Raw genomic sequence first — 144,179 nt, 5'->3', positions numbered from 1 at the left:
GCCTTTGCAGTTTCACAGGCAAAATTTAATTTTTATAATTTTGATTGAATCCAATAATCCTTGTGGATTTTTTCCTGTGTTGAAATCACGAAGATTTTAAATCGGACTCATAGAGGAGCTTAGTTTCCTCCCTGTGTTACTTTAACTGCATTGATAAAGGTGCTTATGTTAGATTGATGCCTCGGTTATTTTGATGCAGTCTATGGAAATGAATTTCAAAAAATGTAGTGTTCTTTAAATCATGTTGGTGATTGAGGTTTTAATGTAATTGATGATGCAAACTTTATTCTTTCAGTTCAAATTCCTTGGGAGGTTTATGTGCTTGATGCGTGACATTAAGTATCATGAATATATTGATTATTAATTGACTATTACAATTTCAACTTGGCTCCTTAGAAGGCAGAATGCATTTCTGCTGCTCCTTTCTTTATTCTTCAGAAACCTCTATCCTGAAATTCAGTTTATTTATTATGGCTAAACCTGTTACCTAACCCCATTGAAAATATTACAAACATCTACACTTTTGTTGATAATTCTTTCCAAGTGCAGCTACAGAACTCAAACAATTCAATTAATTAAAAGAATTGGACAATTAAATGCTAATTGCAGAATTGTAAAATTCAAACAAGAATTAATTGCAAATTGAGCTGGATTTTAAGACAAAATCTATCACCTTGTGTTGAAATTGAAAATGGATTTTTTTTTTCCCGTGCACATTTCTGGGAAGATTATGTATCAAAAATGCTTATCTATATTGTATTATAAATTGAGCTGTTGAACACAATTATGATGAGTTTCTGAGCCTTTAAATATACAGAGATGTAATATAATGCTTTAAATTAAAATGCATTTCCAAAGCTGTTCCCCCTAAAACCAGACAAAATAATGTGTTTGTTTCAGCTTAATTGTATCTTTTCTGATGATCTTTAAGAGTTCTGGAGTTTTCTCCCGTTTTCTTTTCCAGGCCAGGCTGTTGTTCTTTCATTTTACACTATCAGTTACTAATTGCACACTTCATCCCAGTTTCACAAGAGCCTTCGAATGTTGAACCAATGTCTGCGATGACATGTATCAGGACTGCACTAGTTTGCCAATAATCTATATCTGTTAAAACAGAGGATTTGTTTACTGAACCTTGTTCAGGAAACATGATTTCTTCTCTCACAGGATGCTGTGTAGCCAGGGTCTTGTAAACAGAACAAGGAAATCTTCCACTTTGTGTACTCATTTTAAATGATACTTTTCAATCTTTATTTACACATTTTAAAGAGGTTTTTTTTGCTCTTTTATATATGTCCTTAATGAAAAGGATATTTCAATAAAACCTATGGGTATTTTGGATCATTGTACAATGTTCATATTTGGACCTCAGTAATCTAATTTTGTATGACTAATTGTGATAAACTGAATTTTTGTAGGTTAGGTATCAGATTGTTTTATCTTTCGATATAGTGTACAATTAGAATAATTTCTCATTATGCATTGTTTGAAATAGCATGAAGTAGATAAAATCTTAAAGCTTCCAGAAAATGCAATGGAGAAACAATGCATAAATAAATCAAGTATATCTGTAAGCTTCATACAATTTATTCATCATCCACAGATTGCTGGTATAAATTGCGTTCATCATGTTTTTAGACATGGAAAATGCAATTGGAATATACTTGGACTTACTGGGTAGTTTGCTAATCTACCAGTGTCTCCAGATTTTGAACATTAAGATAGAAGGGATTTTTTGGCTGCTGTAGCCTTATGAGACGAGAACAGTTTATTCATATCTCGTGGTTCTGGTTTTAGTATTTGGATAAATTATAATCAATTCTCCTGCTTCTCTTTGCACTTCATGTGAAGCCCAGCATCACTTTTATTGTAAAACTATTAGTCATTGAAGATGGATGCTTAAAAAAAGATCACTTTGGACTTTTAGAACATTGCAATGTATTGTTCCTTTACATTGCAATGTAAATTTTTGAGTTTTGCGTTTCATGCATCTGTCTGAGAACATAAACAACCGATGTGAAGCATCTATGTTAAACAATCGAGAACATAAACAACCAATGTGAAACATCCATGTTAGGAACAAGCAGGGAAAGAATACTAGAGATTTTATCAAAATGTTAAAAAATAACTTGCGAGCAAAGCCGTTAATAGGTGGTCGGGTAACTTGATGCCCCTGACAGCTGCCTGCTTCATTAATAATAATCATTACTATAGATAGTCTGTGACACCACCGCCCCCCCCCCCACCACTGGATGTATGGCCTGTATTTTGCCCTTTTATTTGAATGTGTGGAGGTTTAAACAACAGCACATGGGGGGGAAACTCGTAATTCTATCCCAATACTTTCTGGGGTTGGTATTCTAAGAAAAGAAGTCAACAAGGCATGGCATCGCAGTCACAGTCATCTCAATTCTGTAACCACAAAAAATACCTTTTCCTAAAAGCAAATTATCATCTCAAAGCCTAAGGTTGTAATTGCATCCACCTGCGCTCTCAAAATAAAGCCAGTTTAAGTGTATTTCCTTGCTTTATCTACCTGAAGATTGTCAAGACTACCACACTAAATGATTGGGGAATAGATTATTTATATACTGGGGTCTGGTACGTACATTTTGATTACATTTGAAATAGGAAACCTGGAAACTGATTCTACTTGTGAACTGTTTAAATGCCTTCCTTTGTTCTATAAAGTTTAGGCTTAATAAGCAATGACAAGAACACGGTTCTTAAATTTATAGACACTATTTACTCATCGTCAGTTCAATAGAGAAAAATCTTTATGGATGCTGGAGAAAGCTTGATGCAGACTGTTTTTATGGACTGAAGGACCATGCACTGAGATCCTAACTCACAGTATTTCTCTGACTGAGTCAATTAAAAGCACAGTCTAATTGATTTTACTTGAGATTTGATTAAACAAATACTTTTTAAACAAATTTGCATGGCTTCCAGCCACAGATAGATATCTCAATTATGAGTAAGTAAATTTTATTCAGAGGTGTTTGGAAACCTGGGAAGCAGTGAGCTTTCTGGAATGATATTGCCCTGACTGTTTCCACAGCAATATTAAAGCTCTCATCAATAACTGTTGCCATGTCATCTTTACTCTATTACTTGACAGTTTTTGTTCTTAATGCCTTTATTTCAAAATCTACAGTATTTCCAAACTACAGCACAAATCTGAAATTATAAATAGAGCTGACTGAAATTCAACAGAAAGGCAAGTTTTAGTGCAGAATACATAGCTGACTCTTAATGGATTCAAAATTTATCTGATAATTTTGTTGAATAACATTAGTGATGACTCCCAAGTACATTGTGATACTGAATCCTTTAATAAATACTACATTTAACTGAGCTTAATTTTTTTTTCTGTTTATATTGATTTATGCTTATTTTTAAATGTAAAGCTATCTTTTATTATTTTTCGTTAGGGTTTTCTTTGAGGGAAGAAAATACTTCTGTGATGTTACTATGATAACAGTTACCCGTTGTTTTGTATAAGTAGAAATGCCATAATCAAGAAACGCTCGTGGGGTCTGGAATGTATACGTACCTCGAAATAAATAGTTTAAACTCAGCTACACAATAATGCTATCCAGGAACATTGTTTATTCAAACCTAATTTTTGGTTTGAAATTGAAAGCATGAGTCTCATAAACTCAAATAGGTTAAAAGCAAAATCAAACAAATACCTACAAACCAATTTTAGCGACCAAAATCTGCAGCTAACCCTTACTTAAGCTTTGGCACAGCAAAATAAAAATAAGGTTCATTTTGATGAAAATTATTCCTGAGTTTTTAAATCTGAAGGATTCAAACAACAATCATTAAAGATTGCATTAAAATAATTTTTTTTAAATCCACGTTCATTAATTTGATGAAAAATCTTATGTTAAATGATGAACATTTTTTTTCACAGTTACGTATTGCTAATAACTCTGATCATAAATTGCATATACAAACTTATTACAAATATATTTCAAAATCTTCACTTTTTTCCTGACAAGCTAGAACTGGAAACAGTACTGTGGCCTTTTGTGCTTCAGCAGTAGCAGCGGGAAAGACATTGGGAAGCTCTGAGATACACAGTCAAACCATCCACCTCAATACACCTCCACGCGGCTGATAATTTAACCCTCAAAGACCCACACACATTTAGTTTGGCGCTTAGTTTACAAGACATTTTGTAAAACCTTCCAATGGGAAAAAAAGGCAGCTCTCAAAAGATGCCGTAGGCATCCTCTCAGAACCCACTATAAACGGTTTCACATCTTTATTTCACTCCTTTTATATTTTGTTCTGAAAGGTAAGGGAATCTAATGGGCTACAGTGAGGATTAGGGGTTAAACATCAAGTCGCATTCTAACTTTGCTATTGTTTGGTGACAGTCCTTTGAGAAGATCACTAATGCTGAATGCCACATCACAATCCTGAGTTAGTGGCATTGATTTTTAAACCACTAATCTTTAATCCTGATTGTGTTGCACAACACTGAAGACTTAAAACCATGTTTTTGATGCAATTGTGCAGCAGAATTAGTGAAGTGAGTAAACTGCAAGCATGAAAACAGCTGTGCTGTTAAAAAATATTTTTCTGCCAAAAGCATTATTTGTCCCATGAAAGTAATAAATAATAACATTAAAAAATTATATAACCCTGGAGCTGAGCTTTTTTCAGACCATTAAATCAAAAAATTAACGCTAGTTCTAATATGGGATGAGGTTGATACAGGATATTGTTTTTTTAGATGACAAATTACTTTCCCTGCATCGTTGAGACTGACCCAAGTATCCTACTGCTGCCGGACAGCACACCTCAGTAAGGTACGTTACAGGTCCTGAGACCTATACCTGGCTCACTGTGGAGTTATTGAGGAGAGACTTGAGAAGGTTGAGTTGTGTGGGCTTTATTGATGGGAGGCTAAAACACTACTGCCCATTACTAAAACAGTCACATGTTTATTCTGCTTTCCTGGGTGCAGCGGAAATTGAATAAAGGCTCTAGGAATCTTGCAGATACTGAGCTCTCATTGAAGTTGGCAGGATTGGAGCAGTGAATAAGGAGATAAAAGTTATGGGAGGCCGTGTAGTTTGCTTTGAAAAGAAGATGCTTGCTGATCTTTCTGTGTACAGTGAGAATGTGATGTTATCAGTGATTAGTTGACCAATAATTACGCTCACTGGCATTTGCAACAATTTTGATCAAACAGAGATCCATACTTCACTGATTGATGAAAGGACCAGTCTGAACACATGTCAGTCACCTGAAGAATTTGCAACCGTGCAATCACATCGAGCTGCAGAATACAGTTAGTAGCCTCACGCACTCACGGGGAAGAATTTTATGTCCCGCGATTGGGCGTAAAATTGCAGGCGATGTAATTGGGCGAGCGTCCTGACGTCATTGTGCACTTGCACAACATGTCGCTGGATGGGTGTGTGTGAGTGCCGGAGCAGCACCCACCATTAATTAAGTGGCCACTTAAGGTCCTTAACAGTCCAATTGACTGTTTGATGTGCCCGTGTGATTTTTGGCTTGTCGCACGGGTAAAACGGGCAGGCAGCCAGCCAAAATTTTCACAAACCTCATCCAGGGGCGCGATAAAAAGGGTCAGCAGCATTTGCCAGTGTGAGTAGTGAGGATTTGGGAGATAGTTTGCTTTGCAGCTGGTTGCTTGTTGGTACTTGGCAGCTTCATCTCTGTTTGGGGCTTCATTCTCAGCATTTCCAGGCCTCATTTCAGGGCTCATTGCTGTCTGCCAGGCCCCGGAGGATTCAGACCGTGTGGACCCTTCCAGGTATCAGACAGCCTTCCCTTACCCTGGGAATGGGGATTGTGGTCTCCACAGGAGGCACCTCCTCTGAGGAGGAAGAGAGGGGCAGAAGGGAGAGGAGGCCGAGTGTCCCATTGCAGCCTCCGGGGGAGGGTCCTGTGGGAGGAGAGGCGCAGGCACAATGGGTGCTGGGCCAAAGTGGTTGGGGCCGCAGAAGCTGCCACTATCCTGCTGCCAGGGTTTATAGGTGGCGATGCAGCTACCTCAATATGTCTGAGGTGTAAAGCTGCTTCTTGCGCTTCTCAAGGGAGACAGTGACCTCCGTCTGTCAGATGATTGGGTCTGAGATCAGCCCCGACTGTGTGGGTGGACACCCCAGGCCAGTGGCTCTGAAGGTCACAGTGGCCCTCAACCTCTATGACTCCAGCTCTTTCCAGGGCTCAGTGGGGGATCTGTGTGGAGTTTCCCAATCAGCTGTTCACAGTTGTGTCAGGCTGGTGACAGAAACTCTGTTCAGGTGGGTATAAAGTAAACATAAATGAACATAAAATCACCCATGACTTTTCCCCCTTGTGCTCATGGTGCCTTTAACTTACATTTGTGAGTGCTATGTCTAGGTTCTCCCCCCTCGCTGGCACCGCCATTGGAGACATCCTGCTGACTCTGCTGTCATGTTGGCCTCGATGACCTTGACGATCGTCCTCTGGCCTATGGAGTCTGTGCTGGCCCCGCCTGGGAGGGAGTGGCCAGTGCCACAGCTGGCATCTCCCCAGACATCGCAGCCTCGTCAGATACCACGGTCACTGGCGGAGGGATAAAGGAGCTGCTGCCGACATCCAGAGCACCCTGAGAGGATCCCACAGAGACAACAAGCAGCTTGTGTGCCAACATGTGGTCGCTCTGGACCTCCCTGCTCACCATTGATGGACGGGCACCTGGCTGGGATACTGGGTGCCTCATCCATCTCCCACACTAACACTGACCACCTGAGGCCAGTGCCTGTGTGAGGGCTGCAGGTCCGAGCGTAACCCCAGGAACCCCTCATTCTGTCCCTGGAGCTGCCTCTCCACGAGAGTCGTCACTCTCTCAATGGAGGAAGCAGTGCACTCAGGCATGACGATCAACACAGTGCTTATGCTCCACATGGATTCCTCCATCACGGAGACCATGGCGCGCAGACCCTCACTGGATCTCTGCCAGATCTTCCCGCACATATCGCTGGACATCCAGCATCTGCTGCCTAATGGACAACTCCTGAGGCTCATCATCAGCCTTCACCTGAGCATTATCCTGGTCCCCAGCAGTCTTCCGATCGCTGGCGCCCTGGGCATTCTCTGCCTCTGCCTGCACCTCAAGCGAGTGTGAAGAACCCTCACCAATGTGCACCAACATTCTAGCTGCCGCTCTAATGCCCATTGAGGTGCTGGTATCTGCACTGGTACCTGCTTCAGAGAGCGGATGTGAAGCAGATGCAAATGACGCCAGGTGGTCCTCCAATGCCAGGGGTGATCCTTTGGGGTCCGAAGAGCAAACGCCTGCTGATGAACCTAAAAGGGAGAAGGAGGACATGTCTTTAGTTAAAGTTCTCACACTGTCACTGTGCACACCAGGCACCCTGGCGAGACAACAGAGATCTGTATCATGGTGCCCTTGTCTTCCAATGATCAATGGGGACTCCAGGTTTGAGGCTCACATCAATGAAGAGACTCCACTAGAAAGGTTCTACAAGCCAAAGTTCTCACCTCTGTGCACTGCACTCTTACCTTCGTCTGGCTCCCCAGCCTCTCCATGCCTGGTTGCACATAGGGCATGGCAGCTCTCGAGCTCTAGAGTGTTGTGCTGATATCTTGAGAGGATTAGGAGGCTAGTGGGACCTCTGCTGGTCTGTGACCTTTCTATATTGTTGTGGGCCATCTTCTCCTGAAACACAGAGGAGCATTGATTGGCCCACTCTCTACCTGCAGCACCATTTCAGCCTGGCCAACCCCAGCTGAGTGGCACTTGGAAGGGCACATCCGAGTCATGGCCCTCGAGCCACAAGACACTCAGTCCAAGCAGCCAGGGCTCACCCCCTTGGCCAGCTCCGGTGTGATTGACAGTTGGCTCTCAGACTCTAGCACCCCTGAAGTCCACAGGAGGACAGCCACACCTTAACACATCTGCACACTGACCCATTCCAACACAGCACTCACCCTTCCTGAATGCAGCAGGTCACTGAAGCACGTCCAGCACTGCACCTGAGAGCGCCGCACCATGTCACAACTGCTGACCAGGGCTGCCCCCTCCTCCCATGCCCTCTTGGTGAGCTGCGGTGACCGCCTCCTCCCATCCCTGGGGACAAGGGTGTCCCTCCTGGCAGCCGCCTCCTCCAGGGCGAGGCACTCATCAGAAAAGCGGGGGGCTGAGTGCCCACTGGACCTACATTCTCGCCTGCCGTGTCCTGCGGCACTCGGATCAATAGTGTCGATTCATCCTCCGTGGCAGCCTTCCAGGGGCTGGCTGGGCCGCTTTTAAATCACGGCCGGGCCGCCATTGGACCCAGCGGCCGTCGGGCCCCTGACCCCCCCTCCTCGACTGACCCTTCCCGGCCAGTGCGGAGCCGCGTTTCATGCTGCGTGAGCCTCAATTGGCCGGCCAGAGTGAAATGGCAGTCAGGGTCCTGTCGCGGGCAGCAGTCAGTTTTGTGGCTGCTCCTGAGCCCGCCCATCGCTTCCGCCCAACCACTGGAAAATCCTGCCCACTGGTTTGAAGTCTGCCATTTTAGAGAAAGACTTCCATTTGTTTTACTCTGCTGCGTCATTGTACATTACAGATCTAGAAACTCCTGTTTCTGAATAATGGAAGCTTTACATTATATCCTCAACAAATCCCATTGACTATCATCTTTTCTGGAAACGTAACTCTCTGAGCTGAGTTTTGTTGGTACAAGCCTTATCCTAGTGACTGCTAACACTTGAGCGTATATTTATGAATATATACACAACAACTATTTATATTTATACAGTGCCCTTATCATAATGAAAGGTCCCAATTTAAATTTGCTTTAGAACAGCTCCATTTCACATCATTTTGGAATGTGGTGCCAGAAGGAATGGCATTTGAGAACAAAAATAACCAGGGATCATTCCACCACTGATGCTGAATAATACCATAAAAAGTGCCCATAAAGGATATCATGTAATATTGCCATTAAGCAGTGCACCTGACCACTAAAAATGTAAACTCTCAATCGCTGTATTTTGATAATTATGAATGTGGATTTCCATAACTCCATTAAAATAAACAGCCGGTATGGATATGGCAAGTTTTGAATGTCACAATACAATGATAATGTGGCATGTGATACCTACACAATTGAACTGCCCTGTCCTGCTTGACTTAGTCTTCTCACCGGTATTGTGTCCAATAATTGAGATAGCGTTAAAGTGGGGGCTTGGAGAAAAGGCTTTTGACTCTGATTCAAACTCCAGGATGGACCCAAAAAACACTCAGAAGGACGAGAACTTGAAATCGCAGCTTCACAGAAAAATGCAAGTGAAGCCATGGAACAGGATAAATGGGAGGGAATTATATCCCACATTGCTTCCATGGTGGATGGTTACCAGACCTGTGCCAGTGGATACAGTGGAAACTGGTATTGGTACTCAACCAGACTGGTCGATCATTGCTAATGAAATATCATACTCAAACCATATTGACCAAAATCTGTCAATACTGCACATCCCTAGTTGCCGGAATGTGTTTCTCTTGATGCTCTTTTCATGTCCTGTCTATCACATACACCTAGTGACCTGCCTGATTCCAGTAATCTGTGAAATCTGAAAGGTTAAAAATAATTAGAATATGCTAGGAGTGCATTTCCAAGCTGGCTAAAGAGTAGAGTAAGCATTATCTACTTAGGATAAAAGGTTGTTGGTCTGCACACTTCTAATTGTAGCATTACAGTTTAATGGGGGTCCACTCTACATTGATTTCCTGTGGTACTGCATTTCTGTAACATGATTCATGGCGTCAGAATTCTTTAAAGGTTGTTTATTTCCTATATCTTCTATGCAGTAAACTGTCAGCTGAGTGTCAATTGCAAGATTTAAGTAACCTGAAGGTGGAGGTGTTAGCTGGGGTCAGGGAAAGACAAACTGCAGGAAGTGGCTAGCAATGGAAGAGGCAGAAAGTGCAAAATGCTCACTTTCCAAAGGGATAATTTCAAGCTAGTTTTTGCCTTGTTGTCACTGCAGCATTTCAGTGATAACTCAGAGAGCTGCTGTTCAGATTCAGATTTGATGTATTGATTTTCTTTTTCTATAAGATGTTGGTGAGCCGACGCTATTCACCCCTTCAGGTCTGCAGTAACACCAGTCGTTAGCATTGACACAGTTCAAATTTCTGCTTCGTCTGTTGAATCTTAATGATGATTTCAGTGTTTCCATCTAATGTGTCCCTTTAAGGGATATTTTATGAGAAAATTTTACATATAATATGGCTAGTAATTTTTTTTCCAGAAATTATTTCAATTTCCGCCAGTCCATAGAGAGAGAGACACACACACACACACACACACACTCTATACACACACACACACACTCTATACACACACACACACTCTACACACACTCTACACACGCACACACTCTACACACGCACACACGCACACACACACACACACTCTATACACACACACACACACACTCTACACACACTCTACACACGCACACACACACACAAAGGTGATTTATCATGCAAAGAAGTAAAACAAGGTCTACAATATAACATTAATTTCCCCAGTGCTGTGAACTTAACGAGAAACATTGAAACAGTTACTCTGTGTAACTATCTCTTAAAGAAGCAAAGCAAATTTATTTTTGTTTGCTTATAATACTTAGTGATTTTTCTAGTGAAAACTTACAAAAGGATTCCTGTCCATAAGTAAGTATAACCTTCCAAGGGCTGATGGCTGGTTTATAATTCTTATCTGAGTGACATGGAAACAATGGTCTGACTAATACACTCCAAAGACTAGAGCGAAACATACATGTGCCAATGTATTATGGAACACGATGATGTCAGGTTGCATTCCCGGTGTCATCACTGTGCAAATTGAAGGTAATAGGCTAGTTTTGCTCATTAAAAAGGCAATCGACTGCCATATTACGTGCAGAATGGAATAAAATGCTTTTAGAGTGGGATTTACGCCAGCTGTATTTCCTGTTTTTTCACCAGGCAGGCTGTAATGGTGGGTTGTCTGAGAGCAGAGTTAAATCTTGGCTGTTGTCTAGTGTTCTTTCGCCGCTGGAAGTACCTTGTGGAAGAAGTAGATGTAAACTGACTTAAATTCATGATTTAACAACCTGAGACCTCGTGCAGAGAGGTCCATTTCTGCATCATGCTACTAAAGAGGTCAGAGTGGCCCTTTAAACTACGGGTCGTAGCCTCGGTTTGGGTCAGAGCCGACAAGCTCCAATGCTGGACCTCCTGCCCTGCTCTGATTGGGTGGGATGGTCTCAGTCTGCAGCCCGGAACCCGCCCGGCACTCTTCATTGACCCGATTGATGCTTTATTCGGCCTCTTTAGACAGCAATCTCAGAAGTCTGAATGTCGGCCACTTCTGGGTCTGTCACATGGGCGTTTATCATTCAGCCCAATCAGTGAAGGAATTAAACTCTTTGAATTGGTTCAAATTTAAGAAAGAAACCACAGTTGAATAACCCACATTTCAAACTTCATTGTTCAACTAGAAATATGATAAAAACCATCATTTCATCTTCGTCTTATTCTCAAGCAACATTCTAATTGTCAGAGCTATCTTTGCTCATGATGTTAATGGGAAACTGTATAATTCAAAGTTAAAGTGAAAAATACTGTACCTAAGATATATATTTTAATGAGTTTTCTGTAACTGTACTTCATCTTATTTTGCCTTCTGTTTTCTTTTTAATGACAAGGTACAAACAGAAGTGGGAAAGAGGTTTAATGTATCATAGAAATCAGACATCAGAAAACATCAGCTGAAGTGAACTGAGGTCTATTAAGATGTACATGGGGACATGCAGCAAGGGGAAAACTGAATCGTATTGATACAACAAAGTACTCATTGCACTAATATCAGTACAGTAATGTTCCTGGTATCACCTTTATTTGGTCATACCAGGCTTTGTATTCCAAATGAAAATCTAACTAAAGTCGCTGTGCCTGTTACAATGCTTCAGTTAATCCCATTCACGTCAGGCACTGATCGTTCAATGTTCTTGACTAAAATTACTGAATTACCAAAGACATTCCTGCAGACTTCAGTCTGCTTAACTGACATTGCCTCTACCACCATCCCTGTCAGTCTCCCACTACTTGTAACATTAATATGTCCCTTTGGACAATCTCAGGTTCTGTGTCTATACTTCAATATTTACCTCCCTGGTACTTAGCCTTGCTGAGAACGCAGGAGGCGTGTTGTCTACTGCCTGATCGTCTGCCCCTTCTAAATGCTTTGCAACAGGAGCAGGAAGTTTGGAAGTGGCCCAGTGCTGCACAGTGGGTACCTCATGGCATGATAGTGACGCTGTATCATTTTCCATCAGGTCGTGAGATGCACCAAACTCCTGCCAACAATTTGACCTCTTTGCCGTTTGGCGGCTTTTACCTGTTACCTGTTAATTCTTCAGTTCTCTGAAAGCTTTGGCTGGTTAGGTATAATGAGCATCACCTTGTGGGTTAACTGTTTCATCTTTGTCTCTACCTGCTCTATCCCAGCTGTTGACCCTTCTTCCTAAAGACCAAGAATCTTTGTAGGATGGGCCCATGGTCATCACAATGGAGAGTGATGTCTGTCATCAAGCTTCTCTGAAGCCAATTGTTCAGCCTTCTGAGCCAGTAACAAAAACAGTCTATGACTTGGAAGTCAGGACTCAAGAGTGACAAGTCACAGCCCAGTCAAGCAAATCTGTGAGGTATAGAAATTAGCAGGTGTTGCATCTATTTGTCGGGTATAAGGCAAATGCAATTATAAGACAAACGGCTCAGCAGTGACCTGTAATGTACGAGCTGCTGTTGGGGGCATGACAAGCCCCAGCAGCTCACACAAAAGGGGGGGCTGAGGTCCAACTTTGGACTGGGCTTCAGGCCTCACAGTTCAGGCACACGTTGCTTCCACAGTGAATCTGGGCCCTCAAATAGTCCCAGTTTGGACCTCTGTCCTTAGGGGATGTCCCTGCAGAAAACTGCAGAGCAACCATTACCTCCCCTCTATCCTGCACGCCTGTGAATTTCTGCAGTCTCCACCATAACAAACGGGGTGTTCTGCAAATTCTCAAGGAGCTGCATGAAACAATCACTTTTGCTGATTAATAAGTCCAATATGCAGCCCCTATAGGCAGGAATGCATGGGCTCTGCTGTCCCTTCCACTCTGCTGCCTCTTTGACTTGTGCCTTTCATGCCTCACAACTTGTTATAATGTCCAGGTTTTACTGCAGTGAGGCAGCCTCCAGTGCTCTTTATTAGTTAGACCTGTCCGAGCAATTTTAAGTTTGAAAATACTTTGACCACAAAGTTGCTAGAGCAAAAGCTGAGAATGGTGCAGTGAAGGCAACAGGGCATCTGGAGCCTTGGTGAACCAGGAATGAGGCGAATTCGATGGCGGGGAGGGGGTATGTTTGATTGGTCAGGAGCGTGTGGGTTGGAAACACTGCTGGCTTCCTGACTTCTTGTGATCGAGCTCCAAGCAGGAAGGGTGGAGGGCAGCAGCCGTTTAAAAAGAACTGACAATTAAAATTGGAACTGGATTAGCCCCCAGGGCCTGCTCCGACATTCAATATGATCATGGATCAACTTCACTTCCCTGCCCACTTCCCATATCCCTTGAGTCCCTGAGAGATCAAAAATCTGTCTTACCTCAGCCATGAGTATACTCAACAATGGAACATCCACAACCCTCAGAAGCAGAGAATTCCAAAGATTCACAATCTTTTGAGTGAAGAAATTTCTCCTTATCTGAATCTTAAATGACCAGCCCCTTATCCTGAAACTGATTCCCCAGCCAGCAGACACAATCTCTCAATGTCTACCTCGTCAAGCCCTTTCACTATCTTGTATGTTTCAATGGGATTATCTCTCATTCTTCTAAACTCCACAAATTATAGACCTAATTTACTCAACCTCCAATCACAGAACAACCCGCTATACTGTCTCCAATGCTGGTATATTGTTCCTTAACTAGGAACCAAAATTGCACACATTATTCCCAGGTGTGGTTTCAGGAAAGCTTCGTACAATTGTAGCAAGACTTCTTTGTTCCTATACTCCAATCCCCTCGCAATAAAGGCTAACATGCTATTTGCCTTCCTAATTGCTTGCTGTACCTGCATGCATTCTGTGTTCCTTGTACAAGCACGCCCATTGCCATCAGTGCAATGCCGATGCGCAAAACGGCACAAGATGATGTCAAGCGTGAGTCCTGAAATCATCGTGCATCATTCCGATATTGTGTTCGGCAGGCAGGTGCCGGAGAAGGCTGCTCGCCCACCAAACTGTCAAAGGGCTATTAAGGCCATTAAAAAAGTCATTAACCTCATTAACAACACTGCCCATCCAACTTTAAGGTGGGGGTGGGGCAGGTGAAGAGTCCAAGTGGCCTTTGCATTTTTCAGGAAATCTCATCCATGGGTGGGATGTGGTTTCCTGAAGGTTTTATAAAATAATTTAATAAATTTTGCTACACTCACAAACATGTCCCACTGTCACATGAGGGGACATGTTTAAATCATTTCTAACTTTATTTATAACAACATTTTTTTTATCAACATCATCTCCCTTGAGGCATCTCCGTGCCTCAGGGAGATTGCTGCACTCTTTTGTGCGCAGGCCCCGGCTCTTCCTCCTCCCCCTGCCCACATGGGCAGCATAGAGCCGTGCATCACGCTAGGCAAGCCTTAATCGGTCCTCCCATGTAAAATGGCGCTGCACAGCCGATCGCGGGTGACGATCGGTTCTGCGTCTGCCCCGTCTGTTCCCACCCAGCCCACCCGACATAGGTAAGATTTAGCCCAAGTCTCTCTGAAAATCAACATTTACAAGTTTCACGCCTTTTAAAAAATGTTCAACTTTTCTATTCTTATGACCAAAGTGAGGCTCAGTATCTTGGGCTACAGGAAGATATAGACGGGATGGTCAATTGGGCAGATAAGTGACAGATGGAATTTAACCCTGAAAAGCATGAGGTGATACACTTTGGAAGGAGTAATTTGACAAGGAAGTATTCAATGAATGGCACTAGGAAGTTCTGAGAAACAAAGGGACCTTGGCATGTGTATCTATAGATCTCTGAAGGCAGAGGGGCATGTTAGTGGGATGGTGAAAAAGGCATATGGGACACTTGACTTTATCAATCGAGGCATAGATTACAAAAGTAAGGAGGTCATGTTGGAGTTGTATAGAACCTTGGTGAGGCCACAGTCAGAGTATTGTATGCAGTTCTTGTCACCACATTATAGGAAGGATGTGATTGCACTGGAGGGGGTGCAGAGGAGATTCACCAAGATGTTGCCTGGGAGGAAACATTTAAGTTATGAAGAGAGGTTGGATAGACTTGTGTTGTTTTTGTTGGAGCAGAGAAGATTGAGGGGTGACCTGCTCGAGGTGTACAAGATTATGAGGGGCATGGACAGGGTGGATAGGGAGCAGCTGTTCCCCTTAGTTGAAGGGTCAGTCACAAGGGGACACAAGTTCAAGGTGAGGGGCAGGAGGTTTAGGGGGGATGTGAGGAAAAACGTTTTTACCCAGAGGGTGGTGACGGTCTGGAATGCGCTGCCTGGGAGGGTGGTGGAGGCGGGTTGCCTCACACCCTTTAAAAAGTACCTGGATGAGCACTTGGCACATCATAACATTCAAGGCTATGGGCCAAGTGCTGGTAAATGGGGTTAGGTGGGTAGGTCAGGTGTTTCTCATGTGTCGGTGCAGACTCGATGGGCTGAAGGGCCTCTTCTGCACCGTGTGACTGTGATTCTGTGTGATTCTGTGAATAACCTCACATTTCACCACAATATACCCATCCGCCATCTTGTTGCCCATTCACTTAATCAGTCTTTATACTTTTGCAGCCTCTATGTGTCCTCCTCACAACCTACATTTCCATCTAGCTCTGTATCGTTAGAAAACTTGGATACATTGCTCTCTGTCTCTTTGTCTAAGTCATTAATATAAATTGTAAGTAGCAGAGGGCCCAGCATTGAATCTTGTGGCACTCCATTAGCCACAGATGGCCAACTTGAAAATACCTCATTTATGCCTATTCTCTGCTTCCTGTCCATCAACCAATCCTATATGAATGCTAATACATTACCCCCAACTCCATGAACCCTTACCTTGCCTATTAATCTTTTGTGTGGCTCCTTATCAAATGCCTTTTTGGAAATTCAGGTATACTACACCTGTTGGTTCCCCTTCATCTAACCTACGAGTTACATCCTCAAAAACTCTAATAAATTTGTCAGACACAATTTTCCTTTTGTAAAACTTTGTTGACTTTGCCTGATCATACTATGATTTTCTAAGTGCATTGTTAAGACATCCATCGTTTCCGGCTCTTTCCAATGTCAGATGACTGACTTCAAATTGGCCGTCAGTTCTTGGTGCTGGGATTTCTGCCCGCCATCAGGCTTCATTCAATGGGAGGCCCACGCTGGCCAGGTTAAATGCCTGATTGCTCCAAAATTACGTTGGGCCTACCAAAAATGAGCACGTGGTGTTCTCACTGGTTTTCCAGCTTGCTGACGGAGCCTCGCCACTAACTTTCAAATGTACCCTCTATAGCTTTAACTGATGAGATTTAAGGATTGAGAAATAAATAGAGGAAGGACAGAGAAAGAGGATGAATTAGATTGGATGAACTCAATGTCAAATCAGGTACGGAAAGAGAAATAAAATGGGGTAAAGACAGATTGATTAAGAGAAAGGGAAAGAGTCAAAGGAAAAGTAAGGTGTACATTTTTAAATATTATAGTTTACAATTTTACAATCTCCAAAAACAGTTTGCAATCTGAAGAATTGAGGCTCTATGCTTGTAATTGTTTAACTTTTGGTCAAGAGAGGATAATTAGTAATCCTTAACAATTGTCATGCCATTAAAAGGATACTTGGCTGATAATTACTTACCTTAACTCCCTGTGGCAAATTTAATGGGCAATTAATATGCAAATACAGTAACTTTGTGAAAATGATGGGAAGATTAAGGGCGAGATGCCTTTTTCACAAAGCTAATGGTGGAATGCCACAAATCAGTCAACATCTTGTGGCAAATCGTTAATCACAGGATAACTCTTCCTCGTCAAAAACTCCTGGCCGATTTGCATGTTAATACAGGTGGCATTTAGGCATGATTATATTTTCAGAAACACCTGTCTCAATATGATGCTATTCCTAAATGAAACTTCCTTTGTTTATGTGAGACTAGTAGTAATGCAAAGCTTAAAAAATAAATGTAGCTAGAAAATATACAAGTTATGATAAGAATCAATTATTCTATATCAAAGAATTAGGGGGTAATTTTGACCAAAGGTTGTAAGCAGGTAATACATGAGTCCTGTGCCACTAAGAAACATCTGTTTGAAAGTCCAGATTTAGCACATAGGTTTTGAGCTAATTGCCAATTATCATCATTTGGAAGTGTCTGCAGGCTGACAGAAACCTGCAAGTGTAGCATTCAAATGCTGATGAGATGCAATTCTTATGGAGCAGTATATGTGAGCACCCTGCATCCACTTCCACTGAAGATGTGGAGTGGTCTGGCTGGTACTCAGCAGCACATTACAGGGTGGCTCAGGGGTTGAGGGAGAGGGTGCACAGGATTGTGGGTTTTCCACTGAAGGTCCTCATATATGAAGGCCCAAAGATGAGGGATGTCCTGAAACACATGTGAGACAGATGCAGCCTTGCTCTCATATTCCTCTTGCAGCAGCTAGTGCTGCTGTGCTTGGGCCTCAAGTCCTACCCCAGTTCCTTGTCCAGGGACCAAGGGGTCCCCAGCAAGATGCCCAAGACCAAGCACTCCCTTTCCCCTGGTGGATCCTATAAGATGTCTAATAAGATGGAGTAGCACAACACTCGCTCTTTTTAGGTAAAGACCTCAGAGAATTTCTGAAAGGAATACTGCTCGAGTGTTGAAGTCTTGATAAGGTGTCCAAGAATGTCTCCCAATATATTTCAGGGATGCTTCCTGCAGTTCGAGCAAAAAAGATTATGAAATGGTGAGTATCCCTTTAAGTGGCGATTATCCTTTTAAACAGCATTTGAAATCAACATCAATGCCTTGTTTACTCCCAAGCAGCTGGTCATTGCTGGGAGAGGGTGCTCATTGAGACGCTAAGCACCAAAATATCTTGCAGCCTTTTTAACAAGGGCTAAGCAGTCATTTTAAATGGCAACTACCTTAAGGTCCCACCTTGACCAGCTCTTTACCTTTTTGCACCTAAAGTATTCACTGAAAATTGCCGCCTTATTGTTTTTCTCAGGACCAGGCCAAATAATCTGAGAGTAATGCAAGGGTATGTCCAATTGGTTTGGATGGCTTCTTTTCCAATGGTTGTAAGTTCTGGTGTTCAATTAAAATTAACAAAGGGCATCATAGATTTGTTTTGAGCAATGCATTTTTAATGTTAGATGTTTAGTAAAGATGTGATATGGCTCCAGAAATATTCAATACAGTCTTGAACAGAAACCTGTTTGAGCCGCTGGCTGGAGCTCACATCAATGCCAACTTACAACCACTTCTTATTATTGATGAGATTGTTGTTTTCCTGGAAAGAAACAAGGCAAAAATCAGAATTCGTTAGTACCCATTTTGTTGGACACTATGAGTGCCTTCAAAATAACACATACAGGACACTCATATGCTTGGGTGAATTCCATTGAATGCCATATTGGTGAGGGTGTTAGTGTGCATCCAATGAACATCTGCTAGAATAATGCAGAGCTGGCAGATAATGATGCCAATCAGCAATACAATGCTGATTTGATGCCAGCAGTGCCATAATGGCACTCAATTCTCAACTAATGCCCTCTTGCACTGCTGGATGTGCATTCAGCAGCAGGAAGGACCCCTCGCCAGTTTTAAAGGTATCATCAGCTAGATACAGGTTATTTACTGTTTGCTTCCTTCTGGCTGTCACCACAATTCACAAGTGTTTGATGCTTCCTATAGTCACTTCAAGTTGCAAAAATCTACAGTGAGCGGTGTAGAATTTGCTGACTTCAAGATTTCTGCACCAACCTGTTGCTCCCAGGCATGAGGGCTGGAGTAGAGATTTTCCTTCAAACACAGCACGAGTTTGAGAATGAACAGAGGTCACACACGGGCAGGACAGGCCGGCGGAAGAGGGAGGAGGGGGAAATGGCGGTATCTGCCCAGGGTTCTCAGGGATCGATTCTCCCAGCCTGAAACTCAACAAGGAACAATGTGTTAGGACTTTGTCCCTGAAATCTGTCAGCTGCTGCAGCCACAACTGCAACCTCAAAGCAGGTCAAGGACCACATTGCCAGTTACTATGAAGGTGACCGTGGATGATGAACTTTTATGGGTTCTTTTCCTTCCAGGCTGGAGCTGGAGATGTTTGGAGCATCTAGCAGTTTATCATCCATTGTTGCATAAGGGAAGTCACTGAGGCTATCTATTCTAAGGGAGCTAACCACAATCCCTTTTCTCCTGTCAGTGAAAAGCAAGTGGAGTGAGCGTGTAGCTGGGTGGGATTGCAGGCTTCCCCGTGGTGCAGGGTGCCATTGACTGCACACAAACCACTTTCCAGGCCCACTCCACTCTGCTCCAAAGCTGAAAGGGCTTCCACTCCAGCCAGAGTGGACACATGTCCAGTTCATGTGGGAATCATGCAGGTCAATGCCCAGTATACTGGCAGCAGTCAGGAGGCCATTTTTCAGCAGGCTGGCATGCTATTAGCATTTGAACCACCACGGCAAAGCAAAGGGTGACTACTGGACGACAAAGGCTGACCACAGAGCTGATGATTCTTGTGTTCCATCCATGCACATATGTGCAGAATGCGGAAACAACGGGCAGAGTCATCCCAGATTTGCACTAAGTGCAGTAGCGGGTATGAGAAAAGATGTTTTACCCGACGGCTGCAATGGTGGGCTTTCACGCCATATTGTCCCATTCCCAGTGCGTCCGCCTCTTTAATAATACGTTCACAGGAAACACTCTGGATCGCTGTCGGCAGACTCATATTTGCCCGCCACACCATGACCTCAGGACTTAATTGCTCCGGGCACCATATTTAAAGCGCACCTCACTTCATGTCTACAGACCGAGATGGCTCCAGGCAACAGATGGCCTTGAAAGCAAAGACGACAACACCCAAATTTAGTGACGCCTCTCTAGGGTGCCTGCTGGATGTAGTGGAAGTTCGCCACGATGTCCTCTACCCCCACACTGGCTGCAGGAGGTCCACCAGAGTCACCAATCTGGCCTGGGAGGTGGTGGCAGCAGTGGTCAACAGCCCCCCGCCCCACCCCAGGGCACAGGAGGTCAGCCATCCAGTGCAGGAAGAGGATGAATGGTCTCATCTGTTCCACCAGCTAAGTGAACTACCTCATCATTCTCAACTCACACACGCACAAACCCATCACACATCCACAGGGATCTCACACCTCAAGGGACAACACCACTAACTCTCACACACACCCTCACATCTCCATCAGGCTCATACCCTCTCGAGCTTGTGCCCTGATCCCATCCATGGCTCCACTCACAAACATTCCACACAGTGCCAAGCAACCTGCTCACACTCTCTCCAGCTGTTTTCATGCAGGAGAAGCTGGCTCACAGCAACAGGGAGGGGTCCCAGACTGGGGGGTGGAGTGGCTCACATTAGGCCCCTCACGCTTTGAGGAGTGTGTCATCGCACTGACTGGTGAGGACAAGGATCATGCCTGCAGCAATGGTGAGGTCAGTGGTGAACACCCTGGTGAGGATCCTCCACCACATCATCCTTCCCTCAACACAACTGTGAGTGCTCTCTCTCTCTCTCCTGCTTTTGACCCTGCTGCCATGCACTCATTATCTCTACTTTGGTTGACAGGGAGCTCTGCCAAGTGACCGACACCCTCAGTCAGCCAGTCCCTCAGCTCCAACCACATCCTCACCTCCAGCCAAGAGGACACCTCCTCCCTTGAAGAGCTGGAAATAAGCAGCCTGGAAGACCCAACACAGCGCTTACCCACACCCTGCACCAGCGCAGAGACACACACCTCGGTGGGGCCTCGATCTACAGCAGGCTCAGGTTCACAATCTGGTGGTCACTGCACAGACACGTGTCCGCAGCTGGAGGAGGCAGGTTCAGTCGAACTCCCCAGCACCCGGAGGCCTGCTGGGGAAGAGGCATCTGTGAAGTCTGAGTCAGGTGATGAGCCTCTGGGCTCAACCTTCCAACTCATTGTAGAGAGTCAGGAGAAGGTGGGGGAACATCACGCAGAGCTGTTGGTAGCCCTCAACAGAGTGGTACATGAGTCAGAGGAGTGCATCCGCCTGTTCTCTGTTGAAGTGGTGCCCACATATGCATGCATGGAGGTCTCCATGGGGAGGATGCTGAACACAACGGAGGCCCTAGTTCAGCAGAACGTGGTGATGTGTGCAGACCTGCGCTCCATCATGGCAGCCTTGGGTGAGTTCCTGCAGTGGCAACATGAGTGGGAAACCGGGCATCTCAGGTCCCTCCAGGTGCTCCTTTCTCTCAAGGAGTCAGGCCAGGGCCCTTGGGCACCCAAAGGGAGAAGGAGTGGCAGCTGGACACCCGCTCAGCAACCTCAGAGGCTGTCCGCTCCCCCTGAGTCCCCTGTGCCTGTGACCCCCTTAACCTCGTCCAGTCACTGCAGAGGGAGCAGTTGGCCCAGAGGAGGACAGCCAAAGCAAGCCAGGGCCCTCAAAGCCTTGCCTGTCCAGAAGACACATGCCGAAGTTGTCAGAGGCAACAGGGTCAACCATTGCACAGGCTGTCTCCACCCCTGCTGCGGATGTCAGGGCAGCACCTAGAAGAAGTGGTGGGCCTACAAAAGTTAAACAATTCTGATGAAAAGTGGTTGCATGGGTGAACAAATTTTGTCACTTTATAATCTGAAAATATATTCAGTTTCACTGAATAATGTGTAATGCTGACTTTCAGTTTCATTCACAGCCCTCGTGAGTCCTCCCACTGCATTCCCCCTAGTAGCAGTTCAGCTACAGGTAGCTGGCTCACAAGAGATTCTGGAGGGAGAGTGTGTGTGTGGCAGGGCCTTGTAGAGCCTGGTGCAGGCACTCTCCCACACACACAGTCTTCATCATCACACTCACTGTCCCGAGCATTTTCAATGCTGCCTACTAGGGGTCTCTTTCAGTTGTCCATCTGAGCCAACCTGCATCTCCACCCACCCACTGATCACACTCCCATACTGCACCAGTGCCCGTCCAACACAAGGCTCCGCTCATTTCCGATTTCGACAACATGGTAATAGTGAATTATACTGTTAGCTTCCCGTTTTTTCTTCTCCCCCAGTCACCCATCACAGTCTTTTCCCCCATCACTGTCAAACCCCCGGCATCACTTTCCACCTCCCCACCGAGACCTACCACCTGAACCCTTGTCTTTCCTGGATGTCCAGCTGAACGTGCACATTTTCTACCTTCCTGAAAATTCCACCCCCACCCACACCGACCTCCCCACCTTCCCACCTAGAGGGCCGGTGTCTGCCTCTGCATCCCCACCAACCACCCTCGCTGCCCTTTCTACCTCTATGAACGCACCGTCACCCTCCCACCTTACCGGCTCCTTCTGCCCTCTCTCATACTCACCATCCCATCCTACCACACTCACCCTCAGTTCACTCCCCAGGAGGCCATCGTTGACACCACAGACCCCTTCCTTGCACATTCACCTGGGCACCCCCAACCCCTTTTCTCCCTCCTCCACCCTTACTCCCTCCTACCCCTGTACACTTTCTCCCCTCCGAACTCCCTCCCTTACACCTTCCTCCTCCTTACACCTTCCGCCACACTTGTTGCATTCTCCCCTGTTACAGCGTCCTCCCCCCTCCCTCTACTTCCCCCTCCCGACTAATGCTAAGTCCCAGCTTCTGCACTGGCTGTTCCCCAGGCGTGTTCTGGGCTGGTGTGTTTTCCCGTCAGTGTAACGGTAAATCTGGCACGGGGGGAAGCTTCTGATCAGACCTTACATTGCATTCCATCACTGGGATGCAAATTGAGACCATGCTGGCCTCCAGCAGGATCCATGTGGACACCATCGGGTAATCCCACTGTACTTTCACGCCGGCGTGAAACTGATTTTTGGCCTTCTTGCCATATTGACCTCCCCCCACCCCACCCCACACCCCACCCCGCCTGCCACCAACTTGGCCAGACGATTCCACCCAACACTTCTGCTGCTGGTCCACTCTGAAGCAGCCCTGTAATACTCAGCTGAGGGAGTGTCAAGATTGGTGGCGTTGGCTGTATAATCTCACCATGATATGAGTTCAACCCTTGTCCCCGGTTGCATGGTCAGCAGCCGAGGAGCAGACGCCGAAGGAGGAGCAGAGAAGGAAGAGGAGAATAAGAAGGGAGAGGTTAACCTCTTTCGGCCTGGGATATCTGTGAAGAACTATTCAATTGTGATATCTGTGACCACAACCTGAACTCCCCAACAGTCAGGCAAGCTGGCGCCAGCACTATCCTTGCCCCCAGGCCTGGTGGCAGCCCACTAGTGGCCTTTGTCTCAGCAATTGCAGAATCTTTCTCTAATCTAATCAGCAGTGTGTGAGGGTGAGCTGAAGCCATGAATGTTACAAATGAAGCCTGATTGATCAACAATGTTGGTCGGTGAGTGATGTACATGTTGTGATTTAAACAGTGGCTGAGGCTACTGCTAAAGTTGGGGTGGTGGGATATGACATTTGAAAATGCACTAGCTGACCTTGACCACTTGTGTGAGATCATTGAACATCTTGCAGCACTGCACCCGGGTCCTTGGGGCTTGACCTCCATGGTTATCTTCCATTGCCTTTTGACCCTATGTCTGGAGGGCCCACCTTCCCCACTACAGGTATAAGATATTTCTCCTCCCTTCCAACTTCTCCTCCACCAAGACCTCCAGTAGTTCTTATACTTTGAATAGAAGATTGTGGGAAGTAAATTCGTTAGCTGCTGAATATTGACACAGGGATCGCAATGTGCTGAAGCACACTTTCTAATCAGTAATTACAAACTATACCAGTGACATCTAGAGGCAGAACTTCATGCTGCATCACCTTTTTAAAATAATTTTAACAACTTGCTCAAGATACATTGCTTAGATTCTTTTTTAGTGCCTAGTTAAAATTTAGCAGGTGGACCAAATACCTTTGTGGTGTTTATACAATTTATTCTTCCAGCTCCATAGTTGGGTCAGATTGTAACCCTTTCGAAACCTATTCACTTATACAGAGTTAAAATTGGGCCCAATTTATCTCTCATTGCATTTCTTAAAAAAACTACCCAGCTCCAACTTGAACTTGTTTCATAGATCTAGATTTTCCAACTGATGCTATTTAGGCTCATGTTAAAATATTTATTTTAAACTATTTGATGCTGATGTTGGATAGGAAAAATAGACCTAACTGCCTCCACTGTTGTCTTGGATGATCTCCTCACTCATGCACCTGGTGAAATAATTAATTTAAATATCAGCTCACTTTTCCTCTCCTGAACTGAAACTAGTGTTCTCTAGCCACAGAAGTTGTGGTTATGTCAAAAACTTATATATACCCCATAGAAACTTGAAAACTTTGTTATGATCTTCCCTTTTATCTTCTCTTGTGTAAGCATTCCCAGCTTCTTACTCCCTTCTCCATCTGGGATGGGCAATAAATACTGGCCTAACCAGCAATGCCCACATCCTGTGAAGGAATAAAAAGTTTCCAAGCTTAGATGCACATCCTCCAGTATCAGCTTTCCAACCCTCCTTTGTGCTTTCTTCAAAGCCACAATGCCTTACTGCAGAGTGACCAGATTAGGACTAAAATAGTGTTGTATACAAAATCATTATTGTGCTCTGGATCGTACACCCCAACTCTTTAGCTATACATCTGAAAATTGAGTTTACCATATTTACTGCCATTGCACATTATGCTGATGGTTACAACTGGTGAAGCGCCATTTTCTCCCAGTTCCCTCTTCTGTGCTGTAACTTATAAACTACTACCATTTGTCTAATTTTTTCTTGATTTTGAAACAAGCACTGATAGTGAGGGTACTTAATGGATATTTTTAACATTTGTATTAAAATAATAACCAGTTTATCAAAATAAAGGTGTTGAATTTCCTAGCATTCTGGTAAACCATATGTTGAAATAAACCATTTAGCTTCTTTTTAATATCTACATTCTATTTTCATGACTATACTATTGGAATAATAACACACTGTATCTAAGATAAATTAATATATAAACCCCTATGGTAATGATAATCATGGGAGTTGCTAAGGATTAATTAAACTGAGAGCTGGAGGGAACCATAACAATGGTTTTGCTTTATGAAAATAACTTTTCATTGATGATGCATCAGATGAAGGGCAATAGTCAGGGTTAACTCTGCTCAATGGATTTGGTTTAACATTCTCAATTTAAAGGGAATGAGGAGCTGTTACTCATTGGCATTGACTTTGCATGTGTTCTTCAGTCTTCCTGTCCTCTGCTGTATATTGTTGTACTTTTACCCCATCCAAATGCTAAGATTATAAAGGTTTAAAAAGACGGGATTAATTAGTATTCTGCAATGATTAACAATGACATGGTTTTAAAACATCATGCGACCCCTGAAAAGTAACTGCAAATATTTCTGTATGCAATTTAAAAAATGTTTATTGAATAGTAAGCTTACGTGAATAATGTAACTATGCATTGCCTATAAAAGGTTTGAAAGTGCACTTGAAAATGAAGATGGCAGCTAACTTAAGACCATTCTTTAGATTCAATTAAAGCTCATTAGCAAAGGTGGTGAATGAAATTTGCAGCTAGTTATTTAGGACCCTGAGAGAGTGCATCTATTTATCACTGGGTTAATGACTAAAAGTATACTGATTACACTTTGCAAGAACAGCATTATCAAAAACATTTACAGTACCAAAAATATCCACGCAAATCATAAGAAAAATCTGTAAATTTGATTTTTAAATGCTTTTGAATTACCAATAGATTTTAACTCTTTTGCTACAATGGATGCTACCTTGTGTTATTATAAGTGATATATCTATTAATACACTAAGTGGTGTCTTTATCACACCAGTCACAGCCTATTGTTAGCAAGTATGGGGTCGTGAATGATTTAAAAATGATATAATTATGAGACGTTTTTAACTGGTTTCAAATTCTATAGTTGTTGTCAACAGGTAAACTGTCTTCTATTCAATTTCATGGTAAATTATTATTCAGAAAGAATTGGAAACTTTACACAAAGACATATTCAAATAGTGAGATCACAAGAAAAAAGATCTGATGTGATTGAAAATGTAAAACATTATTGGCAACTGTGGTCCAAAAGCCTTACTTTATTGGAGGACCAAGGCATGAGTATGGGGCCGGTTGGACATCCTGGCTCACTGATGTGAGGCTCAGTTCATTTTAATTGGCTGGCCTGATTTAAATAGGTTAGTTCTGACTCAACCTAGACCTCACTGACATGGTATGGAAACGGAAAATGCTGGAAATGCTCAGCAGGTCAGGCAGCATCTGCGGGGAGAGATACAGAGTTAACTTTCCAGGTTTATCACTTTTTTGTCAGAACAGTGACCTGAGGCAACCAGGAAACTGCCGACAGCGCCTCGCCTGAATGGTGTCCGGCAGAAGGATGTTTAGAGGGTTGGGAAGGGGTGGTGCACTGGATGTTTCTCTTGGGGAAGAAAGTCCAGGACAGGAGGAGCCTAAGGTCTCCTTGTGGGGCTTAGAGGTGAACATTTACTGATCTCCTGGTCCACAAGGAAACCTGTAAAAGAAAAGTTAAAATTTACATGGGATTCTTGTGCCCCTGGATACACTTTGTGGCAGTTTGCTTGGATGTAGTCAGTGCTGTATGTAGCCTGAGATAAAATCAAATCATGATGCAAATGACATAATTGGAGTGCAACATTATTGAGGCTCTCATCTGCTTGGCAGGCGAGCCAAAACTCTCCTATTAAAGTGGTGCACGCCAGAAAAAAAAATCATGCTGGTAAGTCAGACACTGTTCCAGCTAACCTGCTCCCAGACTTTCAAACTTACAGTAACAACTATCTGCGGGCTTCACTTTGGCTGGACCATCAGTGGATACGAGGCAGAGCCTGCGCTACACATGCTGCACCCAGTGCCTCCTTAAAATTACATGGAACCCTGATTTGATGATTAAAAGGGCTTATCACCTGACTCAGGTGGGCTGCCCAAAAAGGAGACCCCAGGACACGATTGTGGTGGCCACAACAATGGTGGGTAGGGGGTGGTAAGTCATTCCCCATCTTTTTCGGTGAACTGCCACCCCTTCTTCCGGAGAGCTGGAAGTCCCAGAATCTCATCCCGTAGAAAATCTTGGAACCAAGGCTGTGGGCCAAGTGCTGGTAAATGGGATTAGGTAGGTGGGTCAGGTGTTTCTCACGTGTCGGTGCAGACTCGATGGGCCGAAGGGCCTCTTCTGCGCTCTGTGATTCTGTGATAGCTTCTCAGCCTTGCCTAACTTTATTGAAACAGAGATTAATAAAAAGGGGATAACCTCAGACCCAGCTCTTTCTAAAATTAGTGACGAGGAAAATGTGTCCCTTTCCATCCTGTTCAAAAGGAGGCATCCAGTGCATTAATCACAGGAAGAACAAAAAGAGACAGAGGAGCATGCCAGGGGCGGCACTGGGTGAAATAATAGATTAATGGTTTACCAATTCCTAAGTTTATCATAGGCCATTTTTTCAATATGATTGTCATTAAAAAAATGTCAAAAGGAAATCTACTGTGAAATGCCTCACTCTCACGTATTATTCTGCTGCTTTAGTGAAGAGCAGGATGTTGTTAAAAAGAAAAATTCAGTGGAATTTCAGAGAAGTTCCTAAGCCCAATCATCAAGCAGCCATGGGTTTTCCCATTTATCATCATGCTTCCCTGAGATCCTGAAGAAGCACAAGGGAATTATGAGGAAGTAATATATTTAACACAAATGTGTAAGTTTCTGCAAATAATTCATTCATTACCAATTGTGCACTTGGCAGTTCTGGGCTGGCTGTGACCCCTCTATATCACACCTGATACTTCATGTCGAGAGGAGAAAAACTCCAAAATGTTGGTACTTCTTACCTCCCATTATCTTCCAGGACAAATTGCACAACCAAAGGTAACATTTGCTGTTGATAGTCTGCAGAGTGGGCTGGATATTGACACTTTTCACATACCACTACCAACCGCATATTCTGTCTTTTTGCTTTCATGATGAGCACTACAGTATCATCAACCAATGTGAGAAAATGGGGGCCGGTACAAATATTCTGCTGTCTGCCAATATATGGAATAAGTAAACATCTACATCATTAGATTTCACCCTTTACAAGGGCAAAAGATCTCAGCTGAACCATATAATGATATATGTACTCATGTCCAAATTTAATCAGAAAGTTAATATTTCTTCTTAGGAACATCAAAAGGTATTTGTGTTTGTAACTTGAAAATCCATCTCCAAACGCGTGTGCCTTTGATAACAAAAGTATCTTTGCTGTGCAAGAATCAACTTGATTTCTGACATGACTACATGATATTCAGTCTGGTGGGATGATGATAGTTATAAATGTAGTTTTTTGGCATTTAAAATACATTTCTCAGGCTCTGGGGATGTTCGGAATATATGAAAGAGCTTCAAAAATTCCTAGTCAATAAAAACTGAAGGTGGAGAGTTTCTAACCATGAATAGTAACCATGGGAACACTTGACATCAGGAGGAGTGAATCAATTGCAAATAGGAAGCGGACAATGTAGTAGAAATTGGTATAAAATGTGGTTGAACAACATGTGGTTTGCCACATGAAACCATAGGAGAACTGAAATGAAAGATAGAAATATATTACAACCTATTAAACATCCAGATGTAAAGCTTCCAGTTCCTAAGATAAGTCACATGTGGATGAATCTGATATCAGCCTGTACATTTTAGTGAAAGGTTTGAGAGTCAGGTCACTTGGGAGAATTCTGCAGTAGTGGGACCATCAATGCCCCTTTCTAATTTTCCTCAAAACCCAGATAATTATCCCATTAATGCTCATGAACTGTGTATGAGCTCCTGTGTTACAGAGAGAATAGAATAAAAGCAAGTTTACCATGTCCTTTTTTTGTTTCTGAAACTTTTCTATTATGCTGAGGCCTGATTTCTTTATGTAATCATCGTCTGCAATGCCAGAAAGTTATAATTTTTCTTATAATAACGGCCTAGGAGGAGTGGGGGAGGCGGAGGGTATATGAAATTGAGGCCAGCAATAAGCGAATTAGAAACATCAGAAAAATGAAAGAAACTCACAATGAGGATTGCAGCTGATTTGGAAGAGAGCTTCCTGAAAATATTATGACATGGATTGTCAGTTTTCCTCATTTTCTCCCCTTGTCTTGCTTCCTCTTCTCACGGAGGGGTCATGGGTCCTTTTGGGATATGGCTCCATGAGCAGTGGTTGCCTTTCAATGTCTCACATAGCTCCCACTTCTTGTATGAGCCTGGACAGTGATTGCTTCCAGACTAATTGACCACTGGGGCAACATAGGTGAGGTGATACCTGCCTTTGCCAGGTTCACACACACATGCACTTTTGGCTACTGCTGATGGTCAACTGCAGGAACCCTGTATGATTTTCTCCTTTCTAGTCAAGGACACTGAAGCAAATTATGGCATCACAGACTGCTACCCAGCTAGGATCAGCTTAAAAAAATGTAACATTTACTTTTTGTGTCTAATATGACATCCCAGATGTCACAGTGTGAAATATTATTATATGAATGCACAGAGTGGCTCTATGCTATGGAGTAAAATGAGCTCAAAGTGTATTGACAGCCTCCTTCATATCGTGTCTGAATTTTCTTTTCATTGAAGCCAATGGAAAAGAATTGGATGCTGTGTAAAATGGATACCCAGTTTGATGATGCCCTGTTTCATGTTACAATTGAGTGTCCCCATCCGGACGTACTCGATACACCAGTCACAAGTGTCAGGTTAGTGTGTTCTACACAAGAACTGACAGATAATGTGTCACAGCCAACGAACTAGCTGATATCATTTTGAATGAAATCAGTTCCTTTGTCAAATGATCGTCCCCCCATATGGCTCAGCACAGACCACCACCTGAGTGGCATAAGTTAAACAGAATTCCACAAAAGTCAAAAACAAGGTGCAACAATTAAAGAAATAAATACTTAAATATTTAAAGAAATATATTATGTACATGAGCCTACCTTTGGGCTCAGGAAAGCGAGAGGAAATCGGATTTTTGCACCCTATTTAAAATAGGGAAGACAACCTCAGTGGGGGTGGGTGTGCATCTTGCACACTAGGCATCCCCGACGCGCAAAAGGGCCAGAGGAAAATGGCATGGGGTCGGTAATGTGCAGGGAAATCAGATTCCCTCCAAAAAAACCCAAGTATGACTATTCAGGCACCAAAAGGCACCTGTGGACCCAGGTGAGCATTTGGCCCATGAGAAACATTACAAACTGATCTCAAATAAAAACTCCAATAATAACCTTTTCCCCCATTAGATGGATTGTAATGCCAGTTGTTTCATCCCCCTTCCAGTGGTTTCTTTCAATAACCCACATGATAAATTTATTCCTACTTCTTATTTATTTTTGATTTATAATTCTTTATATCCCTTGGTCCATTTTTGTAATCTTAATTTAATGTGTTCAGTGTGTAATGTGTTATGATCATTAAAGCCAATGACAAGTCAATATCAAACAAACAAAAACTCTTGTCAGCCTCTGCTACCAATTACATGATGATATAATCCTGAATTTGTTAGCATCAAAAGATTTTATATCCTTGTAACTAATGTTAACACAATACTCACGTATGGAAACTAAAATACAAAAATGGCTGTAGGACAGGTTATAAATGAAAGCTCATGGCTGGAATAAACTTTTTGAAGTGCAAATAACTTTAGTTTACTCCTTGAGAGGTACTCTTGTATATCCAGTTTAAATGCATTAGTTACAGGACTGATCTAACACAATTGTTTACTTTACAATTGTTTTAACAGTCACTGAGGTCATTTTACAAGGTTCTGACGCATCTCTGAATAATGGCAAATCTTTGGAAGTTCATCATTAGTACTAACAAAGTAACCCAAACTATATAATTGAACAATAAGAGTGATTATAGCAGGAGAGACTTGAGGGCAGTAATACAAGAAGAAATGTTCTGCTTTTGTGCTCTCAACAGAATAACACAGCTCAGGAGTGCCTAGAAGCATATTGGATGTGAGGATCACACAAAGCTCATCTGATTTTCTGTTTATTATTTTTAATGGATGGGAGATCAGAAAGGCTGAATGAGAAACACACCAGAAGCCTAATATGTCTATGCTGTTCTGCATCAGAAACCCCCCAAAAAAACAGAACACTTATCCTGTAATTCCTTGTCTGTAATATGCGTACAGAAGTTGAGATTCGCAGACACCTACTGGACCAGAATTTTGTGTCCCGCGGATGGGCAGGCGCGTGCCTGGCCTGAACTTATGTGAAGTAGTGCGAGGTGATGTTGGGCGAGTGTGAGTGTGAGCATTTCAGCGCTTGTTTCACGCAGACTGACCGTTATTTGGCCAGCCGGCATGAAATCGCGGTGGGGTGCGGGGAGGGGGAGGGGCCGATCGCGGCCGGTGGCCCATTTCCTGTCTGGTCCCGGGTCTGTCGAACACCTGATAACCGAAAAATCCAGGCCTGGGTGTTTGAGCCATGGATGTTTTTCTGCCTCGATATCTTTCTCCAGGGTATATAAAAATCTGTGTCAACTCCCTCAGTGCAGAATAAAGCCCTGCAGACCAGGAAGGCACTGGTTTCAATTCCTGGTATTATGTTGATTTTCCTCATCTAAACCAGAGCACTACACCAGAGACGGTGGGTGGAACTTTATGACCCTTCCTGCCAGCGGGATTTTCCAGCCCCACCGGAGTCCATGGAGTTTTGAATGGCTCGCTGCATTTTCCAGCCCTGCCCCCCACCACAGCAGGGGCCATAAAATCCTGCCCCGTGGATGTGTACATTGGATGAAGACAGGATTGCACTTGGATTGGATGCCTCCCACAGTTGAACAGCCTGTAAACACTAATCCCTGAGCTCACTTCTGAGAAAAGAACAATCCCTTGGGTTATGTACCAGAAGACAACACCCTTGGGACCCACATGCCGCAATGAGTTAGTGTATTTAGCGAGGAGCAAGAAAAGGGGTGAAACTATGCAAGCCAATTGATACATTATATGAGTCCTAACTTAGAAATTCATTACATGCAGTAATATTTTTAAAAGTATTTATTTCTCAGTTCACAAACAGGGGGCTGAATGTGGTTTATACTCAGTAACAATGACGACAGGAAAAGCGACATGCTGAACTCCTTTCACACTATCAGATCGTTTTCACTGCAGCAGACGACAAGGGCTGCTGGTGTTGAAGCTGATTAGATGCTTATTCTATCAAGCCACGCTTGATTGTGTAAATGGTAATGGATCGAGTTTGAGAAAGCAGGAGGAGGTAGATAAGGCCGGAGGGTGATAATCATCGCCAAAGTGAAGTGTGTCCTGAAAGTGCACTTCTCCTCAAATCCGTGGTGCGATATAGATTTTTGGATTGGAGATGACCGGTGCTGAGAGGGGCCTGAGAAGCTCAGGTTAGGGCTTTACTATTGATTGGATTCATCTCTGATCTGCAGAGCCATTGGCTTTCTCTGTTCATGTCTGCACATTATGCCAGAAATCTATAAGGAAGCTATGCTCATCCAAGAAAGTAAATTAAATACTGTATTATGAAACAGTCTTGGCGCATGGGTCTAAGCCTATTTATCTTGATCTAAAATGCCTTGTTGACTCCCCCTCTCAGTAAAATGGGCTCATGAATAGCTTCTTGACTAGAAAACGGTATAGTGCTTGCAAATCAATGATTAATGTGACCACAGGTACTGGAGAACACTAGCCACATGAAGCAAGTGTTAAACTTTTTTAGACTTTGGGAGATTTTATCAATAAAGGCACCAACTTAGAAAATAAACAACATATAATGCCCACGATGACCACAAGGCATTAATGCTGTGGTGAATAGCAGCTTTAATCCTTTATATTCATTGGCACTTCATTTAGGTAGGTTGTGATTTTTAAAAATTCTAATTTCTTGGCTACAAGTTCACAGAATGGAACTAAATACAAAGCTGGTGGCAAACTCAAAACACTAATACATTAAATTATATGACTGACTATCTTTCACATTATTGCATTATCTTATTAATCTCCCGAGATTGTTTTCAAGATTTAATATATTTATTTAAACCTTATTTGAATGTACCTCAGTGTATCTTTGATGCTTACAATAGGTAATTCAAATAGTACACATTGTAAAAGCCCAATGCGGCTTTTAAAATGAAACTGTATTGAAGTTCAATGTGGTGAGAACAGTGCGAAACTAAGATTATTCCACTGGTGAATAGATCTTCAATAAACTCCTTGTGGGTTGTGAAGGTCTTCATCCCTGTGGAATGAACTGTCTTTGTCAGTTTTTCCATTGTATATCCTTTGTTTGTTTAGCATAGCAAAGGTTGAAATGTGTGTGAATGGAATTAAATCTATTGCCAAAGACTACCCATTGTACCTATTCCTGTTAATTGAACACTTTTAGTGACATATTGCTACTAATCCCGACTGGACATTTCCCCTGGTTTACAGTCCAGATTGCACTGACCAGGTGTTATACAACTGTGGTGCAGTAACTTTCTGCTGGAGAATGCCTCCCAGTCAAAAAACATTTTGGTCAGGCCCTTCCCGATGTGAACAACCAACAATTTCTGAACACCACAACTTATATTTATATAGCGCCTTTAACGTCGTGAAATGTCCCAAGGCGCTTTACAGGGGCATTATGAAACAAAGTACAACACCAAGCCACTAAAGGAGACATGAGGTCAGTTGATCAAAAGCTTGCTCAAAGGGGTATGGCTTAAGAATTGTCTTAAAGCAAGGTAGAGAAGCAGAGAGGTACAAGGAGGGAATTCCAGAGCTTCGGGCCTGGATAACTGAAGGCACAGCCACCAAGAGTGAAAGCAATTATAACAGGGAATACATAACAGGCCAGATGGAATTTTGGATAAACTTTCATTTAAGTGAAAGATCTGCAGCTCAAAAATAGTCCATTCTGTGGGTTGATGTTTTCTGGAAAAACTTTAAACATTTCCATAATTGAAGACTGGGACACAGAGACATAATTATTGACTACTAAGTAATATGTTGATTGGCATACATGTGTAACCTGGCTATTTTGCCTGTGGACTAAGAAAAGCTGCTAATCTATAAATAGGTTATCGTCTTTCTGCTTTAAATTAGTTGAATTACATTACAATATAAATTCTCTTCAGCTGTGTTGTTTAAAAATTCTAACAGACCTATCATAGCATTGTGCATGGTAAATCAGGTGACTCACATATTTAAAGATTTCACAAGGATAGGAGTGCTATTTTATATCATGCATCAGAGCTCCTAAGATTCAGACTGATGCTAGATACACAGATCTTCAAATTCAGGGTTACCTGGAAAAACTCAGCAGGTCTGGCAGCATCGGCGGAGAAGAAAAGAGTTGACGTTTCGAGTCCTCATGACCCTTCGACAGAACTAGTTCAACTCTTTTTTTCTCCGCCGATGCTGCCAGACCAGCTGAGTTTTTCCAGGTAATTCTGTTTTTGTTTTGGATTTCCAGCATCCGCAGTTTTTCGTTTTTATCTTCAAATTCAGAGTTTGACTGGTTAGTGCAGGGTCCTGTCAATTAGAACTTAATTGCTTTTCAGGTTACAGGTCAGAACTCAGCATGAAATGCCTGACAGTTAAACTCTGTCCCATTTGGGTAGATTTTCAGGTCCTGCACCAGTTGTGCAGGTGCAGTAAGGATGAAGTGAATTGTAATCTGGAGGGAATGGGTTTTGGATTAATTTTGCACACAAATCCTCGTGCTCCCTGATTTTCCTTCCAACAGTGTTTTGCGCTTGAGTGCTGACACAGATTTAATGTGATAGATGTAATAAGTTCTCAGAATGCAAATAGAGGGCTCAATGGGCCGAATGGCCTTGTCCTTTGCCATTATGACTCTGTATGGCTCTGATTTTCTAGCATTTTTGGTGTTCAATGAACTTAAAAGGAAACACTTCTTTGTGTTATTGCAATGTTGAAAGTTCCTTTATAGCACTTGTTGCACATATTAGGGTTTTTTTCAGTATTTATGAAAGAGTTATGGTTATGAATTTGTCGAATTATTTTACTCATTCCGTTAAGTTTGCTTTTAAATGTCCTCCAAAGTGATGGCCATTATTGATCACTAAAGCCATCAAAAAATTGCACTGTAGCTGAAACATTTACAGGGCTTCAGGAGGAAGGGGACCAATGGGGAAAGAGAGAATGTGGAAAGGTTTCCTTTCAATGCCAACTTTCATAAGAGCTCAGGGAGTCAAAAATTGTCAACGTGCAAGTAGCAAAATCCAGTTGTGAGCAACAAATGAGGGTAATTGTGAGAATTGGGTTTGCTGGACGTCACCAAATACAATATTTCATGACAAAAATAGGACATGATAAAAGAAGGCATGCAGAAAAAGATAAATTAAATGTTATTGTGGCACCAATTATAGCTGCAAACTCCAGTAAGCAATAACCAGGGATAATTGCATCCACAAGCACTGAATCCGGAGGACACCAATTGTGGGTCTTTGCCATCGACTGCAACAATCGTTGCAGCCAATCTAAAACCTATGCACAGCACGCATCAGTGGTAGACTTGGTCACAACTTTCCCCACTTCAACTGTTCTCCATATGCCTCATTCCAAGTTAGCGCTGTTTTTTCCTATTCCAAATAGGAGATTGATGTACAGTCCACAGGGCCAGCAATGTAATTTCCTTTTCTGCGGAAGAGAATGACATGGCTGCCCGATTTCATGAATTTCCCAAAGTAATGGAAGTAATCATGGCTAGCATGTTCCTGCTCCTCCACAGCTGCACATGGGTGACTCACCCCTCCGTGCTCCTCTTTAAGCTCAGTAACAACATCCTCGGTAACAACATCCTATAGCTGTTCTGGTGCTTGCAGGGTGTTGTGAAGGGCAGTTTTGCCCAGACATCTCAGGAAACTTGTAATGGTAAGAGAAGTGACTAATGTTGCAATGGAGGAGCTTAGCAATGAAGCCTGTATTATGATGCTGACAGGGTGATTTTGATTTGCCTACTGTCCTGGTCATGTTGAAAAATAGAGACGAGGCAACCAATTTCTTTAAAAAAATATGACTATTCACTTGCAGCCCAAGGCCTGGTTGAATTTTTAAAATGTATTGTTTTTCTCTTGGGTTGAGGGTATCGCTAGTGCTACCACCAGTCCCTAGGCAAGATCCTCCAATTTGTAATGATCCTGTATGAGATACCGCAAATTGTTAACTTCCCGAATGGGACCCAAGTTTTGTTATGTTCCTGGGTGAGGAGTAGATGACGAGACATTGGGGCCGTTAAGTTGAGTGATTCTGGTAGAACTGACTTTGGCAGTTGAGCAGTTGGTTTGGAGATACTTGGTTCTGCAGGTTAGCTGAAGGAGCTGTCCTATTTCCTTTTTGACCGTGGCTTTGCTGACTTACCTCCAGCTAGAGAGAAAGAGAGAGTTTTACCTGCAAGCTGTAGGGATGCCTAGTTGATGACCCCCACAGCACCCATGGCACACCGAACTAGAGCACACACATCAGGCTTGCAGCTTCCAGGAAGGGAAAGAAACAAACATGTTTTTTGCCCAGAATCTGCTTTCTTTCAACTTAGACCATTTCCGCATTCTGAGATATAACTCAACAAGAGATGATTTCTGCTGAGATGTGGTAATCAGTCTCCATTATCTCAGCAACCACAGGAGATTAAAGTTCAGTTTTTTGCATTGCATCGCTTCTTTTCAAGCGTTTGTTTGAAGTGGGCCTTGACTCCTTTTTAGGTATGACATTCCATGGTCTCTCTGGACTAGTCGGTCAAGTATGATCCACAAAAAAATTTTCCAGAAAGTGGTTACTTTACATTCTCAGCCAGCCATTGCTTGTATGTCCTTTTTATAAAAAACACGTCTTACTTAAAAAGTTCAATATGCCTGTAAGTAATTTGGCGCTGTGATCTGCTGTTGTGACACTAGTAAGGCTGGAAGTTATTGCACATCCCTAGTTACTCTGAGATATAATGGAACTGAATAACTTGCTAGGCCACTTCAGAGGGCAGGCAAGAATCAACCAGTTTGGTCTGGGGCACATATAGTCAGGCTGCAATAGGGAGCGCTGGTTTACATCTCAAAGGGACATTAATGAACCATTAATGGGATTTTACAATAGTTTGGCAGCTAAATGGTCACTTTTGCTGTTGCAAATTGAAATTAAATAGCAAATAAAAAACAATGAAAGGACTGAATCCTATAAAAGTATGCTTGGTGAAGATAATTTTTTAATACAGAAATTGAACACACATTCTTGTGTCCCCTCTTAACAATTCCCACTACAACATTCAAAATAGAAAGCTGAAGATAAATAGCTTGAACAATTTGTTTTAGAAAAGCTGGTTAGTGTAGCCAATATTGACAGAGCTGCACATTTTTTCATTGCATTATATATACAATATCATAAGGAAAAATTCAACAGGAAAATTACAATCCCGTACCTCTATGTCAGTTCTCTTCAATCACCAGTGTAGACAGCCCCTTTCCCTCTTGATCTTTAATTAAATGCATTTCATGAAATGGATAACAAGCTTCAATAGGATCTCAGTGTAACAGAGTCTTGGATTCACTCTGCTGAGTAGCAATACCATTGAAATCATTACGCCTTTAAGTATCAATTAGACAGAAGGATGAAAGGGATGCGAACTGTACCATGGGTACATTATAACATCTTGAAAATTGATCAGAGATGCTCTTAAACCACTCTGGAAGAGAAAAGGAGAGCTAACCATTATTCGAAACATCATGTAAGTGATATGAAAACATTTTTAGTATGGTGTATAGAATTATTGATAAACTGCTTATAGCAATGTTTGTGCTGCACTCCACTCTGATTATATTGTTGCATAATTGCACCCAAAACATTAGACCCTGTTACTTCTGAATTTGTTTCAATAATTGTTCTGACAGGTTGCTATCCAACACAATGTTAAATTTGCTTCAAGTTACAAAAATGAATTATCCTATTGACAAAATGTGAAAGAAAAGAACAGTAAGACACATGGTGACAAGATGTGTTAACTATACAATTGGGATCAAGTATTTTGGCCTTGTTAAGTAAGATAAAACATTAACTTTAAGCTGTTTTATCCATTTTCAATCAACAAAAAAATCAATTCTTGAAAGTGGCAATCTGACCAACTCAACATTGGCAATGAAAATATATATTTAAAACTTTAGCTTCATTCATTTAAAATAATGCAGGAGTATGAAAGGTGATACTTTACTTCAGCTATTCAGCTGCAAATCCAATTCAATCAAAAGCTCATGGAAGAGCTGCAGCTGAACCTAATTAAAGGGACTTTTCTTCCTCATCGCTCATTGCTGCCATAAGGACTATTTTACCGTTTGGTGTGATTTACCAAAACAAATTGCCACTATTACTGTGAAAAGTAAAGCTTTGACAGTATTTTAATCCAATTCAGACTTACCAAGTTGTCTGCTTTCATTGCAGCAGTACCTTTTCTGTGTTTATTCACCACCCTCCACACCATTGACCATCACTGGTTTCCTTCCACTATAGACCACATCGCACTCTCTGTAGCCTCCAGCCCTCAGCAGTGCAATACAGCTTTTTATTGAAATTTTCTGCAGTTTAACCTTACAGGTGTATTCAAACTTTTCTGTTTGAGCAATTCTACTTTCACAGATGATTATGTTTGACGGGTTTCCTGTCATTGTTAGGTCTGCGTTTAAATTTGGCAATATTCATAAGAACTCACTTAATGGTACTTTTCATTAGTGCCATTTACATGATGTGCAATTTGCAACCTGCCAATCACCTACTGTAGCATCTAAACCCTGTAAATGTTGGACATGCTCAGCATCCTCAATAGAATGCATTGCGTGCAGCTATTCTGCTGCAGTTAAGAACCTCCAAGAAAAGGAGACCTCAGACAGATGAAAAAAGTCCTTTGATCTAGTGGACAAAAAAAAAAAGAAATTTTGGAAAGGGCGATTGAAACATTGAGCCCATTGCCTGGACTTTCATCCACGATTCGGATGTGCAGAAATTCCCGGCTCTGTGAACCCAATTTTTAAAAATGGCTACACGGATATCAGATTTTCAGTCCAGTCGGGCAGACTATAGTAGAAGTAGCCCCGGAAGTAGTGAGGAGGGTGCACGGTGTGGAGGCAGCCTTGGGGCCCTGACACTGTATCCAAAAATTTAAAAACCTTAAAACATCTCTCCAGCCCTCACCCCTTGCACCCCCTCACCCTCCACATGCACACTATCCATGCCCCATTCATGCCAACCCATGCCATTTCATGCCCTGTACCTACTCCCATAACCCCTCTGAACCTCCATGCCAGTCTCTGCCCTTGTACTCACCCCCTTGGTCCCTCATGCCCTCAATGCCAACCTATGCCCCTCCACCTACCGCATGACCTTCATAGTCCCTATGCCAACTGTGCCATCTCATGCCAATGCATGTCTTCTACCCTCCACCTTTCTGCCTTACATCTACTGTGCCAACTCACCCAGTATCCACAATGGGCAGACCTCAGGACCCATGCAGAGATGAGGTAAAATGAAGTTTTATAAAACAAAGTTCCAGTTGTCTATTGCAGACCACTATATTGAAAAAAGTCATAAAGTGCATTTGCTACATTTACATTCCTTCAACTACACAAAGCTTTTTAACATCAAACACTTAATTCAAATGGACAATCCCTTATAACAACAATCACTGGAATTCATAGAGTCTATAACCACTTGTAGCTATTAATCAAACTGTGAAATGGAAGGTACTCTGTGATAATGAATGGTTGTGAAATCAGCCATGCAGCAGTACTCCAGTAATGGAAACCCTCAGGCCCATGTCCACAGACAGAGTGAAATAGCAAGCAATTACTTTCTCTTAAAATACTCCAGACTTTTTTTTCAAAGAGTTAAAGGGCAGGGCTTTTAAATGCCTTAACAACTTGACAGCTCCCTTTGACAAGTGCTATTTACAGCTCTCTTTAATTGCTGCTATTGACAGGTCCTCTTGACACTTTTGACAGTTGATTTTGACAGATCTGTTGACAGTTTCAACGAGCTTGGCAGTTAATGAGTTGGTGCACTTTTTGCGCACATTCATGCCTACCTTTAACAATTCCAAAGGGCACCTGACCTCCCCCAAAGGTGTCCCTGAACCAGATCCAAAGGGGTACCTTACCTCTTGAAAGGGGTGGTACCCTGACTATCCAAATAAATGCACAAAGTTCAGACCACTTCAGGCCTGCTCTTACCAGATCTACTCTGCACACTTAAGTTTTCACATTCCTGGGCTACTAAAATCCAACTTGAGTGGAGGCAGCTGATGATTTAAATGGGCCCCATGAAAATGGGAATTGCCATGTCTGGGGGCAGGGTTTGCAATTTTCCGGGCTTTTCCTCCTTTTCACCATGATGGAGAAGCTCTTGATGGTAGTGAAAATCCAAGCCCATGGATAGAATCATTCCAGATTTGCACTAAGTGTGGTAGCAGGCGGGAAAAGGGACATTTTACCCGCTGACTGCATTGGCGGCTGTTCGTGCCATATTGTCCCATTCCCGCCTTATTAATTATGCAGCCACAGGAGACACTCCGTCTTGCTGGTGGGTTGCCTCCGATTTTCCCGTCACACCATTACCTCGCTGCTTCCTCACGTAGGGAGCCATATTTAAACTGCAGCTGCTCAATGCTCACAGCCCAGAAGGTGAAGATATGGCCCCAAAAGCCAAGAAGAGTGCAGCTCCCCCGATTCAGTGACACATCCCTGGTTCACCTTCTGGACAATGTGGGGGCCCGTCGGGATGTCCTCTACCCTCACTCTAGTCGCAGGAGGCCCATCAGTCTCACCAGTCAGGCTTGGGAGTCGGTGACAGAGGTGTCCAGTGGCAATGCTGCACACAAGAGGTCAGCCATCCAGTGCAGAAAACAGATGAGTTATCTTATCAGTACTGCCAGGGTAAGACAACCATCTCCTCACTCTAAACTTATACACTCACGGGGCCATCACACATTCACTGGTATCTCACTCACTGCCAGCTCAAGGGACATCACCACTCACTCTCTCACACACACCCTCACATCTCCATCTGGCCTCATCTCCTCTGGCGACTGCCTCCTCAGCCCTCACCATCTTGAGGCCACTTGGACAGATCAACTTGTGCCCCCACACACAGCCTGGGATACCCTCCTTCCCCAGTACAGTCTCACCCTGCAGCCTCTTTCCTTGCCTGAGGCCTCTTCTCACCCTTCCCCAAGCAAGCCCTAGCCCTACAGCCATTGAAAAGATACCCCTGCCTTATGGCTGGTCTGGTAAGGTACAAACCTGCCCGTGAAGCCCTGGTGCTAATGACTGTGAGTAATGACTTGCCCGAAGCAAGGTAGGCAAACAAACCTCAAAGTCCTGAGTGAAGTGCAGCTCGCCAGGTGCACGTCGCTATGTACAGTTGTGAAACCGCCAATGTGCCCAGATGATCCAGCGAGGGGGGATGATTCCGATGAGCAGAACTTATAATGAAATGCAGATGTATTAAAATAACATTCCCGATAAGTGGCCGTGGGAAACGTGACCTGTCATCGATGGGCAGAGTGGATGATCACAAGATGATTTCACGACGGCATGAAACTGATTTTTAGCCTTCCTGCTATATTGCCCACTCACACCCAAGGCCCAGAGAGATGGAAAATTGCTCCGCAAGTCTTACAAGTGGGCCATGGACGGGCACAGGAACTGAGGAGGAAACAAATACATGCCCAGTGAACTTTGAGAAAGTTCACAGCTCCTGGACCAATGTGAGTTCCTAAACATCAATACCAAAATCACACTAAAAGGTTATGCATCGAGGGTAGAGAACAAGTTGAATCTTAAGGGCATATTTCCATAGTGATGTGAAAACTCTTTGTCGGCAAGACACCTTTACAATGAAAGGATCGTTTTCAGGCTCATCACAGCAATGTTTAAATGGCTGGCAAGCAATCAATACAAAACGTCCACTGTGAGCTTGTGTTTCTGTTTGAAGTGTCATGTTAAGAGGGGCATATCCTGTTGCCGTCAGGGACGAAACCGAGTAAAACTCTCGCATAATTAGTCATTTAGCGGAATCTGAAACTGTACTAAAATTGTCAAAAAAAATAAACAGAACCCCATTTTGGTCATGGGGACCTGAAGGGAGACGAGTAAATTAGGAAGTTAGAAATCAATCGTGTCAGACAGGATTACGCCTGTAAAAGGGCACCATCTGAAATGACAAGATGTCAGATCGGAGCTGGAGAGCTACGTGCCATTTCATGATGGCAGCATGTGCTTTGTGACCCCATTTGTATCGCTGCATCATACATGCGCAAACAAGCTGCAAAAGTTTTGTGATTATTTTTCATGAAGGTCGTGTTCCTTTAAAAGAGAATAAATTTTGTTACCAAAGAGGTTAACTCTCTTCAGGATTATTTCCACTAGTAATATTTATCTGGAAATTTGAAAATAGTATATCAGAATATAACGACATGAGTTTTTAAAAATATAACACGCAACATGCATTATAGACCACAGCAAGAGTACCAGATAATTGGATAGCAGGGCAATGCATCTTACATCTTAGCTATACACTTAACCCAGAAATTCTGGGAACTCCATTCCCCTTGATGACTTCCACTGATCTATCTGCCCTCAGTGTGACTTTATCTGCAATTTTAGAAGCAATATTTTCAGGGGCTATTTGCATAGTAAGCTAGCGCAGAGGGTTGGGGTTAGGGGAGGTAGGCCTCTCACAACACTACTATGGTGCCCCAACCCACATGGGCATTAGGATTATGGAGTGAAATCTTGCCACTCTTTAGAGGAGTGTGACTCAATTTGGTCAAGGCTTTTCCAACAGAAAAATATCTGCTCCTCCAATGATGTGCCACTCTCTTAATATTGTTTCAATATCCCTAACGATCAGTTACCATTAGGACCACTTACAGCTGTTGTATGGTAAGTATGCCTGGTCTATGCAGGTATATTTACTGTTGATGGTATACTGGTGAAGTTTCTGAGGGAGACGCTAAGATGGAAGAGACATGTGAAAAGAGAATCTGTCCACCGACTGTCTGGATTTCTAGCAGAGTTCCCACTTGACGATGATTCTACACCTAAAAGGGGCTGGTATTTCTTTTTTTTTTGTTACCTCTTGATATTGTTATTTTTAATAAAATGTTACTTAAACATAAAAAAAGATTGTTTGGGCCATAGAATTTCTGTGATTTGAACTCATGATGATCTGTCCATTAAAAGTATGCTGCTCAAAGCTTGCATCCGTTCTGATGAAGAGTTAATATGGGCTCGAAACGTTAACTGTGCTCCTCTCTGCAGATGCTGTCAGACCTGCTGAGTTTTTCCAGCTATTTTTGTTTTTGTTTCTGCTCAGAGCTTGTTTGCTGTTTCTGTGCAGATTCTGCCTACCTGCAAGGATATACATGACCGAGTTTGAGTTTTGGACAAGTTAGAGTTCATGGAGAGTGTTAACAATTGTGAGGGAGGTGTGGGTATAAATGTTTCACCAGTGGAGGGGCTGAAGTAAGGGGCAGAAACAAGTAATGTTGCAGAGATGGAGGTAAAATGATAGATATATTGGAATTGTAAGCTTGGACAAGAAATTGCGTACAGTGAGAACTTAATTAATCCCCTATACTATTAGACTACCAAAAGAATTTATAAAGAGTGGAGATAGTTTTGGCGCACAAAAATGATAGGCTCATTCAGGAACTGTATGAAATGAAAACTGATTAAGTTAGTGGACTTCCTAGGCTGTGATCAACCTGTATTTGTGTGGAGTGGACTGTATTGATATTGTATTATAAAGAAGTATCTTTAATATGTGAATAGTGAGAGTGAAACATGCAGCTGTACAAAACATAATAGTATTTTAAAAATATTGGTAGGGAATCGGCTAACTCTCTGTTTAAAATAATCTTGTAAATGGAAAGATTAGTTACATTATTTATATCATGTATTTGTTTATATACATACATGGTAACATACAATCACACGTTCCACTTCTCTTAGATTACCATCCTGCCCTGGAACAGAAAAACACAAATGCAAAATCAACCATCTAAGAACTCACAATAAAGATAAAAAATGAAAAAGAGGGAAACCAGATGCCTCCCACAAAATACAAAGACGATGGAAACAATAATGTATTCCTCAAAGTGACTTTTTCTTGGCTAGACAACAAACTCATTCACACATCACAGAAGGCAAAGCTCTCTCTACAGGCCTTGATTACACTGCTTTTTGATAATGATAATATGGGTTTTGTTTCATAATTTAAAACAAAATCCCAGCAAAATAAGTAATGGTAAGGTACAAGTGCAAAAATATTAATACTAACATACTTTAGTTAGGGATGGCAACAAGATGAAACATTAAGCACAGTGTGATTAATTGTTCAATAAATAACTGTTTATGAGGTGGATAATGGAAATCATTCTGTATCTCTGCAGTCCCTTGGAAATTCATCATTTGTGAATCCACTTTAGATCAGGGGGTAGTTTTTCATCAAATATTTCAGGTGATAAATGCATGACATATATAAAAAGAATTATGGAGATAACATTCCATTCTATTGTGTTACATACTTCCCTGTAATGTGCTGAGAACGTGACCTCTCAGTTATAAACATTTTGGCTCTCCATTCTTTTTGTTGGGATCTTTATGGTAATTTTAAAAAAATATTTTCATAATGTGGGCGATCCTGGCAAGGCAGTATTTAGTACCCATTCCTAACCGGGATTTAAGAATTAGGTGTTGGTCAGGCCATGTAGGAATGGCAGATTGTCTGCTTGCACCACCCCCACGCCCCCACTCCCCTCCCACCACCCCCGCCATGTAAAATGGGAGAACAGGTGGGTGGGTGGGTGGGTGGGGGGGGGGTGGGGGTTGGTGGTGGTGTGTGTGGGAGAAGTCAGCAGACAGGCCACGGGATGCATTTTACGATCCTGGAGCGGGGGAAACCAGCCTCGTGTGTTCCCAAATCCCGGGGGAGGTAATCCTGGAGCAGTTGCTGCAAATTGAAACAAATCAACATTTAAAATAATGAGCCGCACTGAATAATACAACTCTACTCCTAAGATAATGTAAGCAAACCAATTAAAGTTCACTCCTATTGTGACGTTGGCAGGTTCTGTCAACCATGGTTCCTTATAATGTACCAGGATCGGATGCAGCTTTGCACAAAGGCATCTTTAAACAGTATGATCAGCCCATGCACTGTAAGAACAGATACCAAGGAATGTTGCTCCTGGATATCTGAACCGTTGGGGAATCCCAGTAGCGCAGGTCTGACTGTTTCCTATTCAGATATTCCAGCTCCAAGTCCCAAAGCTCCCTGTCACTCAAATTCCTCTCCCGCTGAATCCCATTGGAATTCCTTTTCGGACAGAATCCTCCTGAAGGGGGGAAAGAAAACACAATGCAACCCAGAACATTAAATGAAAATTAATTTTCTTGCTCATCTAACAAATCTCTTGAAGATAATCAGGTTATATTTGACAATGTACAATACAATGCCAATAAGGTGAATGGTTCGAATACCAGCCTTGAATGGTTGAAAATCAAGTTAAAGTTTGAAAATACCAAAGCATTCAGTTATCAAAGAGTTAAGCACAATTTTACAGATGTATAGCAGTAACACCTTAAAAAATTATTAACTAACCATTACAAAAAAACAGGCCTAACGGATAAAATATAACAAATTATACAGCCTCCTAATTCTAATTGAATCCATCAGGTTCCTTTTAGTTAATCTTATTGAATCCTATCACACAAATGGTGCGCCCTATAGGATTTTGATTATATCTCTCCAGCTCTAATAGGATCATATGAAAATGATGTTGGTTAGGAGCCTCAGTATACCCTGGTTTTTCAATGCCACAATGAAACAGGGGAGATAATTAATCAGACTGATTTTAATGCATCACTGTGTACAACTGTAAGGAAGTTTGGGATAAAATTTTAATGATATTGAATGGGCATCATTTCTAAAAACGATAGGTAGCATAAAGGATTCTGGAGTAGTTGGCTTGCTGCCAATGCTGGTTCTTAGGCTACTAAGGGGTATTTATTTTGTTAAAGCGTGTGGTAATGGACAGCACCTTGGAGATTCAATAAGTGGGTGGTGGGGGGGGGGGGCGGCGGTGTGGGGTGGGGGTGGGTAGTAGGGGGGAAACAGTTTCAAGAATTACACCGGCAACAGAAATGTTTTGGTTTTCAGGAAAATGGAAATGTAGCCATTGCTCTACAGTGAGTGGCAGTTTTGCTTGAGAAGCTTCACACAAAGAAACTGCCTGAAAAGGTGGGGGGAGGGGGAGTCAAAATCAATATAAAGTACTGCAGAGTGCAAGTAAGCATTTTGAAGCAGGGTTAGAACAGGAGTGAATTGTGGGGAGGAATGGGAAATCTGAAGCAGTAATTCAACATTTTTTTTTTAATGGGCATGTTTAAGTTTCCCTCTGATGTTGTGAACCCTGATCATCAGGTGACATGGTGTTCATTATAGCCGTTAGCTCATCTGGCTTCTTCACGATATTCAGTCTGGAAATTATTGCTCGTTGCTCTATCAATGTATAAGCATTTAATGCATTGAAATGACTTGCCTCTGTCCACTGTTTCATTAACTCGTTTATTTTAAATGACCAAGACTTCAGTTGAACCAGCAGATTGAGGAATGCTATGGTGATGTTAATCATTTGTGCCAAATTGTGGCAAATCATAATTTCTAAGCTTTTGCTTCACAAGGTTTCTTCTCAATAAATTAATATGATTTTATACAAAGAGAAAAACTGAAATTCAAAATGTAAGCTATTAGTCTCTATAGTGGTGGGGGAAGGGGGTTATATTGCTATCAATTCCAATCAATGTTTTGCCATTGTTTCACTGAGTCCTGTAAATCTATTTATATTACTGGTATGACAAATTGTAGGGATAGAAATATGATGTTATGACACTACAGCCAGATGTATAGATGTATCGGCTTGCAACCTGGCAACATCATATCCAGAATTCCAACACACGAGACTTTCAAAAATAACAAAAAAGGTTATGTGTGAAGTCACAGCAGCCAAACACACACTCTTACCCACCCGAGCTAACAACTAGTCTTCAGTCACACTCTCCAGCTTCAGCCCAACATACCACAAGCTTGGCAAGCAGCATCATTTCCCTCGTGGTTATGGGGCTACATTTATTTCCCATTCATAGTCAATAGACAGAAACCCTAGCTCATACTGTTTGAAACCTGCTGTGTTTAATTAGATAAAAGCAAAAAACTGCAGATGCTAGAAATCCAAACAAAAACAAAAATACCTGGAAAAACTCAGCAGGTCTGACAGCATCTGCGGAGAGGAACACAGTTAACGTTTCGAGTCCGAAAGACTCTTCATCAGAACTAAGGAAAATAATCTTTAATTAGATATTTGGTTAACTGCATGGGTGCAATGGTTAGCAAGAAATCACTACCGCGAAAGGTGCTATATAAATTCAAGCCTTCTTTTTAGCCACAATAGTGAGAATGTTTTACCATGGTAGATATCATGTTATTTTGGTATATGAAGATTTGAGAGTCTCCAATATTCTGTGAATACCAAGACATTTACATTTGGTAGGAGTCTCATTTGGGAAATTTATATTTCTCTAATTGTCTCCATTGCTCCTAGCTGAGTCTTGTGATCTGATATGTGTATGGATCGTTCTCATAAATTCCTAGTATTTCCCCTACATTCTCTTACGTAGGTTGATGGAAAGTAGGGGACAACTAAGTAAGCTTGGATACCACATCAATCCTTTGATGATGAAAACCCTTTTGTAGGGTCTATCATTTTCACAGAATCATAGAATTGTTACAGTGCAGATGGGGAGCCACTCAGCCCATTGTGTCTGTGCTAGCTCTCTGAAGGAGCAACTCACCTAATGCCTCCTCCCTGTAGCCCTGCTCGTTCCTCCTTTTCAAATATAATCCAATTCCCTCTTGTGAATGCCTCACTTGAACCTGCCTCCACCACACTCTCTGTCACTGCATTTCAGGTCCTAACCACTTGCTGCATGAAAATGCTTTTCCTCATGTTGCAATTGCTTCTTAAATCATAATTTCTAAGCTTTTGTTTCACAATGTTTCTTCTTAATAAATTAATATGATTTTATACAAAGAGAAAAACTGAAATTCAAAATGTAAGCTATGAGTCACTATAGTGGTGGGGGAAGGGGTTTATATTGCTATCAATTCCAATCAATGTTTTGCCCTTGTTTCACTGGGTCCTGTGCCCTTTAGATCTTGATCCTTCCATCAATGGGAATAGTTTTCCCCTATTTACTCTGTCCAAAACCTTCATGATCTTGAATATCTCTATCAAATGTCTCCTCAGCCTTCACTTCTCCCAGGAAAACAGTCCCAACTTCACCAATCTATCTATGTAGCTTAAGTTCCTCATCCCTGGAACTTTTCTCCTAAATCTTTTCTGCACTCTCTGTAATGCCTTCATGTCTATTCTGAGGTGTGGTTCCCAGAACTGGATGCAATACACCAGTTGAGGCCGAACTGTGTTTTATGCAAGTTTAACATTATTTCCTTTCTTTTGTGTGCCTCTGTTAATAAAGCCTAGGATTCTGTAAGCTTTATTAATTGCTCTCTGAACCTGTCATGCCACCTTCAATGATTTATGCCCATATAACCCCAGTCATTGTTCTCCTGCATCCCTTTTAGAATTGTATCCTCCGCATGCTTCTGACCAAAATAAATCACTTCACACTTCTTTGCATTAAATTTCATCTGCCATTTGTCCACCCATTCCACCAACACGTCCATGTCCTTCTGAAGTTCTGCACACTTCTCCTCACAGTTCACAGTACTTCCAAGTTTTGTATCATCCACAAATTTTGAAATTCTGCCCTACCCAATGTCTAGGACTAGCTCATTTGTGTATATCAGGAAGGGCTTAATATCAAACCCTGGTTCATTTATATACCTTGAAATAAATATATATATATCAAGATCTATCTTACTTTCTCTAAGTCTCCAGTAGAAGAAAGATATGGAAGCAAAGTGATAGTGAAAACTATCTCTTATACATTGTGTTAATAGGCTTCCATCACTCCATCATTGCCTCCTACTTTCTCTCACTCTCCAAAATAAAGCAAGAGAAAACATTTGCAAATGCCACTGGTGGGCAGCCATTAAAGAAAGAAAAATAAAGAGACAAAGAGGCAAAAAAAAAATGAAAAGACAAGTGAAGAGAATAAGGAAGTTAAAAGATGAGAAGGGATATTTTTGGTTTGAGGCAATGCTGCAGATTTGTAGCCCACGACCAGTATTGTCATCCTGAGGATTTGTTCAATGTTTACAAACGGAGTACCACGTGTAGGAGTTACATATCTTTTTATGAAATATGTATTTGAAAATAGGTAATTTTAATAGGTTTTTTAAATATTCATACTGCACTTCTAAGTATTTAGAGATGAATCGAGTATATAAGCAACCAGTTTTGTGGCCTCAGCCACATTTCAAATACTGTGCATTAGTGCCTTTTCCATATAAAATAAGGTTGAGAAGAAAGTAACAGCAGCAATCTCTTCTCCCGCTTGCTCAGCTGCTATCAACCCATTTCTTGCAATAGAGCGGTTCTGTAAATAACTCCATTGATCCCATATTTAAAACCCAATTTGAAGCTGTGAGAGATTGCTGGTGCCAAATCATTCTCTGCCAGGTTAAAAACTCTTCCAGCTCTACAGCTGGCTGAGACATTGAACATTGTATTTTTGAGTCTTCGGTAATCTTTTTCACAGTTAATTGAGGGTCTGCTTTACAAATGGTTTCTCCCGATTTTATAAGCCAGCTGCTGTGAAGCTTCATATATAGAAAAATAACTTATCAGGGCTAAGCAATAGTGACTTTTTAAAGCAATATTATAGATTATGCATAAATATACAGCCAAGTCCAACTACATCCTGGAATAAATCAGTTCCTATTTTAAGCAAATTTGCACTAAGACTCACTTAGCTCTTGCCTGGTTAGAGCTAGTAGAACTATCCATGTTATAGTAGATATCTTTCAGTGAGAACACCTTCAGAGTGATTAGAACACTACCTTCATCCATTTATTTACATTCAGTAATGGCTGTGGAAGGCACAGGCATTAAGCGTAGAATAAATGAACATTCTCTTTCGGTGAGTGTTCTCATTTAACAAGGTGCTTGCCTTCAAACATTTGAGGCTGTTTCAATAAAGATTGTGATACTATACTTCTTACATGAAGGAGGTTGGCCACATAGCGTGTTCCTTATTGCTCATATTCTTGCCTCATGGTGTGGTAAATATATATCAGACTTATTACTCTTAAATTGTGTATACAGAATATTATAAAGACCAGTGATTTGTCAAGGCATGATATCTCATGAGAAACCTTGTGATTTTTCTTTCCTATTGTTACAAGTATGAGAGAGCAAATATTGAGCACCATTTTTACGAATTTCAGTATTAGATATAGATTCACTTTAAATTTCTTATACAAAAGACAGTAGTTTTTACATATATGTTTCTGATACATTCAAATGGCAAGAATCAATCTAAGGTACAGAGCTGTATCTTTATAAGGTGGATGCCTGTTGTCATCATCAATCTGCACGCTTGTCTATACGGCAATCTCCTGTTCTGTCAACCTGTTAAATGAACTGGGAAACAATTAGCATGCCAGTTTTAAGGAGTTTCTCACTGAAAACCACAATACTATTTCTGTTCACCACTTCTGCCTAAAATTATCCTATGAGGAAAATGTTCTGCTTTGTTGTCCCCAGAACATACCTGCATCCAATGAGAGTAACTGTCAGACAATTGAGTGCTCTGGCCCACGGTTTCTATCCATTAATACTCACACAAGGATATGAAAATCAAAATGAATATTAACTTTTTCTTTGAAATTATGCAGTTATGTAGTAAAAGAAAGCAAACACTTTTTTCAGTCACAACCCTGGGTTGTGTTGATATTTATAAACAAGGTTGTAACGTATACTGAATTTCTCAGTTGAATTCCTGCCATGGGCACCAATACCTTCTATGTATTGATAATTATATGTGACTTTTGTTCTGCTGATTTTCATCATCATAAGAAACAGCAAAGAGAATTTAACATGTTTAGGAATATATTTTGTTTCTATATTGTCAAAATTCAGCTGAACGCTCAGATACGCTGCAGCCATTGATTCCACATCTTTCTCTATAACTCCTTCGTTGGCTGACAATCCATATGTGCTTCACTGTGCTTTAAACTGTCGCTCCACAATAGCCTAATAAAGGAGCTCCAACCTATATAATTCACAACTTCCCACTTTGTGATTTCGGTGAGCTGAATGTCAGCTTGTGAATGTGGCTGGTTGGCTATAGACACCAGCTAAAAATCCAGTGCATTCAGTGGAATTAAAATGAAACGGATACGGCCATGTATCTAGTCCTTAACACACTTCATCTTCCTCATATAGCTGTGTAAGGTACAGTGCTAAAGTCTCAGCATACTTGCATTTTTTTCTAAATTGCTAACTTTTACATTTACTGTTGCTGTTTCTAGTCTTAAAAAAATAGAAACTCCCATCAATTAAAAAGATCCGGCTACCAATAAATGCTGAGGAAAGTGTGAGTATTGATCAATTCCAAGTGAGCAGGCGATTTGGATTTAGCCACTTCAAAAACAAAAACTTACATTTATATAGTGCCTTTCAAATAAGGAAATGTTCACAGAAGCATTATAAAACAAAAATCACACCGAGCCACATAAGAAAATATGAGGTCAGATGCCCAAAAGCTTGGTCAAAGAGCTATGGTTTTAAGCAGTATCTTAAAAGAGGGAAGTGAGATAGAGAAGTGGAGAGATGTTGGACAGGAATTCCAGAGGAGCGCAGATATCTCAGAGTGTTGTGGGGGATAGAGGAGGTTATAAAGATACGGAGGAGTGAGGCCTTGGAGGGATTTGAAACCAAGGAAGAGAATTTTAAAGTCAAGACATTGATTGGGAGCCAGTGTAGGTTAGAAAGAACAGGGATATATGAGAAGAGACTTGCTGCATGTTAAGACAGAGGCAGCAGAGTATTCTTCAAAGGTATTCTTTTGCAATTGGAAAAATTAACTTGTTTTCTCCTCCAGATTACATTAACTCTTGCCATAAACATGATGTACTACTCCACTGCACTTCTTTATGATGCTGCTCCCTTGTCTGTGATCTTATAGTTCAGGCCTCAGATCTGTCTGTGACTTTACTCATGTGCCACAGTGGGTGAGGTTCAGTTGATCTTTCTTAGTCAGGCCACCAGGGGGAGTGCCACACACAAATAGACTTAGCTCAAACCAGGGGGGAAAAAATTAAAGAAATCCTCTGCCTTGCTCGATTCCAGTATCTACTATTTTTCTTTCACTTGAACATTCAATGATTACTGACAATGATCATATTAAACTTAGCAGCTTGAATCACTTTACCAGGTTCAGGAGATTTCATAGAGGAAAGCGACTCCTTAGGAAACAAGACAAGGAAATGCATTGTGGAGAACCAATGTAAAAGGAAGTTTATTGTGAATTAAAACAATGTAAAAGGAACAATAATAAACAAAAGCAACTAGCTGCCATACTGAGGTAGGCAAGTGTATATTGGCTAAATTTGCAGATGACAGCAAAACAGGTGGGAAAGTAAGTTGCAGGGAAAAGATAAGAAATTTACAAATGGATATGGACAGGTTAGGTGAATGGGCCAAAATTTGGCAGATGGAGTTTAATGTGGATAAGTGTGAGGTTATCCATTTTGGCCGGAAGAATAAAAAGGTGACTTATTATTTAAATGGAGAGAAACTTCAGAATGCTTCAGTGCAGAGGGATCTGGGTGTCCTCGTGCATGAATCGCTGAAAGCTAGTATGCAGGTACAGCAGGTAATAAAGAAGGCAAATGGGATTTTGGCATTTATTGCTAAAGGAATAGAGATAGAGAAAGGGGATAGACAAAGCAGACGTGGAGCAGGTGTTTCCCTTTCTGGGGTATTCTAGAATGAGAGGCCATAGTTTTAGGCTAAAGGGTGGTAGATTTAAATCAGAGATGAGGAGGAATTACTTTTCTCAAAGGGTTGTGAATCTGTGGAATTCACTACCTCAGTGGATGCCGGGACACGGAATAAATTTAAGTAGGAGATAGACAGATTTTTAATTAGTAATGGGTTGAAAGGTTATGGAGAGGGCAGGAAATTGGAGTTGAGGCCGAAATGAGATCAGCCATGATCGTAATGAATGGCGGGGCAGACTCGAGGGGCTGAATTGCCCACTCCTGCTCCTAGTTCTTATGCTCTTATGTTCTGATGAGCCTTTGCAATACAAAATAATTACACAGAAGTGTTATCAGTCAATCTCCTTTGTTGCTGCACACAGGAGAGAGTTTATTTTGACTTTGTGTGTGAATGCAGAGCGAGCTATAGCAACAAGACAGCTGTTTTTGCATCTATTCCAATTTCTATTTCCATTGAAGTCAAAGTAAAAATTACCCCCGTAACACCCCCCTCCTTAACCTGGGGAGACAAGACCAAGTGTAGTCTTAGGTGAAGTGGGACAAAATTCCATGACATAGACATTGCCTCTTTAAAGTCATACCTTTAGTCCATATTTTAATGTAATATTTGATTTGAAATGTTTATGTATAAAACACCTTGGGCATGAAATTGAACTTGGCAGGACGTAGGTGGAATAACTTTTAAAGTCCGCATACCACACAGTAACAACAATATTTACATAGCATTTATCCAGCACCTTTAATATCAAAAGCCAGGTCTAAGACATAGATTTTAAGGAGAAACTTAATGGGAAAGACAAGTGGTGGAGGGTTGGAGAGTTTTAGAGAGGAAATTTCAGTTTTTAAGGCCTCAATAATTAAGGCCAATAATAAATGCTGGCCAATGGTGGAGTGATTAAAATCGATGGAACTGAATATCATGTGTGGCACGAAACAGGCGACCGGTGCAATACTGCCTGTTTTACATCCCCCGCTCAGAGATCCAATTTCACTCCCCTTATCTCTGTGTGCACTTTCTGTCAACTTTTCAAAATAATACAACACTTGGCCTAGGACACCTGGCAGCCAAGCTGGACATCAGCTCACTGTGTCGTCACTGCAGAGAGGGTAGAGTTTTACAGGAGCAGGTTTCCTTCAGTTTGGACGAGCATCAGTGGTGCCCCATTAAAGATCCTGCATCCAGCTGTGGTGGTGCGGCAGGGTGAGTTGGGTTCCGCCGCCCCCAGATGTGCAAACCGCATTGCCTCCAGCTGGGATCTGGTTTTGTTCACATACCACTGAGCTCATACGCATTCTGGTGGCCACGCTCTGTACTTATGTTCTGAGCATTGCCAGGGTAATTTAGCTTTTCAGGGCCCTATGTCCAGTGGATGGTGTTAATAGAGAGCTGAGCAGGCTTGGCTTTTTCCAATATATACTAAGACATATCAATTTACAATGGAAAAATTTGACAGGAAATGTATGTATGTGTGTGTATTTAATTTTTTAAACTGAGGGTACACAATGAAGAGAAGTTTATATTTATTAGGTTTAGGTCTATTAGCAGTGTGTACCACCTACAAGATGCACTGTAGTAACTGACCAAGGCTACTTCGACAGCACCTTTCAAACCCGTGACCTCTATCACCTGGAAGAACGAGGGCAGCAGATGCATGGGAACACCACCACCTGCAAGTTCTCCTGCAAGTTGCATATCATCCTGACTTGGAACTATGTCACCGTTCCTCCATTGCTGCTGGGTCAAACATTCTGGAACACCCTTCCTAACAGTACTGCAGGTGTTCCTACAACACGTGGTTCAAGAAGGCAGCTCACTACCAAGGACAATTAGAGATGGGCAATAAATGCTGGCCCAGCCAGCGAAGCCTGCATCCCGTGAACAACTAAAAAAAAGTTGGAATTCTTGGCTCAGTTGGTAACACTCTTTCCTCCAAGTTAGATGGTTATGAGTTCAATCCCCCTCCACAGTCTTGAGCACATCATTCAGATTGACACATCACTACAGTACTGAGGGAGTGCTGCACTGTCAGGGGCGTTGCCGTTCAGATGAGAGCTCCATCTTCCCTCTTAGGTGGACGTAAAAGATCCCATGGCACTATTCAAAGAGATGGTTTCAAGGGGGAAGATTTTTCCATCATCGGGCAGGCTGGGAGGGGACAGGAAGGGGTAGCAGGGAAGCCAATTAAGGCCTGTCCAGCATAAAATGTGAGGGGCAGCACTCGGCGCTGGCTGTGTGGGGAGGGGGGAGGAGGGCAAGCACAAACTGCATGGGGGCGTGCTTGAAAATCTCCCTGAGGCACAGATGAACATTTTTCAAAATAAAAAATAAAGGTTTAAAAAATGTTATAAAACATGTCCCCTCATGTGACTCTGTCACATGAGCAGGGAAACGTTATTAATTAAGTTTTAAAGTTTTGATTGTATTTTTATTTGCTGTTGGAAACCTCATCTCGCCCCGTGGATGAGGTTCCCTAAACAATGCACAGGCCGCTTGGCCTTTTCACCTGCCCGTCCAACCTTACAGTGAAAGATTTCTCTCAATTAACTTTTAAATGGCATTTATTAGGCATTTTAATTGTTGGCGGGCACCTTGTTGACTCTCCGGCATGTGCCTGCCGACTGAAATATCGCACCAGTGCATGATGACGTTGGGATGCTCGCCCGATGTCATTGTGCGTCACTTTACCCTCGATCAGGTCGGGCGCGCACCCACCCGCTGAGCTAAAAATTCTCCCCCAGGTGTCTTTGGCCAATAATTATCCTTCAACCAAGACCTAAAGCATATGGATCTGGCCATTTATTTAATTACTGTTTTGGGAGCTTGCTGTGCGTAAATTGTTTGCAGCATTTCTTGCATCACAGAAATGACTGCCCTGCAGGAATTAGCTGGAATCTGACAGGACTCAGGGGGTGATGGCATCATTTAGTATTGAAGGGTGTGGGAGGCAGGCAAAAAAAAACAGGCACCTATAGGCCAGTTAGCTTAACGTCTGTCATAGGGAAAATACTGCAATCTATTATTAGGGAGGTTATAGCAGGACACTTCGAAAATCTCATGACTATCAGGCAGAATCGATATGGTTTTATGAAAGGGAAATCATGTTTAACTAATTTGTTAGTGTTCTTTTAGGAAGTAACAAGCAACGTGGATAAAGGGGAACCTGTGGATGTGGTGTACTTTGATTTCCAGAAGGCATTTGTCAAGGTGCCACATCAAAGGTTACTACATAAAATAAGAGCCCAGGTATAGGGGGTAACATATTAGCATGGATAGAGGATTGGTTAGCTACAGGAAACAGTGTCGGCATACATATAACAATGAAGTGCAACAGGGGTCAGTGCTGGAGCCTCAACTGTTTTCAATTTATTTTAATGACTTGGATGAAGGGACCGAATGTATGGTTGCTAAATTGGCTGATGACACAAAATCAGGTAGAAAAGTAAATTGTGACTTAAGGAATCTACAAAGGGATGTAGATAGGTTAAGTGATTGGGCAAAAATTTGGCAGATGGAGTAAAATGTGAACTCGTCCTCTTTAGCAGGAAGAATAGAAAAGCAGTGTACTATTTAAATGAACAGTGATTTCAGAACTCGGTGATGCAGAGGGATCTGGGTGTACTGGTACATGAATTATCAAAAGTTAGCATGCAGGTACGGCAAATGATTAGGAAGGCCAAGGGTATGGTGTGGTTTATTGCAAGAGGAATGGAATATACAATTACAGCTGTATAGGGTGTTGGTGAGACCACACCTAGAATATTGTGTAGCATTTTGGTCTCCTTATTTAAGACAGGATATAATTGTGTTAGAGGAAGTTCAGAGAAGGTTCAATTGACTGATTCCTGGGATGAGGGGGTTATCTTATGGGGACAATTTGGACAGGTTGGGCCTGTGCCCATTGGAGTTCAGAAGAATGGGAAGTGATCTTATTGAAATATATAAGACCTTCAGGGAACTTGACAGGTTGGATGCTGAAAGGATGTTTCTCCTTGTGGGAGAGACTAGAACTATGGGACACAGTTTAAAAATAAGGGGTCTCCCACTTAAGACAGACAGGAAGCGAAATGTTTTCTCTCAGAGGGTTGTGAGTCTGTGGAGCTCTTCCTCAGACCGTGGTGGAGGTAGGGTACTTGAATATTTTTAAGCCAGAGGTAGATAGATTTTTGAATAACAAGGGAGTCAAATGGTATAGAGGGTAGGCAGGAAAGTGGAGTTGAGGCCACAGTCAGATTAGCCATGATCTTATTGAATAGTGGGGCAGACTCGAGGGGCTGAATGGCCTTCTCCTGCTCTTTGTTCGTATGTTTGCCTGTAAAAGGGGTGTGGGCCTTCTTGAATCACCCATCTCATGAAAGACAATTTCCCAACACAGGTGCTGGAAACCAAGTTTTACCACTTTAAAGTATTTGATGCACTTTTAGTGAGTAATTTTCCCACGGGATATGTAATTGCAGAATCAGCTCTGTGCTGTTATAGCAGTGTCTCTGCTCCATGTTGCTATCCAGCAACAACTCCAAACCAGGAACCTTGCTGCACAAAATGACCCTTTTAATTGTTTGCAAGCTTACCGTAAATGTCTAAACCGACTTACAACTGGTGCCTGCTTGCCTGCGAGGAAATCGACCTTCAGATGCAGATAGCTACCAGTGACCCCCTCATTCTCTATCATCACCAGTGACCCCCTCACTCTCTATCATCATCAGTGACCCCCTCACTCTCTATCATCATCAGTGACCCCCTCACTCTCTATCATCATCAGTGACCCCCTCACTCTCTATCATCATTAGTGACCCCCTCACTCTCTATCATCATCAGTGACCCCCTCACTCTCTATCATCATCTGTGACCCCCTCACTCTCTATCATCATCAGTGACCCCCTCATTCTCTATCATCATCAGTGACCCCCTCACTCTCTATCATCATTAGTGACCCCCTCACTCTCTATCATCATCAGTGACCCCCTCACTCTCTATCATCATCAGTGACCCCCTCACTCTCTATCATCATCAGTGACCCCCTCATTCTCTATCATCATCAGTGACCCCCTCACTCTCTATCATCATCAGTGACCCCCTCACTCTCTATCATCATTAGTGACCCCCTCACTCTCTATCATCATCAGTGACCCCCTCACTCTCTATCATCATCAGTGACCCCCTCACTCTCTATCATCATCAGTGACCCCCTCACTCTCTATCATCATCAGTGACCCCCTCACTCTCTATCATCATCAGTGACCCCCTCACTCTCTATCATCATCAGCCATCCCCTGTGAGTAGCAACTACCGCCTGCCCACCCAAAATATGGCTCCTGACTCGCCAACCAATCTTGCTGCCCCTTTTTGATTTTGTGCTGACCGTTGAACCAAGAACAGGCTGTAAATTGATTTCAAAGCCATTTTGCAATTTAGCTGCATTTGCTGACGGTACACTGGTAGAAATGGAGGGAGATTTTGTGAGGCAAGGGTTTTGGCACGGAGTACAACGCACCAGAAGCTCCAGTTAACTTACTGCTTCAATGTTGGGGACTTTTTGGGAGCAGGGAAGGCCATATGCTGTAGGAAGGCTGACTGTGTCTGACAGCTGGGATGGTAGTGAAAGATCCTTTAATGACTGACTAGAGGCAACCAGCTAGAAATCACATAAAACAGTTTCATAGAAATGCAGGGTTGGGGGCCAGATGGTGGCTGACAAGAGGATGTGAGTGAGCAGGGAACTTAGCTGGATCACGAGAAGGATTTGAAATGGGATGGAAGGAAAGAAATAACACCCAAAAAAAGCTGAAGAGGGAGAGTGAGAATGGCGACAGGAAAGAGTTAGCAAGGAAAACAGGAGTGGCAGAGCAAGGCTGAGCAAGCAAGGTGAGCAGAACAGACTCAGGAGATAGAACTAGGAAGATGACCTGAGAATAGATCTTATTGGAAGAATTAACCAATCAGAGGTAAGTCAAAAAATGGCAATGCTTTTTAGATTTAAGCACAACTGAACAATGAGACAGAAAGATATGGTAGCACGCAAGTGAATTATGTATACAAACTTTTAATATATTACTAGCCATAAATCAGAATTTTTTTTGTTTAATGTTGTGTAACATACATTGTATTATCAGGGCCATTGATGTATGGTGATTAAATACGCCAAATTGCATTTTTATTACAGTGCATTTTAGGAGCATTAGTGATATTTTTGAGTTTGAATTTTATGATAATATGCCTACTTGTGTGGAAACTGTAAATCTGTGGCCTTAATTACTTTTAAAAGATAGCTTAGCAAAGTTTTATCTGTTACTTTTATCTAAAGCCGAGAACGCCAAGGCAATCAGTAGTGAAGATAATCAAGGTTGCGAGATAGCAGGTACTTTATAGGAATCGCATGCATCAGTAGTAGAGATTTTGGGAGGGGCTGCACAGTTTGATAGTGTTGGGAAGGTAGTTCTGAGTTTCAGGGTGGAGTTCATTGAGCTTGGCAGCATTGGAGGGGGAGGATGCAAGAGAACTAAGAACTAAGAATTGGAAGAAGTAAGTGGGGAGCTACAGGGTGTAGAAGCACCTGGATGTTGGTGACAGAGCTGAGGGAGGCAGTAGTTGGAAAGTGGACTGAGATAGTTGTGGTGACATGTGGAGCATAGGAGAAATGTGGGCACCAGGGGGTTGGGGTGCTGGGTAGGGGTTGGGTTTTGTGGAGTGGAAGGCAGGTTTTCTGTTGCGCTGCTTAATGGCGAGGTGTTAGGTTTTTCACATGGTGAAGGTCAGCATTGGGGATATGAGCTCACGTGTTTGATATTGAAGAAGGTGACAAAAGACATCATTATGGAACAGGGATCTGGCCTTCTAGATGAGACAGTGTGCAGTAGTGGCAAGGGAGGTCAGTTCTGGTGGTGGCCAATACCTTCATAAATACAATTCCCAAACACTTTCTTGATGATGCCTGTATTATTTAAAATACATTGAGTATTTGTTTTAAATAATATAGAGACTTTTGGACTCAGCCAGATTAAGATTATTTTGAGCCCTGGGCACCAAGAAGATTGAGGGCCCCAACTGCACAACCCACCTCATGTCAGTTAAAACCAATCTCTGCAGAAGTGACTAAGTTGCAGTTCTCCAGTGTTGAGCCTCACAGGCGCCAGTGCTTTTTGCTCCAAAGGGCTCGAGGATGGGGAGACTGAGCGCTTCCATTGTAACGGCTGGGCTGCCTATTCAACATCTCTGCTGCTGAGGCTCCTCTATTTGGCTGAAGATCCTTGGCACTGGCCCCCTCGGCCTGGGTGTCAATACGCTCATGCTTCCGATGGTTGAAGCCATTTTAAGTATTCCGCATACACCTCTGCCAATTTAGAACCATTGCCGCACCTCGGGTCTTCCACCTGCAACCAAACATCAAGGTACTGCTACATTCTGTAATCCGCACCCCTCTCAGTCCTGCCAGACCGTTGCAACCAACATCCTTCCCCCCCCCCCCCCACCAAAGCTGCCAAATTCAATGAACCTCACTCTGAAACTCCAACAATGCAGAAACCCTCCCTAAACCCCCACTACCATTACATGGTGCATTGGGGTAATAAAGAGAAGGGAGGCAGGAGAATCCCTCAAAATGGGCTTGATCAGCAGCAACTGGAAAAACCTGTAACTGGGGAAACCCTGTATTAAGCTGAGTATTTACTTAAAATAAAACAGGTTCTGGCTCCCCTGCTAAGCCCGTTTAAGGAATCCGTCCATTGCTGCTGTCAAGCCTCGATCAACTTCTCAGCTCACCACAACAAGCCCCTGTCCATTCCATGATCACAACCCCCACAATGAGTGAATGTGATAGCTCAGGATCGAATCACTGGGCAAAGGGGATAGGGTGAAGGTTTCTGCATGGTCAAGGCAGGGTGAGAGTCCTTAAAAGGGATTTTCACTGCGCAGATAGACCTGCAATTATTTAAAATAAATGATCAGCAGAGTATTTATTTTAAATAATTCACTTGTCCCTACTGCTAGGGAAACCCTTTCAACAAATCACCCTGGCCTCACTGAGACCTGACCTGACCTGACCTGACCTGACATGACCTCTAACCTCTGGACCTGAGGTCTGATACTGTGAGCTCCCATCCCCCATGCCTGGACGAAAAGGCAGGTTCCCAGTCAATGCCGGTAGCTAAATTCAAGATCTTATATGGATTGTGAAAGTACTGAAGATCGTAAAGCCAATTCCTGGCAATGTCTGGGACCAAGGTCACTCATAAGGGGCCACTGGGCCTTGCAATTTGAATCTTGAGGTCAGCTTAGGGTTTCAGTGGGGAGGGCATCTCTTCACAGGCTGTGTCAGGTCAAGGGGTTAGGCAGATGTAGAAAGTGGGTGTCAGCAACTGTGAGAGGCACCTCTGGAGCTCCAAGGTCTGTGATGCTGTGGAGGATACACCATGCATTGAATTGGTACAGCCAAGTGTGCGTAAGCAAGCAGGTTGCTAAATATTTGTCCAAAGACAGGAGCCTTTCCAGAAATTATAGACATTGGAAGATATCCTGTGGCATTGCTTATGATGAGTTGAGGATATGCTTCCTATCATTTCGTGCTGTGCAATGTATTATTAAAATTCTGACTTAAAGTGATTAATTAAGTGAAGCTTCATTTCTATTATACAGCACATTGTGGGACTGTAAAAAGTATCTTTGACTTTACAGAGTTGGATATGCTGTAGTAGTGTATTTCTGATTTCAGACGACCTAAAAGAGAACATGTTAGTGCTGGGCTTGCAAGTGGCTGAGCTGGGGATGGGAAACAAGAAGGAAAGAAGCAGTATAGGAGAGAAGCAGTGCTAGGAGTGAGGAGAGCGCTGGCAGGGGGAGGGGAGAAACACTTCAAATCTCGGTGATGGAAGGCAGCAGCAAAGAGAAGGAAACAGAAGAAACGGCATCAGATAAAAGGCCCAATTCCTCCCAACTCTGAAGTGAGTGGTGCTGCAAGGATTGGTGCACAGTTTCACCTATGCCAGGATATCTCAGAGATAAGCTTTTAGTGAATAGGTTAAGTGTGATGGAAATAGTTAACCACCAAAGTTCCACAATAGGCTTTAGACTTTTAAAATATATATATTCGTTCATGGGATATGAGAATCACCAATAAGACCAGCATTTGTTGTCAATCTCCAATTGCCGTTGAGAAGGTGGTGGTGAGCTGCCTTCTTGAACCACTGCAGTACATGCAGTGTAGGTACACCCACAGTGCTGTTAGGGAGGGAGTTCCAGATTTTGAGCCAGTGACGGTAAAGAAATGCTGATAGTTCCAAATCAGGTTTTGGTGTAGGAAGTCTCTGTTATATGTAAAAGAATCTTAATATATTATATAGTTGGACAATCTCTTAATGGTCTTAATATGGAACTCTCAAAACAAATACTGAGCAACTGGGTTTGGCACCCTGGTGGAGTATTTGAGAATATGCTAAGATCTGGTATTTGTGGGTTCAGGTCTACATTCCCTCCCCGGCTCAGAAGGTCTCATTCTGAAGCCAAACATTGAAACAAAGACATTAGCGGCACACAGGGGAGGCTGGAGAGAAAACAGCTTAGGACTGTTAAAGCAGTGGCAGAGAAACTAACACCTCATGATACAGAGCACTTCCTCAGGTTGTTACAGAAGTCATATGGATCAGATGCACTCAAACCAAGGAAACAAGATTGACTTGTCACTCTCTGCCAACAGCTGACATCAGTAATTCACAGAGCAACAATTCTTCACTGCTCATCAGTGGACGGCCATTTTTCTTAAAGGAACAGATCTTTTTAACTCTTCCGAAAATACAAATAGACCTATTGGTGAAGGAAGGCTCATAGCTGCAAGAATTCTACACAACCTATTTGAAAAGCAAATACATCCCCAAATGGCACACTTTTTTTTTCAAAAATTTGGGCCCATACATCTTTATCTCTTTAGTAAGATGAACCCAAGTTGAAATGCAGCAGTGCATATATCGTCTAAACTGTGTGCAAGAAAATGTAGGTAACGAATGCATTATACAGCATACTTAGGGAAGAACACACATGGTCACAAAGCTGTGGGAAAAGCAATCCAGCATCACCAATAATAGAGGCCTTTCTAGAACTAATTAACCACTCTGTTGTGTTAACTGTAATTTGATGTATGCATAGCTTTAACTAATAATTTATTAGCTTTACTGATGTTTTGTCAATATTAATTCATTTGTTTAAACAAATCAAAGCCTCAATAAAGATGTTGGTTCTCAGTAATAGGCCTTGAAGCCAATGCTTTGTCCAGGCATTTACTACTGTTCCCTATGTTATTAAGAAAGGTGGAAGAACATGGGTTATTTTCGGATTTGTTATAATTATAAATGTCTTACCAGCAAATCATTGATGTGATTTATGAAGTGTCAAAAAAGAGCGTAAGGGTGCATTTAATATTAATTGCTCATTTGAATGTTTGTATGTGCAATTCTGTTCCTTTGTCAAATGTCTCATGATCTTTAAACCCAAATGCAGCATGTCGGATTAAGGGGTAAACTTTAACACATTTCTTTAAGGGGAAGATTTATCATTTTAAATAGTCTGTTTAACTCTGTAAAGAGGGGGGATGTGCACTTTAATGATTCTAAATTAGTTTTTACACTGCTCTTTAAAACATATGTGTTATTGTAATATTTCCTTTTTCTCTTTTGATTCCATGCACTTAAACGTTGTAAGGATGATCCATTCTCTGGCCAGTAACTCTTCCTTTCTGCAAAGCAGGCAAAGTTGTCTCTGAGGCCAAGCCAGAATGTCAGTTGAGACTTCAACTAAAGTGCCTTAGCCAAGTGTCAACTGCTTTGTATTTGGGCAGTCACCCTCCCTTTCATTAGGTCCTCGATACGCTATAACTTACATACAGGATATCGGTCCACAGCTTTCAACAGATCTTCCAATCCAGCACAACCTTGCAGGTTGACTGGTGGGAAACATACATTTATATGGTAAACTAATGTGTGAATTTGTCCCCAGACTATGGCTTGTTACCAATTCCTTCGAAAAGAAACATTTTATGTCGGTGGGATTTATTGTGAATTTGCCTTTTTCGACACAACTTTAGAATATCAGATGTCAAGCAGATAATATATTAAATATGATCACATTCACTCAATGGCTTTACATTGCTGAAAGATTATTTTAGTATAATGCGATAACAGTGTCCCCAGCAAAACATGGTGAGTAGAAAAATAATTTTGTGGGTCAGGATGGAATATGAAGCCTTTAACTTCTCAGTGGCTGATATTTCTTGCTCTTCAATAATTTAGGTTGATCTTAGTCCCATAAAGTCCCCATTGCAAGTGGTAATTTGCTCAATGGCCAGCGATTTGTTGGTTAGCTAGTTCCGAGCTCTGCGCACTGGCACGGCCTTTGTTTGCTGTTTCAGGCCAATGCATTCCACAACAAACGGAGATGGGTTTTTCTGACTTCACATTGCTGCCAGTGGCAGGTGCTGCTTCTTGCACTGTGTAGAGCAGGGAGAGTGGGCCAGGACAAGGCTTAATGCTCTTCTGTGCACCAGAGTTGTTGTTTTTGAAGTGTTTGGAATAAAATATGTTCAACTTCCTTTGGCTTTAAAGGAGTCCAGGGCCAACTTTTATTTTCTAGAAATGTGCAGGCAAAGGAATCAATAGACATCTTATTCCTTGTGTTTGGTTTTGGTTACAGAGCATTGAGGTGCAGCAATTACAACAGAATAAGGTGCAGCAAAGAAGTTCATAAAGCAAAAAAAAACTGCAGCTGCTGGAAATCTGAACTACAAACAGAAAATGCTGGGGATTCTCAGCCAGCCTAGCAGCATCTGTGGAGAGAGAAACAGAGTTAACGGGCAGACTTATTCCTGACCTGACCCACAGGGAGTCAGTCCGTTGGAAAGCTGTGGCAAACCTAAAGCTCCCCAGCATGTCAGTGCTCTGTCCGAGGCCTGCTGTTAGTGGGGGGTGCGATCAGGGCCTGGCTTGATGGTGGAGGGAGGTCAGAGCCTCGTGGGGAAGATCAGCGGATGGGTGAGACCCCGATCGCAGAGCCTCCTCAGTCAGGCACCTGAATCCAGGGGGTAAGTTGTTCCTGGTCCACCGAGCCCCCTAGGCAGCAGCTGCTGAACTTCAGAAGCAGGATGACCCATATGGCTTGCTGTTGAAGGATCATGTTGACCTGAAACGTCAACTCTTTTCTTCTCCGCCGATGCTGCCAGACCTGCTGAGTTTTTCCAAGTAATTCTGTTTTTGTTTTCCATATGGCTTGCAGCTTGTTTATCATATTCAAAGGCCTCCTTGGATCTGGCTGGTCAACTGCCCAACTTTCATCTTCAGTTGACCGGAAGTGGGTGACTGAGAGTTGGGGTTTGGGTCAGGAAACAGATTTCTGACAGTTTAACACCCCACCCCCACCCAACCTAAATCCACACATTTTTTTTTAACTTAAATTTGAGCCCTGTGCTTTCAGGCTGATAAACTTACCATCAGAACATTCTGACAAAAGGTCATTGACTTCATTCAACAAAACATTCCTTTGGTTTAACTTATTGATCATGCGGCTGTACATTACATCTTTGAGTTTTTTTCATTTCATAATCTAACAGCTATTCCCATATATCCCTACCATCCAGAAAATATGCTTTTTAGTAATCTGTCTTTAGCACAGTGCTAACTTGAGGATTAACAGAGCCTCTTGTTACACCATTAAACTCTGTTAAATGGTAGATGTAGGCATGACAACGTTGGTGGTTTCCTCTCTTTTTTAAAGCCTTCTGTATTGAATTATCCACGCTGGTAGTTAAACTCATGTTTTCATCTGATCAAATATCAGCTTTTAAAGAAAAAACGCTGTCATATTGCAACCATCAGTCGCCAAAGTATCAAGCTCCATATAAACATATGAATTAGGAGCAGGAATAGGCCACTCGGCTCCTCAAGCCTGTTCTACCATTCAATAAGATCATGGCTGATCTGATTGTAATGTCAACTCCACAATCCCGCCTACCCCCAATAAGCTTTCATCCCCGTCCTTAACAAGAATCTAACTTAAAAATATTCAAAGATCCTGCTTCCACCGCCTTTTGAGGAAGAGTTCCAAAGACTCACGACTCTCTGAGAGAAAAATGTTTCCTCATCTCTGTCTTAAATGGGCGACCCCTTATTTTTAAACAGTGACCCCTGGTTCTAGATTCTCCCACAAGAGGAAACATTCTTTCCACATCATCTGCTAGATTTTGTAAAGGGTATTTCTCAGGCTCCCTTGCTTATGCTAATGTATACAAAATCTCCCATTGGGTGTGCAGTGGACACCCATTATAAACTCTGCCCATTATAAACACTGTCCATTGCACACCGCAGTCCATTATACACCTTTCCCTATATACACCCCTGTCCATTACAAACCCTGTCCATTACACACCCCTGTCCATTATACACCCCCGTCCATTATAAACCCTGTCCATTGTACACCTCCGTCCATTATACACCTTTCCCTTTATACACCACCGTCCATCAGACACCTTGCCCTTTATACACCCCTGTCCATTATACACCCCGTCCATTGTACACCCACGTCCATTATACACACTGCCCTTTATACACCCCCGTCCATTATACACCCCCGTCCATTATACACCCTGCCCTTTATACACCCCCGTCCATTAGACACCCTGCCCTTTATACACCCCCATCCATTATAAACCCTGTCCATTGTACACAGATGTATCTGTCCATGACAGGCATCAGTAGGAGTGACAACCGCACACTCCTTGTGGAGATGAAGTCCCTTCTTCACATTGAGGATACCCTCTATCATGTTATGTGGCAAAACCACCATGCTAAACAGGATAGATTTTGAACAGATCTAGCAACTCAAAACTGAGCATCCATGAGGCACTGTGGGCCATTAGCAGCAGCAGAATTGTACTTGGACACAATCTGTAACCTCATGGTCTGGCCATGCGGCCTGGCCTACATCACCATTACCGCCAAGCCAGTGGATCAACCCTGGTTCAATGAAGAGTGCAGGAGGCTTGCCAGGAGCAGCACCAGACATATCTAAAAATGAGCTGTTGACCTGGTGAAGCTACAACTCAGGTCTACTTGTATGCCAGAAACAGCATGAGCAGCAAGTGATAGAGAGTTAAGTGATTCACAGCCAACGGATCAGATCTAAGCTCTTCAGTCCTCCCACCACCAGTCTTGAATCGTGATGGATAATTAAACAACTCCCTGGAGGAGGAAGCTCCACAAATATCCCCATCTTCAATGATGGGGGAGCCCAGCACATCAGTGCAAAAGATAAGGCTGAAGCATTTTCAGCAATCTTCAACCAGAAGTGCCGAGTGGATGATCCATCTTAGCCCCCTTTGGACTTCCCCAGCATCACTGATGCCAGCCTTAAGCCAATTTCATTCACTCCACATGATATCAAGAAACGGCTGAAGGTGTTGGATACAAAAAAAAGCCCTGATATGGGCCCTGACAATATTCCAGCAATATTACTAAAGACTTGTGCTCCAGAACTTGCCACGCCCTTAGCCAAGTTGTTCCAGTACACCTACAACACTGGCTTTTATTCTGCAATGTGGAAAATTCCCCAGTATGTCCTGTACACAAAAATCAGGGCATATCCAACCCGGCCAATTGCCGCCCCATCAGCCTACTCTCCAACATCAGTAAAGTGATGGAAGGGGTGATCAACAGTGCTAACAAGTGGCACTTGCTTAGCAGTAACCTGCTCAGTTTGGGTTCTGCCAGGATCACTAAGCTCCTGACCTCATTACAGCCTTAGTTCAAACATGGACAAAAGAGTTGAACTCCTGAGGTGAGGTGAGAGTGACTGTCCTTGACATCGAGGCAGCATTTGACCAAGTGTGGCATCAAGGAGCCCGAGTAAAACTGGAGTCAATGGGAATCAGGGAGTAAACCCTCTGTTGGTTGGAGTCATTCCTCGCAAAGAGGAAGATGGTTGTGGCTGTTGGAGGTCAATCATCTCAGTTCCAGGACATCACTGCAGGAGTTCCTCAAGATAGTGTCTTCAGCCCAACCACTTCCAGCTGCTTCATCAAGGCCAGGATTTTCCAGTGGGCATGCAAGGGCAGGCCCAATATGCCGGCATGTAAAATGGTGCAACCTGACGTCACAACACTGTCGCACGATGTTTTGTTTGGCGGGCGTGTGCCAGAGTCAGCTGTGTACCCGACGATATTTAAAAGGCCTATTGAGGCCATGAAGGAAGTAATTAAGGTCAACTTTACACTGCCCGTCCAACCTTAAGGTTGGTGGGAAGCCGAAAAGGCCAAGCGGCCTTCACATTTTTAAGGAAACCTCATCCATGAGCGGGATGAAGTTTCCTAAAGCTTTTATGAATTAAATTTTAAAAATTTCTGAAATATTGACACAGACACATGAGGGGACATGTTTCATTAAATTGTTATTCCATTTATTTAATTATTTCAAAAGCACTTCAATCTCACTGAGGCAGCTCCATCGCACACGTGGTGCTGAGCGCTACCACTCATGTCTTACGCTGGGTGGGCCTTAATTGGCTCGTCCATGTAAAGTGGCGGCATGGAGCCGATTGCGGGCAGCGGTTGGCTCTGTGACCATCCCCCCCTGCTCCTGCCGAGCCTGCCCGACACGGGAAAAATTCAGGCCCAGGAGTGTGATGGAATACTCCCCATGTATCTGGATTAGTGCAGCTCCCACAACACTCGAGAAGCTCAACACCATCCAGGACAAAGCAGCCTGCTTGATTAGCACCACATCGACAAACATTCGCTCCCTCCACCACCAACACACAGTATCAGCAGTGTGTGTACCATCTACAGGAAGCACTGCAGGAACTCACTAAGCCTCCTTAGACAGCACCTTCCAAACACACAACCTCTACCATCTAGAAGGAAAAGGGCAGCAGATAGATGGGAACATCACCACCTGAAAGTTCCCCTCCAAGCACACATCATCCGGACTTGGAAATACATTTTTGGCCCTTCACTGTCACTGGGTCAAAATCCTGGAACTCCCTCCCTAACAGCGATGTGGGTGCTGTACCTACAGCATATGGACTGCAGCGGTTCAAGAAGGCAGCTCACTACCACCTTCTCAAGGGCAATTAGGGATGAGCAATAATATCCAGGCCTCGCCAGTGACACCCACATCCCATGAATGAATAAAAAAAATCATTCTTTCTGATCTTGTGGATTTCTTAATCAATGAGAAATTGCTGTAAGAATGCTAACCACAGTGGTTTAGAGAGTGCTTTTAGCTTCCATCTGTATTGACACTAAGGCCAGCTACATAAAGATGTGTGTAGGCTCTCAGTCACTCATTGAACAATCCAACCTGACCATATCCGCTTAAAATTAATACCTAACTAAATATTCTGTCACATAGTTAATGCATTTTTAAAACACTGCACTTTAAATCACCACAGCACTCACTGCTCCATTTGGAATCTACATGCAATTATTCTATCGACCACTCTCCTCCCCCTCCATTCATGACTGCTTATCTCCTCTACTACTGATAACCTGTCCTAAATATTTCACTGATTATTTCTTCAGCACAACCTCCACCCTTGCTGCTTCAAGTCCAAATGATGCAGACTTGAGCATTTCTAGTGTATAACTAGCTTAAGCATCCATCACCAGGTCAGAATTAACCACACCAAGCTCCACTGGGTCTCACTATCCTTTGTCATAACCTCCCACTAACTCTCAGAATCTTGGAGAATAAAGATAACATGTTTCTTTCTTCACTACCAGACCTCTTTAAAGCATTGTTCCCCCACCACCACCACCTTACATCTAGCAACAAGTGCAGGAAGCTTATGGACTTTGCTATTATGGTAGAGATCATCTGTTCAGCTGCCTTTGCCACTTGTCCCTTCATTTTGCCCACCAAGCCAAACCTTACCCCTTTACCCTTTGCCTGGGCCTGAGCCTCCAACTCTCAGTACTTTCTGGCCTATCTCTTCCATGCTGCCTTCTGAGGGCATCTCATCCATGAAATTGCTCACCACACAGCTTCTCTTCCTGATCTCCATGATCACTGACACTGAAAACAGTTCCTTCTCCTTTGGCACTGTCCCTTCCCTTTGAAAAGCAACATCATCAACATCTTCCTGAAAAAAAAACCCACTGGAACTCTTTATTCTTGCAAACAACTGCCCTTTATCCAACACCCTTTCCAAAGTTTTTGAACAGGTTGTCACCTCTCGAGTCCATGCCCATTCTTTCACACCTTTGTCAATCAGGTCTCCGCTCCTCCCACATCACCAAAACAGTCCAAACCAAAATTAGAAATCACATTATCTGCAACAATGAAATCGGTGCAATATCTCACGCATCGGTGCAGACTCGATGGGCCGAAGGGCCTCTTCTGCACTATGTGATTCTGTAATTCTGTGAATATTCCTTTTCGGCATCCTTACCTGCTGCACTATGGATGCAGTAAACAACACCATCCTTTTCCAATTCCTCTCCTCTGTTGCTCAACTCGATAAAACTGCAGATCTTTTTCTGCCATTATCTGTCTGATATCATCATACAGTCACTGGGCCACAGAAGGAAGTCATTCAGACAGTTGAGCCCATGCCATCTCTTGGTTGAACAATCCAGTTAGTCCCACTCGCCGCTCTATCCCTATAGGCCCCTACAAGTTTATTTCCCTCGAGCCCCTATCCAATTTCTTTTTGAAATCATGGATCGTTGCTGCTTTCACCACCCTCATGGGGGAGCAAAATCTTACAAAGTTCCAGACCATTACCACTCGCTGTGTAAAATGATTCTTCTCACCTAACCACTTGCTCAAAGCCTTAATCCTGTGTCCTCAGCTAATGTTCTTCTATCAACAGCTAATGGGAACAGCTTTTCTTTGTCTATCTTATTGAAACCTGTCATAATCCTGTACGCTTCTATTAGATCTTCCCTCAACCTCCCTTGCGCCAAGGAGAACTACCCGAGCTTCTCCAACTCACCACGGCTCCTTTGACATCACCTTCCAAACCCTCGATCTGTACCACCTAGAAGGACAAGTGCAGCAGACGCATGGGAACACCACCACCTGCGAGTTCCCCACCAAGTCACTCACTATCCTGACTTGGAACTATATTGCTGTTCCTTCAACGATGTTTGGTGAAATCAAAGAAGCCCCTTCCTAATAGCACTGTGGGTGTACCTATACCAGATGGACTGCGGCGGTTCAAGAAGGTGGCTCTCCACCACCTTCTCAAGGGCAATTAGAAAAGGGCAACAAATGCTGCTTTGCCAGCAATGCTCAATCCCATAAAGAATTACAAGAAAACCTAACCTTGTAGCTAAGTTCCCCTTTCCCTGGAGCTATTCTGCTAAATATCCTATGCACCCTCAGAAGGACCTTCACATCCTTCTTAAAGTGCGATGCCCAGAACTGGACAAAATATTCTAGTTGTGGCCTAACCAGAGCTTCACAAAGGTTCAAAAAAATTCCCTGCCTTTGTACTCAATGCTTCTATTAATGAAACCCAAAAACCTGCCTGCTTTGCGGACTACTCTCTCAATATAGTCTGCCGCCTTGAAAGATCCATGCACGTGGATCTCCAGGTCCCTCTGTTCCTGCACATTCTTTAGAACTGTATTGTCACCGATATATTGCTTCTCTCTATCCATTTTTCCAAAATGCACCACTCCATATTTCTCTGTGTTAAATTCTATCTGCCACTCTCTGCCATTCTGCTGTGTCCCATTGCAACTGGGTCATGCCATCCTCACTGTATGTGCCATTCCTTCAGGTTTGCAATCAACAGCAAATTTTGATATTTTACTCTGTATTCCAATATCCAAGTCATTTATATATACCAAAAATCACTCGTCCTGGCACTGACTCTTAGAGGACACCACTGTCTACCATTCTCCAGTGGGAAAAGCAACCATTACCATGAATCGCTGTTTTCTCTCCATAAGCCAATATTTTTTTTAAATCTAAGCTGACACTGACCCTCCTATTCCATGAGCCTCAGTTTTGTTATCTAGCCCTTTATGAGGCACTTTTGTCAAATGCTTTCTTCAAATCCATATAGACAACATTCATTGCATTCCCTTCATCAACCATCTCTGCTAGTTCATCAAAAATTCAATACAATTAGTCATATGATCTGCCTTTTACAAAATCCATACTGGATCTCCTTAAGTAACTTTAGTTGTTGTTGGAGCAGATTGTTCATTACCTCAGTGTTCTATTTGATCCAGAGCTGAGCTTCTGAACTCATATCCTCTTCTTTGAAACTCTTTTCCATATCTTTGTTACCCCCAGACTCGACTATTCTGTTCTCCTCACCAGCTGTCCATCCTACACCCTCCAGAAACACCAGCTTCTCCAAAACTCTGCTCCTTTAGTCCAATCTTGCATCAAGTACTTCTTGCCCAGCAACCTACCCCCATTTATTTTTTTCATGTTATGTGGGCATTGCTGACATGGCCAGCATTTGTTGCTTATCCCTAATTGCCCTTAAACTGAGTGGCTTGCTAGGCCATTTCAGAGGGCAGTTAAGAATCAGCCACATTGCTGTGAATCCGGAGTCACATGTAGACTATCACCAAGTAAAGATGGCAGTTTTCTTCTCTATAAGGCATTAGTGAACCAGGAACCAGGTGGCTTTTTATGACAACTGAAAGCTGCTTTGCCATTACTAAAGCTAGCTCAATATTCCAGATTTTATCAATTGAATTTAAATTCCATCAACTGCAGTGGTGGGATTTGAACCCGTGTCCACAGAGCAGTAGCCTAGTCCTCTGGATTCCTAGTCCAGTGACAATACCACCACGTCACCATCTCCCCCTAACCCTGACTTGCGGTTACCCAAAACACTTCAAATTTCCAGCCTTATGTTTAAATCTCTCTATAGCTGCAACATACCTGATAATTAAGAGCAAAGAAAAGGGAATAAATGACTTGGGTGACCTATATTTTTCTGGTATCAGACTATGGAGGATCATTACGATTTACAACAGCTTTCCTTTAACCAGCATTCTGTAGAACAGAAAGAACCTTAAAGGAGACGACAGAAGTTAAAAACCCATAGCCCTGCTGATGTACACTGGGCCCCAACCTTAACATGGGAGTTTCCACTCAGTTTTGTTTGGAATGGAGCCTATTCCCACCCCAAACAAGGCAATGCCATAGGAACGAGCTGGGCTGGGTAGGGGCATGCCAATACTGAGAGTTCCTGTGTCCCCAGGCTCTTGTCAACTGGCAGTCGATGCAGCCAGTAAAACCAGGCACCTCAGACTGCCAAATTGCAATATGTATTACATGGATATTGCAATAGTGTTAGTGTGAGAGTAACTCAGAACTATATATTGATTTTGAATTCTAATGGAATGATCTCTTTGCTGATGACCCCACTTCAAGCTCATTCCAAGTACACACAGATTTGGAGTCTATAAAACTGACTTATATCCTACATGAAATGTTGTTTCAGACACAGGAGAATTTTATTAAGCACATCAGCTCCTGAAAACCCTCAATGCAATAGATTTTAACATTGGTGGTTTCTCGTGTTTGTGTCCTCTTCCATTTGGTAGTTATTTTATTCCTGACTTATACTGCTGCAGAAAGAGGCAGCACAAACACTGGGGTGGTTTAGTGATTGAGTTTTATATTAAGAAAAAGAAAGGGCGGAATCGTCCCAGATTTGCACTAAGTGCAGTAGCAGGCGGGAAGAAGGATGTTTTACCCGTTGGCCGCAATGGTGGGTTTTCACGCCATATCATCCCAATCCCGGCTCATTAATCATGCATTCCTGGGAAACACACTATTTCACTGGCAGACAACCTCTGATTTGCCCACCATGCCATTACCTTGCTGCTTCCTCATGCCGGGTGCCGTATTTAAAGTGCACACCTCTCAGTGCTTCCAGCCTAGGACTTTTGCACAGAAAACATGGCCCCGAAAGACAAGGAGACTGCAGCCCCCCGATTCAGTGACATGTCCCTGGGATGCCTTCTGGACACCATTGGAGCCCACCGCTATGTCCTCTACCCCCACTCTGGCCACAGGAGGCCCATCAGTGTCACCACTCCAGCTTGGGAGGCGGTGGCAGTGGTGGTCAGTGCCAACGCTGCACAGAAGAGGTTTGCCATCCAGTGCAGAAAGAGATTGAATGATCTCATGTGTGCCGCCAGGGTGAGGCAACCATCTCATCACTCTGAACTCACCCACTCACAAGCCCGTCCCACACTCACTGGCATCTCATTCACTGCCAGCTCAAGGGACATCACCACTCACTTTCTCTCACACACACACCCTCACATCTCCATCTGGCCTCATCTCTCCTCTGGAGGCTGCCTCCTCAGCCCTCACCATCTTGAGGCCACTCGCACAAATTAACATATGCCCCCACACACACCCTGGGATGCCCCCTTTTCCAGGAATGTCCTAGCCCTGCAGCCTCTTCCCCTGCCTAAGGCCACTTCTCCCCCTTCCCCAAGCAAGCCCTTGAAAAGCCACCGCTGCCTTATGACCTGGTCTCATAAGTACAGACCTGCCCATGAGCCCCCCTAAAAGTGACGTGGTCCTGTCTGTGAAGCCTGGCGCTGAGAACCATGAGTGCTGCCCGACGCAAGGGAGGCAAACAAACCTCAAAGTCCCGAGCAAAGTGCAGCTCTCCAGGTGCACGTTGCCTATGTTTAGTTGTGAAACACATTGGTGTGTAATTATGCTGATGTGTCTGGACGATCCAGCGTGAGGGGGATGAATCCGGCGAGCTGGACTTATAACAATATGCAGATGTATTACAATGAAGTTCCCGACATGCAGCAGTGGGAAACGCAGCCCGCCACTGACGGGCAGAACGGACGATTGTAAACTGGTTTCACAATGTCGTGAAACTAATTTGTGACCCTGTCATCCCAGGGATTAGTCTGGTGAATCTCCATTGCACTTCCTCTATGGCAAGTGTACCCCTCCTTCGATAAGGAAACCATTGTACACTCCAGGTACGATCCGACCAAGGATCTATACAATTGCAGCAAGACAGCTTTACTCCTGTACTCAAACCCCCTCGCAATGAAGGCCAACATACTATTTTCCTATCTAATTGCTTGCTCCAACTGCATTCTGGCTTTTAATGACTCATGAACATGGACACCCAGTCCCTTTGGACATCAACACTTCCCAACCTCTCACCATTTAAAAAATACTCTGCCTTGCTGTTTTTTTCTACCAAAGTGGATAACTTTACACTTATTCACGTTATATCCCATCTGCCATGTTCTTGCCCATTCACTTAGCCTGGCCAAGTCCCCTTGAAGCCTCCTCGCATCCTCCCCACAACTTACACTTCCATCCAATTTTGTTCCATTGGCAAATTTGGAAATATTACATTTGGTCTCCACATCAAAATCGTTTCTATAGATGGTGAACAGCTGTGGCCCCAGCACTGATCCTTGTGGTACCCCATTAGCCACAGCCTGCCATCCTGAGAATGACCTGTTTATTCCTATTCTCTGCTTTCTGTCTATTAACTGATTCTCAATCAATGCCAGTATATTACCCCCAATCCCATGTGCTCTAATTTTGTTCACTAACCTTCTGTGTGGGACCTTATCAAAAGCCTTCTGAAAATCCAAATACACCACATCCACTGGTTCTCCTTTATCAATGCTGCAAGTAGCATCCTCAAAAAACTCCACCAAGTTTGTCAAACATGGTTTGCTTTTCATAAATCCATGCTGACTCTGCCCAATCATTCTTTTCTAAATATCTAATTATCACATCCTTTATAATAGATTCTAACAGTTTCCCTACTGATGTCAAACTAACAGGTCTGTAGGTCTCTGTTTGGTCTCTCCCTCCCTTCTTAAGTAGTGGGGTTACATTTGCTACTTTCCAGTCTGCAGGAACCTTTCCAGGATCTATAGAATTTTGAAAGATACCGGTACATCCACTATGTTTACAGCCATTTCTTTCAACAGTCTGGAATGTAGCTCATCAGGTCCAGGGGATTTATCAACCTTCAACTCAATTAATCCAATTAATTATTTTTTCCCAGCTAATGGCATTATAAATTCATACTATATAAAGCATATCTTTATTACAAAGCGTAGTCACTGTTGTAATGTAGGCAACATAGCAGCCAATTTGCACACGCAAACTCCAACAAATAGCAATGTAATAATGACCAGATAATCTCTACTGGAGATGTTGATTGAGGGATGAATATTGGCCAAGACACGAGGGATAACTAGCCCGCTCTTCTTTGAAATAGTGCCATGGGATCTTTTACATCCACCTGAGAAAGCAGAGAGAGCCTCGGTTTACATCTCACCTGAAAGATGCCACTTCCAGCATTGCAGCACTCCCTCAGAGCTGCACTTTAGTGTCAGCCTAAATTTTTGTCCTCAAGTTTCTGGAGTGGAACCCAATATCTTCTGACTCAGGTTTGAGTACTACGAACTGAGCCATGATTGGTACTATTAAGTCAGCATTCTCAGGGAACTGATGGGGCTAACATGAATTGATATATAACATACAACAAGACAAGATTTCCCAGTTTTGGGGCAGGATGTTACACCTCGCGAGCAGGCACGCGCCCGACCCAATTGGGCATAAAATAGCACATGATGGCATCAGGCAAGCGTCCTGGCATCATCGCGAGAGTCGACAGTGCGCCGGCTGACAATTAAAAGGCCAATTAAGGCTCTTAATCAATTAATTTAAACCTTACAGTTGACGGGCGGGTGAATCAGCCAGCGGTCCCTTTGATGTTTTAGCAAACCTCATCCAAGGGTGGGATGAGGTTCCCACAATTAAATAAAAAATAACTATTAATTTTTGGGCAGAATTTTTATTCTGCTGATGTTATTGGGAGCGAGTCCCATGTCGGGACATTTATTTCAGATTTTAAAAATCTTTATTTTTGATTTTAAAAGCGTCCAGCTCTCCCCTGCCCTCAGGGAGCTTCCAGCGCGCATTCCCCCTGCGCATGCGCAGACTTCAGCGCCCACCCTCCACCCCGCACCCCCCACCCCGCCAGCGCTGGGGATCTCAGTGCGCGTTTCACGCAGGCTGCCCGTTAATTGGCCGGTCAGTGTGACATCACGGTTGGGGGCCCAATCGCGGCCGGCGGACTGTTTCCCAGCCACTCCTGGGCTCACCCACCATCCCTGGCCGACGACCTCAAAATTCTGCCCATGGACTGGTAAGGAATGCCTTACATCACATTGACAAGTGTTACAGTGGAGTATAGATGACCACTTGCTCCACTGGGTGAGCTGTCCATATGACGCTTGTCGATACAAGTAGGTTTTGTTTATTATATTTCCCCTCCCATTTTCTATTTTGATGGTATTGTTGCTCGCTTTGCATGTTTGTCCAGCCAGAAGGCTGAGGAAGCCCTGGCAGTCAATTGTGCAGCTTAATTAGTGAGCAGCAGGGATGAGTCAAGCAGAACAAACAGAAAACTAGTTGGAAACAAAAATAGAATTACCTGGAAAAACTCAGCAGGTCTGGCAGCATCGCCGATGCTGCCAGACCTGCTGAGTTTTTCCAGGTAATTCTGTTTTTGTTTTGGATTTCCAGCATCCGCAGTTTTTTGTTTTTATTAGAAAACTAGTTGGTGTTGGCTTTTCCTCTCTCCCCCAATGTACATTGTGTGATAGGACGAGTGGACGTTATTTCCACATGGCGAGCTCTCAGCCTTAGGAAAGGCGGTGAGCAACCCTGGTTGTTCCCACCATACAGCACAAACTGAATTGGAATGTGTTACTTATCCTGCTGTATTACCGAGAATGGTACAGTTCAGCAGCTGAAACAGTACAAGTTGCACATCTGTAATTTAGACTGTTGGTTTGTCACCACAGTGATGGATTTCAGTAATTAAGTTGGAAGGAGTAATGTGTTCTGGTAATGGTACTGGACTAGAGAGGAGGGGTAATATAATAGGAAGGAGCCATGTGTAGTGCTCATGGTACTGGAGAGGAGGCACAATGGAATGTTAAGCAGCAGCAGCACATCCAGGTGATGGGAGGAGGAGATTAATGCTTCACTTTCATTAAAATGTTCAAGGTCTGTAAGATTGAAAAGTGCCTTAGGATTCAACCACATGGATCTTTTATGACTGAAAAAGTCATCAAATATATCTGCAAAAACAAAGATATTCCCACCATAAAGGGCCTGGAAGAAGTGATACCATTTGTTCCCTTGTGTCTTTGTGCTATAATGGACAGTACAAGCTACATACATGTGTCTGTATTTAAAAAAAATCTGTGATTGCGACTAATTTATATAATGTTATCCACCTTGATGCAGCTTAAAGATGCAGTGTTTGTCCTAATAAATTAAGCAATTACACTAATTGCCAAAATGTAAATGAAGGCAGTTAGTAAAAAACTTTTCTTAATAACTCCAGCCCACTAAGTCTTACTTTTTACAATAGGTATAATTATTAAACTATAAAGGATATCATATTAACTAAAACAAAAACAGAATTACCTGGAAAAACTCAGCAGGTCTGGCAGCATCGGCGGAGAAGAAAAGAGTTGACGTTTCGAGTCCTCATGACCCTTCGACAGTTCTGTCGAAGGGTCATGAGGACTCGAAACGTCAACTCTTTTCTTCTCCGCCGATGCTGCCAGACCTGCTGAGTTTTTCCAGGTAATTCTGTTTTTGTTTTGGATTTCCAGCATCCGCAGTTTTTTTGTTTTTATAACATATTAACTAATTGTCTTCATTAGGCCTGATGCACAGTTGGTGCACATTTCTAAGTAACATTAATTAGGAAGTTGGTCAACGCCCAGAATTCACAAATGCACAAATTAGGACAAAACTAAAAAAACTGTGTGCTCTTTTATTCAGTCCTATTTCAGAGACACTGGACACCAAAAACTTCCTGTGAGGTCCTGAATAACAGCTAATGCAGTGACTCTGCACTCATCTCAATTTTAAGCTTTAATTTAGAAAATTACAGAGGATATTTCCTTTGTGAATTGGATGTAGCAAAATCATAAAAACCTGGTTTGTGTGAACAGGGTCCGCATTTTACCCGACCCCACCAGGTTCTGGCTGGAAGGCTCCTAAAGTAGGGTGGGTGCCCACAGGTAAGCACCCACCCACCCTCGAGCTCACTCCCATAATATAGTTTGCGCTTCTCCACCCCCCCACAACGTCTCTCAACCATAGGGCAGCCCTTGCCCCCCCCTCCCACAATGTGTCTCAGCCGCAGGGCACCCCCCTGGTCCCACCTCAACCTTGAAGTCCAACAGACGACCCCAACGAGTGTTCCGCAAAATTACTGTGCACTCATCTCTGAGTTCCCCTCAAAGTGCAAGCCACCAATTGCGTGCCTTTCTATATGCTGTTTGGTGAATGGGCGGACGATCCACCGGGGGGAAGATGATTCTGGCGGGTTGGGCTTATAATGATATGCAGATGTATTACAGTGAGGTTTCTGATGTCTGATGGCAAGAAAAGCCATCATTGTGGGGGGTGGAGAAGCACTGCCTGTGGTGTTGAATGCAGCATGCAACATGTCCGTGGTTGGGGGGGAGGTTGGTGGGCGAGAGAAGTGGCCATTCATGAGGGACTCTTGTATAAAGTGACCATTCCTCTGCAGCTGAGACAGTTCAGGCACAGCCATGTTGATACGATTGGAGTCGGGCCTCTAGCTTATCTGCCCACACAAGCAACGCAGAGGCATCAAAGTGTCACCAAATACTTCATAGCTTTTCACCCCTCGGGCACAGATAGCACACTAATGAGCGTTTTAGTGGACTGTAGAACAGTTGGACAACTGCACATGTTGTACAATCTCCCTGCTAAAGCTGGCCATGGATCAGTCACTGGTGGAGGTGCTCACAGCCCCTTTGCAATGTCATCATCCCAGTTTGGACCAGTCTCCTGCATGGTTGAAGCTAACAGTGCAGCCTTGCAGTGCGGGTTAGGAGAATGCCTGTGCCTGAGCTGAGAGCACAGCCTGCAGTCCAATGGGCAAAGCTGCCACCAGTCAATCGGGTGCAGTGGGGTGGGAGAGGGTGGGCTTTTGGGCAGCCTTGCAGCACACTAAACTCTAGCCATCCAAGTGGTGGCCAGCACTCTCTGGAATGTGTTACGGGGCCTTCGGACTTAACCAAGACAGGTTCTTAGTACATCCATGTTGAGCCATGCGTCTCTTTCATCCTGCAGGAGGAGTACATCAGGAGCTTGGAGCCTGGTGAACTAGCTGTAAGCCTCATGGCTTATAGAGAGCGAAGGTGACTGAAAAGAGTGCGACTGAGGTACCTGGATGCTCAGAGGGAGGAGCAGCACCCTCTGGAAGAAGGGACGGCTGGGGCTCCCACACACACCCTGAAGAGCCACAGCAAACTGTCGCTGGTCAGTAGCTAGCTAGACCCAGGGTCTATAGACACCACCTTTCATTACTGCAGATGACCAAGGACCAGTGTTGCCAAAGACTGCACATGCCTAGGGAACTGGTTGATCACATCTGCCAGCAGCTGCAGGATTTGGCGCCACAGGGACTTGGAGGGCATTACCTGTCAGTGGCCATGAAAGTGACAGCAACGCTCAATCCCTACACCAGTGGCTCCTTTCAGGGCTCCACAGGTGACTCTGTGGGATCTCACAAGGGAGTGGAGCTGGCTGAGGAGGAGATGGAGGAGCTGGAGGTCTCCTTCATTAAGGAGGACACTGACGGGGATGAGGGTGAGGAGACCCTCGAGGGCGACGATGATGGGGCTGAGACCCTCACACTGGCTGGACGAGGCACACTTTCTAGACGAGGCACACTGGCTAGACGAGGCAGGCGCACTTGGGAGGCCCTCATAACTGTTAGATATGTGGAGGATGATGACGACAGTGAGGAGACGCTATTGCATCCATAAACATTTGACTCCAGTCTGGCTGAAGGCAATGCACATACCTTCTCTGATAATGCTCCTGTCATGGAGATGCAATGGAGGCCCTAATAGTCGCTCGATTGCAGGAAGATAATGCAGTGAGGGCATCCCATAGATCTCCACATCGACTCTGAGAATATCTGACTCCTGTCTGGCCGAGGGCAGCTCACTTGGGATCTGTAATCAAGGTCATTTCATAGAGATGTAGCCATGAAACTTTTAAAGCATCTGATCCTTTGTCAGCCTTCAGTACCTGACCCCTGCAGGAGCACAGCATCTCTGGTCACAGTGCTGAAGAGATGGGAGCCAGCCCCACCTTAAAGGTGCTGAGAGCACACAGAGGGAATGAGGGAATTCTGTGGGCCTGCCCACTACATCCTGGCAGCATTGACCAGCACCATCGAGGTGCAGGCATCAGTAATGTTTCCAGGGAGTGTGAGGCCGGACCATCACTGTAGTCTGAAGGCTGCACAGACACAGGGAAGAGGCCCTGGACTGAGACACCTGCCTTTATCTTGTGCAGAAAGGCTTCATATCTGAGTGACAAGAACACTGCTCATCAGAACAAGGAGCCACAGGCAGGGAGACATTCTTAGGAGTTTATTGACAATAGTGAACATTAGGTACAAGTGATTAACACCCATGCCCAGGCTGTGCAACTGCTTGGCCTAAATAGCCAAGTGGTTATAGTACTGGGTTTGTAACCCCAAGATCAAGAGTTCAAATCTCACAAAGGCAAACTATGAAACAATGTAACTTCATCTGAAACAGATGGAAACAGGTTTACTCAAAAAGAGTATCAAGGGTTCAAATCTCACAATGGCAAACTATGAAACAGTGTAACTTCATCTGAAACAGATGGAAACGGGTTTGTACTCGAAAGAGTTACATCTTCTTAACCTTCCTAACCCTGACGCTATGTCTTGGTGCTCCCCCGACATCCACAGTGGAGGTGGAGGCAGCCTGCTGACTGTGACGCCCTGTCTGTGATGACCTTGGTGGGCGTTCTCTGGAGGGCTGAGACCTGGAGGGTCCCGGCCTGCTTTCAGGGTCCTGCTGTGTGGCAGTGACACCCTCCTCGGCCTGTGAAGCTGGAGCTTCTGGGGTCAATGGAAGAGGGATTCGAATGGGCCAGAAACTCCTGGACACACGTGGATGGATGGCCCCGGGGGATACACCTGCTGATCCTCCTCCCTATGAGTCCCCAAAGGCCCCTGGCTGACCCCTTGAAGAGAAGGGGGTATCAAGATGAGATCGAGCTGCCCAGCACCGCTCTCGTGTACATGCTTTTGGAGGCCAACTATGGCATCAGCGATGGAGTTGAGTTCGTACAGCAGCACAGGAGTGAAGCCCTGGACTAAGGTCTCCATGGCCACCATCCTACCAGTGTTGACCTCGGTGAGTTGTAATGCTGGCGTTATCACCTCAGAGTGAAGGCAGACCAATTCCTCTATCGTGCCTTGCAATCTGAGGAGTGCAACGGACATCCCTTCCTGATGCTTGCCCTTCCAGCTCCAGCAACTGTAACACTTTCGAGTCCAGAGGCTTGTCATCTGACTCAGACTCAACAAATATATGGCCTCCATCAGTCCTCTGAGTGACATTCACCTGGGGAGTCCCTGCCACAATCTGCTTTGGATAAGACAGTGTGATGCTCTCATCAAATTGCGATCCTAAAGCTAAGTCCCATGGAGGCGTGTGTCACTGCGCTAGAGTAGGGTGTGGGTGAGCACTGTACTTCAAGGAGGGTGTCTCCAGATTCCTCTTCAGAGTTGGTTTCTTCGGGGCTTGATTGGAGGCCCTGGGTTGTGGACTCCGTCAGCTGTTTCCCAGATGTGCCTGCGAAAGCAAGGAGAGATCATTAGTGCATGGCAGTGGCCTGTGAAACAGGACACATCACTCACAGCCTGGTTATCTGATGGATGTTGCACTGCTGGATCCTCACTTGGTAGAGTAGTGCTGACCTCACTGTCAGCACAGGACTGGTCCCGGTCATCACTGGCCAGCTGGATGGCTCTGTTTTCAAAGTCCATGAGGACCTTGATTTTAGACATTCCTCCATCGGTCTGTGACCTCTCCCTCTTGTTGTCCTTCATGAATAGGGATGGAGAGAGCATAAGCAGGACACCTGCGAGACCAGATGATAAGTATGCCTGGCATGTATGGGTGGTGAGTGGTCCCATGGATGGCATGAGGACAATGACAGTGAGTGTGAGAGAGTGAATGGTGATGTCCCTTGAACCGGCAGTGAGTGGGCCCCTGTGGGTGTGTGGTGGGTTTGTGAGTGTGTGAGTTGAGAGCGATAAGATGAGTGACTTACCCTGGCTGAACGGAGAAGATCATTCATCCTGTTGCGGTACTGGGTGACTCTTCTCTTTTGAAGGGCGTTGGCGCTGACGACCACTGCCACTGCCTCCCAAGCTGGATTGGTGATGTTGCTGCCCACTCTGCAGCTTGAGTGGGAGTAGAGGGCACACTTGCACTGTGTCCAAAAGGCATCATTGAACCTGGGGGCTGCAGTCTTTTTGCCTTTCATGACTATGTCTTCTTTGCAGTGGTCCGTGGGCTGGAAGCACTGAGAGGTGTGCGCGCAGCTGGACTTTAAATATGGTGCCCAGTTTGCTGAAGCAGCCGGGTGATGGCATGGTGGGCGAATGAGAGCCTACCCACCATGGAAATGACGTGTTTCCCGGGAAAGCATAGTTGATGTGGCAGGTTTGGGGCGATACCCACCCATTACCGCACCTAGTGCAAATCAACTGCTTCTGCCTCTGCCTCTTTGACTGTTGTTATGTTTTAATCTCCTTGCAGTCGGGGGAGTAATTATTGTTCTGCTTACTTTTCATGTCCTCAGAAATGTATTCAAGGACTGCGTTTAAGATTTTGTGCCATGTAGCAAACCGAGCAAGCTCCCCCTCCGTTTGATATCTGTACTAGAATTAAAATAACTCAGCTTAAATTCTGTGGAAGAACTTCAATTTGTGGCTCCCTGTTTTGCAACCATAAAATGGGCATTGAAGCCTTGAAACTCCAGGTCCGGATCTAAAGCATCCGATCTGGACTGGAAGTGCATTGGATATCGTATTGCCTGGGGGGACGTTCAGTTCCCTGTTCTGTCACCAAGGGCACTAAATTAGACAGCCCCCGAGAATGTGGTGTTCGCAGTGCGACATGACCCTCTACCCGTTCAATGCAGCGGCCTTCTCTCCCTCCTCTCCTCCCTCTCCGGTCAGCTTGCCCTGCTGTGCATCACCTCTGCTCATTCTCCCAGTCATGTTCTAATCCAAGACGAACGCCTACTACTGGACCCACGTCGGGGAGCAACAGGTTTGTGCAGAAGCCTTCGAGCCAGGACAAAGCCCTTCAGCATCGGCCGCCCCACTTCCAGCAGGTTTTAACAACCTCACACAACTCTAGGGTGCACCAAGCTAAAAATGCTAGTAATAGCCAGTAAAGATTAATCAGCAACTCACCTAAACACAGGTGATGATCCCTTTAATTAACGCTGCTGTGGGGGACTCACCTCTAGCTCACGTTTGGTCAGCTGTCGGAGCTGAGCTTCAAAATGGCCCTGCTGACATCAAATCTGTGTTACACACATGATATGTCCACTCTGCATACCGCCAGCAGATACTGACTGTGCGCACCAACACCCCCATCAGAAGCTGTCAAACCTGCTGAGTTTTTCCTGCAATTTTTGTTTTTGTTTCACATTTCCAGCATCCGCAGTATTTTGCTTTTACCCTCACCATTATGGCATCGGGCAGCAGAAAGTGCACACGAGTCTTGGATGCCTGTTTGGACCTCCAAGCGTGCTCAAAAGCTAAGTGCTACTGATCTGACTTTTGCGCCCCTTGTATTTTGCTATTCTCCACAGTTAGTTAACGTGGCTTTCTGATTGGCCTGCTTCTTCCAGAGTTTCCTTTCTTTTGAGGTGAGGCACTCTGCCTCCACTTAATTCTCTGACTTGTGGCCAAGCTGAGAACTGTTGGAAATCAAGGATAAAGGAATGTAAGTGTAAATGTTCATTGAGGTTGTCTTCTGAACTTGTGACTCTTTGAGTAGGAAGCCAACTCTGATGTCACACAGCTACTGAACAACCAATATCCTCTACAACAGTCCTTGGAAGGTGCCTTTTGGTGCTCATCATTTCACTGCTTGCTGGCTTCTAAACTAGTTGTCATTGCAAAGGCAAAGAATTTTGCAAGATTTACACATGATGGGGCTCGTTTTATCCTTTTGTTGATAGCGTAATGTTAGCTCAGCCACCTGACACACACATGGTCCAATTTAAGTAGAAAGAAAAATTGGACGGAATGTACAACTGGAGGCCAAACCAATATTGTCCATTTAACTCCATCAACAAAAGTTAGAATTACATCCAGCATCTTTCCAAGCTGAGGCACATGACTTCATTTTTGGTTGTCATTGTTTCTGTTCCAACTTGAGACTGGGTATGTGGATTAAAAACTAAAACATGGCTCAGAGAGCGTAAGTTTAAAAATATAAAAGCTAAGAAATTGCTGTTTAAAATGTTTACCTTATTTGAGATAAGCGGGTTAATACCTCCATTAACAGTCACTGTCATTTGAACATGTTAAACCTTCATTGCTAATACAGCAAACAGCAATTTTAAGGCTAAGGTGCAATATAAAGTCCGACATCACAGATTGATTTACATTTTATTAATTATTGTCCCACAATTGTTATTGTGTATTTTTTGATAATTCACACAAACCCAGACCACAATGTATGCATAAAATGAATAAATGCTGAAACATATGTGAATGGAAAAAATGACTCATTTATAAAAGAGATGTGACTCAATTACTTCACAATCCTGTTAGCTACTGCTGAATGGCATACCATCCCTTTAAAGCTGCACCCTATTGATTTTAAAGGTTTCTGGAAATGTTATTAATCAACGGAAAAAGAATTTATCTACAGTCAGGATTTGGGATGCACCCCCTAAGATTGTTTGAGTAATCAGGCTTCTTTACGTTAAGTAGAAAAAATTGTTTGAATTGATCTTTTTTTTTCAAAGATTTTCTTTTTATTAGATTTCCAGATACAGCTTTATACAATAATCTCTTTACCTCAATGGCCTGCTTGTGACATGAATGTCCATTTTCAGAGCGAAAGCCCTTGTTCATTCAAAGAGGTGCCCACCCTAAAGAGCCTCCATTTCAACCCCCATGGCTTCCAGGAGTCATGCCATTTTCAGTCTTTATGTTCAAATAACTGTCCACGAAGTGATGTATGAACGGTGCTGTGGTGTGATGTATCCACCAGCAATGCCATTTTCAGGCCTGCAAACCAGACACACACACAGGGCAATGTGCCTGCAATTAACCTGCATGTTGGAAATATTTTACCACTTTGATATTTCAGTATCAATATTATCTACTGGCTGTTTAATTACTGCCATTTTCATAAACAATTACAATGCAAAAAATGGCAATTGATAGTTCAATCGAGCAAATATTGTAAGTTTTGAAAGATCAAAAACTCCTTCAAAAAGTCAACAAAAAGTTACACGTCAAATAGATTTTGTCTCTTATTATTGTATTATTCGGTGTACTCCATCAATCTCTAATACACACAGGGCTATTACAGGATCAAAGGGTTTTTTTTCATGTACCCCTTTATATGTAACCATAACATGCATTTTCAAGTGAAGTCCCCTTATTTTAATAATCCAATTTTTAAAAAATGCTTTTGTTTTATGTGATATGAAACAGCATGTCAGACCTCCATTGTGTAGTGGATGTGTAGTAGTGTCTGCTTTAATAGAAAACATGTCCAAACTCAAATGGGGAAACTCTGTACTTATTTATGGCAGGATGTGTACTTTATAAAATAAAATTACGAAATGCAGGCTACATGCTCAATGTTCGAATACTCTCCAACATTCTGGAGAAATTTTTACAGTCATTTTATAAAGAAAAATAAGAAATGACTTCACAACAACAAATTAATCATCAGAGCGTGCTTCAATGCAGTAACAAATCGTTTCGGGAGACTTTGATAAACTACTTGAGCTTCTTCCTTTTCAGTTAGTTTGTAGCTTGAAGCCCTCGATGTATTATCATGAAAGGTTGTAACATCCTCCCACTGCTTTACACATAAAGAATGTTTACTTATTTGTCACGGTGTTTTGTTCCCATTTAGGTTGAGAATTTTATTAAGTAGAATAATTGTATAATCTAAGCCATTAACCTGACATAACAATATTCATATTACCGGGATTTGCAATTAAAGTACTCAGCCATCAGCGGTGAGTAAGAAAATTTAAAAAAAAAAATGGATTTATTTGCAATCAGATTGGACCATCCCAAACAATGATGGGTATTTGAAAAAAATAAACTCGGACTCTTAGGATGGTCATTGCTGCTATTAAGCAAATAGCACTCAGAAGGTTAATTGCATTTTGCTTCATTTCAGGGAGTATGTATTCTTCCTATTGCTCGAACATTCCTCAGCCTATCATTATGTCCACAGATAGCCAAACACTTGAACAGAACCTAATAATGTTGAAAGCAGAGCCCATTATTCAGCTTGCCCTGTCCCTGAGGAGCAGTCATGAGGTCAGTAGCACAGACTGCCCTAGCACTATCCAGGGATCAGGCCAGGTCACATTCTGCTGACCACAGCTCCAACCACTCTCCAGTGTAATAAATTCAGCCACCAGCAATCTCCCCAATATCATATATCCAGTTCTGACCATTCCATCTCTCTTCAGACACTGCACGTTCATTTACAATATTTGCTATAAGTGGATAACAATTTCCATTTTTATTTGGCTAAATTAGATGATTATGGTATTTATTTTTTTTTAACTAATACATTTGAGGAGAGAGGGGGTGGTCTCTGTTAGGTGCAGATTTAAAGGTTTTGGAGTTAATGCAGATAGCATTTATTGATCTTGTTGAGGTAAGTCTTTCCTGTCTGGTCGCTGTATACAGATCTGTCTGTGTGGTGCTGATAGGATTGCTAGCTCATGGGATTAGATGTTAGTGATGAGGAAATCCATAAACATCTGGATCCTAGTCCAAATCCAACTTTCAACTGTTGATACAAATGTTTCTGTTCCCAGTCCAGTTCTACTTGTTGTCTATCTTTCCACAGTGATGTTATTGCAGTTTTGTGTTGCTGAAACCCTTGGATTATCACAGAGCTCTTTAACCTCTATGGTGCTGCATTCAAAGGGCAAAAATAATTTGTAATAATATCCTGAGGTTGATATTATTTTAGGAATAAAAGAGATTTATCTAAATAAAGAGAAAACCTGAACTCAGACCAGATTTGTAGCTGCTTGATCCCAGCACTGGGATAGGTTATTCTGGAATTCATTAGACACAATTAAACATTTAATCAAATTTCCAATAAAACAGAATGTGATTAAGGAACAATAATATTCGAGTGTAAGAGAGTTTCTTGTTTAATGAAACTTTTGCTTCCTAATTTAAGTGCAGAATGCTGTTCAAGATTTGGATACTCTTGAGTTGCTGGAGCTATTAAAGGTACATCTTGGACATAACCTTAGAAAATGTATCATCAGGTTAGTGAAAATAGTAGCCCTTCATAATGAAACAACTCACATTGCTGCATCACTGATCCACAAATTTTAAGATGATATTTAAGAAAAGCATTGCAAAAGCTAATCATAGAATAGAAATAATAAAAGCAACTGAAGTGCATCCATAACCTGTGGCTAACTCCAGGAAATAGCCAACGCAGTCAGAAAGCTCTTTCAATGTACTGACTGAAATCCTTGAGGTTAGAAAAAGTCAATGATTCTGTCAGATATTTAAAATTTTTTGCCAGTCTAATAGTGGAGCTCCTGACAGAAGTGAAGGACTGCATCTTAGATAATGTGTTCTGCTATTATATGGGAACACAAATAGACTATTGAGCCCCTCAAGTCTGTTCTGCCATTCATTGAGAAAAGGTCTGATCTGCAACCTAACTCCTGATTGCATAATACTTACATTTAACAAAAACCTAATCTCGGTTTTAAAATTAACAATTGATCTAGCATCAACTGCCATTTGTGGAAGAGTTACAAACTCTACCACCCTTTGCTTGTAGAAGTGTTTCCCAATTGTGCTCCTGGAAAGTCTGGCTTTAATTTTCAGACTTGCCTCTTAGTTCTAGACTCCCTAACCAGCAGAAATAATTTCTCTCTACCTATCCTATCAGTTCACCTTAATATGTCAAAAACGTGGAATAAAACATGCTTCTAAATTCCAGGGAATATAATGGTAGTTTGTGTAATTGCTCCATGTAATTTAACCCCTTGAAGTCCAGGTCTCATTCGGGTAAACCCAGGCTGCAGTGTCTCCAATGCCAATATCCTTCCTAAGGTGTGGTATCCAGAACTACTCGCAGTACTCCAGGTGCAGATATTCTCCCAAGGAATCACAGTAAACCTCTATACCCTGGGAAGGACAATAACAGCCCAGCTGACTGAAAGAGATGCTGTGGAGTTGAAGGCAGTGAACGCCAGAAAGTAAAAATGTAATTGACCAAAAGTTTTGATATGAGCTGATTCTATGGTATATCCATTTTTACTTTGCTGTGCACTGGCTACAATCCTATCCCTGATGTCTCCTCATATACATTGAACCGGCTATTAAAATGTTCTCTCATCTGTGACCTATGTCCCTAAGGTTTTATCACTGATGGTTATATTGGAGATGGTCCTTAAAAGAAATGCACGTGGTCACTCAAATTAAACAGCCTTTTGAGTATTTGTAGAATGACACATTCCATCACTAAATGAATTCAAGTCATAAGTAATTTTGATCTTTAGAAGATGTAACTTTTACAATTCATTTCAGTATTGTAAAATTGACTTTTTTGTTCATCCTATTGAAATAATTTGACATATAAAGCTGACAGTGAAAGACCAGCTAATTTTCAGAATGTGTTGTTCGCAACAATAGCACAGAAAATCTATTTTAAGGTGATGGTTCCTGAAAGCTCAATTTACGTTGTCTAATAAGAGGCCCAGGAAATGGTTCAAATATATTCTGGTGTTGAGGTAATGAACTGCTTTAAGTCTGTGAAAAATTTGGATGTTCCCTTTCTTTTTGTTGTCATTAATGCCAGTTTAACATCATTGTGATCTCTATAGCTGTCGTGACACTCTACAGATCGAGTCATGTGTCAAGAAAACCTTTAAACTAAATGGAGATCATATTATGTATTGCTTCACAAATAAGTAAGAGTAATTTGTACACTATACCACAGACTGAACATTAAGGGCAGGATTTGCTGGATGGGTCGGGTCTGGGAGCAGCCGCAAAGTGTTCCCACCGCCCGCGATCGGGCCCTGACTGCGATTTCCTGCTGACTGGCCAATTAACTGAGGAGCTCAGTGCTGCCGGGGTGGGGGTGGGGGGGGTTGGTGTGCAGGAGGAGGGGCTAAAGTGTACGGATGCGTGAAGACAGCGCATGCTGATAGCTCCCTGAGGGCACAGAGCTGCACCAGGGAGCTGAAAAATTGTGGATCCAGAAATAAACATTTTAGAAATGAGAGAAACATGTCCCCACATGTGATTCAGTCACATGAAGAGGGACATGTTTAAAATGACGTTTAAACATTTTTACTTTTTTAAAAAATTACTTCTGGAAACCTGATCCCGCCAACTGAATGGTTGGATGGGCAGCAAAAAATAAAAATTCATTACCTGCTTGAGGGCCTTGATAGTCCCCTTGTCAGCGGGCGCACAGCCGGCTCTCGCACGCGCCCGCCGACTGACAGATCACGAGAGTGCGCGATGATGTCAGGCCGCTCGCCCAACGTCATCGTGCGCGATTTTACGCCTGATTGGGCCGGGCATGTGCCCGCCCAAGGGAAGTAAAAATCCTGCCCTACGCATTACAAGATGGAGTGTGCAGTGAATGATAAAGAATATAAAATTATATTTGACAAGATCAGAGAACAATTTTCAAGCAGATAACATTTTCTTTCTTCAATTTAATCCGATCCATTTATTCTACCTTAATAGTGCACTAATGTTGTAAATATAAGTTTTTATAAAAATATTAAGATGCAATTCACAATGTTAAGGCCTCACTTGCTAGTTTAGTGAATATGTTTATGACCAAACAACTGAAAACCAGACGACCAGATATTGTCCTTTTGGTTTCTAATTGCTACAGGCAAACAGATAAAAACCCTACAATTATTTAAATTTAACATCCTTATTATAGTTTGCTGTTTGGTTTTAATCCCTACCTAAGGATACTTCCTTGTTCAACTATAATTCAGAATAAAATTCTTGGAATAAATGGAAGAGGTAAATAGGACAAATCAGCTACACAATTTGATATTTACATTCTTTGTAATTAGAACATCACATATTTTATTTGTAAGGGGGATGATTGCTTATTTCATAAAAACCCAGAATTCAAAGCCTTCTCCATTCATTTTCTCTCAGTAGCTGGGGTGAATTTGGAGAACATCAGAAAACTACACAAAAAAACCTTCTCCGGTTTGAACCTTTATGTGACAGCAGCATTTGAATATAAAGGCAAGATAAAGTACATTATTTAGGTCAGTTTTGCCTCTCAGTATAATGATGGAGTTCATTTGGCTAAGCATTAATGATGAATTTTCACTTTTTCTTATATATTTGGATTAATTAGATGTGCTGGTTCAAGTATTCTTACGTTACATGTTTGCAAAATCTGCAGGTAGTAAAATGCAGGACAGAAATTCTAAACCAATTCTAAACTGATCATGTAATTAGAGGCTTATAGTTTCTATCTGTAATGCAGCAGTAACTTCTAGAACATTGTGCTTATGTTCATTTATTAAAGAGAAAATATTTCACTTGTAAATATTTATTTTCAACTGATCTAAAAATTAAGTAAAATTAGTATTTAAAAAAAAACATAATTGAATGGGAGCTGTTCAGCTCTTGACCATTAGAAGCTATCCTTGCTGTATGCTTTATTTAATTTTTTAAATTCAGAAATATATCATCCTACATTAAAATATATATCAATGCCAGATGGTACCTGGTAATACCTGATTGATGCTGTGTGTGCCAAACAATTCTATCATTTGTTTCCTATGAACTGATTAAAGTTGGTGTAGAATTCAGCTCGTTGGGAATCAAACCGTGCGATATTCTTTCCAAGAACATGTTTTATTGGGGTTACATTACATACATTGTCAATCACAAAATGCAACACAACAGAATATTTCCACCCTGCTATACATTTTGAAATATACATATACATATATCCTTTGTCCAAAACAAAGGATGTTTTTTATATTCCAAAACATTAAGCAGTCTTTTCATAATGACACAACCATATGTTTAGTATTTTGTGTTGAAATATTATAAAATAAGGTTTCTATAGCAGTTCCTGAAGTTGTTTTCCTCATTTATTAATACGCTTAAATATGAGAAGCTGCAGGTAATTTAAATGGAAATTTGGTTGTGAAGAATTTGGCAAAATGGCTGAACAAACTAACTCGTTATCAAAAATGGATTGAAAATAGCATTACCAGGGTATAGATGATATGCAGGTTATTCAGTACACTAAGACACTAAGCTTGCTTAAGCTTTAGCGTGTTATGAATGTCCAGTGCTACATTTGTAATTATTAATACATTTGTGGTACCCTGCAATCACAATGTTTTACTTGCATCTTTACTTGGAGTAAATGTTTACAATTATACTTTTATTGGAGTATAAATGCTATCAAATTCTGAACAAATTATTTTGAAATTGCTACTTGAAGGTGGTCGGGTTGTAAAGTGCATATTTTAAGAACAGTTGAAATGAAAGAATAATTTACATCTACTTTTAAATGTAGGTTGTGGATAACTGACATTAAGCAAGATGCAGATTTTCTCTGCCACATTCAGAAAGACATTTTTATGAACTGAACACATGGGGCAAAAATGATACTAAATTGCTTCATTGCAAATCACTTGTTAGAAACTTTCAAGAAAACTTCACTGCTGCCAGGAAACAGGACTGCAAAAGAAACCATTGCACTGGGAAGAAAGGGGAGTTTAACATGTCAATAACAAATGGTTTAAAAGGAAAACAATTCAAATTTCCATAAGACTAACACTGCTTGGGCAAAAATATTAGAATCTGGCAATAAGAATTTGTTTATTTACAGTTTGGAAAATAGCTTCTACAAAATCTAACAAATACATGTTTGTAGAAATGTGAGGCATTAATTGAATGACAATTACTCAGCAACAACAAAAGAAACAATAAAAACACACGCAGGCATAATCTCAATTGAAGAATGCAGTGTGGCATGGCCATGAATGTCTTATTTTATTATGTTAAGCATTCACACAAGCAAAGAAAAGGCGTTTCTGGAGCCTGCCAATGCCAACCAAGACACAAAAAATATTATTATCGCAGGTGGAGCTGTACAGGACAAACACAGCACTGTGCGCTGGCTATGAATGACAATAATATATGTTGTGAGCATGTTCAAACAGTAATATTGTAATGTTGTCTTCAATCACATCAATGTATATGATCTAACGGAAATGAGACAAAAGAATCTGAACTAATGAATGTGGTACAAGACCAGCCTATGGTATTAAAGATTCCACTAGAGGTGTCTAGTATCTCGATCTGATTCTTGCAAGTGTTCAGGGTAGCGAGCATAATATAGAAGAGATGGAACCACTAGGGACTGGTGGCCACAGTGTGATTAAATTTGAGATTATCTAACAATCAGCGGTAGTAAGGACCAGCAAGGAAATATATGATTGTAAAACGGCAGCCCTCAAAGGGAGGAGAGCCAAACTTTAAACAATTAACTGGAAAATACTGCAGGGAGATTTCTTAATTGGGGAGAAAAGGAATACCTCTCAAATTAGCGTGCTGAATATGCAAGATAAGCCTAAGAAAATTAAGCGCAAGCTGAAGAAGCAACCCCCAAATGGATCAATAGGTCAATTAAAATGGGAATAAGAAAAAAAAAACTATACAATGGATGCAGGAGAATGGAGGGGGAGAAATCTTGTGGAAGCGTAGAAATTTGACTAGGGAATGACATTTATAACTAGAGAATGAAAAAGGAGCTTCAAGCCTTAAATGAGAATGTTAAATGATATTAGGAAAGGGTTGAGATATTAAAGTAAATCGATCGCTATTTTATAGGAATACTAAAAAGAAGAGTAATCACTAAATGCCCAGTCCAATGCCCTTTGGGATTTTGAAATTATTGTAGAAACGCTGCATGGAAGTTAGAGGTTAGAGTAAGACTAAAACATTCAATGCATGTGGTTGCATACGGAGACTAAGTTGTGGGGCACTGGCCATTACCAAGAATGAATCGTTAGGCACCAGTGAGATGGTAGCAAACCCATAACCTGGACAAGTACAGGCCTCTCAAGCTAACACCAGGGAATAGGTAAATGAAAAGAATCTATTCCATGGGAGGAAAACCAGTATATCAATATCTAAACCAGAAAGAGCACACATGGATTTTGAAGCTGCTGCCTGATCAAACGTCTTGATCTTTTTGAAGGTCCCACAAATAGAAAGGACAGTTTAATCCGATATAACTCAGTTAGACTTAGACAAAAGAAACTTTTTGACATGGTTCCATCTAAAAGATAGAGGGTAGGACACAGCACTGGACCTTAAAAGAAAATAGGAAAAAAGAAACAGTACTCAGGAACTAGAATGTTAAATCTCACAGAGGCAGCTGCAGAACATTCTCAATGTGTTTATTATGCATAAATATCTCGGATACCAAAAGCAGATGCAGGCTTGTCGGTGCTGATGATGCAAAGATAGGGATAGTAGACAGAAAGGATATATTTCCAATTTCAGGGCACATGGTGCACACAAGAAATCTTTCCTCAGGAATTAAGTAAACGCTTGTGGTGTTTTTAGAAAATATGAGAATGCAGTTAATAAGTTAATAAAAGGCTGGGGTTTATGACCAGAATAGTTGAATACAGATATTCAAAATTTATGTGGAGGCTTAACAGTGCACTGGACAGATGATACTTTGAGCAGAAAGTATGTTCCATAAAGTTCAGTGACTCTTTCTCCAATATCTTGAAGCAAACTGAAACTTGTCTCTGTGAGATAGAATTATAGGGCAGAATCGCCCCAGATTTACACAAAGGGCAGAATTTTGCCGTTGGCAAGCAGGGGGCGGGGCCTGCTCGCCGACGCATAAAATGGCACAGGAACCCCCGACATCATCCCGCCCCATTTAAATTTTCAGGAAGACGGGCGGACAGCGAAATCAGCTGCGGGCCAGCTGACCTGTCAATGGACAATTGAGACCATTGACAGGATCATTTAACCAATTAAAGGACCTGCCTGTCCACCCTTAAGGCTGGTGGGTCGACCAGGAGCTCCGGCGGCAAATAGAGAAAACATGAAACCTCATCCAGCGGCGGGACAAGGTTTCATGTAGGGATTTAAACAGTTTAGTAAAGTTAGTATGTAAATTATGAACATGTCCCATCTCGTGTGACATTGTCCCATTAGGGGGACATGTTAGGGAATTTTTTTTCTTCTATTTTTAACATTTTTCAGAGTGTAAGCGATCTCCCTGAGGCTGCAATTAGCCTCAGGGAGACGTGTGCTTTATCGTACGCATGCGTGAAAGAGCCCACTCTCGCATTTGGGGAATCCCCCCACCCACCCGCTCAGGGAGCGCATAGCGCATACCTCCGGGCATTACGCTGGGCGGGCCTTAATTGGCCCACCCACTTAAAATGGCGGCGGGGCCCGCTTCTCCAGCGGGGATCAGCTCCCCTCCCACTGGAGATTGGGTCAGACCCGCCCACCCGACAGGCAGGAAATTCTGCCCTAAGTGCGGTAGTGGGCAGGAAAAACAATGTTGTACCCGCTAACCACAATGGCGGCTTCTCATGCCGTATCATCCCAAACCCGCCGCATTTATTATGTATTTGCGGGAAATATGCTGTTTTGATGGTGGGCGGGCTCTCATTTTCCCAAACACATCATCATCATCACACCGTTTCATCACACTGGGCACCACATTTAAAGTGCAGCCGTGCACACACCTCTCAGTACTCCCAGAACACGACTGCTGCACAGGAGACAGGATGGCTCCGAAAGGCAAAAAGACTCCAGACCCCCGGTTTAGTGACACGTCTCTCGAGCACCGACTGGATGCCATGGAGGCTCCACCGTGATGTCTTTCAGGCCGGCTCTGGCCGCAGGATGGGCAGCAGCATCACCCAATCCAGCATGGGAAGCAGTGTTAGTGGTGGTCAGTGCCAACGCCCTGCAAAAGAGGACAGCCACCCAGTGCCACAATGGGATGAATGGTTTCCTCTGTTCTGCCAGGGTAAGTCACTCTTCTCATCACTCTCAACTCACACACTCACAAACCCATCTCACACCCACAGGGATCTCACACCTCAAGGGACAACACCACCAACTCTCACACACACCCTCACATCTCCATCAGGCTCATACCCTCTGGAGCTCGTGTCCTCATCCTGTCCATGGCTCCGTTCACCACACAAACATTCCCCTCGGTGCCATGTGTCCTGCTCACACTCTCTCCATCTGTTTTCATGCAGGAGAAGCTGGCTCACAGCAGCAGGGAGAGGTCCCAGACCGGGGGTGGAGTGGACCACATTAGGCCCCTCACTCACTTTGAGGAGTGTGTCATCACGCTGACTGGTGAGGACATGGACCGTGGCTGTGGTGACAGTGAGGTCAGTAGTGAACACCCTGGTGAGGATTCTGCACCACATCATCCCTCTCTCAACACAACTGTGAGTTCTCTCTCTCTCTCTCCTGCTTTTGACTCTGCTGCCAAGCACTAATTATCTCTACTTTAGTTCACAGGGAGCTCTGCACCGACACCCTCAGTCAGCCAGTCCCTCAGCTCCATCCACATCCTCACCTCCAGCCAAGAGGACACCTCCTCTATTGAAGAGCTGGAGATAAGCAGCCTGGAAGACCTGTCACAGCGCTTACCCACACCCTGCACCAGCGCAGAAACACACCCCTCAGTGGGACCTAGATCTAGGGCAGGCTCGGGTTCACAATCTGGTGGTCACCACATGGACACATGTCTACAGCAGGAGGAGGCAGGTTCAGCCGAACTCTGCAGCACTCGGAGGACTGATGGGAAGAGGCATCTGTAATGTCCGAGTCAGAAGACAAGCCTCTGGATTCGGCCTTCCAACTCATCCTGAAGAGTCAGCAGAAGGCAGGGGAACATCAAGGAGAGCTGTTGGAAGCTCTCAACAGAGTGCACACAAGTCGGAGGAGTTTGTCTGCCTGCTCTCTGATGAAGTGGTGCCCACATGTATGCGTCTGGAGGTCTCCATGGGAAGGATAGCGGACACCATGAAGACCCTGGTCCAGCAGAATGTGGGGATGCGCGCAGACTTCCTGCAGTGACAATGCGAAAGGGAAATGGGGCACCTCGACACCCCTCCAGGTGCTCCTTCTCCTCAAAGAGTCAGGTTTGGGTCCTTGGGTACCCGAAGGGAGGCGGAGAGGCAACTGGACACCCCTGGGTCATCCACTCAGGAATCTGAGGCTGCACTTTTCCTCCGAGTCCCCTTTGCCTGTGACCCCCCTCAACCTCGTCCTCTGTCATCACAGAGGGAGCAGCTGGCCGATGAGTGACTCTGGAGGGAGAAGTGTGAGTGTAGCAGAGCCTCGTGCAAGCCTCTCCCACACACACGGATCCTTCACATTTCACACTAATCTCAATGTCTCGAGCATTTTCAATGTTGCCTGCTGGGGTTTGCTTTCAGTTCACCTTCCATCTGAGCTGACCTGCATCTCTGCCCACCCACTGATCACACTCCCATACAGCAGCTGATGCCACCCACCATGACTCTCGTTTCACTTTCAATTTAGACAGCATGGTGTTGATAGAGTATTTCATTCACTCCCTCATGCTTTCCTCTTTCCCAGTCACCCATTTCATTTCTCCCATCACTGTTGACCCCCCACCCCAGCACCACATTCCACCTCCCCACTGTGACCCACCAGCCACAACCCTTTTTGTTGGGGATGTCCAGGTGTTTGTTCACATTCCCTTCCTTCCTGAAAATCCCACCGCCAACCACATTCACCTCCCCTACCTCCTCCTTCTCACTCCCAGGGTCTGTTTCTGCCTTTGAGTCTCCAACCAACCACCCATGCCATCCCTTCTAGCGATACCATTGCACCCTCACCCTCCTGCCCTACCACCTCACTCTGCCCTCGGTCATTCTCACCATTCCATCATATTGCGCTCACCCTCAGTTCGTTCCCCAGGAGGCAGTCATGAACTCATTGGAGCCCTCCCTTTCACTTTCACCTGGACACCCCCCTCCTCCGGATCCCTTCCCCCCACCTTGGAACCCTTTACCGCCTTGGAACTCCTACCCCCTTGGAACTCCTTCTACCTCCCAGAACTCCTTCCTCCCCTGGACTCCCTCCCCACTACTCTTCCTTCCCCACACCGAACCCCTTCCTTTCCACCTTCCACCACCCTTACACCAACCTCCCCCTCCTCCCCCATACTCCCGCCCCTCCCAAACTCACACCCCGACACCTTTGTTGCTCCCTCCCAACCTCACCGCCCTAACATCTTAATTCTTCCCCCAACCTCACCCCACCGACACCTTCATTCCCCCCTAACCCCAGCACCCCCCAGACACCTTTGCTCCCCCCTTCCCAAACTCACCCTCTCCGACACCTCTTCCTCTCCCGGTCAAGCCTAGGCCTCCCTCTCCCAACCCCCGGTACATCTCCCTCTCCCAAACACAGCTCGACCTTCCTCTCCATCCCCTTGACCATCATCCGTTGTGAGCAGACCCTCAACGGTGACCTTCCACTTTCTATGGGCTGTTTCCACCTAGCATGCCATGGACCTTCCTCCAGGGTCCCATTGCTGTTGACCTCCAGCATCTTCTGCTCCTTAGACGTCTGTGATATGAGCAAGGCCCTGTCGAGTAAGTCCAGACTTCTGCACGGCACACTTGTCAAGATGTGTCCTGCACCAGGGTGTTTTCCAGCCAACTTGGCGTGATGATTCCAGCGGGCTGACCTTATAATGATATGCAGATATATTACAGTGAGGTTCCCAACGTCCGATAGCAGGAAACTAACCCACCATCGACGGTGACTGCAAACTGGTTTCACAACATTGTGAAACTGATTTTTGGCCTTTTCGCCGTGTTGTCCGTTCATGCCACCAACACGCCCAACGTCAGCGGACACAGAACATTCCGCCCATAGAACGGTTGCAGCACAAACGGAGACCATTCGGCTGTTGTGTCTGTACTAGCTCTCTGTAAGAAGGACACAGCCAGCCCCATGCTCTTGCCCTTCTGCCTTAGCCCTGTAAATGTTTTCTCTTCAGAAAATGGTCCAATTCCCTTTTGAAAGTTATGATTGAATCGGTCTCCACCACACTTTCAGACCAGAACCTAACCACAAACTGTGTGAAAAAGTTTTCCCTCATGTTGCTTTTGGTTGTTATGCCATTCACCTTAAAGCTGCGTCCCCTGGTTCTCAACCTCTTTTACAATGGGAACAATTTCTCTCTCTACCTACCCTACCAAGACCTCTCTTGATTTTGAACACCGCTATCAAATTTCCTCTCTACCTTCACTTCCCCAGGGAGAACAAACGCAGCTTCTCTAATCTATCAATGCAACTGCAGTCCCTCATCCCTGGAATCAATCTTGTAAATCTTTTCTACATCCCTTCTAATGTCTTCACATCCCTCTAAAAGTGTGGTGTGCAGAATTGGATATGATGCTCCAGTTAAGGCCGAAACAGAGTTTTATAAGAGTTCATCATGACTTCCTTGCTGTTGTATGTGTGCCCCAAATTATAAAGTCCATGTTAACGTATGCCTTACTAACCACTTTCCCAACCCCCCACTGCCTTCAATGATTTGTGTACATATATCCCCAGGTCCCTCTATCCTGCACCCCCTTTAGAATTGTATCCTTTATTTTATTTTGGCCTCTCCTCATTCTTCCTATCGGAGTTTATCTCTTCTGCATTAAATTTCATCTGCCATATGTCCACCCATTCTATGTTCTCTTTGGGCAGGGTTTTCCCGCTGGCGAGCAGGGGGTGGGGCCCACTCGCTGACGCATAAAATGATGCGCGGTGACATTGGGCGGAACTCCCGGCATCACCGCGCCCCACTTAAATTTTTCGGTGGGCGGGGGCTCAGCAAAATCAGCTGCAGGCCCACCGACCTGTCAATGTCCAATTGAGGCCATTGACAGAGTCATTTAGCTAATTAATGGACCTGCCCGTCCAACCTTAAGGCTGGTGGGGAGGCTAGGAACCCTGGCGGGAATTAGAAAAAGCGTCAAACCTCATCCACCGGCGGGATGAGGTTTCACGTAGGTTTTAAAAAACTTTATTAAAGTTTTTGTAAAAATTATGGACATGTCACATGTGGGGACATGTCAGGAATTTTTTTTTTCTATTTTTAATATTTGTCACAGATCAGCCATTCTCCCTGAGGCTGCACTTAGCCTCAGGGAGATGAATGAGCTCTTCCGTGCACATGAGCAAAAGAGCGCACTCTCGATTTAGGGATTCCCCCCCCCCAACCTGCACAGGGAGCGCATAGCGCTTCTGTACGGACATCAAGCTGGGCGGGCCTTAATTGGCCCCCACACGTAAAATGGCACCGCGCCCCCAATTGGGGGTGCCGATCGGAAGCGCGCCTGTGCACGCCCGCCTTTCTACTTTGTCCCTGATGTGGAGGGGAAATCCTGCCCTTTAAACCTATCACTATCCTCACAGTTCAAATTGCTTCTAAGTTTTGCATTATCAGTAAATTGTGAAATTGTGTCCCGCTTATCTGGGACTAGGGCCTGGACTTTCACAGAGTCATGGAGAATCCATAGGGTATCCAAAATGGCACGAGGAACACGGAAGCCCCACACCGATTTCCGACAGATCCTATTTTCGCCAGTAGGTGAATAGAGGTAACATGGGGGAAACCTGAACTCAGCAGGGCCATTTGAATTCAGTGTTGAGTTCAAACAGACCCCATTTTCACTGGAGTGAGGGGCTTATCCGACAATGTGTGACTTACAAATTTTTAGAATCTGTGTAAATGCTCATAAAGGGCAAATAAGGTCTGTGGAATTGTCAAGCTGTCTAGTTATATAAATCCCCTGCCCTTTAAATAAAAAAAACAGCCTATCTGTGTCAGTGAGTTGAAAAAAACCTGAGCTTGCAGTTTCAACAGATTTTTGTTAACATAGCCCTAAGTGCTTTCATTACAGCTTTATTACCACATGACTGCTTCCACAACCTGTCATTATCACAGTGGGGGGGGGTGTGTAAGTTCACAGTTTGATTGACAGCTCCAAGAGGTTATTAAATGATTAGCTGTCTTTGATGTGGGGCTATGCATACAAATATTTGTTTTCTCAAAGATTAAGTACTTGAAAGGATTTAATATGTTAAATGGGCTTTTATATATGAGTTTTTTATATATAGTGAAGCCTGTAATAGATACTGAAAACTTTATTTTATTTCATCTCAGCATTGCTCCTGAAGTCTGCCCATGATGGATATTAGTATGTTAGCATGGAGGGTGTAAGTGCAAAGGGTGATGGGGGTGGGGGCATGAGCTGGCAAGTGTTAGCACTATGTTTGCATAGGGGCTATAAGGAACCATAGGGATGAGTGCGGGGCATTGCTTGGCATATAGGATATGAGGGGCCATTAAGAGTGGGGGAGGGGCAGGGGTTGGCATGAATTGGTATAAATGTGGCATGGGGAATGGGTGGGGGGTTGAGGTGGTAGTGATGAGGGCCAGAGGCCCTAATATTTAACCACAAAATTGGGACAAAGTCCCAGAGAACCGAGGCAGGTCTTTGACCCAGCACATCTTGGCACTTGGCAGCCTCTGTAGCCACCTCCGATCTGTGCCTGAAGGTGGAGAGCTAGACTCTACCCCTTACTCACCCTCGGACAAAGGTCTCCCCATTTGGGGCACTTTTTCCTGAGGTGAGTATAGCGATCTGCAAGATTTCCCAGCACTGTGCAACTACCTCGGAGTGACAAACCAGGCCCTGGTCTTGAATATATATATCAAGAAAGGCAGTGGTCTAGTACTGACCCCTGAGGAACCCCATGGTATACCTATTTCCAGTTCAAAAAACAACCAATCATCACTACTATCTGTTTCCTGTCCCTTGACCCACAATGAATCCATGTTGCCACTGTCCCTTTTATTCATGGGCTTTAACTTTGCTGACAAGCCTGTAATGTGGCACTTTGTCAAACACTTCAGGAAGTCCATATACACCACATCAAGCATGTTACTCTGATCAATCCTCTTTGTTATCTCATCAGAAACTTAATCAAGTTAATTAAGCGCAATTTGTCTTTAACAGATCCATGCTGGCTTTCCCTAATAGTCACATTTTCCCAAGTGACTGATCGTTTGGTCCTGAATTATTGGGCGGAATATAATGCTCTTTCCCTGGGGCAAGTTTAGGGGCAGGGGGTCATTTAATTGGGTGGGAGGGAGCCGGGTGTGAAACTGCCAGCGTCCTGCCCTACATCCAATTGAGGTCTTTAAGTGGACCATTAATGCTCACTTCGAGACCTCACCCCACTGTCGCTGGTATTCAACCAGCAAAGGGCTGGGCAGTCGACCTGCAGGGAGCCCAAAAAGCAAACCTGGGCATGTTTGCTTGCAGGCTCCCGGGAAGGGGAGCACCTGATCAATGCTTGATCAGCATTAGGAAGAGGGGGATTCCACTGAGAGCCACACCCCTGCCTTGCTTCTGACCCCTCTCTGCCCCCCTTTCATGTAAATCCCACCGCACAATCCCCATTCCACCCCACTCACCTGTGGCCTTGATCCCTTGCCTATCCTGGGCCCCTGGTGGGTACATTTTTGGCAGCTACCAGCGCTCCCCTGTTGGCGCTGCCTGCAATGAAGAGCTGATGGCCTCTGGTTTGCTGGCAGCTCTTTGGGAGATGGGATTTCTTCCTCCCAGGCCCCTAGATCCCAGGGAAGATCCATCAGTGGCCAATTAAATGGCTGAGATGCATTTAATATGGCAGCCCCCCCCAAAGGAAGAAACACCAGCTTGGAGAGTGAGACCCCGTCAACTGGATTAAATTCCGCCAATTGTTTCTAAAAGCTTTCTCATCAAGTTTAAACTGACTGGTCTCTAGTTCCCGGGCTTATCCTTATGCACTTTTTCGCACATTATTGCCACAACATCATATTCCCAGATTTCAAGATATTCCCAGCAACCGTAGCTCAACAACCTTATTTACCACTGTCCTCTATGTGTTCACATACAGGCATTGTAAACCTAATTTAGACCTTAACGCATTCCTTCTTAATCTAGCCCCACCCGACACTTTACCACTTCTAGCTCTAGTGCTGTCCATCTCTTCCAATCAGTGTGCACATGGTTTTTTCCTTTCTAAAGTTAAACGCCCTACCTAAAAGGTTAATTTAAACTCTCCCCAGTAACACCAGCAAGTCATCCCACAAGGGCATTGATCCCAGCCCTGTCCAGGTGGAATGTATCCAGCCTGTACAGGTCCCACCTCCCCCTAGAATCGACCCTAATCGGTCCCGGGAATTGAAAGGCCTCCCTCCTGCAGCGTCTCTCCAGCCACGCATTCATCTGCTCCAGCCTCCTATCCCTGTCCTCACTAGTACGTGTCACTGGGAGTAATCTGGAGATTACTACCTATCTGATCATGCTTGCTGCTCTCCTTCCTCACTTCCTTGGCTTCCTAAAATCTGCCTTATCCTTAAGGCAGGACCTTATTCTTTTTTTCCACTTATGTTGTTGGTACCAACAGGGACCACATTCACTGGCTGTTCACACTCTCCCCTCAAAGTGCTCTGGAGCCATTCAGTGACATACGTCCTCGACCTTGGTACCAGGAGGCAACATACTGTCCCGGATGCATATCTGTGGCCACAGAAACACCTGTCTGTTCCCCTAACTATGGAATTCCGAGTCACTATTATTTTCCCAGTCTCCCTACTGTCACTCCTGCACAACTGAGTCAGCAGCGGTGCCTTAGACTTGACTCTGCTGAGCACCCCAGGTGATGCATCACCCTTGCCAACATTCAGAACTAAATAATGATGGAGAGCAAGTTCCAGTCAAGGGACTCCTGTATAAGCTGCCTGGTCCTTCTTTCTTGTCTGGTGGTCACCCATTCCTCCCTGCCTGCTTACCCATAAAATGTGGACTGACCGCCTCTAGAAATGTACTATCTACAGAATTCTCGGTCTTGTGCATGCATTGTAGTAGCGCCAGCTGTTGGCCAAGCTCTGAAAGCTGGCGTTCTGGTTTCTCCAGGGGACAACACTCCCGGCACAAGTGTCAGTTCAGGATGTAAGAAGCATCCTGGAGTTTCCACATGGCGGAGAATGTGCACTCCTCGGGGCTGACCAGTTAGCATGAATGTTTTTCCTTAATGTCTATTGTTTATATAGCTCAGATTTTAATTTACTGAAAATTTGGAACGCTTTAGTGTTACTGTACATTGTTAGTTAACTCCCACTTCACTCTCTTAGATCTGATTAATTAACTGAACAATGATTGTAATTATATGTTAAAATAACAAATTGCCATAGTTTTGATTGACCTTGTCTTAAATTGTAATTGATTAATTTAAATTAATTAAAAAATTTACCAAGTATATTCAATGACTCCCTGAACAGTGACATCTCTTGGTGATTTATCCTAGCTGTGTACTCAGGTCACCCAATGCTCCCACTGCACTCAGATCCCAAACTGTGTTCCTGGGTCACTGGTCTCTCTTTGCTCCTGGTTCACTGCTCTTTCTGTGTTCCCTGGTCACTGCTCTCACTGTGTTCCCAGGTCACTGCTCTCACTGTGTTCCCGGGTCACTGCTCTCTCTGTGTTCCCTGTTCACTGCTCTCACTGTGTTCCCGGGTCACTGCTCTCACTGTGTTCCTTGGTCACTGCTCTCACTGTGTTTCTGGGTCACTGTTCTCACTGTGTTCCCAGGTCACTGCTCTCACTGTGTTTCTGGGTCACCGCTGCTCTCACTGTGTTCCCGGGTCACTGCTCTCACTGTGTTCCCAGGGCACTGCTCTCACTGTGTTCCCGGGTCACTGGTCTCACTGTGTTCCTGGTTCACTGCAATCACTGTGTTTCTGGGTCACTGTTCTCACTGTGTTCCCTGGTCACTGGTCTCTCTGTGTTCCCGGGTCACTGCTCTCACTGTGTTCCCGGGTCACTGTTCTCACTGTGTTCCCGGGTCACTGTTCTCACTGTGTTCCTTGGTTACTGCTCTCACTGTGTTCCCAGGTCACAGCACTCTCTGTGTTCCCGGGTCACTGGTCTCTCTGTGTTCCCGGGTCACTGGTCTCTCTTTGCTCCTGGTTCACTGCTCTCACTGTGTTCCCGGGTCACTGATCTCACTGTGTTCCCAGGTCACTGGTCTCTCTGTGTTCCCGGGTCACTGCTATCACTGTGTTCCCGGGGTCACTGCTCTCTCTGTGTTCCCAAGTCACTGGTCTCTCTTTGTTCCCGGGTCACTACTTGCATGGCATTCCCAGATCACCGCTGCTCCCATTGTGTTCCCAGGTCACTGCTCTCACTGTGTCTTTGGGTCACTGCTCTTACAGTGTTCCTGGGTCACCACTGCTCTCACTGTGTCTTTTGGTCACTGCTCTCATTGTGTTCCCAGGTCACTGCTCTCTCTGTGTTCCCGGGTCACCGCTGCCCTCACTGTGTTGCCAGGTCACCGCTGCTCTCACTGCGTTCCCAGTTTACTGCTCTCACTGTGTTCCTAGGTCTCTGCTGCTCTTACTGTGTTCCCAGGTCACCGCTCTCACTGTGTTCCCAGGCCACTGCTCTCACTGTGTTCCCAGGCCACTGCTCTCACTGTGTTCCCAGGTCACCGCTCTCACTGTGTTCCCAGGCCACTGCTCTCACTGTGTTCCCAGGCCACTGCTCTCACTGTGTTCCCAGGCCACTGCTCTCACTGTGTTCCCAGGCCACTGCTCTCACTGTGTTCCCAGATCACCGCTCTCACTGTGTTCCCAGGTCACCGCTGCTCTCACTGTGTTCCCAGGTCACCGCTGCTCTCACTGTGTTCCCAGGCCACTGCTCTCATTGTGTTCCCAGGTCACCGCTGCTCTCACTGTGTTCCCAGGCCACCGCTCTCACTGTGTTCCCAGGTCACCGCTGCTCTCGCTGTGTTCCCAGGCCACCGCTCTCATTGTGTTCCCAGGTCACCGCTGCTCTCACTGTGTTCCCAGGCCACCACTCTCACTGTGTTCCCAGGCCATTGCTCTCACTGTGTTCCCAGGTCACCGCTGCTCTCACTGTGTTCCCAGGCCACTGCTCTCACTGTGTTCCCAGGCCATTGCTCTCACTGTGTTCCCAGGCCACCGCTGCTCTCACTGTGTTCCCAGGTCACCGCTGCTCTCACTGTGTTCCCAGGCCACTGCTCTCACTGTGTTCCCAGGTCACCGCTGCTCTCACTGTGTTCCCAGGCCACTGCTCTCACTGTGTTCCCAAGCCACTGCTCTCACTGTGTTCCTAGGTCACTGCTGCTCTCACTGTGTTCCCAGGCCACTGCTCTCACTGTGTTCCCAGGCCACTGCTCTCACTGTGTTCCTAGGTCTGTTAGGCAAGTTGGGTTGTTGAGCGCTGAGTTCTGAAAGGCTGAATGGCTCTGTCTTGGGTTTAACTCTTGATAACAGTTAGTGACCTGTGAGTTACACATCAGGAGAATTCCAGCTTTCTTGCCATTTGTAGGTGGCCTTGAGATAGGGTCTGGTAAAATCCAGCGACCACGTGCCATTGCTCAATTCGAATTAATGATCATGATTTCTAATGGAAATGCTAAGTTGTATACATCACAGGAATGTTGTGATCACACTAGAAAAGGATCAAAAGGATGCTGCCGGAAATGGAGAGTTTGAGCTCTGAGGAATGATTAGATCGGTTGGAGTTGTTCCCATTGGAATGAAAGAGGCTAAGGGAGATTTAATTGAAGTATATAAAAATAATGAAGGTACTTGATAAAATGGACAGGAAGTATCTATTTCCATTAGTAGAGAGGTCAATAATCAGGAGGCATAGATTTAAAGTAATTGGTGGGGGATTGAGGAGCAGTTTTTTTACCTAGAGAATGGTGATTTGGACTCACTGCCAAAGGTAGTAGAGGCAGAAATGCTCATTGGATTTAAAAGGATATGCCCTTGAAGTGACATAGCTGACAGGGTGACAGAGCAATGGTTGAGGATAGGATTAGACTGGATAAGTATTTTTCGTTGGCATGGTCACACTGGGCTGAATGGCCTCTTCTGTGCTATACATCGCTCTATGTTTCTAAATCAAATTCCAGGTGCAGCAGTCACTTACATTCATAACATGACATAACACACAGTGAAACATAATCAGATACAGCATGAACTTTCATCTGTTCTTCTGCAGCAAGGGGCCTTAACCGCCAACTGTACAACTACAGCAGCGTGAATCTGTTCTAGCCACACAAGTGCTCTTTTAAATGACACTGCCAATTCAATGATAATTGAACCTATGTGAACCTATGCCCCTTAGGAACCGGATCAAGACATCTCAAAGCCATTTTACATAGAACCCCATCAGTTAGCAGATTGGAGGGATCTTGTTGGTTCAAATATCAGTGAGGTGCAAAAGATTTAAGGATAGTGTATACTAACACACTATCTCATCCAATTTCCTACTGTAAAATAATGTTCTATTATCCATTTCATCCTATTAAAACAGCAAAGTTGGGCATAAATTGGAGTAAAATGTCCTTTTAAATAAATCTTCGGATTAAAAAGGTCTTCATCCGAAAGATATTTTACGATGTTAAAAACCTAGCTTTGGATTTTCTAATTTTACTTCAAAACGACCACTACAATTATCTATTGTCTACTTTATTTCCATTTTACACATCTCAGATTTATTTAATCAATTTATTTAATCACAAACATGTTTCTTTGTTACAAAACACAGGGCAGTTTAGGTTCTCAAAGGGACAACAGCATGGTGTTCATACTTGAATAAACTCTTTCATGTCCACTATAGCTTCATCCTGAAAGGCAAATCAGAGGCAGTGACATCCCCTGTAATTTGTTTCTAATGTCACAGTAAGTAATCAGATGTGTGCCGCTATTGCGCACACACGGTCTCACGCGTGCTCTGTTGCTGGGCATTTTGTGCCTGATTTACCATGAATATGAGTCAAGTTGCTCCTGTCAGCAATGCTGTATGTGCTCCCTAAAGAGAGTTTTGAGGCTGAACTAATGTCTTTTTCTGTTTTGTTCTTTAACTGACTTGAAAACACTTGTCTCTCTTCATCTGTGGCTCCACTGAACTGGAAACCTTAACCTACTGGGTACTCAATTTCCATTTGAAATTGTCCATTAAACCTGTGTCCGCACAAAACATTCTAAACAACAATAGAATAATGAATATTTGTACAGTAATGAAGAATTTATTATAGATAGGCAATTAAAGGACTTGACCTGATGGACTTTTCCTTCAATGAACTCACCCTTACATTCCCCCTCCCTACTACAGTGGGATTCTGCTCATTCATGGTATTCAATTGCCTCTTTTAAAAACCTGAATAGAAAAATGTTATGTTTGTTTGATGAAATAATCCTCATTAGTTTGTGTTGCTGACAGCTTGCTTCCTGAGGTTATCCTGAACTGTGTCAAGGTTTCCTTGACTAACTTTGCAAGGAAAGTGCTCAGCCAGTAGGAATACTGAATTTCATGCAAATACAACTGAATCTTCATTAAGCACTTGACTGCTCACTTTTGTAGAATTTTATTTATCACAAGTTTCTTGTTAAACCCTTCAAAGGACTCCAAATGTGTGTCTGCACCGGCCCCTAAAATAGTAGAGTACACAAAGAGCGGTTGGATGATGCAGTGAGTTAACACACTGACCTTTCACCTTTAGGACCTGCATACTGTCCAGGATGATGGGAGGACAATCTCTTCTCTTTTATCAACTGTAAAGGCCCTAAATAAAATGAGCTCTTAAACAAAAATGACTTCAGCACAGACTCTAGACTGAGGTGGGACCAACGTTTTGGCTGAAGGACCACATCTAGATATGGAAATTGTATGGAGGAGGAGGGCATGCCATAAAAACTCAAGACACAAACAATTATAATAAGGATACATTTCAGTACAAAGAAGCATAAACATTTATTATTATGATAATTATAACATCATAACAATGTATTACATACAAAAATGGAACTGAATCAACCCGCTTTTTCACACTCTCTTGGCTTAATGTGAACAATGAAGTTGGTCACCCCTCTTTAAAATGGTATCGAAATCCAGCATCACTCTGTTTCTCTTTCTGCAGAAGTTGCTTGACCTGCTGAGCATTTTCTGTTTTTATTTTGGATTTCTAGTATCTGCAGTATTTTACTTTTGCCTTTGCCAATATGAATGCTGCTTTACTGTGGTCTACAATATGGTATTGCAAGAACCACCGAGGGAAAAATAGTACAGAAAAGCCAAAGAAAATATGGAGAGACCAAAAGGAATCTCAGGTGTGACCACACCTTGTGGGGAGTATGGTCACCTGCATCATCTCTCTACCTTTCAAAAGCTAGGATTTAAGAACCTCAAGGCACATCTTAAAAGAGGTGCCAGCAAGTGCATCTGCAATCTGTTCCAGTCCCGTTGGGGAACACATTCCTAATTTTCAATTTTCTCAAAACACAAAGGGCAGAATTTTTCACTCGGCATGCAGCCACACGACCAGTAAGCTCAAGCGTGAAGCAGCGCGTGATGATGTCAGGCATGCGTCCTGACATCGTCACGCACTTGCGCGATATTTCGGTCGGTGGTTGTGCTCAAGAGTTGGCAGCGCGCCCACCGACGATTAAGAGGCCTATTAAGATCTTGAATGTTGCAATTACCGGGATTTTTCTCTGCCCGTAGGCAGGCAGGTGAATCGACCAGGTGGCCTTTCCCTTTTTGAGAAAACCTCATCCAATGGCGGGATTAGGTTTCCAAGATTAATTTTAAAATGTTACAAGGTTAAAATGTTTGGACAATATTTTTGGCATCCATATATTTCGGTGAGTCACTCCGATGCACGCACACATTTTTCCGGCATTTTAAAATCTTTATTTATGGCTTTTGGATTCTTCAGCTCCCCGAGGCAGCTCTCTGCCTTCAGGGAACTTTCTGTGAGGTCTCCCCTGCTCTCGCGCTGACTTCAGCGCTCGCCCTCCTCTCATCCCCACCCCAGCAGTGCTGAGCATTTCAGCGTGCCTTTCACGCTGGCTGGTCATTAATTGGCCGGTCAGTGTGAAATCGTGGACGGTGGCCTGTTTCCCGACCACTCCCAGGCTCGCTGACCGCGACTGCACACCGAACTCAAAACCCCGTCCAAAACCCTAATCAAAAAACCACACTCTCTTCACTTCCTATTATGTTCGTCATCCTTCTGCTAAAAATCTAAAACTTAGCTGCGTCTATGGCAGGAACAGAAAATACCTTTGCAACTCTAACCTTTTGGAACTGCATAAACATTTAATCTCTGAGATGCCCATCTCAAAATTTTAAGCTGAGAGTGCTTGTGGAGACCTTCAGTCATACTTATCTTGGAACTCATTGTGGATAGCAGCATTTATACTTTGATATTTCAATCCCTTGTCCACTAGCAGAATTGTAGATCATTATTTTACGCGGTCTACAAACCTGCTGCCCTCTGGTTCTTTTGCCAATTAATTACCTTAAACCTGTGTCCTCCGGTTACTGACCCTTCTACCACTTTCTACTTATTTACCTCATCAATATCCTTCATGAATTTGACCAACTCTACTAAATCTGCCCTTTGCTTTCCCTGCTCTAAGGAGAACACGCCCAGCTTTGCTCATCATCCCACTTAACTTAAGTTCCACATTTCTGGTACCATTATAAATGTGACTGTAGGGATTTATAACGAGAAAAGTTGACAGGACATACACACGAACGCAAGATTTTTTAATAGAAGATAGATTCCAGTGGATAAAGGCCCTCTGCAGTGTACTATTATGCCAATGCAGACCTGCAGGCCCCAAGTTCAAATCCCGGACTGCCAGCACCCATAGCATCAGGACCCCAGCAAGAATCAGCGCCATTTAAAATGGGAAAACAAAACTCTGTTTGAGTTGACTTGACTTTTCATAAAGAGTATTAAAACCTAAGTGTAAACTGTGTAGAAGTTTTGAAATTACAGTGTAAAGACTTGCATAGTGGAAATGTAAATCAAAACTGCAATAATCTAATATGTAATCATAAATAAACACTTACTTTGTAATGCTTTCACTGATCATTCATATGTGGTCACCCCTTTAACATGGTGGCCATACTCCTTGCCCACCTCCAATTCCTGATCATTGGCTAACTCCAAATTACCTGAAGTACTCTCTTGGCCTGGAAGTACTTCCCTAAAAGCTCCCTGGGACCTGCACTTTACTCTCACACTTTACCGATCAGCCAAGCTCCAGAAGCTGTTGCCCACACGCACTCAGCACACACTGTATTCTCAGGTGCTGCAGCCATGGGCAGATTGCAAGCACCCAAGGGCTGAATGTGGCCTGAGAGCTGGGGTTTGCCCAGGTCTGCTCGGGACTAACATTTCAATGCATTACTGAGACTGTCAGAGCCATCTTTCAGATGAGACATTAAACCAAGACCCTCTCTCTGCCCCCTCAGGTGGACAGAAAAGATTCTATGGCACTATTTAAAGAAGAGCAGGAGAGTGCTCCCCAAAGACCTGTTCAATATTAATATTTATACCTTAAACATCACTGAAACAGATTATCTGGTCATTGTCGTATTACTCTATATGAGATATTGTTGTAAACAAATTGGCTGCCAATCCTCCTACATTATAGCAGTGACTCAATTGGCTGCAAAGCACTTTGGAATATACTGAGGTTGTGAACGGGCATATATAAATGCAAATTTTCTTTTTTTAGTAAGTGTAACCTCCAAGAAAAAAGAAGAGAGACTTGCATTTAAGTATTGTTTTTCACAATCAGCAGATCTCTCAAAGTGCTTTACAGCCAATTAAGTACCTTTTGAAGTGTAGTTGTTGCTGTAATGTAGGAAACATAACAGCCAATTTGCACTCAGTAAACTCCCACACACAGCAATATAATAATGATCAAATGATCTGTTTTGCGGATGTTGATAGAGAGATAAATATTGTCCATGGCACAGGGGAGAACTCTGCTCTTCTTCAAAGCCGTGCAATAGGGTCTGTTACATCCATCCAAGCAGGCAGACGGGACCCCCGTTTAACATTGCATCTGAAAGACAGCACCTCTAGCAGTGCAGCGCTCCCTTAGTGCTGCACAGGAGTGTCAAATTTGGCTGTTGTACCTGGAGTGGGCCTGGAGTGGGATTTGAACCTGGAACTTTGTGACTCAGAGAGAGAGAGAGAGCACTATCAACAGAGCCACAGCTGAATAAGGAGCAGACAATAATGCAGCATTATTTAACAGTCTAAGTCAGAGGCCCTGGTCATTGTTAACATAGAAACTAGAAATTTTTTGCTGCTTTACTAGGAGACTCTAGTTGATACGTAATGGTGGCAGAAGAACAGGCTGTGAGTGTGTAATTTCCTGATTTGCACTCCTGATATGCACGGGAGTGTTACTATTCAGAATCTGGATTTAAAACAAAATGGATATTTTGAGGGCAGAGGCAAAGAAGCTCAACTTAACACCTCATATGTTCTTCACCTGATCTACAAATGCTGACACTAGATAGAACTTGTGCGAAAATCTTCCCCCTGCCACCCCACAAAATGCTACTTAATAAGAAAGGAATAAAGCACACGTTTAAAAGCAGGGCACCACTGAAAATCTGAAATAAAACAGAAAGTGCTGGAAAAGCTCAGCAAGTCTGGCAGCAGAAGAGTCATGTTGGACCCGAAATATTAACTCTGTTTCTCTCTCCACTGATGTTGCCAGACCTGCTGAGATCTTTCAGCACTTTCTGTTTTTATGAAAGCGTACATATCCTGCCTTCCCTTTTTCTGAGCCCTGTCTCAGTGTCCTAAAGCGATAATGGGACACAAATGTGACAAAGAAAAAGAATTATTGTCTACGATAGCATCAGCCTTGGCTCAGTGACAACACGCTGGACTCTGAATTAGAAGTGATGCATTCGAGCCTAACTCCAGAGATAGGTTTGGGGCAGGTGGAGAGCAGAGTGAGGAGGTAGTTTCCAACTGCCGGACGCCTGTTTTGCGCCTGAATTAAGGGTTCGTGAAAACATAGGTCGGGGTTTTCCGGTCCTGTTGTGGTGGGACCTGCCACAGGAGATTCAGCATCCCAGCCAAAAGTCCATTGACTTTCACAGGGAGTGGAAAATCCCGCCGGTGGGCAGGGCCAGGAAAATCCCATTGACTAGGTATCCGCAATTTCACAGGATGCCATCCTGGGTCAAGAAATTGGGTCATACCCAATCAGGGCATTATCCCGCTGCAGCATCTAATGAGGCCGCGACAGGATCATGACAAATTGGTTCACCAAGCGCACCAATGATGTGCGGGCATCGGTGGCTGCCCCAGACGCTGTTGCTAGTCACAGCGGGTAGGGGTGGTTGGGAGGGCAGGGTCCACCTCAGGAGAGTCCAGGATGCAGGAGGCAATTAGGAAAGGGCTCCACAATGAGTTATGTCAAGAAACTTGAATCCTATGGTTTGGATAACAGATTCCAGCAGTCCCTTTAAGGAACACTGCTTTGGCTGTGGTGTATCTGAAAGAGACTGACTGCAGCGAGTATAAAGCAAGCCGTGGTCTATCACAAAGCAGTTTTACAAGGAGGCCAAGGGCTGAAACAAGTGTTGGGCCCCCAATTTGCATTTTGCAATGAGCTTAATATCAGTTTCAAGGGCATGACTGGCAATGCCTGCCTAGCAGCCTGATCTAATATGGCAGGCTATGCACTTACAGAACAAAATATACATGTGCACAGCTTTTGCCTTATTGGACCCTTAAATGTTTGTTTTGCACCTGTAGTATGGTTCCAGCTTGATTGAGTTTCCAGGCATTGATATCTGCTGGGAGCGTTGAAATAGATATCTACTCTACAGTGCTATGAACAGACTAGAAGTTGAGTACCATGCCCTGTTCTAGATATCGAGACATAAAGGAGACATTTAAACCCTGGAGACAATAAGTGTTATAAAGACTGACTCCCCAAATCAGGGGACTAAGTTATGAGCAAAAACTGGAGCTTTTCAGAATTGAAAAGGAACAAGACAGTGGTGATCTTATCAAGATATATAAGCTAATAAATGGAATATAAAAAGTAAATCTAAAATGACAGCACCTTCCAAATCTGTGACCTCTACCATCTAGAAGGGCAGCAGGAGCATGGGAACACCTCCTCCTGCAAGAGCCCCTCCAAGTCACTCACCATCCTGACTTGGAAATATATCGCCGTTCCTTCACTGTCGCAGGGTCAAAATCCTGGAACTCCCATCCTAACAACACCACATGGACTGCAGTGGTTCAAGAAAGCAGCTCACCACCACCTTCTCAAGGGCAATTAGGGATGGGCAATAAATGCTGGCCTAGTCTTTGATGCCCACATCCCATGAATGCATTAAAAAAAAACTACTTAAAACATTATCACAGAAGTTGGGCAAGAAGACACAGGGGGATATTCAAATTTTGGATTGATGCTGGGAACATACTTTTTCATTCAAAAGATAGCTAAAACATGGAGTGACTATCTGGGTAAAGGGCTCTGAAAGCTTTGGTTAGCGATGGCAATGGTGGGGTAGGCTGCTGTTGGGAGAAGGGTGTCAGTTACATGTATGATTGAGATAAGATGGGCCAAATGGCCTCCCTAATCTGTAGTTATCTAGTGATCTTGTTACTCAGCTGGACAGCTTCAGTAAATTGTTGAACCAGTTCAATGATGATTCGGGGTTAAGTAAAAAAAAACACTGTGTGGGATATAGTGGTGCTGGTTTTCATTTTTCTGTTAATTGTTGAAGGTAAAAAGACTTTTCAGCAGTCAGAGTAATTTCTCAGGGTCACACAGAGTTTTTAATTTAAGAGCTGGAGCTCTACCAGGGCCACTAACTACTTCAGTACTCAAGTTGTCGAAAATTCATTAATTTTTAAAGTCACACATCACACACATAAAAAAAAAGAGCTGGCCAGGCAGAGTAATCCTGACATTTATTTCAGTACTGGAAAGAACATAAAAGACTTATTCACCCCATGGCTCTTTTAATTTATACAGTCTTTAGACTCATGAAATAAAAGTCAGATGTAGCAACTGTGTTGCAGTGTGTAACTGAGAGAGATCATTTAAAGACAGTGCAAAGAGATCAAATGGGGATGAATTTCTAAGGTGGATTTGTTGATGCTGCATTCCAAGTCAGAACTATGCTGAAGACAGTGTGGTTTGGAGGATTTCTGCAGCACTGCTGCTGCCAATCTTTGACCTGTGCTTCCTTCAATCGCAGCTGGGGGCCAGTATTAAATATCAACACATGGGAGAGTAGCCTTGGACACATCTAAATCTGGAGGATTATTTCCCTTCCTAGTTACTGGTTGGTCATTAAAACCACCAGAACCTTCTCATGATTGGCATTGTGAACAATCAATGCGATGTGACCCTCCTGACCATCATAGGGACACACTCCATAACCTATTGAACAGTGGTTCCAGCAGATGGAAACCTACAGTTTCAGTAGCAGCTGCTTTTCTCTCCGTAACCCAGTCATGATAGATACTGAACCCTGGATACGTGAGAGTGCATTAAGAAACCTGACCTGCAGTGACGCCTACCAGCAGTCACCTCAAGCCTCAGGCTGGGATTTTCTGTGCCCCGTTGGTGGAGGGGCATCATGGCGGGCGTGAGCAGACAATATGGCGGGAAGGCCATAGCGTGAAACCCAGTTTGCGATCGGGCCGCAAATGCCGCTGCCGGATGTCGGGAACATCATTTTAATGCATCTGCATATCGTCATAAGCCCCTAACATTATCAACCCCCATGCTGGATCATCCGGGCACATCCTGCGCGATTGCACACGGACCTGTTTCACAGCTGTACACGAGAGACATGCACCTGGAGAGCTGCACTTCACTCAGGACTTCGAGGTTTGTTTGCCTACCTTGCTTCGGGGAGCACTCGCAGTCATTAGCCCCAGGCTTCCCAGGCAGCACCACACCACTTTTAGGGGGACTCACAGGCCGGTCTCTACCTACCAGACCAGCTGCAAGTTGGCGGTGGCTTTTCAACTGCTGCAGGGCTATGGTTTGTGTGGGGAAGGGGGAAAAGTGGCCTCAGGCAAGGGGAGAGGCTGCTGGGAGAGGGCTGTACCGGGGAAGGGGGGCATCCCAGGGTGTGTGTGGGGGCACATGTTGGTCTGTGCGACTGGCCTCAAGATGATGAGAGCTGAGGAGGCCGTCTCTAGAGGAGATGAAACCAGATGGAGATGTGAGGGTGTGTGTGAGAGAGTGAGTGGTGATGTCCCTTGAGCTGACAATGAGTGAGATGCCAGTGAATGTGTGATCGCCTCGTGAGTGGGTGAGTTTAGATTGATGAGATGATTGATGTATCCTGGCGGCACGGATGAGATCATTCATCTGTTTTCTGCATTGGATGGCCAATCTCTTGTGTGCAGCATTGGCACTGACCACCTTTGCTATTGCCTCCCAAGCCGGTGTGGTAAGACTGATTGGCCTCCTGAGGGCAGAGTGGGGGTAGAGGACATCGCGATGGGCCTCCAAGGTGTCCAGAAGGCATTCCAGGGAAACATCACTAAATAGGGGGCCTGCACTCTCCCTGGCTTTTGGGGTCATGTCCTCACTAGTGCCCTCCTGGGCTGCAAGAACTGAGAAGTGTGTGCGCAGTTTAAATATGGCGCCCTACGTGAAGAAGCAGCGAGGTAATGGTGTGACGGGCAAATCAGAGGCCACCCACCAGCGAGACGGCATGTTTCCTGTGGCTGCATAATTAATGAAGCGGGAACGTGACTATATGGCGCGAACAGCTGCCATTGCGGCCGATGGGTAAAATGTCCTGAATCCCGCCCACCGGCCACACTTGGTGAAAATCTGGGATGATTCTGCCCTCAGTGTTTTCTTACTAGTTATACAATGGGCGTTTATTTGAGTTTGGTGGAAGGACTGACAAATAAAGTGTGTGCTACTTGCTGTGCCTGGAACTGAATTCTGAATAAGACTGAAGGGAAACCATTCCTTTTATAGGATCACTATTCCTGTTGTTATTGATTTGTTTCAGCAACACATTTTCTCACTTGCTGACCATCTGCACATTAACTAAGACAGGATAGCATTCCCACCATGACTAGTTCCCTGTGTGTTGTGGGATATTAGCTTAGGAAGTTCTCCCCCGCTGGCACGTCTAGGCAAATAGAGACCATAAATCAGGAATTCTAAAGCAGCTTGGCAACCCCGGGCTCATTTCCAAACCTGGTTTCAATGCGGATCCCCTTTGAATTTCCAATTTTTGTTTCCACCTGGTACCAGGCTTGCCCATTTCAAATGGGTATTAAAGTCCAACAAGGCTGTTCTCTGTTGGGAAGGGAGCCCTTAAAGTTACACTGTTAATTTATTTGCCATCAATATTTGCTATTAATGTAAGATAGTCACCATACGGAATTCAGAAGGAACTTCTTGACCCAAGCAGTGGTGAGATTGCGGAACTCGCTATCACAGGGAGAGGTTGAACTGAATAGTATAGATGCATTTAAGGGGAAGCTAGACAAGTATATGGGGAAGAAGTGATCAGAGGGTTATGATGATAGATTTAAATGAAGAAAGGAGAGAGGAGGCTTGAGGGGACACATCGGCATAGACTTATTGAGACAAATGGCCTATTTCTGTGCCATGTATCCCATGCATGTATTTTCACTGGCAAAAAATTGGAATATTTGGGGATTGTTTTCAGTGATGCCTGCCACAAAATTTCATGCAAGAGGGTGAGGAGAAACAGTAAAAGATATTTTAGGGAGTTTGGGTGGCATCAAATCCGTCATTATGCCACCTCTGTGTCTATAGACCCAGCCACAGCAACCTGGCAGTGACAGAATAGCACTATTTCCATTGGCTACAATTCAGTAGAGTGATAGTTAGCAAGCTATGTCAATTGTTTCAAGAACATCTGCAGTCACTCTCCACCATGTCAGCAACTCTTCTAGTGGCTGTCAAGTTAAACCACCAGCCTTAATTTTACTGCCTCCAGCTCCTTCCAGAGTGCATGACTTGAGCAGGTGATGAATACATTATTCAGCATGGCCAGCACCATCTTCTTGTTCTCCACCATGAAGCAATGACATGATGACATTGCTGTCCAATTTAGCACACAACCAGCTATCTCTGAGCAATTCAGAAAGTCATTGCAGGTGCTCAAATGCCCATGCCGGGTCCTAGGCACCATACGTTCATCTGTATAAAAGGGTTCTACTCAATCAATTAATGATCCACAACAATATGTCATGTAAGTCAATACTGCCTTTCCAAGCAAAAACAGAATTACCTGGAAAAACTCAGCAGGTCTGGCAGCATCGGCAGAGAAGAAAAGAGTTGACGTTTCGAGTCCTCATGACCCTTCAACAGAACTGCAGTTCTGTTGAAGAGTCATATGGACTTGAAACGTTAACTGTGTTCCTCTCCGCAGATGCTGTCAGACCTGCTGAGTTTTTCCAGGTATTTTTGTTTTGTTTTGGATTTCCAGCAACCGCAGTTTTTTGCTTTTATATTCTTTTCAGTCCTGGCTTCTAACATTTTTGTGCCAATTTCAGGGAAAAGCTTTTCCTACAGTTGGAATTATTATTAAATATATACCATTGGTATCTTCAAGCGTCGCTGTACATATCTGGACTAATAACTAGAGGACAGCCATTGCACACAATCTTACCCAATGTTTTCAGAATAATCATCATTTGCTGCATGCTCTTTGAGGAGAGGTTTGATGACCAGGAAGGCAATCCTATGGCAGAATAACGGGTCAAAAATCCCAAACATCCCAAACAGGAATCAGCAACACTGCCAGCAATGCAGCAAGATAGACTGATGCACCAAACATTGATTTAAGGAAGGTCAAAGCTGCAACATCTCATAAAGGGTCAAACTACATGTGCTAAGTTAACAGTGCCAAATATTCTTTTTGTACATTTTCATGCCCTGTTGTTTAAATACCATTGATTTATTTCTTTTATTGTATAGAGTGAATACTGGCAGCTTGAATAGGCAGGTTACTGCTGCCCAGTGCCTGTGCTTTATTCCAAACATGCAATGCCTTACCTATTACTCCAGTTAATTGATCACCTTGTGGAGGGGGAGTTAGGGTTTCTCACACAGCCTACGAGGTGTTTAGTGGCCCTGGACTTTCTAGACTAGGCATTAGCTTGGCAGCACATGTGATTGAGCTACATCCAAGTCTGTGGCGTTGGACTGTTGTCTATAGTAACTTTATTTGAACTGTTAAAACCGGAACTGTTGGGTATAGATTGATGTAATTGATATATTGATATATGTTATTGTTGGTGAAATGTTCTTGTTTAAAGATTTATTTCTGAATGCCTGTATCTTTTACAAGCTATCATTTACCTGTACAGTTTTTTTCTGTTTTCTAATGGCTGATGTCAATGTAGAGCAACAAACCTGATAATTGCATCACAAGTAGTGAAGTTGATCCTTTGTATTTGTGAACCAGGCGTTTAGTCGTTATTTGTCCCTTGGTCTGTTCTGGTTAAGCACAGTCACGCACCAGAGAGTTTTGATTTTCCATTTATGCAGCAGGTATCTGCATCTGCCGTAGTTTATACGGATTAGGACTGCAATGAGCTTCACAGGTAAAAGCCAGGGATCTTTGGAATCATCACCTTGACAAGGCGCTTGTTTGTGACGTCTTATGAACTCCATTCAGCTTTCCAAGCTTCATCAGGACTAAAGTCGCATTGCCAAAGGTCAAGTGCATGGCTCCAAGAGGGCTTGTGCGACTTTAGACTTTGTTGAGGCCCTGACAGATGGGGAGGTATTTTCTCCTCAATTTGTTGGACTTCCCAGAAGGTCGTGGCATTGTGGTGAATGGATGAGGGAGCAATAGGCCACAGCACAGGCAGCCAGGGCGTTGCAATTGATTTGGTGCCAGTGATATACCCACATTGCAGTGTTCAGTTGGGTCTTAACAAATTGAATGTGTCTACTTCTAATCCACACTAGTGCATAGCTGCGAGTATGCTAGGGCCATTGCTGATGTCAATGACCATGATGCTCCTCAGTTTGACCTTGCCAGTTTCTGGACCAGTTTGACCCATGTCTACACCTTGAGAGCTGGACAGTTAACATGTGGTCTGGTTTTACTCTGAGATAGATCCGAATTACAGTGATAGTGTACCACAGATTCTAGCCCAGCAGCTGGAATTTTCCAGTCCCTCATGCTAGCAGGGTCTTCTGGTCCCGCCGATGTGAATGGAGATTCCAATGGTTTGTTGGCCCTGCAGTGGGAGGGTGAGAAAATTCCATCCAGTATCTCTGTTTTTTCCCATATGCACATCTGAAGTTGTATATTGTGCGATGAGGATTTCTTCAGCCAACTTTAAACTGCAGTCCCCTGTGAGCCTGGGTTAGGTATCATGACCTGTGACCTGCTGGATTTTCTTTATCTGTGTCCTGTTCCAAAATTGCATTTCAAAAGACATCATTGTATTCAGAGTGAAGGGTTCATCAGCTTTCCAAAAGTAGATGCAAAGCAAAGTGTCTCTGATAACCTTAGCACCTCTACACATGTCAGCATATTGCACATTTCATGATATCATAGGTATATCTCAATCAAGATGATTCTGCAGTTACATTATGGGATGGAGGGAATTGGTGGCTAACAGATGACCTGTATGTCATGGGTCTGACCAATTTAAATAAGCATTGCTTTAAGACCACCAGCACTCACATCCACCTGGAGTTCTGTTATTGGTTTAGCCGTTCAATTTCAACTAACCATCCTTCAACCACAGGGAGATTCTCTAAATGTCATCAGTTATCTATTTGTTGGAATGTTGTACCTTTCAAATTAATTCTCACTGTGGATCGGTGATAGACGTGAGGTTAGGGACAAAGGTATATATTATATACGATCATCTTGGTGATGCTGTTTTCTGGGTAGTCTCTGCTTTCTTGGGTTCTGGTGGACATGTGATTTTCAAACTGATGAAATGAGCGTCTTCTTACTAAGTTCACGTTTTTCACAAGTTAATTGTTGCTCCAATGATTTCATTGAATAGTGTTGTTCTCATACAATTGCTATTTATGCAGCACATATGTCCATACAAAACTGGGCATCTTCGGGTATTCTCACTTTCAGCCATTGTATTAATACCCATTAATTCATTGGGCAGAATTTAATGCTGTCCCCAAGGCCCTTTTAAAAGCTTCATCCCACTGCCACTGGGTATTCACCAAGTGGTGAGCGGGGAGCTCCTCATGTGGGAAGCACAAAACGCAAACCCTGTCAGGGTTGTTTGCAGGCTTTCGGAGGAGTGGGAGGGGTGGGGGGGGGGGGGGTTCCCAGGGGGGGTTCCCTCGTTCAAAGGCTCTCAGTGCCTGATTGAGGGACCTGGCATCGAGAGCCACCCCTTACCCTTGCTGCCAACCCCCTCACCCCTCTCCCGTGACCCTGCCCAGTCACCTCCGTTCTGTCATCACTCAGTTAGGCGTGGGTCCCTCGGCGATCCTCGGCCTCGGGTGGGTGTATTGCCAAAAGCTACCACTGCTCCTGCCTAGTGGCAGCTGCTGGTCTCTGATTGTCCGGCAGCTCTCGGACGGCAGGATTTCCGCCCCAGGGCAGACCTGCTGCTGCCCAGTTATGTGCCAGGGGAGGTAGTTAATTTGACAGTCTTTTGAAAAAGAGGAGACATGGGGCTCTCGCCAGCTGTCCAGCCAGTGGGCAAGATCACCTGCTGCTTCTATTAAAGGCCGCCCATTAATTCATTCAGCATTATTTCAATTTTTCTTTTTACAGAAGAAATAAGAGTTTATAATGTTGTTAGGCAACATGCATTCGTCTATATGCCAGTTGCGTTAGCTTACTGATGCCTTTACTAACCAACATTTACATTTTTTTCCAATAATTTATATAGATTTTTCTTTTCCCACCTATTTCCATTATTTTTAAATGTATTTCCATCCATTGTTTTATTTCTACCTTTTAACCTATTTCGATCCCTTCCCCCCACCCCACCCCCACTAGGGTTATCTGTACCTTGCTCGTCCTGCTTTCTACCCTTAATATCACCTGTTAGCTCATTCCTTAGATAATATCACCACCTTCAACACCTCTTTGTCCTTTTGTCTGTGACATCTTTTGGCTATCTCCACCTATCACTGGCCCTCTATCCAGCTCTACCTGTCCCACCCCCCCTTAAACCAGCTTATATTTCACCTCTCTTCTATTTTTCCTTAATTCTGTTGAAGAGTCATTCGGACTCGAAACGTTAACTGTGTTCCTCTCCGCAGATGCTGTCAGACCTGCTGAGTTTTTCCATGTATTTTTATTTTTGTTTTGGATTTCCAGCATCCGCAGTTTTTTGCTTTTGTCTTTGAAATTTGATGTATGCTTCATCAACTCATCAACGTGTTTTGATACATTTCTATCCTTATCTATTTGCTATCATTTAAAGACAGTAACAACTCTGGTGCTTCCTGAAGCTTTAGGAGAATGCTTGTGTTGCAGTTCACATTGCATATTGTGCACTGCTTGTGATTATCTTTCTTGTCCTATTGTCTTTTGAGTTTTCTGAGCATTGACAGAGGTGCCTGAGAATCCTATGAAAACAGTTCTGCTCAGTTTGTCTTTAACTTCAGTTTTGAAGTAGTCTTTTTAATCTCTTACAATTACCATGCATTCCTCTTTGGCACCCAGTCAATTGCCATTTTCATTAGTATCTCTTCAGCCTGTAGAGTGACGCTGCTTCCTTATTTTACATATATTCAATAAATTTTACTCCGGCTTTTTCTTTTGCATAACCCCTGCCTTCCAAATGTATCAGTTGTGTCCTGTGATATGCTCCTGTGATGCACCTTGACATTTTGTTCATCCTCCTTGTTTTTTTTGTTTTTTTATCTCAGAGCTCTGCATCTTTGTCCTACCTTCATTGAGAAGATGAAAGCAGTCTGCAAAATGGTTTATCTTTCAAAGGAGAATTTGATTTTGCTTTTCTGGTGCTCACCCTCACAAGGACGTGCAACATGACACAGACTTCCTCCCCTTAATCTTTGGTGTCCCATTCTTCTGGTTACAGATGCTTCACATTTGACTTCTTCAGAGCGCCATTTTGACTGATTTGCTACAACTGAATCCACTCCCAACTGAAAAGCTCCATTTAGGACAGTCTTTCTCTGAAGCACATTGATGGAACTTCTTTGAAGATCAGCATTCAATAATTTGCTTTTCAAGTTCAAAATCCACACTCTGCAATTTTAATTTCACTGCTAACTGTCCTGGCCGTATACAAAGCTGGCTCTCTATTTCTCTCGCATACTATCGATAGGCAATTGCTTTGTAGATAGGTTTTGGAGTGCAAAATGATTGGTGCATGCTATTTTGCCACTGGCATAATCATTATTACCCTCCCATCCCTCACTACAACCAACTCATTAGTTAGAGCATTGAAAATTTCTTCTAATACCAACATAGTCTAGTCAACTCTCAAGCCCTTTTCTTGTAAATGTAGTCTATATTAAACCCAGTTATTGTCCCTTCAGCTTTACAGGCCACTTTGGCACCATTGATGTCATTTTGATAACATGAATACAGGTGACACATATTTTTAACATCTATCTTATGGTGCTTTTGCAAACCCTTGTCACCTGTGTTACATATGGTTCAGAATAAAACAGGGTGGGGGGGGGGGGGGGATAACAAACCACCACTGCTTCTGGCTGTATCCTTTGTTTCAGCAAGACGTTTTCTAACAGACCACATGTAACTCAGCCAGGACATGTTACCACTCGTTTGTAAGCTAAATACTTAATTAATCACTTCACATAATACTGTAGTGAACACTACATCCAAGTCCTCTTTTACATAAAACAGAATATCATGGATGTATCACCAATAATACCATGTCACAATCATGAACATCAGGACCTATGTTCATGAGAATGGATCATTGCTACTGCTTATGTAGACATCATAATTATGTTTTGTTTTTGTACATATTGCCTTATATCAGGTATATATTGTATGTCCTATATGCTACACCTTAATCTTCAGATTTTTCCAGTAGCTTAATGCTGCTTTAAGAGTTAAGCTCTGAAGTAGAGTCGAATGGACTCAAAACATTAACTCTGTTTCTCTCTTCACAGATGCTGCCAGACCTGCTGAGATTTTCCAGCATTTTCTGTTTTTATTTCTGATTTCCAGCATCTGCAGTATTTTGCTTTCGTGCATTAAGGGTTCATGGAAATACTTGATGTTATTGAGTTGATGTGTTATGTTGCAGCATTATTCTTTCTCCTTCTGATATGTTAATTCAATTCACATAAAAATGGCAACACACATGCAGTCAAATGCCTAACCCAGCACATGTTCACTTGTAGTTTATCCTTAGTGTATTGACCATTAGAATTCTCTAAGTTACATCTACAAATGCTTTAAACAAAGGTTCGTTAATGAAAGGCATCAGTCACCGGCAAGAACTGAGCATCGTCCACATCAAGTTCTCTAAGCCCTGTAATTAAAAGAGCTGCATCATCAAATAAATCTACAACATAAACTGGAACACTTTATCTTCGCTAAATATTCTGTCTTTGAGGCCCCAACTAAATTAGAACATTTTAGATTGTTTTAAAAGAATAGCCCATCCAATGGCAAAACAGAACCAAGAATCTATCAACACTTGCACAACAGATAGGTAGCGCAAGGTTTATTTTTAATTTTAGCTCCAGCTCAGACATAGCAATTCCTTTACAAAATAACACAACCTTCTCATATATTTGTCAAAGTTTTTTTTTGCTTTGTCTACAGACCATAAATCAGTTCTAAATGATTAAGAACTGATGTCAGTCTCAGCAGGATGGTGATGCTGTGATAGTGCTCAACTTTGTGAGCCCAATCCATTTGCGTAATTATTCAGTCAGGTTCAGGTACAGATTCTACAAACCTTCATCACCAGTATTCAGCTTGGTGCTGGATTCTGAATCAATCGGAAGAGAAATCATTCATTTCCCATCCCGGTTTGTCAGCTGCTCACATTTCCAAATGGCCACTAGCAAGTCAACTAAGGTGTGGGTCCCCCTGCTAAATACATACACAGCTACGTGATATAGTTTTAGTCACTACATCCCCACCCTCTTTTTGTATAAAATATAATGTCTTTGATGCATTACCACACAGATGGGCCAACTGAAGCTGGAAAATCAGAAAACATTTTCATCACAATGAGATTAAAAAGTGCTGACAGCCTTAAAAGATATTGTATCCCATTAGGAGCCTTTGCCAAGGCTGAAAAGGAAGAGGATTAAGAAGGGCAAAAATGAAAGGTGAGGAAACCCAAGACATGAGTCGGCAGGCAAGAGACAAAATGGGCCAACCCCTGGCTCTCTGTTTGATGATGACTAAGGTGTCCTTTGTGCTAACATTCCTAGAAACCTGCATTGCAGCATGCTTAATGCTGTAGCTGATTAATACTGCCACTGACAATGTCAGCATATCATTGGAGCACGTTATCACCATATTATGGCCTGTCATCTGGCACTCTGCTAACCTGACACTCCAAAAAATGGCCTCCTACAGCTGTTTCCAGTTAATTGTGATAATACCTGGAAATCTGGTCTCATGGCATCTCGATCGGTGTGACCAATCAGGACTCGAAGCCTGATAATCACCCCTGCCATTCCTAACATTGTCCGGTAGCATGCAAACAATGGCATGGTGTGGTTGGAGCTCTTCAGAACAACCACCTAGTATTATGGTCTGTCAGTTCTTCACATATATCAGTGCCAGGAGACCACCGTCACAAGCTAACCTGAGATCTAGAACCTCCACATTCAGTAATCATTTGCTAAAGGGTTGTGTGTTCACTTCTGTCTCCAGGTATAGGTGTGTGGATGCCAGAAGCTGGTGCAGCACAGCACTCCTGTTGCCAAGCACCTCATTTACACCAGAAATGCTGCTGGGCAGGGAAAAGAATTGCTGCAAAGCTCAGGCCCAATTTTAAGACTATGCAAGTGAATGGGTTTTGAGTGAGTCAAAATCTCGCCTGAAGACGTGGAGAACTTACGAGCAGAGATAGTATAAAACAAAAGAAAATGAGAAAGAAAATAGGACATGAAAATGCCCAAAAATGATCAAATTAACCTTTTTATTGGTCCTTGAAACTTGGTGTTAGCAGCTCACAATCCTGGACGCCCATTTATGTGGACATGATTGCTGGAAAATGATGTGCAATGTGTTATGTCCCTTCCACATGATTTGGCTATAATAATGATGTTCCTGCCTGTTTTAGCAGGACTGTGTTCTTAACACACTGTCCACCCTGATAGTGTCATGTGCAGAGGAATGGTGGTACAGATTGCCACCCCGTTCTCAGCACCATAATGCACCATGGACTGGTACACTTGGACCATTCGCAAGATTCGAATCAGCCCAGGAGCTCACAAACCACATTGGACTCTTTGTTATTAAATCTGCATCAGTTTCTTCTGTCTGTCCTTCCTTTACAATCTAAGAATTTAAATGGCAAAACAGCAAATAGGAAAGCTTATATACAGGAATAAATGGAAGGACAGCATTTACTAAAAAATATCAACAATGTGTGGAAGTATTTTTAATACGGCAAGACACTTAAAAGGTTTGAACAACTGTATAAACTGCTCAGTCTCAGTTTATTGTGCCAGTTTAAGCCAGTCAAGTGTGTTACAGCCTTGTAAAATGTTCCCAGCCATTTATTATTCCCTGTGTAAAATGACACAAGTTTTAACTTATTGATTGCACAAAACACTGCAAATAGCACTGCCTATTGTTGAAGCCACTGTAGCAGCATTTTATTCAAGTGTATATAGCAAGGATGCATGTCGGGGACAGAAGAGAATGATTGGAAAAAAATAAACTATCTGATAGTGCAGGGCTATATTAACACTATTATAACATTTGAACAGCGAGCCACACAATGGGCAGAATCTTGTGGAAGCGACGAGGGTCTTGGCTGCTGCCTGGAGAGCTGGCGAGAGCCTCTCAACGCCTCATTTAGAGAAGGTCGGATGCACCTTATTCCACTCAGGCATTTGACAGGTCAGCAATGGGGCCTTCCCTGGGGATCAAGGATCCAGGAGTGGAAGTCCCGCTTGGCAAGAGCAGCTGGCCAATCAGGGGCCAGCAGCTCTACTGAACAGCAATGCCTCAGGGTAGGTGATGGCTGCTGCTGGTAATGCATCCGCCCGAGGCCAAGTATTGTTGTTGGGTTCCAAGCCAATGATGGTGGGAGGCAGGTTGGTTGGGCAAGGTGGAGGTTGCAGGGGAAAGAGAGGGAGGGGGGAGGGGACAGCAAGAGGTGGGGGATGTGGCTTTGAGCGGATCCTTCCCAGTGCCAGTGTCAAGTAGGCACTGAGTGCCTTTGAATGAGTGGCTCCCTCGGGAGCCCTTAAGTAACCCCACATGGGTTTGTTTGTTCTGTTCTCTGCATGGCAAGCCCCTGCCTGCCGCTGGGTTCATACCAGCGGCGATGGGATGAAGTTCTTAAGTAGGTATTAATTATCCACTTAAGGAGCTCAATTGGCCCATCCACGGGCCTTCTCACAACGGACTTAATCAGGGTGGAGGCAGGAAGATGCCAAAGTCCACACCCACCACCCTCCAGCCTGGTTAAATGCTCCCAACCCGCAACCACCAAACTGACCACGGGGACGGGCGTACAGATCCACCCAATGTGTACTTTGTTTACATTGCATGCCCTGGTGTGTTTGGTTTATGTAAGATTAATTATATTTTGTTGTGCCATTTTTGAAGATTTTTCTGCTATCCAATGTTGCATAGAGAAGAAGCTGTTGATGAGTTGATGCAGTTTGGGCTTTGGGTCATCTAGGGTCAATGTGTTTGGTTTCGATGCACGATTATGGGTCCCTGTGGTCATTCTGTGGGCCTAATAAGCCTAAAGTAGAAAGGTAGCAGTCGGAAGGAATGAGGGCCAGGAATGAACAAGCCAGGAACAGAAATAAGAGAGTAACAGGTCAGAGGGGGGAGGTAGAGATACAAACTAGATGAAAGATGGAATGTGACTAACTCAGCTTCTGACTTGGGGGCATGGGGTTCGGGAATGTTTGATCATATTGCCAGAACTCCTAGAGTAGGTGGGTAACTTACAAACCACATGCGAAACACACTGAGCAAATCCTCACACATGCTGTGTGAACGGGCTTATCCCATAAATCCATTCAATAGATAGTGCAAAAATATGATTTATCAGAGCTTTGGCACACAGCTGTATCCAGTGAAGGGACCTGCTGCAGCTAATCAATGTATTGCCTTGGCAACATACATTGCCAATAAAATACATGCTGTAATATTATTATAGGTATAATCCATTAAACGAAAGGTGCGAGTATCAGAATAGAAAATTGGGTAATGAACTGAATTAAAGCCTCCAGAGAGATTTCTTTTCTTGGAGTTCATCCCAAAAGGGTATAGGACAGAAATCGAATATGTTTGGCTTTTCTCCATCAGGCCCTTAATGTTTATTTTGTTGATTGAAATATAAATAAAGCAGCTGGTAATGATACTATTTTCTGATGTAGTGCCACTTCTGATCTGACACACATTGCTTACTCACAGAGAATTTACAGAAAAGTTCTCTGCTGAAACACAGTTCTTTGCAAGCTTCCCAAAGCCAAGGATTTTTGCAAATTGGTTTCACAGCAAACAGGAAAAAACAATGCTGAGTGTATGCATGAAGTATCCAAGTGAATTTTATGCTCAAGCAAAGCCATTGGTACAGTTCAGGCTCCTCACAACAGGCAGGTACCATAAGCAAGCCCTCAATTCCTATATGAACTTAAGCATAATGTTAATGTTTTGAAGGATGAGCGGTAAAGATGCCAGGTGAATCTTCTACCATTTTATTGTAAACCTGCCAATGAATAGCATGTAGGATTCCATTACATCTTATGACACTTGATAGGACGGAAAATAACAACCATAATATCACCATTTTGCAATGCAAATTAATATACAAGATAAAAATATTTACAGAAGTAATTCAGGCAAGGCACTGATCTTAAGCCAACCTGCTTCTTAAGAGTAAGATTGTCTGCTGGAGGACAATTTACATAAGCACCAGCTTGTGGAATTTAAAATTTCCTTGTGCCACAGCAGGATGATCAAACTGCTTATTGCACAAAATGTCCTTAGTTATCTAATAATCCCTTTTGAAAAACCATCATTTCCTTTGAAATTAGGTCAACTAAAAATGCTAACAAAGCTTACAATCTTTTTAACAAGAGATGACCACATGGGGTATTGATGAGAGCATTAATATACCTTGTCTGGGATTGAACCATTCGTACAATTCAACCCACAATAAACAGTAGATACATCCTTTGCATAATTGGCTCTTAGTACTTTTAACTTAATTCACTTTATGCTCAAAAACGATGGCCATTTAATTCCTTATACATACCATTCCATTGGTATTACTTCCACAGAACAACAGTGGGAGCCCCAGTTAAGTGTGCAAGTAATGCTGGTAGAGTGGCAGCATCTCTGAAAAATACCCCAGCCCTTGAACCTGTACTTGAAATGACATCAGTTGTCCTCCTGATATCTTGTAAACAGTGCAGCTTCCATATTGGAGAGTTATATTGCCAGTGTTTCCAAATTTATGTGGAAAACTAAGAGACAAGAATATTTATTTTGTCATAGCTTTTATTGGAACGTGCATTTTTAATGCTAACATAAGGACAATATTATGCTAGTAAACTAACATACAGATTATTTTGTCAGTACAGCACATTTCAAGCCTACTTCTTAACTTTGCTAAAATGCCCTACGGCGTATAAATATAATGCTCAATGAAATTGTTTGTTCCCTGGTCATAACTTCACAGGATCGCAAAAAATTCTAACCCCTAATGAGGTGAAATTATTTAACATATTTAAATAAACACATGGGCCAGAATTTTACGCTCCCCCGCCGGCGAGTTTTTAGGTGGGGGGAGAGTGAAATTGCAGGGATGGGATTCCCTCCGGGTTCCCACCCGCCCCAACCTCACAACAATTTTACACTGGGGCGGGCAAGGCCTCAGATGGGAAGCCCACCCTTGACCCAATTGAGGCCCTGAGGTGGCCAATGTTAATACACCTTGTCTGGGATTGAACCATTCATGCAATTCAACCCACAATAAACAGTAGATACATCCTTTGCATAATTGGCCCTTAGCACTTTTAGCTTAATGATCAAAAATGATGGCCAATTAATGGCCACTTAAGGGTCCTTTCCCGTCCATCCTCAATTTTCCAGCGGGTAGGACTATTGAACATCCGAGGGGGAAGGCAGCAAATAAACAAATTGAATCTCAGGCTGGGGATGAGTGGAGGGGCACCTCCATCAGAAACCCCTTTCACTCTGGGGGCATCCCCTCCTTAAGGCCCAGTGACCTCCGGACCTCCCTCCCAATGCCCTGGCCTCTTCCCCAAGATCCCAATCCCCCCCCACCCCCCAACTTTGAGACCCTGCTGGACTTCCCTACCATCCCCACCCCGGGACCCCTGACATTTACCTTTTCCTCCGGTTTCCGGACTTGGTCTCAGGCCCCCTCATGAAGTTCCTCCTCTGTCCACTGCAGCACTGTTGCTGCAGGGACTAGAGAATTGTCAACCAATCAGATTGGCAACTCCCTAAGGCAGGCTTCCTCCCAAGTGAGGGGGTAGCTCCTGCCTGCTGCCAATCAACGCTCATTGGAGCGTAAGTTTGCAGTGGGGAGGGCAGAGTCAGCGAGGATGTGTTCCCCACCAACAGTTCCGATAGCAGGAGGCGAGCCCCTGAAGTTCTAAAAATTCAGGCCATGGGGTATTTTTGTGTTGGAGTTGAAACCTGGGGCTGGATTTAATGCTCCCCAGCCAGCGGGTTTGAAGGTGGGTGGGAGGGAGGGGGAGCATTAAATCGAGTAGGAGCCATGTCCACCCTTGCCCCTGCCACCATTTAACTTGCGGTGAGGTGGGTATCAGGCAGCCTGTCTGCCCATGGGCAAATTGATGCCCTTAAGTGGGTAATTAATTACCCCATAAGAGCTTCAACGCACTACTGCTAAGATTTAAGTGGGGTCAGGAGTGGCCAACACCAAGCTGCCATCTCAAATCTCCTTACTTGGCACCCTGGCCCCAGCAGATGGCTCCTCCCAAGGTGTAACCCCATGCCCCCTGCCCCCGCACCCCCCCCCCCCCACCCATGACCCCTCAGGTTCCAATCCCCCTCAGCCTTATTTCTACCCTAGTCCCAAAGTCCCATGGCCTTCCTCCCCACGACTCGCCTGCTCGGCCCTGGCAAGACCCCAGACTCACCTGCTGGGCTGGATCCAGTACCACATGCCTCCTCTCGGCCTCACTGCAGTACCAGCAGTGGCCACCGGTCCCAGTGGCACTGCTGATACTCGAGATCTGTCAGCCTCCGATTGGCCAGCTGCTCTCTGAGGCAGGACCTCCTGTTTTTGAGCCCCACCTCACCTCAATTAGCAGCCAATCAGCCTTCTAATGGCTGCAGGGCAGCAGTCTGGATGGAGGTGGAGGGGAAGGTCCAAGATGCCCAGGCCCATGATGCCCTTTAAAAATGCAGCCCCTAGAAGCAACTTTTTTGTGATATTACAAAGGTTTAGTATTCTTGCATAAAATTCCTGAGTTCGTTAGCCTATTGAAAATCAAAACTTAACAGAAGGATTGGCACACAACAGCATTAGAAGTTCCTTTGTCAATACCGCAAAAAGTAATTTCTAGGCTTTGAAGTGTAAATGTTTATAGAGCATTAGTTCATTGTAGGTCATTTCTTTAAAATTCTCCCCAGAATTGAATCTGTTTTATGTAAGTTAGGGCATTGGGCTGTGTTCATGTTTTTTTGGCTTATTAGGTCATTTACTTTCAATGGAATAATGTCGGCTTTAAAATGATGGAGAGAAATGTAATGTAAGTGCATTAAATGTTTGGTTGTGAACTTTTCTGATCAGAAAATATGAAAATTAATGAAAAGTACTCATTAATTTTAAATTCCTGAAGGAACACTGCTAAAGTGTTACCACTTTAATATCGGTTAGGATCTTCCTCGTGGCTGCTCCAGCATTGCTGCTGTATCTTTGCTGGAAATGTGATAGAAACCTCATTTACTTGTGATGGATTATAATTATCAGGAAGGACTGAACAGGCTGGAGCTCTTTTCAATAGAGAAGGGAAGGCTGAATGTAACTTAATGGAGATCCTTAAAATTGACAAGAGAGAAAAGAGATGTTTCCATGGGGGAGTCCAAAACTAGGGGGCATAACTATCAAATATTCACTAATAATTCCAATAAGAAATTAAGGAAAAACTTTTTTACCCAATCAGCGGTTAAAATGGGGAATATGGAGTAACTGAGACGAATAGTATAAATATATTGGAGAAGCTAGGTAGTATATGATGGAGAAAGGAATAAAAGGAAACGTAGATAGGGTGAGATGAAGTAAGCTGGGAGGAGTGTAGTTAATGACATAGCCCACTTGGGCTGAATGGCCTGTTTCTGTGCTGTAAATTCTAGGTAAATGCAATTTCTGCCACACTACAGGATGACATTACAGTGGGGGCAGCTCCGAGGCAATTCTGGCCATTAATGTATTTCATTTCCTATTCCTGGGTTGTCATAAGCACCCATTGCCAATGGTATTTGCAGGCTTGCAATGAAACAGCTGCAATTATATCCAGCGTACAACTTACCTTCTCTGTTCATGGTCAACAGTAGGAAAATGCTAATGGAGTTTGAGGAAGGCGATTTCCACTAAGCAGATATTCTATGATTTCCCTTTACCTCATAACTATGGACCAGATCAATAGGAGGCTTCTCTTATTTCTGTTTCATTTAGTATCAAGTGATGGGATCCCTGCATGTAACAAGAACCAGTAATTCCTGTCCTGAATGTTAGAATTACAAAGTCCCATTTTGGCACAATGAGCTTATTTGCTTTATCCATTTTGCTAGAGACATACAAAATGCAGCAGAAGCTTTGTCCGTGCAAGCTGCTTTAAAAAAAAAATACAATTAACAGTTCGCACCAACAGCAAAATTCAGAATTTCATGGACACTCCCTCCTGTTCCATTTCTGTCTTATGATATTATGCAGCTGCACTTCAACATCCAAACTATTGTGGAGTCACATCGTTGCCATTTAGATATTCAATATTGTTTGAGTGACCTTCTAAATGGGGTCATTGTGTCATATTTGCAGATTATGGCAGGTATGGATTTTACAACAGTGCATTAATATTGCAATAATTATAAATATTCACTGCTGATTAACTGCAAGCTGCAATCAATTATTATATCTAGAGTGTCTTTTAGCCCTTTCCCCTCTCAAATAAAATTATCATATCAGCTGGATTGCCTCTCCCCACTGGCCCATTTTTACAAATAAAGCAATGTCATGTGTACGGCTTAGGGCATTTTCAATGACACCGGGAGCTGCTTGCAATTTCCTTGGAGCTTTTCCAGATTTCCCAGTCAAGTTCCATAATGTTAAATGTTATCCCTTACATCTTTGGCATTCTGAGCTTGCTGTCTTACATAATAGATTATTTTTCTAGATAAATTGAAAGTAAAATATCTTGTGGTATCCCAGTGAGGGAAGAAGGTATCTGAGACCGTCTCCTTTTTGCTGGGTATCATTTGTCAGGAGAGTTCACGCTGAGGCACAAGAACAACATGGCTGCCATCATTATTAGGCAATCAACTGTGTGCTCCCAATGAGGGATAGATGTAATTGAAAAATGATCAATTTTTACACTGTAAATACGTAACGACTAAGCAAACCTAGCTTAGTAAAAGTGCTGTACCATTCTGAATTATCTTCAGCCAGATCCGTTGGATATGGCACAAAACGGCTGAAGTTCTATTATGCGATTTTCTTTAAACTACCCCAACAATCCATCTCATCCTCAACCTGAAAAAGATGATCCTCGCTTCATCAAAACAGCATTTGCATTAAAACGGGAAAAGCCTGCCAAAATATTTGCTACTCTTGTGCTTTTGTGAATAATTCATTGAAGAGATTAGTCTTTCGCAGACATGTAACACTGCCATTATCATCAAACAAGACAGCCAGAATTTAGTTTGCTTTTGACCCTTTGCAGAAAGCAAGGAAGGGAGTTGTTCATTTCTCTGCCTTAGCTGGTTCCAGAACTGAAAGGACAGCAGTTCTGAACACAGATGAACCAATGGCCTCCCATCTAATTCAAAACAAAACCTAAGCTGTTACAATCAGTACCCTTTCCTTTACTCAAATGATAAAGTGAAAACTTGGCTTTGCTCCAACTTTCCATTTCACAACTGAATTAAGGTCATATCATAATAATCAATGTGTGCTGGATGGAAAGTCGAGGCAGGAGTCTAAATATCTTTTGAACATCTCCTCCAGTGTGTTCACTGGGGGCTTCGAACCCACACTGGCTCCTACTCCAGGCTCTACCTTGCTCATTGCCTTTTCCATCCAATTGTTTAGTATGTAATCCCCACCACTTCCCTGAAAATGGCTGGGGTGGGGGGTAAAACAGCTGAGCTAAGAATGGATAAAGGCAAAATACTGTGGATGCTGGAAATCTGAAACAAAAACAAAAAATGCTGGAAAACCTCAGCAGGTCTAACGGCATCTGTGGAGAGAGAGAGACAGAGTTAACGTTTCGAGTCCACGTGACTCTTCTTCAGAGCTAAGAATGGACCCTGAATACCAAAGATCAGCTTTCAATGCACGGGAAGTGGAAGGTTGAGTCCTGACATTACCACTGAGACAGAGGAATCGAGTAGAAGGCGAGTGCAAGGTGAACTAACAAAGTGTTTGAGAGAAGAATGGAGAGCAAAGGTGAGATGATTTGCTGTCCCACTGCAGTTCCCATCCATTAGCTAGAGCTGAGTGAGGAGATCAAGTTGAATCAGATCAGTGACTACACATTAACAAAGGGATACTGCTTTAAGCTTGAAGATATCAGATTCAACTTAGGACTGGATAAGAAATTTGCTGAAGGGTCGAAATCAGCAGGTACTTGCTCAAGGAGATATCTTGGCATGCAGGAAGGTGCTGTATGTAGTGACTCAGAGATTGGTGTTGAAACCCTTAGAGATGGTATTAATCTAGGGGAGATGGATGAATCTAGGGAGGCAGCTGAGGAGTTTAAAACGAGTTAGACAAAATATATGTAAGCAGAATAATGCTAGATAAAATAGTGAAAAGTACAAGTGTAAACACTGCAGACAGAAAGAAAAGAAGTATTTCATGAATTGTGCTGAAATAGATAAGGATGAAGTTGAAAGAGATCTTGGCATTTGAGTGAACTTGGTGTTCAACATGTCCAATTGCTACAGAGCAACAATCAACAAAGCAAACAGAATGAAGGACTACATAGTCAAAACAATAGAACAGACATTAGTGGAACTCAAGGTTAAACTGTACAAGTTCTTTGGTCAGCCAATATCCTAAGTGTTACATCCAGCACTGGTTACTGACACAATGGAGATACTCTAGCTGTGGATGTGTGTTCAGAGAGGAACCACGAGGCTAATCCCAATATTATCAGAGGACTAAGTTATGAGCAAACATTAGAGAAACTTGGATCTTTCAGTTTTGCATAGAACTGGCTGAGAGGTGTCATTATAAATGTATGTATGGATTAGGGCATTCAGCCCCTTAAACCTGCTTTACCATTCAATTACACCATAGTTGATCTGCATCTCAACTCCATTTACCCATCCTGGCTACCTTGATATCCTTACCGAACAAAAATCTATCGAACTCAGTCTTGAGAGCTCCAAGTGAGCCAACTTCCACAGATCCATGACACTTTGAGTGAAAAGTTGAAATGCTGTATTATGCCCCAATTTGTATAACACTTTTTGCATAAAAAAATTCCATTGGGACTTTATAGAGACCTTGGTGAACAATGGTTACACATTATCACACGATACTGGCAGAGAGTGTACTTGCACAAAACAGAATAGAACCATTTCAAAAAATTAAAAGTTTCTACTTTGAAGTAAATCAAATACCCTGCAATCTAGTATCAGTGTCCGTGTGAACATTTATAAAACACTGGTTTGGCTGCAACTGGAAAATTGTGTCCAATTCTGGGCATTGCATTTTAGAAAGGATTGGAGAGGGCGCAGAAAAGATTTATGAGAATGGTAAATCCAGGGATCAGAGACTTCAGTTTTCAGGATAGGTAGCTGGGGCTGTTCGCTGTGGAGAAGAGAATGTTGAGAGGAGATTAGATGTTCAAAATCATGAGAGGTATGGATAGAGGAGTGCGGAGAAACTGTTTCCATTAGTTGAAGGGTCATGAACCAATGAGCACCCAGCGATTTACGATGACTGGCAAAAGAGCCAGAGGCGGCTGGAGGAAAGTCTTTTTTCCACAGTGAGCGGTTAAGATCTGGAATGCACTGCCCGAGAGTGTGGTAGAGGCAGATTCAATTGTGGCTTTCAAAAGAGAATTGGATAATTATCTGAAGAGAAAACATTTGCATGGCAAGGGAGTGAGAGTAGCTGAGCAGCTCTGACAGAGTTAGCATGGGCACAACAGGCTGAATGGCCTCCTTCTACACTGTAACCATTTTATGATTCTATGGTGAGCATAAAGCACTTAGCTTTCAGTCTTCTTGTTATGATGTCATCTGGAGTGGATTACTACCTTTAAAACATTCCCTTGGGTCCACTATTCTGGAAATGAATCATTTTTTTCATACCATATTCCTCATTTCCCTAGCCCCAGGGCAGTCTTGTGCCAGTGTCAGTGGGAGAAGCAGCAGAAACCTTCAGAACGGCTTGCAAAACTCTCCCTGCCATTACTTTGAACAAATGGTTCACTTGAGTTCGAAATATTGAAATCCTATCGTTCAAACACTTCAATAGTTTAATTATGCGAGGCATACTCACGTCAGCCAATACTGCAGCCTGATTTATAATCATTAGATGAGGGTTTTACTGAATTAAAGCCGCATCATCCCACAATGGTCCTTAATCACTTTTAGAGTATTTCTCAAAATATCTCCCCTTTAAAAAAAAACTATAGATAAATAAGTCTTTTGCAATTAATGCAGGGTCTGTGTCCATCACATGTCACAAGCTTTACATTTTATCAGATATGCATGTTTGTATCACACTTTAAAATGTAAGCAAAGAACACTTGTAATTTACCGTTGGCATTAGTGAAACTTACCAACAACAGTACCTCAACTGACCTCAGGATCTGGCTAAGAGCAATTAGTCTCTAACTGACCTCAAAATGAACCTATAAAGCAATTAGACCCATGACCGTGAACCACTAGTTATACACGGCTTCACTTTAGCAGAACAAGGGTACTTTGTGCGTTACATGGTAAGATAGTTTTGTTCTTAGCACAAAAACAAATCTTCAACTTTCCATGAGTAATTTTCTGGAAGGCTTATTAGTTCTGATATAAAGCTATGTAGAGTTAGTTATTTATATCATGTAGCCGTGTGGTTGAAATCAGAAGCAGAAGCATTAATTTGCCCACAACTGTGTTTCGTGTCGCGGCCTTACTTTTAATTACAGCTTGAAAAACGCCAAATTAATATTTGGATTGCCACTTGCTCCTATTTCCCCACCTCAGTCTGGAGCTCCACATTTCTCACCTGGATTTCCAACCTGGGCCTGCTGAGAAATGTGGAGCATAACTGCTCCTCCAGGTCTTCAGATTACTGGGGGAAGCCAAGCCACAACCCCTTTTTACAGTACGAGCTGGTGTAAACTGGTAAGTTTAAATGTCCCAGTCACTTGTAGCGCTTCAGCTGCAACACTGGCATCTACCTGGCTATACGGAAAATTGCCCAGGTATGTCCTGTACACAAAAAGCAGGACAAATCCAATCTGGCCAATTACCGCCCCATCAGTCAACTCTCGATCATCAGTAAAGTAATGGAAAAGGTCATCAACAGTGCTATCAAGGGGCACATGCTTAGCAATAATCTGCTCACTGACACCCAGTTTGGGTTCTGCCAAGGGCACTCAGCTCCTGACCTCATTACATCCTTGGTTCAAACATGGACATAAGATCTGAACTCCCGAGGTGAGGTGAGAGTGACTGTCCTTGACATCAAGGTAGCATTTGACAGAGTGTGCAATCAAGGAACCCGAGCAAAACTGGAATCAATGGGGATCAGGGGGAAAATTCTCCGCTGGGTGGAGTCACACCTAGCACAAAGGAAGATGGTTGTGGTTGTTGGAGGTCAGTCACCTCGCTCCAGGACATTACTGCAGAAGTTCCTCAGGGTAGTGTCCGAGGCCCAACCATCTTCAGCTGCTTCATCAATGACCTCCCTTCTATCATAAGGTCAGAAGTGGGGATGTTCGCTGATGATTGCACGATGTGCAGCACCATTTGCGACCCCTCAGATACTAAATCAGTCCATGTCCAAATTCAGCAAGACCTGGACAATATCCAGGTTTGGATTGACAAGTGGCAAGTAACATTCGCGCCATATAAGTGTCAGCCAATGACCATCTCCAACAAGAGAGAATCTAACCATCGCCCCTTGATGTTCAATGACGTTACCTTCACTGAATTCCCCCACTATCAACGTCCTGGAGGTTACCATTGACCAGAAACTGAACTGGACTAGCCATATAAATACTGTGGCTACAAGAGCAGGTCAGAGGCTAGGAATTGTGCAATGAGTAACTCACCTCCTGACTCCCCAAAGCCTGTCCACCATCTACAAGGCACAAGTTAGGAGTGGGATGGAATACTCTCCACTTGCCTGGATGAGTGCAGCTCCCACAACACTGAAGAAGCTTGACACCATCCAGGACAAAGCAGCCCGTTTGATTGGCCCCACATCCACATTCACTCCCTCCACCACCGATGCACAGTGACAGTAGTGTGTACCATCTACAAGATACACTGCAGGACTTCACCAAGGCTCATTCGACAGCACCTTCCAAATCCATGACCACTACCACCTAGATGGACAAAGACAGCAGATAGACAAGAAAACCGCCTGGAAGTTCCCTCCAAGTCACCCACCATTCTGACTTGGAAATATATCGCCGTTCCTTCACTATCACTGGATCAAAATCCTGGATTCCCTCCCTAACAGCACTGTGGGTGTATCTACACCTTGCAGGTTACAGCGATTCAAGAAGGCAGTTCACCACCACCTTCTCAAGGGCAACTAGGGATGGGTAATAAATGCTGGCCCAGCCAGCGAAGCCCACATCCCATGAATAAATAGTAAAAAAAAACTTAGAGAAGCTAAGTGTGTAGGGTAAATGGGGGTGGGGGTTGGGTGGTTGATGGGCGTGTGTCAGTAGGTAGGGGGTTTGGCTAGTTGGGGTGTGATGTTGGCTGGTGTTTGGGAGTTGTCGGGGATTGCAAGGGGTGGGGGGTACTCAGGAGGTGCAGGAGTAGTTGAGTGATCGGGAGGTAGTCAACGGGTTGGGAGGTATTAGATAGGTGAGGGGTAGTTGGGGGGTGGGAGGCAATTGGGAGGTTGGGGGCAAGGTAGTTGGATGTTCAGTGGGGGTTAATTGAGGGTCCAGTGGGGAGTTGGGGGGTCAGTACTATAGTCATCCAGGAGTTAGAACTGGTTTTAATCCTTCTAACTTTTCCTGGTAACTATCCCGGTAAGTTGTCAGAACCATCCTAAGTCTCTGACCTTAAGTTGGAGTTTTGGAAACTTCAGAAGCAGGGTAATTGCCCAATGGAAGTTGAAACTTCCCAGGCAATTCTCGTGCAGCCCTTGCATTGGTGTTTATGTGGGGTACCCCAGTGCACCCTTGGGGGTATCTCCAGGGTGCAAGCATCTGAAGACTGGGAGATCTGGGCCTTCCTGACTTGATGTACCGGACAGGTTTCTACTTGAAACAGATAACTTTGTTACAGAGAGCTTTTCAGAAGCTAAATGCTTGAACCAGGTCCTCAACTGGAAAGCCACGCTCCCCAGATTACCCACGCTTAGGGCTCATAGGACCAGTTTCTGAAACAGCTGTACCAGGAACCCAACAAGGTCCACTTCCAAAATCCTGCACAAAAACTGTCCCTCCTACACTGAATCTTTGAGCTTTGCTATGTGTATCGTCATGCAATTTCTAATTACTCTGATTCGTCTCTACCTTCCCCTCTAAGTTGGAAACACCAGATTTAACCTTGTATGTGGGTAGCGTTTCATCAATAATTCAGGCGGCGTTGAACCCATAGTTGAATGAGGCGTCGTACAGTAATTGAGAAGAAAGTGGGAAAGTCGAGCTCCTAGATTCCCTTCTGATAACCTCTTCATTCCAGATTTGAAAGTCTGCACAACTCTTTCAGCTAACCCATTTGATGAGGAACGATACGGTGCTGTTTCAATATGCCTCATTCCATTTAAACTCATGGGCAGAATTTTTCCCTCGTTGGCTGGGCACATGCCCGACTTGAACGTGAGTAAAATGAGGTCCCGACATCATCGTGCACTCTCGCGATCTATCGCTCAGTGGGCGCGTGTGGGTGCTGGAGAAGAGCCCAACATTAATTAACAGGCCACTTAAGGCCCTTAACAATGCAATTGTCTGAGATTTTTTGTTGTCCACGCAATTTTCTGCTCATCGCACGGGCAAAACGGGCTGGCGGCCAGCCCACAGTTCCTCAAACCTCATCCACGGGCGGGATAAAAAGGGTCAGCAGCATTGTCGGTGTGAGTAGTGAGCAGTTTTGGAGATAGTTTGCTGCTGGTTACTGATTGGTGTTCAGCAGCTTCATATCTGTTTGGGGTTTCCTTCTTAGCATTTCCAGGCCTCATTTCAGGGCTCATTGCTGTCTGCCAGGCCCCTGGAGGATTCAGACCGTGTGGACCCTTCCAGGTATCAGACAGCCTTACCTTACCCTGGGAATGGGGATTGTGGTCTCCACAGGAGGCACCTCCTCCTCTGAGGAGGAGAGGGGCAGAAGGGAGAGGAGGCCGGGTGTCCCAATGCAGCTTCCAGGGAGGGACCTGTGGGAGGAGAGGCGCAAGCACAAGGGGCACAGGGTCAGCAGGTAGTCCCAGGTGGAAGGGGCCGCAGAAGACACCACTATCCCACTGCCAGGGTTTACAGGCAGCGATGCAGCTACCTCAATATGTCTGAGGTGCAATGCCGAAGGGAGAGCGATTTGTCAGATGATTGGGCTGGAGATCAGCTCTGACTGTGTGGGTGGACACCCCAGGCCAGTGGCTCTGAAGGTCACAGTGGCCCTCAACTTCTATGCCTCCGGCTCTTTCCAGGGGTCAGTGGGGGATCTGTGTGGAGTCTCCCAATCAGCTGTCCACAGTTGTTTCAAGCTGGTGACAGAAGCTCTGTTCAGGCGGGTACTGACCTTCATTCTTTACCGCTTGGACGAGGCCAGCCAGCCTGAGCGAGCCAGAGGCTTTGTAGTGATTGCTGGGTTCCCCTGCGTCTAGGGCACAATCAACTGTACACATGTGGCCATCAAGGTGCCAGTGGGTCAGCTGGGTGCCTTTGTCAACAGGAAGGGCTTCCACTCCATGAACGTGCAGATAGTGTGTGACCACAGGATGCTGATTCTACAAGTCTGTGCAAGGTAGCCAGGCAGCTCCCATGACACTTACACCTTCAGAACCTCAGGTGCCGAGGCTCTTCAGTGCTCCAGCCCGGCTGGATGGATGGCTGCTGGGTGACAAGGGCTACCCGCTGAAGAGGTGGCTCTTGACACCTCTCTGCCACCCAAGAACAGAGGGAGAGAAGCATTACAATACCAGTCATGCCTTCACAAGTGCAGTGATAGAAAGGACCATATGTCTTTTCAAGATGCGCTTCCAATGCATGGACCATTCAGGGTGAGCACTACAATACCCCCCAGAGCGGGTGTTACTGATCGTGGTTACATGCTGTGCTCTCCAGAATCCGACACTGGCAAGGGGGGACCCACTGGAGGAAGAGGGTCTTGATGCAGCTGCACAGGCCACAGGTGATGAGTCCAGTAGTGAGTCAGAAGATGAGCACAGTGAGGAGAACACTGAGGGTGTGGAGCCAGACCTCAGTAACCTGCAGGGAGGCAGGGACATCAGGGAAGACTTGATCCAACGCTCCTTCAGCTAGGCTGCCAAAGATCAGCTTCAAATGCAGCCAAGGCTGTCTCCTCCATCCTGGATGTCTGAAAGGATCCTTTCATTTGAACATTCAGTGCCTGTGCAATAAGGTTCAGAGCCACTTTTGTCCAACATTACATACTGGTGTACCCTGCACCACTGAAATAAAAAGGCAAAGCATACTCAGGACATGATGACAAAACCGAATTTATATCATTTTGACAAGTACAGACTATTTACATCAACCTCCCTGGTCTTAAGTTCCAGACCAGTATACATTAAATATAAATGGACATAAAATCACCCGTGACCTGCCCCCTTGTTCTCATGGTACCTTTAACTTATGCTTGCGAGTGCTATGTCTAGGTTCTCCCCCCTCACTGGCACCGCCATTGGAGACATCCTGCTGACTCTGCTGTCATGTTGGCCTTAATGACCTTGGCGATCGTCCCCTGGCCAGTGGAGCCTGTGCTGGCCCCGCCTGGGAGGGAGTGGCCAGTGCCACAGCTGGCATCTCCCCAGACATCGCAGCCTCATCAGATACCAAGGTCACTGGCGGAGGGATAAAGGAGCTGCTGCCGACATCCAGAGCGCCCTGAGAGGAGCTCGCAGAGACAACAAGCAGGTTGTGCGCAAAAGTGTGGTCGCTCTGGACCTCCCTGCTCACCATTGATGGACGGGGCCCTGGCTGGGATACTGGGTGCCTCATCCATCTCCCACACTGTCACTGACCAGCTGAGGCCAGTGCCTGTGTGAGGGCTGCAGGTCCAAGCGCAACACCAGGAACCCCTCAATCTGTCCCTGCAGTTGCCTCTCCATGAGAGTCACCACTCTCTCAATGGAGGAGGCAGTGCACTTGTCCATGACAGTCAACACAGTGCTCACGCTACTTATGGACTCCTCCACAACAGAGACCATGGCACGCATACCCTCATGGATCTCCACCAGATCCTCCCGCACATCTCGTTGGACATACAGCATTTGCTGCCTAATGGACAACTCCTGAGGCTCATCATCAACCTTCAAATTAGAATCGTCCTGGCCCCCAGCACTCTCTGCCTCCAGCTGCACTCAAGAGAGTTTCAAGTGCCCTCACCTGTGTGCACCGAGTTACTAGCCACTGGACTAATGCCCACCGAGGTGATGGTATCTGTGCTGGTACCTGCTTCAGAGAGCGGGTATGCTGCAGGTGACAGTGACGCCCAGTGGTCCTCCGGTGTCAGGTGTGGCCCTTCGGGGTACGGAGATCAGACGCCTGCTGGCGAACCTAAAAGGGAGAAGAAGGACATGTCACTAATTAAAGTCCTCACGCTGTCACTGTGCATGCCAGACACACGGGTGAGACAATGGAGATCTGCATCACGGTGACATCATCTTCCAACGATCAATGGGGATGCCAGGGTCAAGGCTCCCATCAATGAGGAGACTGCACTAGAATGGCTGCACAATCTGAGAGTCTCACCTCTGTGCACTGAGCTCTTACCTTCATCTGGCTCCCCTGCCTCTCCACGCCCGGTTGCACAGGAAGCGTGTCGACTCTCCAGCTCAAGGACATCCTGCTCGAACCAGGAGAGCAGTAGCAGGTTGGGTGGGGCCTCTGCCTGTACGTGTCCTCTTGGCTTGGTTATGGCTCGTCTTCTCCTGAAAGGACAGAGGAGCATTGATTAGTCCACTCTCTACCTGCAGCATCATTGCAGCCTGGCCAACCCCAGCTGAGGAACACCTCAGAGAGTGTATCTGAATCGTGGCCCTCGAGCC

The sequence above is a fragment of the Carcharodon carcharias genome, chromosome 14 (genome assembly GCF_017639515.1).
Source record: "Carcharodon carcharias isolate sCarCar2 chromosome 14, sCarCar2.pri, whole genome shotgun sequence".
Lineage (NCBI taxonomy): Eukaryota > Metazoa > Chordata > Chondrichthyes > Lamniformes > Lamnidae > Carcharodon > Carcharodon carcharias.
The sequence above is the reverse complement of the archived record's forward strand: the minus strand, read 5'-3'. Positions refer to the sequence as shown.